Here is a 144,179-nt window from a genome sequence, read left to right on the forward strand (position 1 = left end):
TTTATGAATTGACTTGTCTCAGAATTCCACGTTGCTATTTTCTGTCAGATGCACAGGAATCTCTGATAGCCTGATATTGATTACATCCATGCATCACCGTTGTTTGTAATTCCCTATAGCCTTTGTATATAGTGTTCTACCCCTTATATGCATTTTTACCCAGAATCATAAGCTGAGTCTCTCCTAAAACTTCAGGTTTACCATTAGTTCTGTGTCCCTGTTTTTGCTTATCCTAGACATGATTACTGTTTAGCAGTCAACATTCCGGCGTAACCTATGATATACAATCATAAGATTTTGCCAATGATCCACTCATTCATTCATGCATGTGTTCATTTGTTCATTCATTTATCCATCTGACTGAGAACTTTCGACATTCCAGGCGTAATACTATGTGAGAGATTCAAGGTCAGTCTGTTTGCTTTGATGCTAACACCAATTACAAGCTTTTGATGCTATTAGCAGCCTATAAGAAATGTTCCCCAAAGTAACCTATGTTAAAATGTAATTTGAAGACATATTACTGATGAGATTCAGGTGTCTTTCTATGTGTCACCAACAAGCAATCTAAAATGAAATCAATGAAAAATAAACTGCAAACTGTGACATGTAACATGCCATGAGGATATGTTAAATGAAGGAAAGCGATGGTGTCATGATAAGGGATAACTGAAATTTCTGTGGATCTGCAAGAATTACTGAAAAAAACACTGTCGAAAAGGATCCGATTGGTGCTACTCCACGTGCTGCCCATGAGAGAGAAACTCCAGCCAATGCTAGAGTGTTAGTAAAGGGGGGCATTTTGATAGAATAGTTAGTTAGGTTTAGCAAACATTTTTGAGCGACCACTATACACCAGACAATTGTAGGAGTACAAAGGTGAATCAGCTATGGTTCCTCTCCTCATGAAGTGAGAAAACAGACACAGAAAACCCTAACCTTTGAGGGGATAGGAATGGATCTAGTATGGCTGTTAGTAACATAAAAGGTTACTAACTGAACTGTATCAAAAAGACCCAAATTTCCTATCCTCCTTTCTTAATGAAAGGAAACACTTGGTATCATTCCCAGAATTCTGCCTCAGGGTAGGGGCCAAAACAAGGAAATAGAGACCAATATATAGTGGGTGCTCCAAAAAACATATACACATTTTAAGAAAGAAAAAAAAAACTGTATGAAAATTGTAATATTCAATAGATACCGATAATAAAAGATGAATACAAGTCATGTTTATACATTTTTTTGGCACCCCTGGTATTTTGATAGGTGATAGGGGAAGTGTGCTGGATATTTTATATTTTCCTCTCCTTATTCCGTTCCGTCTTTCTCCACCCTTCTCTCTGCCACGAAAAGCACAGTGTGTACAACACATCAACCAGGCTTTCTTGCTCCTGGAGCCAATGGGGATCCCCCTAGGGAGTTCAAAATGAAAGGAGAAATGAAGTCAGAGTACTGCTCCCTGGCTCCTTTCTTGTTGGGTCCTGTTAAACTGGCTGTATATGTGTCATCTGAAGCTTATCTCTTTTCACTTTACAGTTCTTTTCTTCTGGGTCTAAACAACTGCTTCATCCCTGCCTCCTTTTGGCCTTAGGGTAGTAACAGCTCTGCTCTTTCCAGCCCTCGGCTCTGCGTGTTCCTTATGGTCCTTATGGTTCCCCTACACCCTGGTCATTATCTTTATGAATAGTCCCTTTGTTGAATCTTCATTGAATTATCCCAATTTGAAAGTACACTCTTTTTCTTCTTGAAATTCTCACTTGATTCAGGAACCAATCAAAAGGACTAAGGAGAGGCAGGATGTAGGCAGCACCCTGAACCTGCTGCAGGACAACATGGAGAGGGTCGGTCGTCCAGAAGGATAAGGAGTCCTGTGACTCAGCACTGTGCAGATTCCCAGGCTTTCTTCCTGGTTGCTGCATTTGGGAGCTGTTTGGGAGCTAAGAATCTGAGAGACCACTATTCATAGGCCCGAAAACTGGTAACACCAGTGTTTTATGTGCCTGGGTCTGTTTTTTAATTCCATATCCCACTGAGCAAGAGTTATCAGTGTTCTGGCTCTTTCAAAGGCTGTGGGATAACTTAAGCCTTTAAACCGGGGGCTGCAAATAGCATCAGCTCTCAGAACCAGATGAAAGCAGAGAGAATAAGACAAGTTCTTGGCTTGGATGAAATAACCTTAAACCATTTTATTTCCTTTTTAAAAATTGCCATGTTCAGCAAACTGCCTTCTGTATTTAAACAGATTTCCACTGTATCTTTACATTGACTAGCTGATAATAATAATAATTATTTGGAATTTTATTTCTCACTACAAAATAATAAGGTGGCAATCTGATTGAGAAATCAATTATATTCATTTAGATTTCTAAATCAACTGATTATCTCAGGCAAGGCTAAAGATGAGACCCTGGAGTAGAGGAGAACCTGGAGACTTTATTACCTACGCAGCCTAACCCACTCGGACAATAAGTCCACATATTTAGAATTGTTTGTCTAGTAGTGGTATGTTGACCCAACCACAATCTAATTGCAAGGCTTGGAATGCAGTCTACCACTGTCTGTGAAATACAATTAAAATAATTGGTCTTTATAGGGTTTCAGGATTGTTAGTATTACACTAAAACAGAAATGTCTTCCAGGTGTTAAGAAAACAGGACTCTTGTAGAGTTATCACTAAATTCCAGATGGGACCAAATGGTTTTAATGTTTAAAAATAACCTTGGTCAACCTGGTCAACCATTCAGGCAGTCCCATTGGCCGTGGGCAAATCAAAGTTATTTTCTTATCTACATATTCTAAGACCCCTTAAACTTGATAGAAATGTTGAAATGTGTTTTAATTCTCTTGGTTGAAAGAGGAAATATAAATGATCTATAAGTGACTACAACATAAATTACTGACTTTGTATCCCTTAATTTCTGTCCAATGTGTCAGATACGATTTATTTGGTGTAATCTACACCATTTGTGAATTAACACATCTATTGTGTCCAAATATCAAAGCAGAATGAGCTGGATATATAAAAATATTTGACAAGCTTAGCAAGTGGATTCAGTAAGGAAAAGTCTAACGTCTAAGGCAAACCCATGTACCCAGGAGTCCTCTGTTGGATGACCACATATTTTACAAAGAGCCAGACAGTTTTGGCCCTTGTTTTACCAAGGGTCGGGAGCACAAAAGTGAACTAAATAACAGAAATCAAAAGGCAAACATTGACACCGGAAGCTCACAAGACTTAGCAAGAAACACATTCTTAAAAGTCATTAAACCTATTTGAAAAGGAATTCAAGCTGCGGGTTCTGAGCTCTGAGATCAGAACTATAAGCTCTGTGAATTGGAACAGAGGATTTCTGATAGAAATGTCTACAGTTTTGAAGAATACTTTTCCCAGACAAGCTTCTTTGTGAAGGTTTTTTTTTTTCTTTAACAAACATGCCTATTTTTGACTCAGCTCAGAAATGAAATATTTCAAAATCCCTTTCAAGCTCAACATCTCTAAAATTACTCCTTCAGTGTTACACTTTAAGGGGTGGTAGAACACTGACACTAAGAGGAATACCAAGTAACTAAAAATTTTATAGGCATGATAAAGACACCCCAAAACTCTACCAACCCCATTAATTGCTTTAGTATTTTAGGAAAAACAAAAGAATAGCATTTGGACAAAATGGCAATATTAGAAGGCTTGGGAAAGTGTTCAAAGTTCAATTTGGGCAAAAGAAAGCATAAGACAAGATTGCTTTTTCCCCCCGTAGGTTTAAGTTTTAAAAGGGCAATTTTTTAAGAGAAATATTTTTACAAGTATCATTTTTGTAAACATGACAGGTTTCTGTAATTGACAGTGGATGTCAAAAATTATCTCCAAATAAAAATATTTTCTAGGAAAATGAAATCAAACTCAGAATTAATTTACTTAGGCAGCCACTAATGGTCTTATCTGTACATCCCATTGAAGCTTAATTATTCTAATTGTGGCTTTGTTTGCATTTTTTTAAAATTTTTTTTATCATGTACAAAAATGTCAAGTGAGGAGTTTACATCAATGAGTCAGAACCAGAGAATATTTTATCCAGCTTGATTCTGCATGGAAACATCAAGATATCTGTGAAGATACATACTGACATGTCTCTGTGAAACAGAATATGACAAACATGAACTAAAACAAATTATTTTTTCTTGATAAGTGGTTCAGGCTTGTACTGTTCCTATTTTGGAAGGGTGCTTCTCTCTCTTAATTCTCAGGGGGCATTGTTCTCATTTCTCTGCAACGTTTTGTATTCTCCAGACAGAGACCCAATGAAATCACTATTCTTTCTATGGAGGACGACATGTGTTGTTTTGCCTTCCTAGTTCCCTTCCTTTTTGTGGGTACCAACCCAGGCTAAACAACTAGGTCTACCTGGCCATTATAATATTTCAATAAGAGGTTTTCCTAACATTTGATAAGTGGATTCAGGAAGAGAGGCTTTTTCTTTGTCCTGGACTACATGCTGTGAAGACTATCTAGCTGGAATGCCAAGAAAGCTGCAGAATGAAGCCAGAGAGAAAAGCAGAATAAAGCCGGAGAGGAATGCAGAGCTAGGACCTAACCCTGCCTGAAGCCTTGGGTTTTGAAACACAATGACTCCTTTTCTGTTTTAAGCTAGTTTGTATTGGGTTTCTGTCCCTTGCAGCCAAAATAATCCTGGCAAATGCAACAAACAAGCAATAGACAAAGCTGGAAGGGAAATAATTTACAGAAAATTATGAGAATGCATCTTGTTTTTACCCACATATGGCAAAAATGGGCTCTCTCTGTGTTCTTATATATACACACATAGAGAAAAATAAGAATTCTTAGTTTGATATATCTCAAACATGGAGATTTTTAGTACATTTTACAAAATGTGTTAGTGGATGACATGCTTTAGTCTGGTAGTTAATTTATAAGGATGTTAAAAGAGCTACATTTACATATGAAAAGCATGATCACCTTAGTAAAAAATACATTGTTAATGACTCATAGTTTTCGTTATATGGAAGCAAGTCACTGTTTTAACAAATTATTTAATAACAATATGATTGGGCCATTTAGATAGGCAGTTTTAGGTAAAGATCAGAAGTTTAGGGAGGTTGATTGCAAAAGTTTCTGAGTAATCCATCTGACCTTAAAGCATTCCCTATCTCCTCACTGCCTGTACACAAGAACACATGCAAACACAATTAATTATTGTGCATTACAACTATGTATAATTACTGGGTTGAGTACAAATTTCTAGGCAATAAGCCAAGGAAAATTAAATTATATGAAGAAATCTGGACATAATTGGACATGCATAGTAAGAAATCCTTGGATCTTAGGCTATATCTACATACCAGATTGGTTTGACTCTTTTGACTAAATTGAATGTTAGTTCATTTCCATCAAAATATTGGTCTGAACTAATTTTTTGAATGGACAAACCAAGTAAGGTGAACTGGTTTTTACAAGTAAATACCACCTTAGTAACATGATAAACATAGTAAAATATATTAAATAGAATAAAGAGTTTGGTATAAAATTCTAAATATAGTCTATTTTTATGTGTTACAATTCTCTTTGACTACGTGAGTCAGAAGGAAGTCTTCTGTTTTCCAAAATGAAATAGCTTTTCAGAAACTAATGCAACAGACTTTCGAGAATTCTAGATAAACATGTTTGGGATAGGATACCAAGAGTGCCTGAAAGGTAATATTTTATTACAATTATGAAATATAAATTCATGATTTATATTTCCTTATTCTTGGAAATATAAGGAAATCCTTATTTATTTATTTTTCCCCTTCTTCTGCATCCCCCACCACTCCGGTTCAATCCATTGTTCGACCTCAGTGTTAGGAGCACGGCTCTCCAACCACCTGAGCCACCGGGCCAGCCCAAAATCCTTGTTTTTTAAAGGTGAGGACGATGGTGCTCTGCAACTGAATTTTTAAGGAAAGTATGTTGAGCTTGAACAAAATATCATAATAAAAATTATATTTTAGCAGCTGTGAGCTTGCTGATAGAACTAAACCGGTTTAAATCTCAGTTGCCCAAATTTGTAGCTTACATGATCTTGGCAAAAATATTTAAACTTTTTGCATTTCAGCATTTTCATCTGAAAAAAGATGGAGATAATAAACTTCTTATTTCAAAGAGTTGTTGAGACAGTTTAAACAAACTAATGTATAAAAAGCACTAAAAATACTCAATAAATGTTATCTACTTTTATGAAAAATAGAAAATTATATTACTCTTTAAAAATGACAGTTACTGTCATTAACTTACGTTTTGTTGGATTTCTATTGAATTGTTTGAATCAGAAGTGATAATATTTATAGAACCTGATTTTTCTAGGGAAGAAAAGAGGATCTATAATTTACTTACTATTAGGATTGTACATGTACATTTGTGATTGGCCTGTGAGTTCTGCTTAATGCTTTTTGAGATTTGCTTGATGTGATTCAAAGCTCTAATCTCTTGCCTTTTCTTACTTTTATAATCAGCTCTTTCCTACATATCAGCAAAGTCCATGGTAAAAATGTTAAATGTAAATATGGCAAGCAGCAATACTATCATACTAGCATAATAAGCAATTAATCAGGAAAAAATGCCCTCTGACAGAAAGCTATCCTTAAGTATGGTTTATGTAAACTCTTGTGTTTTATGAGATTGATTAAATGGTTCTTTTCTATTGAATCACTGAAGAAAAAACAGAGCTGTTTCATACGGAGGAGGGTCATGACATATGTTATTGGTTATTTTGGCCACGATAGCAAGGTTTTCAGTAATGAGTTTTATGTAGAATGTTCATTTGAAAGTACTTTCTTTGCTCACATTGTATTCTCCTGAGGTTTTATTAAGATAGAACATTAAATACAGTACTAATGACTCATGAGTGAAAATGCATTGAACTAAATGATGCAAAAAAATACATCAAGCATTTGATTAAAACAATGTTAAATACATATGCACAGCCAAAAGACTAAAATAAAATGCAAAAGTTGTTGCTTTTATTTTGGTTTAGAGCTTCCAGGCTTCTCCTTTCATTATTAATTATACTTGGCTGCATAGAACACTTGTACTCTGTCATTTCTTTGTAGTAGCTGCCATTGTGTGAAGACGGATATGCCTTTTTCCTCTCTCTTCTCCCAAAAGATGAATTCTCAATCTCAATCGCTTCTTCATAGCATGTGCACTTATCTTTGCCTTTTGTGCACTGGAGGAGAACATGATTCTCCATTTCTTTGTCACTCAGGAATGTGAGACGAGTGCCTTTCCCTCTATCATGTAGCGTCTCTTTACAATGTCAGCCAATCTGACACCTGCCTCCAGTAGCAAGCTGGTGACCCACAGACAAGTCATTCCCCCAACAAAGTGCTGATTTCTCTCTTTCCCTCTCCCTCTCTCTCCCTCTCTTTTTCCCTCTCCCTCTCTCATTCTCCTTCCTTCCCTCCTTCCTGTTTCCTTCTCTCCCTCTCCCTGTCTCCTGATTCACTTTTAAAAAGACTAATTAGAATCAAACTTTCAATTAAGACCATTCATTAACTTAGTCTCCAACAGATAGAGTGCATAATATTCAAGGGACTAGGTTTAGGATTTTTACTGGCTTAAAGAAGCACTCTTTCTGCATCTGGGCATTTAAGTAGTGTTCCATAATTCATAATACATATATACTGGGGGTGTAAAATATTTTTGGATATCTATCTATCTATCTATCTATCTACACACACAGAGATTTATATATATGTATATATTTTTTCTCTTTCATTTTGTGTGGTGTATCTATCATTCTCACACTCTCATTAGTTCTGCATTTTCAGAATTATCCAATGAGTACAATGTGCTACCTAAAATAATTTGAAAGTCTTAAAAAATACTAAAATAAAGTGAGTATTTTAAATGGGATTCCTAGTGTAGATTGACATGGAAAATTAAGGACTCATCAATAGACACTTTTAAAACCAGACACAGTTGACACAGTTCTATTAGGATAAAAGATGGAGACTAGAAAAATGTCTTTGTTTTAGACATCTCATTATTCCCCATTTCCTTTAGCATGCAATTTAAACTAAGTAGTCTGGCCCCTGGCTCTTTGCCCATCTCAACTCATATAATTCTCCTACAAGTATCCTATATTCTAGCCATACTGGTTTGTTTGGGATTCTCTGAACTTTCTAGGTTATCTTCCTTCCATACTTTTGTACATGCAGCTCTTTTTTTAGATAACTTTTTTTTTTTTTTTTTTTTAAGTGGCCCATCAGCTTTAAGTCAAGTAGTTGTTTCAATCTAGTTGTGGAGGGTGCAGCTCACAGAGGCCCACGCAGGGATCAAACCGGCAACATTGGTGTTATGAGCACTGTGCTCTAACCAAGTGAGCTATTCGGCCACCCTAGGTAACTTTCTTTTTAATCTGTAAGTTTTCAGTGCAGTGGCTCTTTAGGAAGATATTCTTCATTCAGTTCTCAGGTTAGGTTAGCTATCTCCTATTGCACTTATCTTATACATATTTCTTTCATTAATTTTTTATTCACTCATTAATTCACTCATTCAACAAATTTATATTGTGTGCTTAATAAATGCCATTTGTTTGTCTGCTGATATGCCTCTTACCCACTAAGCTGTATGTATCCTCTTGTAGGTAAGAGAAATACAGTTGATTCTTGTGATTTTTGCTACTTATGTTCTATAAAGTTGCTGCGAACACAAAATTAGCAAATACTGAACTGTTGCTTCTAGGTGAAATGCAGGGTTAGGTCACATTTTCATCACCCCAAATATCATTTGCCTTATATATGTTCATTTGTCAATGTCCTTATAAAACAAGCCAGTTTCATTGGTGTTGAAAACTTGCTCTTCCACATAAACTTTTATTTGTATAACGTTTAGTGTGGATTTTAAAAATTGTTCCGCAGTCTCCTGATCTATGAAAACTGTCTTGTCTGAAGTTTAACATTTTTCCACACATCTCACCTCGAAACGTGCAAGCCAGCACTAGCAAAGAAGAGTTTAACATTTTCCTGACCTTGGATAATGTGACTAATTTCTTTTGGCTTTCACCTCATTATAATGCTCTTCACTATATATTTGTTATTGATCTTCATCTTATGAATCCACAAATTTAGTCAATTTTCCATCTTTTCCATAGCTTCATCATGCGCTATACATATTACTTCAGCATTTTCTAGAGTAGCCTCACGTACAGACTGGTGAATTTCCCTTTTTCTGGATGTATAATATTGTTGATCGATTAACATTGAATTCATCGCCAACAGCAGTATAATTCATGCCTGGACAATACTTATCTAACACAGGACCTTCTTGTACTTAGGAACACTAGACAGCACATCAGAACTATGCGTGTGGGCCATTTTGAACAGTGAAATTACCAACAACAGCAAAAGAACAAAAAACAAAACAAAAAATTGTGGCACTAAATAGATCACAAAAAACAAAACAAAACAAACAAAAAAAACACCCCACTTGTTTATGACAGCTGAAAAAAAAGACAGAGTATCACCTTGTTTGGCTTTCAGCTGAAGTGTGAATTTCAGGTGACAAATTTTTCACTACTACGCACATGTTGGTGAATGACTAAAAAATGCCCACAGTATTGATTTTGGGGATACAAGTAAATTTTACTGAGTAGATGAATTTGCAAATATGAAATCCATGAGTAATGAAGATCAACACTATTTTTATTCTACTAAATAATAGATATTCAATAAATGTTTGTGGACAGGATGAAGTATGTGAGCCATGTGCAAAGCTATTTCTCAAGTTTCAATGAATTAAAATAACTTATTAGAAACTATAGATTTGACAAATTTTTATGCCCAAAACTAAAAATTTAAAGAAACAATCTTGTGTATATACTATATATTACACTCTCATGATATTCTTAAGTGCTTTCTTCAAGGCATAGTGTAAGCAATATTCATTCTATATGATATTACAGGATTTTTTTATGTGTAAAACTACAGGGTATATCTATAAGTGGTGGTCATCTCTGAAGGAAAAGCACTAGCAACCCTAGAGTACAGCTCTCTTTGGCACTACAAGAAAGTCCTATTTTTAAAAAGAAACAAACCAAGTCAGTTGAAGGCCATTATATCCACAACTTATATTAACCATAAAATCTAATCATGACTAATGGAGAAACAATTTTTTGTATATGATGATTTACACTTAAGTCAGTGCAACCCACTGAGACACATAAACTTTAGGTTGATTTTCCGTTAGCAGAGACTTTAAATTGACCTACACTTATCCTCTTCCTTGTTTCTCTTTATGTCAAGGACAAAACCTTGACAAATGTATTCATTTTAAAATGTGTGTACATCTAATGATGTCGTCTATAATTGCGGCTAATAGCCAAGCTAATGTGCTAGTGTGGGGAGTCATATCCATCATCATCACCAACTCATATAATTCATTCACTTAGTTAGGCAACATATATTGCTTGAGTGCTGACAAATATTCCCTGAAAACATTCCAGGCCTGTAATAAGTGCCAGGAATAAACTGCAAATGAAATAGGTATAGTTCTATCCCCATGAAGCTGGTAGTCTACCAGACGAGACATATACTTAACAAGTAAAAAGAGACATAAGAATGTAAATATAGATTGTAAAGGTATCATAGAGGAAGTAAGTCTAGTGAAGGGAGAGAATAACGGTTGTAGTGGCTTGGGGGCAGATGTTAGATGGGTTCTTTAAGAGCTCCATTAAGCGGGGGATTTTGGAACCAAACTTTAACAAAGAGAAGGATCCTCCTATAAGAAGAACTGTGGGAAGCCTATTGCAGGTGCTGAGAACAGTGATTGGAAATGTTCTTAGGTTTCCATGAGCTGCCTTGTTTTAGGAACTGTCAAATAGCCCTAGTGAGCAAGGGGATTTGACACAAAGTGCTATTGGAGATTTGGTCATTGGCAGACCACGTAGGGCCTTGCAGGACAGGATAAGATGCATGTAGTTGATTCTAATTATATGTATTTGGAAGCCATTGAAAAGTGTTAAAAAGGAGAGGGATCATTAATTGAATTGCAATTTAAAGAGACTATTTAGGCTGCTGGATGGAGAATCGTGGCAGGGTGCAATTTAGGAGTCTGGGAGAGCAGGTAGGAGCAGTTGCAGTGGCTGAGGCTAGAGAAGATAGTGACTTTGGCTTGGTTCACGGCGGTAGGGTGGAGAAGAGTGTGGACTTCTGATATATTATGAATGTTGAATGGAATGGACTTACTGCTGGATTGCAGTGGGGGTGAGAGAAAGGGAGGGGAGAGGATTACTCTTACACTTCAGGCTTGGTTAGCTGGGCAGATGCTGCAGCTACCCACTGATAAGAGAAGACTGCATGTCCGACTCTGGAGACATACAACTTACTTTGGCAGTTGGCTTATGCAATAAAGGTGATCAAAATGGGTATTATAAGCAGACAGGTGGCGTTTGAAGTTATAGGAATGGATGGGATCATCTTTGGAGAGAAAGTAGGGCTTACGGAAAGAGAATCTAGGAGTTCAGAGGAACTTCATTCTTTAATAAAGAAGAAGGATGTCACACAGTCAGGAAAGATTTAAAAAAAAGAAATAACAGGAGACTGGTTGTGGGGGGAGGGAAAAGCGGCAAAGGGGGATTATTCAAAGTACCGAAAACCTCCTCTCGGGATGGAGCGCAGCAGCACCCCCAGGCCAGGGGCACTTCTGCTGTGGCAGAAGGTGATTGAATTACTCAGATATGAAGATCATCTAGGTTTTGTGTAAAAGGCCCCGGATATTTCAAGTGGCCATTTTGGAATTACAATGTTTTTGGATAATTTTGCCCCAGAAGTTTATTAAAATTGTCAAGAATCATCTCTGAAGTGAATTCAGAGTAGTGAACAGTTCTACAAGCGACTTAAAAAGAAACATAGTCATTTTTAGTATTTTGGTTCAAACGGATGATATACCTGGTTTAAAGTGTTTCAGCTGGTGGTATTTTTGCCTTTCCCCAACTCCTCCCCTCTTGTTAGTGTTCTTCAGCCAAAACCGTAAGATATGTTTGATTTGTGTACTGAGTCGTTTCAGCAGTTTCAAATTACTGTTTAAATATTGCTGAAGTTTCATGGCAATTTATTTTTACCTTTATTAAAAGTTTTAGGAATTTTTGACCTCAGCCCTATTCATGGCACAGTGGGGCAGCTTTTCTAAACGAAGACATTGAAAGAATACAGAGGTATTTTTCCTTTTATCTTTTATTTACGTGGAAATTTAAGATGTTGCAGTTTCCCAGCAGCCTGGTAGTATTGAGATAGCTATGTGTCTCTGTATATGCTGATGCTTAGGAACGCTCTTCAGATGTTAAATTTTCTTTTTGTCTTTGCTTTTTGGCTCATAAATTGGATATTTCATCTGGAGTGGATAAGAACAACAGTGACAAGTTCATGGAATAATAAAGAAGACCTTATAATCTTAAATCTAAGGAACTTGGCTAATTCTGGAGCTAGCCATATGAAAACTTTAAAACAGAAGTATGGGTAGCTGACTTGAAGTAACTCTATGTCAACTAGTCATAGCTTGAGTATCTTCAAAGAACTTGGATTTTATTTCAGAGGATACAAAATAAAAAAAACCAAACTGGAAAACATAAAGGTAACAGAGAAACACTCAACACCCTCCTGTGCAGTCCTGTTGGAATTTGGACTTGCCATGAGGTGTTGAAGCCTTGTTTCGTTGAGTCGGAGAGACTGGACCTAAATGGCGCAGCAGGACTTTGCTCCAGCCTGGCTTAATTTTCCCACTCCACCATCATCACCAAAGTCGTCATTGGATTTTGAAAAGCATTCTGAAAACTTTTCCCGGACAGAAAATCGTTATGATGTGAATCGGCGGCGACACAACTCTTCAGATGGCTTTGATTCTGGTATTGGACGTCCTAATGGAGGTAACTTTGGAAGGCAAGAAAAAAATGGATGGCGTACACATGGAAGAAATGGTACTGAAAACGTAAATCATCGAGAGGGATACCCTGGGGGCAGTTCCCGTTCTCGCAGCAGTATTTTCCATTCTGGAAAAAGCCCAGGACTACATGAAAACAACCTACCTGACAATGAAACAGGGAGGAAAGAAGACAAAAGAGAACGCAAACAGTTTGAGGCTGAGGATTTTCCGTCTTTAAATCCTGAATATGAGAGAGAACCAAATCAGAATAAGTCTTTAGCTGCAGGTGTATGGGGCCTGCACGCCCAGACACACACATACCCAACCAAAAAAATCTCCCAAGCTCCTCTCTTAGAATATCCTCCGAATCCTAAATCTAGAGCTCCAAGGATGCTGGTCATTAAGAAAGGTAATACAAAAGATTTACAGCTATGTGGATTCCCAGTAGTAGGAAATCTTCAATCACAGCCAGTTAAGAACGGGACTGGTCCAAGTGTTTATAAAAGTTTAGTCCCTAAACCTGCTGCTCCACCTACAAAACCTACACAATGGAAAAGCCAAACTAAAGAAAATAAAGTTGCGACTTCTTTCTCCCATGAGTCTACGTATGGTATTGGCAATTTCAATGCTTTCAAATCAACTGCCAAGAATTTTAGTCCATCTACAACTTCAGTGAAAAAGTGTAATCGCTCAAATTTCTCTTCACCTGTTGACAAACTTAATCAGCAGCCTCGTCTAACCAAACTGACACAAATGCACACTGATAAGAAGAGTGAATTTTGGAAAGCATTGAAAAGGGACAGAGTAGAAGAGGAACATGAAGATGAAAGCCATGCTGCCTCAGAGAAGGATGATGACTCATTTAATTTGCATAACAGCAATGTACTCACCAAGAAAGGGATATAAACCGAAACTTTGATGAAAATGAAATTCCGCAAGAGAAGGGCAATGCCTTGGTTATTTCCCAACAGATCATTCGGTCTTCACCCTTCCCACAAACTGATGTTCTTTCAAGTTCACTTGAGGCAGAACACAGACTGTTAAAGGAGGTGGGCTGGCAAGACGATAGTGAAAGTGATGAAACATGTGCTCCCTTAACTGAGGATGAAATGAAAGAATTCCAAGTTATTAGTGAACGGTTACAGAAGTGAACGGTCTGAGGAAAAATGGTGTTTTGAAAAATGGCCTGATCTGTGAGTTCAAGTTTGGACCCTGGAAAAACAGCACTTTCAAACCCACTATTGAGAATGATGACACAGAAACAAGTAGCGGTGACAGACCAGATGACGATGATGTGTGAAGGATTTCCTAACAGCTTTAGAAATTTTATGTGATACATCTCTCATTCAGTTTGGGGTGAATTGTAAAAGTGAAGAACTGTAATTTATAGTAAAATACCCCATTAGAAGATGATTTTTTGGGGGGACTTCAATATGAAGAAAACCAAGACTGTTGTGTTGGGCTGTGTTGAACATTATTTCTTTGTAAATAAATGTGGTAGAAATGAGGACTTTGGTTGATCCAACATTGACTTTCTTCATCGCTGCAGCATTTCTCTGACTAGCAATGTGACGATGTAACAAATGAGATTTTCTCATTTAATAATAAAAAATTGTGTAATGTTTTGCAAAGCTTCTGTCTTAAAATGTCCAGGTCTTAAGAACAAAAGGCAGCTTACACTGTTTTGCTTGCAGAGTCATATCTTTTTCGTACAATGGAAATCCTCAAGTCCACTTTGTGCGACCCTCCAACCCCCCCCCCCCCAAGAAAGGACAATGTAGCATGTTGGCTAAAACCGGAGCAAAGTGCACTAAAATATTAATTTCCTGAACTCAACTGTTGTACTAGTCACCTTTTAAAACATAAATTGCTCTTTAGCCATTTGTAGTTCAGTAAATATTACAGGGAAGACTTGCCACACTGTCTTCCAAATTTTAAGAGGTGATTTTCAAGAGCTTTCTTTGGGTTTGTTGTCAGACCAGGATTTTCAGAGTTGATGGGAAAGAGTTGTGGGAAAACTTATTTTGATAAATTATTACACGTGCAGAAAAACTGATCACACTGACTGGATCTGTCCACAACATGGAAAATAAACTGGATTTTCAGGAAAAAAAAAAAAAAAAGAAAAGAAATAACAAGCAGCAGGCTATCAGGAAAAGGATGTTTCTGATTCAAGTAATTGCTTGGGTGCCAGAAATTGGGCTCTAGCCTCATCTCTACCATGAACTATTGAGATGCAATGTGTTCTAGCAGAAAAATCCTCTATTTTAGAGTCATGTAAATCTAGACTCAGATCCCAAGGCTGGAACTTACTGGCTAAGGGTAAGTTTTCCAAGTTTTTAAAATTTCTTTCAACTCCAGGTTTTGCTTGTAGGATTGTTACAAGAGGTAGATACAATGAAGATAAATCTCTTACTAAGGTGTTTAGCACATAATAGAGCCCAATTTTAAATTGTAGGTGCATACAAATCATGTTACAATGGCTTAAGAAACAAATTAAAATTTTTCTTAACTAAAAGATTTTGCTCCTAAGATGTTCTTTATCAAGCTGATGTACAGTGATATTGTGAGGATGGGGCAAAGCAAGGAATTTCATCTCAGTATCAGTTTTGTCAGTTTGGATTAGCTATTAATAATAAAAAAACTATAGCTTAGATTTATTGAGTACTTTCCATGTGTCCAACTCTGTGCTAGTAGTTTAAATATCACTCATTTAATCCAGGTAGTTGCCCTATGAGGCATGCATTCCCGTTTTACAGGAGACAAAAATGTAACCAGGAAATTAAATAATTTGGTCCAAAATCATTCGGCTAGGGGGGTGTGTGTGTGTGTGTGTGTGTGTGTGTGTGTGTGTGTGTGGTGTGTGTGTGTGATTCTGTTCCTAGGTATTACCTTTTATATCTTAGATGATCTCCAATTCTTTTTCAAAAATATTTTCCTGTATACTGTTACATTTTTTTCCATATCAACATTTAGGTTGGAAAAATATAATAAATACTTTTTTGAAAAATCAAGAACACCAAGCAATATAGCAAAGCCATATGAACTCTTATATTATGATAGAAAGTGAATGAGTAAATGAACTGAAAAGGAAGTGCAAGAATACTACTATATACGAGGTGAAAAGAAATGTCCAATTAATTGCATACTGAGAAACGTGGGAAAGGAGGTCTGAGACATTTCAAATATGACTCAGGGAAAGTTACGGTATGTGGCTTCAAGAAATAATAACACAAAAAATGGCATTACTTTATGCTCCTGGTGCAGCCTGTTCACAGGACTGAGAGGCAGCATTTCTGACTTTGGGTGAGGTGACAGCTTAGTGCAAACATTGGCTGGCACAAGGCTTGTCACAGATCATGGGTTTTCTTCCTCTCTTTAAAATTTAGGCTGCAGTAACTGACATCTCACTACCATTAGGAAGAAACATTTTTGAGAAGAAAATGGCTTGGATATAATATTAGAGAATCTGCTTTTTAAATAACTCTAGCTTCACTTAAATCTCATAACCTATAAGCACAATCTAATTACCGATGGTACCGGAAGTATTCATTTCTTACAGGTAATATCTCTGAGATCTATGTTCTGTGACCTGGGGATCTTTAGTGTGAACGCCAGGTTCATCTTTGTTGCTACCAGCGGACATTTTCAAAGACTTATCTCCCATCTGTAGGTGGCAGTAAGTTATTACAGTTTTTGTTACTCTGCGCAGTGGAAGGAAGATTAATCCAGTTTAGAAAAACAGAATATAAAGAGAATATTATTCTACCTTTGGGCGAATATAAAGAACACTAACTTTCAGTTTTCTTCAATGGAAGTTTGATTGCCTCCCCCATTTTAATTTGAAATACTTATGTATTCTCACTGGACTCTCCTCTAGCTAGATAAACTTATGTTCACATCAGGCTAAACAAACCTAGAACAAGAAAGTAAAGCGTTTTGTATAAATCACCAGCTCAAGAAACCCACTGTTTTTTAAGGTGATGTGTCTAAGCAAGATTAGCTCAGATCTTAAAACCTGCTGTTATATTTATATTAAGCGATGGCATGTTGCTTTTAAGTATATGCATCAGAACATCAAATGGATTATTCTTCCAGTTCCACAATAGAGAATATTTCTTTTTAAATCATTCACTGATTTCCAATCTCAGTGTTTAAAAGAAACAGAAAACAACCACACACACACAAAGGGAAAGGAACTGTTGAATTGCAGTTCTTTTCTGCATTGTCTTCTGCCCTGTGGTGTTCATATGCAAAGCATGCATCCTTACAGATGGAACCTACCAGTCCCTGCCATTAAGGGAAACACAGCAGGACCCAGAGAGGATTTGTTGAAGCTGAAAACTGACTTTATAATTTAGCTCTGAGTCTTGGAGCAGCATAAGTCACGCTATAAATCAGAACACCAGATCCGCAAATGTAAGACAAATAGAGTGAAACATGAATTTCCCCCTTCATACTTCTCTTGTTAGTTCAATTAAAACAATAACCAGCTCTTATATTGCTCGTGATTTAGCAGTTAGCCAAGTAAAGTGACAATTTCAGGCTACAATAGACCGTGCCATAGAAAAAAAGAAAATGAACAATAAGGTGAGGCAATTCCTGTCATATTATGCCAACAGAGACTGCCAGGTTTCTAAAATAAAAACTATCTTTCCATCGTGGTGACTACTTTGCACTTTTGCTTAGCTTAGCTTCATGGACCTTACCTACTAGAGTAACCAGCTTATATTTCTATTATCTGTTTTTTGGTTCCTCAAAAAAAATTTAACAGGCCAGAGATTAAGTTGGCTTTTTTTTTTTTTAAATGGCTGAAGATAACTACTTAACATCACCTTGCCTGTGCCAGCATATCATGTTTTCACTATGTATAGCGGAGTAGTCTTTGTACAAAATAGCTTTCTATCGATAAGCTTTATTCCTCCACGAGAGGCATGGAGGCAGGGATTCTGTTGTTTTCCAATCTTTGTTATAGCAGCTGGCAGAAGAAAAGACAGTGTTGTAGCAGCTGGCAGAAGAAAAGGGCAGAGGGTAAGTAGGCTGCCTGAGGTTTAAAATGCCTACGTGTTAAAAATGTAGGATTTTCTGCCACAGCTTTCCCAATCTAATAGCTAACATTTATGCACTGTTCAAAAAATCAAAATGCATTTTATTTTTGATGAGCATGAAAGGCGCAACCCTTTAACAACTACTCAGGTAACAAAGTGTCTTTTTTCTTTCATAAGAGTCAACTGGTAACGTAATGGATCTGCAGGGCAATGTATAACAACTTGTTATACATTGAGTAAGAATCTCTATTCATTCCAACTCTATCGCATAAATCATTTTCTTGTGGAGATGAAAGTGGTGGCTGTGTTATGGGACTGACTGACCTGACTTCAAATAAACATGAATGGCTTCGTGGTTTAGCGTTTGTACCTGCCTTGATATTTGTAAGATCTGGGAGAATATATGGAATCTTCTCTCTGTAACTAGAAGCTAGAAAGAAGGAGTAAGTTAGAGACAGAAGACAGAGGCTGTAACAGAAGATACACTGTGTGACATGTGAAAAGGATCCTGGGGATTTAGCACAACATTATTGAAAGAACATGTGACATAGGTTTCAGACAGACTTGGGCTAATATCCCAGTTAAGCCACTTACTCTGTGAACTTGAACAAGCTGTTTAACCATTCAAACATCAGTTTCCTAATTTTGTAAAATAGGGCTTGTAATGCCTACTTTAAAAATGTACAGCAACAGGGGGAACAACCTAGATGTCGCAGTAGGTAAACACTGTGTTTACCTTCTTCCAACCACATCAAAATTACAACTAATCTACAAAAAAAACCATTATTGAGAATCACCTAAAGTCAAGGTGAACTGAAGCCTTTCTACAAAAGACTTGCAGAAGAAGCCACCTCCAGATTGGTAAGAAGGTCAGAGACGTGGAATGGGCTGGTCCCACACCCAAGTGGAACCATTAAAGATTGGCAGGGTTATTTTGGCTGTGGGGGATCCTCCCCATTCCCTAGAAGGGTGAGAGTTCCCAGCCCCACCCCAGCCCAGGGTTCCAGAGCTGGGGAGAGAAGTCCACATAATTTTTGTTTGTGAAAACCAACAGAGATTGTGACTGAGTGAGACTGAGTACAGCTGCACTCACAGGTGCTTCTCTTAAAGGGACAGGGCATGGACTTACCCACCAACAGAATCAGTCACACTGAGCTCCAGTGCTGGGCAGCAGCTGGAAAGGTGGCAGGGTCAAAAGGTGGGGAATTGATTTGTCTGGCTTGGGACAGGGGCTGGGGAGGCAGCTTTCTCCTGGATGGGGGAGCTGGAGGAGGCCATTGTTTCTTTCTTGAGCCCCACGCCTTCTTGGTGCACGAACACAAGTGGCCATCATTTCTGAATCTCCACTGTTCGTTTGCCCTGCCCTGGAGATTTCAGACCTGGCCCCGCCCAACTTTCAGGCACACCCAGGCTGCTTCCATGGCTTTTTCACTGCCTGCCCTGGCTCAAGATGCAGACTTTTCTAGACTCTCAAATGTTCGGGGAACCCAGACAAGCAGCATCTGGCTTGAGCGTGTCCTACCTCTGGCTGAGCAACCCTAAGCTGGCACTAGTAGCAGCTGGCCTAGGTTTGTGGCTTGGCCTCTCAAGGCATTTGCAAGCACAGCACAGGTGGCAGCCATCTGCAGATTTCTTTCTGGCTCCCGCTGGGTGGCCCTGGGTTGGGTATGGGCTGTGGCTGAAGTAGACGTACAGCGGATCCCCTCCAAGGTGGTCCTGGGGCTGGCAATCTCAGTAGCCAGATTCAAAGTGAGCTGGAGCATCACCCAGTGGTCTCCAAGGAGGACACACTCATGGGGCAGATTGGGCAGGCACCTGAGTCCTGCTGAGGAAGATCCTGTTCTGTAGGATCAGCCCTTGCACAACAACTCTTCCATTGTAGTCAAAGCTAGTTCCTACAACTAGTGAGCCCAAGGGCCAGTCCCTCACTTTGATGTGCAATTATTAATCAAGGCTTAACTATAAGAGGAGGGCACATACAACCCACACGAGGGACACACCAGGAGTGTGTGGCTCAGGTGACCAGAAAGACTGTGTCACCAAAACCTACAGCACACGTACTACATAAGGCCACTACCTAATACATAGAAACAAACACAGGGAGGCAGCCAAAATGGGGAGACAAAGAAACATTTCCCAAATAAAAGAACAGAACAAAGCTCCAGAAAAAACTAAGTGAAATGGAGATAAGCACCCTATCAGATGCAGAGTTCCAAACCCTGGTTATAAGAATGCTCAATGATCTCAGGGAGAACTTCAACAGAGAGACAGGAAGCATAAAAATGGAGAAGGAAACCATAAAAAAGAATGAGTCAGAAATAAAGGATACAATAATGGAAATGAACATATTACAGTAGATTAGAAATGAACATCAACAGTAGATTAGATGAAGCAGAGGATCCAACCAGTAATATAGAAGATAAGGTAGCAGAAAACACCTAACCAGAACGGCAAAAAGAAAAACGAATCCAAAAAATTGAGAAGAGTTTAGGGGGCCTCCAAGACAACATCAAGCATACCAACATTCGCATTATAGGGGTACCAGAAGGAGAAGAGAGAGAGCAAGGAATTGAAAACTTATTTGAAGAAATAATGACAGAAAACTTCCCTAATCTGGTGAAGGAAATAGACATACAAGCCCAGAGAGTCCCAAAGAAGAGAAATCCAAAGAGGCCCACTTCAAGACAGATCATAATTAAAATGCCAAAGGTTAAATACAAAGAGAAAATCTTAAAAGCAGCAAGAAAAAAGCAGTTTAGTGACTTACAAGGGAGCCCCCATAAGACTGTCAGCTGATTTCTCAACAGAAACTTTGCAGGCAAGAAGAGCAGAAAATATTCCAAGTGACAAAAAGCAATGACATAACAACCAAGATTGCTCTACTCAGCAGGGCTGTCATTTAGAATTGAAGGACAGATAAGGAGCTTCCCAGACAAGAAAAAGCTGAAGGAGCTCATCACCACCAAACCAGTATCACAAGGAATCTTAGAGGGAATTCTTTAAGATGGGAGAGGCATTAAGGATGGGTGAAAGGGAAAGAGATTAAGAAGCACAAATTAGTTGTTATACAATAGTCATGGGAATGTAGGGTATAGCACAAGGAATGTAGTCCATAATATGTAATAACTAGGTATGGTGCCAGATAGGTACTAGATCTATCAGGGTGATAGATGAGAATGGAGTTGAGGGCAGGGGGAAAAAGGTGAACGCATTAAGAAATACAAACTGATAGTTAATACAGTATGGCGAATATAATCGACACTGTTGTAAAGATCACGTAAGGTGCCAGATGGGCACTGGACTTATCAGGGAGATCACGTCATAGACTGTGTAGATGCCTGACCAATGCACTGAAGTAGAATAATATTGAATGCCAACTATAACTAAATATATAGCATATATAGTCACGGGATGTGGAGTACAACATAGGGACGATAGGCGATGGTATTGTCACCGTTATATAAGAGGTCAGAGGGGTAGTAGCTCGGTGGGGGGTTATCACTTTATGAGGGGTTTAAATGTCTAACTATTATGTTGCTTTGTACACTTGAAACTATTTTAAAAAATGTATAGCAACCAATGAGATAAAGTGTCCAGCACCATTCACAAAACACAGTAGAGCACTGAGAAAGTGGTACTTCAAATCAAAGGAGCCTTTCCATTCTCCCCTTTTCAACATCCTGCACCGATATAATAAAACATCCTTGCATTTGAATGGTATTTTGCAATTTAAAGCATTTCCACGTGTGGTTTTATTTCACCCTCTTACAGCTCTGGAGAGTTGGCCCAGTCACCGCTGGTGTCTTCTTCATCTTATGAGCAAGAAACCGAGGATTTGGGAGGTGAAGTACTTGCCCCAAATCACATAGCTTTTAAGCAGCAGAGTAAGTTAAAAAAATTACTCAGCCGTATTTGATAAAGTTGACTCTGCAGCTAAGTTTTAGGTTATATAAGAATTCCTGTCACAAGTGCCATAGGAATTACTACCGCATTATGACTATTTTTTAAAATTTTGCTTTCACTAATTATAATAAAAGGAGATCTTTCTAACATGGAGATGTATGTGCCTTCTATACTTATCTTTTATAGTTATGTCTGCTATTTGGGCTATTTCAGCTTGACATTTCTCTGCTTTTCAAATAATACTCTGAAAAAGACTACGAGATCAGAAAAATATTATGGATGCAAAGATGAGAAGAAAGCTTTAGCTTAAAATAAAGGCATGGTAGCTTACACCATAATATTTTCAAGGGCAAATAAAATTCTTTACTTCTGTAGTCTTGCTTATGGCTCATTTGTCTCTATCTGAGAAACAACAAAAGAATCACATGGAGATTTGCAGATGCATCTACTAGGGGAAAAATGCAGGGGTATGAGTGGAAGCATTTTTATTTTCTTATTCTAAAAAGTGAAGTAAAAAAATAAAAGCACTAGGGAACTGAGATTGGAGCAGGAAAAGCAAGTGAAGGAAGGTGGATAACCTTTGATGTCAAGTTGATTTTTTATATCTATGTGGTCCAATTTCAGTTTGAATATTAGCTATGAGATCTTCAGTCCCCTGTTCTACAAGACTAGAACGGTGAAGGCAGAATATTTCAGAGGTTTCTCAAAACTATAATAAAAATCTCTCCTGCCAGATGACCCTTGATAAACTTCAATCTTCCTTTCAGTAAAAAAAAAACTCCCCAAGATGAGCTCAGAAAGGATGATGTTCACCACCATTAAGTCTCCAGTCAGCCATGTTAGGCAGTTGAGAAATTTCATTGAATTTTCTCCTGACTTGGCAGTTTTAGCTGTTTTAGTCAGTAATGCAAATCGAACAGGAGAAGAACTTGGTAGGAGTATGTGATAAACGGGTCTATGTCACGTTAAATATGATTTTGGTTGTAGATAAGTAATATGTAATATTTACCTAATGGTGCAATATATCAAAATTGAGCTTTTGTGAAGGAGTACATCATGAAGTTCATATATTCCACTTCTATTTATGTTGTGCTTATGATTATGGCTTCATAGCAATATATTTCTCAGCAGAACATCAATACGTACAGTTCTTGATACCAGCACTTATACATTGTATTGTGGTATCCTCCTTATATTTTATTATTTTACTCTATCCTTGTGTATGTTAAAAATCTATTTCTGGCCATATGCAGGGTAGCTGAGAAAAATCTTTTAATATCACGGTCAGATGAAGTAAAACTCCAGAGAATGCTAGGATGAGGCAAATCACACTGACAGACAAATCACCCTCAAACTGGAACAGGCAGAGGAGATTACGTGGTTGTTTTTGGATGTCATTCTACTGTGTTAGCCTTGACTTTCTATTGTCTGGTCTATTTTACAACTTTGTAGGGACAGAGGTTAACTTGTAGACTTTTGTCAAATAGAGATGAGAATAATTTCTTTCCATCCCTAAATGTTACAGTTTATCACCCTGTTGGACATTACCAGTTTTATATCTAATCCAATCTTATCTTAATATTGATTCTCAAATAGTCTTTAAATTAGTTTTGATGTCTTACTGATTCCTTCATTAATTACCGAGTTAAATAAAACCTTGACATGCATTCATATTATATTTGCACGAGAGTCATAAGTTCACTGGTATAAATTATACTTTATCAGACGAGCTTGTCCACTTTGCTTTCCCTCAATTATTTTTATATACAGAAGATAGATTAAAATAAAGGCCAAAAGAGGAAACAGTCACAATGAAGAGAGAGAAAGGCCATGTCAACTGTCTTGCCTCAGGATTGAGGAGAGAGGCATCACTCTCCAACAGCCAATGTGCTCCATCATCCCACAGATCTTCTGTCCTGCAGACCATGCCCGGCCAGCCTCATGCGTGTGAGGCCATCATAGCGGCCCAGGGAATCATGCTCAAAGGGCCTGCACTAGAAATTTAATGCGCTGATGCTGCTATCTTGAAATCATTCATATATTAACTTTGATTTTGGCTTTTGTAAATAAAGTGATGGGGAGATAATGGAGCATGTGCCAGGGCCTTAGAGTCCTGAAATTCTGCCACTTATGCATGTCTCCAGGAGTTCTCAATCACCTGTTTTTCCATCTTCCCTTTCCTTCCTTCCCCCCCGGTCCCCCATCCGCCGTCCCCAGTTACAACTGCAATCTCTACCCATGGCAGACGCCTCGGTATGGGCACAGGGAAAGTCAGGTTGGGAACATAACACAGCCCTTGTGCTAAACACAGGGCAGGGGCCCAGGTGCCTGTGCAGATTTGCACCCACTCTGTGAGTATCTTCATGTCTGAGGAAGTGTGGCATTAAATAGCAAATAAAGAACCCGATCACCTTAAGAGAGAGAGAGGCTACCGAATTTTATCATAATGATATGTGCTCAGAGAACAAAATAAATTCTTATAATACCCCAGGAGATTATTTAAGGATCCCATAATAAGTACAGAGAATATACAGAATCATAAATATTATTAAATATGCACTCTCTATCAGTTAATGTAGAAACCCATTAGAATATTCTTTTTGCCCAGAACTTACACACTAGAAATGAAATAAAAACAACCCTCATGCTCACATTTAAACCCAAACTCATAAAACCCAGGTTAGAAATACCTTAAATTTGTTTTTCTAAGGTTTTCATTGATGTTTCCATCCCATGCATTTTATGAAGTTGTGTTTTGACAAGGAAACATTCATCTTCAGGTCAGTTCAATAAGCATATAGAGACAGCACCTACTATATACTAGTCATTTTGCAAGGCATAAGAGTAATACAATAAATAAGTCATAAACCCTATTCTCAAGAAGTTTCAACCCTCTACTCAAGAAAATAGTTCTCAGTATATTTAAATCAGGATGCATTTAGATTTCCATTAATAATTAAATTAGGTGATATACTTCTAGACTACAAACAACAGCATTGGAAGGGCCTTTAGATTCTTAGATATTTAGAATTGGAAAAGTCTCATGCAGTTGAATGAGAAAAGAAACTCGGGAAGCATATGGTATGTGCCCACATCACAGAGAGGAGCAGATACAAGACTAAAGCCTGACTGTTTACCATTGTCCTGGTTCATGGAGAAATCCCCAGTGGTTCTGAATCCCATCTCAAGTGTCCATTCATGTCTGCATCCCTGTGGAAGGTGTACAGTGGTTCACCCTCTGATCAAGGGAAATTTCAAGCACCCAGGACTCCCAAATGTGACAATGGATGGTCTACATTCAAAGTCATCTAGGCACTGAGTCCCCTTTAATCTGTCCTGGTCAAAAGTTTTTCTTCTTTCCACTTCAATTAATCCCTGTTCTATTGCCTCTTCTTTTTCACCATCTGTTCCCGGCTGCATCCTCTCTCCTTCTTGGGAGCAGAAAATGTCAGTCTGCAATCATCGGTATAAATATTATAAATATTTTTGGCTCATACTTAGGACTAGAACAGTTTTGACGATTTAATTTCTGTTTCTCTGTAGATAAGTAGATTGGGGAAAGAAATTAAAAAAAAAAAAGAGCCCCAGAGCATTTTTGAGAGAGCAAAGGGGAATGAAATTTGTCAGGTGATTATTAAGGTATAACCTCACTGCATAATTCTAATGTCCAGATAATTTCTTACCTCGACACTAAACTCCGATATTTAGACATGATTTTCTGTCAGCTATATTGAATTTAAACTGTATTTTTCATAAATCCAATTAATGTAAGACTGAAAAGAGAAAACTGGATATCTGAAAGCCTATGCAAATTAAGTCATGTGTGGAGAAAGGATTGTTGGAACTAATGCATACTAAATTCAATGTATATTCCCAATTATTATTGTACAATCTTCTATTTTGGAAGTCTTTTAGAAGTAGAAAAATCCCACTCATTGGATCTTGTTTGTATCATGTGGTGCAGCATTTTTTTCATTGTTTCTGAGAGAGTGTTCTGTGTGATGTTAATAAGTACTCCAGGACATTTTTATTTATTTATTGTGTGGTGAAACAAGTTTCACATTTTTTTATTAAGTAGAGCTGAATGGATCGTTTTCTATAGGACTTCTTTAACGTGTTGAAATACATTCTGAGAAATTCCACGAGGGGAATAGGGCATGTGATATTTTATGACTTTGTCTTAGAAAATTTGCCCCTTCCCACCTTTTTTCCTGAAGAATACTTATTAGTATATCTCAAAAAACTGTTTTGGAAATTCCAGTCTAATTTAATCCCCTCTTTACACAAAAGACACAAACAAAGTCCAGAAATGGTTAATGGCATACTCGAGAGTAAGAGTCTGTTAGACGGGTGCACAGTGATGAGCTATAATTTTTATATACAGCCTAGTCCTTAAGGGTAAGTCCCAAGTCAGAGACCTGCTGAACATAGTTACCAAATCATCAAGTTAGGAAAACTAACTTTGTGTGTGTGTGTGTGTGATGGAGCAGTTGATTTATATTGCAAAGCTCAGGATAGAGAGCACCGACTTCACGTCTAGAAGATTGATTTATCCTGTCTCTATTATCAGTGTTGACTTGAACAAATCTCTTAACTCACTCATTTTCCCATTTGTGAAACAGAAATCTATGTACGTTCCAGAGATCTTTGAAGTATTAACATCATTTAAAGATAACATCACATCAGAACCATGCCACTGTATCATTTTCCCAAATGCAAAGGCAGCACTTGGTAATTGTTAGGTCAACTGGCAATCAGCAGTGTTACTGTCTGGACAGTACTTGCTTGAAGCCACAATTGCATTTTAATGTCAAGCAACAATAACCAACTTAGTTTTCCAGTGTTTTTCCACTAGTCTTTATACTCTCAAGTCTTTAGCGAGTTTTGACTTTTGGCTCCAAATCATTTCAGGTTTAGGTAGGCAGGTAGAAACAATTGTTAGCTCATTTTCCTAGAACAAAAGGTTAAGCAATTTTCCTAAGGTACATAATATGCCAGCAAATGGACCAGGAACAAAATGTAAGGCTGGGGAACTTTGTCTACTGCTGAACCAAAAGGACTGGTTTGTTTCCTTCCTCAATTCATTATTTAAACTCCTTGTTTTAAGCATTCTGCAAACCCAAGCCAAAGGATTCTGGATATCTCACAGTTTATTCCAGCTTTAACTTTGCTGTTTTCATTTTGTTTCTCAAGCTTTTCACACAATTATAACAGTGGCATGTCTAATTATATGTTATATGTAAAAATCATGGTGATTAACACAATTTACCAAATCATTTTTTTTTTTTTTGGTTGTATGAGTGAAATCTGCAAGTGGTAAACCATGTAGATTAAAAAAACCACACAAAAGATACAAAAACGGAGGGTAAGCGGGGAGGGGGGTGGTAGATGAGGGTAAAGGGGATCAAATATATGGTGATGGAAGGAGAACTGACTCTGGGTAGTGAACACACAGTGGGATTTATAGATGATGTAATACAGAATTGTACACCTGAAATCTATGTAACTTTACTAACAATTGTCACCCCAATAAACTTTAATAAAAACAAAAGATATATGCTTCCAGTACAAAACAAATAGGTTTTAACACATAATTCCCTACTAAAAATACCCATTAATGAATAGTTTTTGGAAGGGAAGCAAAACAGTCAAGAAAAACAGACAGCAGCTTGTATTTTTCTTGCTTGTTCTTTGAAGTAGGAAAAAAGAAAACTTAGTATTCTATAAGAAAAGGAGAGGAAAGATAGTTTTCAGACGGGATTTAAGCCAGAGAGGTCTCTTATGCCCAGGAAGATCAATCAGGGCAAATGAGTTCTCCATGCATTATTACCTAAGGGAAGAGAAAATTGAAGATGAGATTTTTTCCCCCTACTTGTTTGACCTTGCTGCATAAATATGATGTAAAAAATATGTGTGGAATTTGATAGTGTTCTTTTCCATTAGTCAGACCTTGAAACATTTAACTCTTTGAGACTTCAAATTTGGAAGTAAATGACACGATTTCTTCCATGTTTACTCTTATTTGTTCTCATTTAAACATAACTGTATTTGCAATCATGACTTTGATGAAACTCTGATTTGCAGAGAACCTAAATGCTTTCTGCCCTGTAAAAACAAATGCCCAACCCTTGTTGCTGCACTCAAGGATGGCAGTAATAAAAGTGGTTAGAAAATCAATTTAAACTGCATTTGTACTTTACCAAGAAGCCTGTGACACACTGGTAAGAGTTATGCTTTCCAAATATGTGATCTACTTTTATAAGCAACTGAAAACCCTGCAGCTTCAGTCACACTCTCCAAGCAAGAATGAATAACTCCACATCAATCCATTTTCACAATACCTGGCACTTGTAGAATGGGGGAAAGAAATGAGATCAAAAAGATAAACAGCAGTTTGTGAATTCCAGGCTGTTTTGACCTAAGACTGTACTTCATATTTATAAATGAAAACACACATTTTATTCAGTATTCCTTAATGTTTTACAAATCTGAGATTATCATAAACAAAAGAGTATGGAGAAAAATATTTCCTGTCTTATTCATCACTGTAAATCTCATGTTCATCACATTGCTTAACACAAAAGGGGTGCTGTGCAAATGCTTGTGGTATGAGAGAAGGGATAAATGGATGGTTTCAAAGACAGACAAATCCTGTTTTTAATCAAACAGACTCAGATTAAAATAATTTCTAAACATGGAGATTCAGGAGAAAACAGAAAAAGTTACCAAAATATTTTGTTGTGATGCATTCATTATATTTTGTCTAAGTAATAAGGAGCTAAAACATGCCTGTGTTTTTTCCCCAATAATAGTATTGGTATATTTGCTTTTCATATCATGGAAGACTTAAATGGGTCTATTTTTTGAGGTACTCTTTTGCTTATGATTACTTCCAGCTTGTTAAACATTCAGAAAGCAGAGCGGTAGCAATGAAGCAGCTAGACTCCCATCCCTTGGTAATGCAGAAGGTGGGTGGTGGTCAGAAAAAGTTCAAAACTTAGAAATAAAACAAAGGGATTACTGCATGTTCTTTTAATATCATACTAGAGTGTTTTCCAACAGGCCTGCTCAAGGATTATGTAATTCTCTAGAAGAATGCACCTTTATTTAGCTCACTAGTTACTATTGAGTAGGCCCAGTCTCTGTTAAGTTACACGGTAACTTGCAGATTTTTGTCTGATGGAGATGAAAATGAGTATGTATGGGTAGAAAAGAAAACCATAAAAATTAAATTTTATTCCTTTGTAGGATGCTAACCAGTTTTGTCTCTAACCTAGCGATCTCATTTCAGCATTTATTCAGTGCTCTCTATATTCAGTCTTTTGAATTTTCTTAGGACTAGCTTTATCATCATGCTGGTTCCTTCATTAATAAGACAAATAAATCTTTGGCATGTGTTCATTATATACTTGTATGAAAGTCAAGTTTATAATTTGTTAAAAATTAACCTATGACACTTGGCTTGTGTTATCTTGCCAGGACCCTAAGAAGGGAGTCTAGATTTTCTGGGATCCAAAGCTTATATAATTTTTGATCCCTTTATAATCAAAATGATTCAAAAGTACATCTACAAAATTATGAATCAAAGTGAATATTTAGTTAGAATGAAAAAAGAAATCCCAATGAATTACAAGGAAACTATGAGATTTGGTGTCTTTCTCTGAAATCTCTTTAGGCTCTTCACATAGAAACGCTTCCTGATTGCAACCTGGTTTCCCCTCCAAACAAGAATTTTTAACAACCCACTGTAATTTCTAGCAAGTTCCAGGTCTTAGAACAACATATGCAAACTGGGACCTCTTAAGCTTCATTAGCTTCAGAGTAAACCAGCTCTGCTACTGGGTGAGGGAACATTAGCAGGTAAGGAGTTGTGAAGTAAATGGCTGGGAGAAGGAAACCAGAGAACATTTCCCCCCTTATGGACTGGCCCCTTGGGTGGGGCTTGGTGAAGACTCACACTTCCACGTGTCAAGAGATCCAGCCCTGAGTTTGCATTGCAGGGGGAGCATACGGCACCATAATGATACTGGTTAATAAGAAAAACTTTGCATGTTTTTAATCAAATCCCTCCTGCCCAAAGAGCCCCAAAGCTGGAGAAACTAAAAACAGAAGAGAGACAGAGGGGCATCAGGATACATCACATTAGTTTCCACGTAGGTTCTTCAACGTTACTTCTATCCAACCAGGCAGGGGACTGGTGACCTTGAAACTGGGTATAAGAGAAGTTTTAAATTGCAGCAGGTTTGAACCAGATACTTTTAATATGTGAACACAATAGAAGGCTCTGGAACCTGCATGATATTCCATTAAGGGAAAGTAAAGACAGATCCTACAGAGCATGTTTGACATCAGTGACAGAAGGAAAAAAAAAAAGAAACTTTTTTATATTTGCACCCCATAAAGCTTAAACTGCTTTTAATGAATGGAATACATAGATAAAGGCCTTAAATGCTCAATTAATTAACACGATGAGAGAAATGGACAAAACCACACACGTATGTAAGTTTTTACTTGAAACCTGGTTGGCTATTTTCCCTTTCCCCCTTGTTTCTAACAATCGGGGCTGCCTGCAATTAAGATGTTTAGATGTTCGGTGGCAAACTTTTACAGCTGAGAATAATCTAACCAAATACAAATTAGGCCTCTAGTACAAGAGACACTCAAATCCTAAACACAATTTCAAGGATGTTGACTGCAGACAGAAAGTGCAGCAACTACGAAGAAAGGTTAAATATTTAAAGATGTTATCAGTCTAAATGTGATGGTGAGAGATTGATCTGAAATAGGCTCTTTCCCCCCTGGGTATTTAGAAGACTAGGGTAGACTGCTGAGCTAGATTAGGGGTAATCTGGTTTAGATACAGAGAAATAACTAAAAGATCTCAGCAGGTGATGCCTAACTACATGTCACTGCGAAATGACAATGAAGACAAGTGAACATTTTGTAAGCGGTTGCCACTCATTAGAGAACTGGTGGAAAAAGCTAAGACACAATACCCTAATTCTTTATACTCTGTAATAATTGTTACTATTGAAATTTCAAATTCAATTTTATGGCTCCTCCCTCTATTTGAAGTGTTAAATGATTAGAAAACTAAATACCTTAGAAATCATGGAAAACGACTTCTTTTTATCAATGACAAAAAAGATGTTCATAAAATTAGATAACAGGGAAAAATGGATTGAAAGAAAAGGATGAAGGAAACCAACATTTAATTCTATTCACACCAGATACTGAAAATAATGAAAGTTCCCTAATGTTAAGAAATAGATCCTTTTTTTTTTTTTTTTGAGATTACGTGTGATAGTTAATTTTATGTCTACTTGACTAGGCCACAGGATGGTTAAACATTATTTCTGGGTATATTTGTGAGTATTTGCATTGGTAGGCTGAGTGAAAAAGATGGGCCTTCCCAATGTGGGTGGGCATCATCCAATCCCCTAAGGGTCTGAATAGAACAAAAAGTGGAGCGAGGCTGAATTCGTTCGCAGCCTGAGTGTTGCGCTGTGATATCAGTCTTCTCTTGCTGTTAATGCTCCTGGTTCTCAGGCCTTCAGATTCACACTGGAATCTACACCACTGGCTTTTGTGGGTCTCCAGCTTTCAGATTGCATACTGTGGGACTTCTTAGTCAGCATAATTGTGTGAGCCGATACCTTATAATACCTATACCTATACATTTCTCTATCTATCTATCTATCTATCTATCATCTATCAGTATTTAGCTAGCTATATTGCCTGATATGGAAAAATCAAATGGAGTTGGGTTTTCTTGGTCAATTGATCAAATAAAACTATTTGATTCATCTGTTACCTCAGTGCTGTCGTCTACAAACTATGGTTCTTGGGCCAAATCCTTCCAGTCACCTATTTTTGTAAATAAAGTTTTATTGGAACGCAGCCATGTCCATTCATTTACGTATCTTCAATGGCTGCTTTGGTGTAACAATAGGAGCGTTGATTAGTTGAGATACAAAATCTAAAATATTCCCTATCTGGCCCTTTAGAAAAAGAGTTGCTGACCTCTGCCCTAGCACATGCAGAGTAACACTGGTTAGTGATGATAAAAGCTCTGAGGACAATTAGAGGCACAGAAAGCACATTCACATGTGGGATTACTGACTTTCAATGCATGATAAAATACATTCATACACACTTAGCTCCTGAAAAAATTAAGACTAAGTCTAAAATTCATGTCTCAATAATTATCTACTATAATGTCAGTGACATAAGTTTCTAGAGCAGTAGTTGTATAGGGTATATTCCCAAACCTGATGTCCCCTTTTAATTATTGTTTAACCTATTTTAACACATCTGGCACAGAAAGGAGAAAGTGATTTAAATATTATCTGTTTAATTTGCTAACCTTGCTATGCCCTTTTGGAAACAGCTTGTTCAAAGTCCATAGAGATTTGCATACTCAGAATAACCCTTCTGTATCAGTTTTCTAAACTGAATTTCACGACATGCAATTTGGATTTCTCTGAAATAAGCAACCACGGGGGTTTGAAAATTCTAGCACAGATTTATAACAAAATGAAAAAAGGTTGGATACTGTCCAGAAACATGTGATGGCACTCAAAGCAGAATGACATTTGCTCAGCAAAACTGCTGAAGTAATACTTCTCCTTAATACTTTTCCTTTTTGTAATAATTTGTCTTTTTGCAAGCAGATTCTTTCTCACATTCATAGACAATGTAGGGACACCACTTAATAACAGTGAACCATATCAACTGAGCTACTAAAATTAGTAACGATTTTGTTTATAAATAGCTATGCAACTGTATTTTATTCTGTGAACCCTAAAGTGGAGCTCTGGTACTGACCCTCTGTTCACTGACCATTTTTCTCTTGTTTAGGGCATGATTCTCTAAGGGTTAGCTCTTAAATCACTACTATTCTTCACATGTTGGGAATGTGGCGTGCATTTCCAGGAAATATGGATTAGAATGTTCAGGGGTGTGTGTGTGTGTGTGTGTGTGTGTGTGTGTGTGTAGACTGAAAAGTTTCTGCCTCTCTTAAGGTTGTTATATGCCTCATGTGGAGGCATTCCCCAACTTTTAGATGAGAATCTGTGGACTGGAACAATTAACCGGTTGTGAGAAATTATTATTTGCATTTTCACATAGAAGCATCATGCACACATGCTATAGTACTAAAACATTACTGCTTCTATATCTTGAGACAGGAAATCGGGAATAAAAGCGCTTTCTTCTTGTCTTTGTAACAATGACTTTTTTATTTTGAACATAGATGGTCTATTACTTTGAAAATAAAGTAATCAAACCTGAAAAGAATTCCATTAGGTCACTTTGTCCATTTCCTTTGCATCCAGAAAAATATTAATATATCTTACTTAAATTGCTCTGCTATTTTGAAAGCTGTCGCATCCAATCTCCCCTTTGGGGAAAATAGAAGAAATGAGGAGGGGAATATAGAAGTTTGCCTGCCTTGGCTTAGGAGTGAGATCAAGTCAGATGGCATAGACAGACTCAAAGGTTGAGAAGGATTGAAAGAGAGTTTGGAAGATTCGGAAAGATCTGTTTTATGATGTTGCAGCATAGAGAGGAAAGGAACTTTCAGCTTTGGTCAACAGTATAGATGGCAAGTGAGTTACCAAATGCATTAAGTCAGTAGAGATCCATCTGTGAAAGTCAGGATGGGGCTCAGGAGCACAGTTTCCACAGGTTCCTTGTGGCAAACTTTACACCACTTAGCGTAGTCCAAGTGTAGGTATGTGTATACTAGGGGTAGGGTGCTGGTCATAGTGATGGTTTTTTGTGACCTATTTCTCTGGTCTTTGTTCTTCTCGAACTTCTTTGGTCTGAAGTACTCATGGCCTCACTGGGAGTTCTCCTTCAGTCCTCATCTCATTCTCCTTTTGGGTTACTGCACAGACTGCTGGAGTATTCTACGTATGGTCGGGCATCGGTGTTTACACAGAACAGGGAAGTGATAGACAGCATTGTTATTTGGATGCTCTTTCCGGTGGCCCCATAGATATCTGTGCTAAACTTTACAGATATCTGTATTAAACTTTTGACCTCCTAGGGTCTGTGCTTATGATCCCTCTGGAACATCGACTTTTATTGTTGTTGTATTGGAACTGGACAATTCCAATGTATTATGGTTTTGGCATGCACAGGATATGCTGGAATGGAAGTCATAGCTGCCAGGGACCAGCATGCTCTGGGTGCAGTAACGCAAGGGGTAGTTTATGGGAGTTCAAGAACTGGCAATAAAGATAGAAATCATGGGGTCCATATGATGTGAAGAAGTGTTTTATTTGTTGGGTATACAGCTGGCAAGTGGCTACTCTCAGCTCCTTGCTGGTTGCTGGCTGGAGGACACCCTCAGTGCCTTGTCACAAACAAAAAACCCTTTATCTGTTATACTTTCCGTATGTCAAATAATTCTGTGTTGCCGTTGTTCTTTTACAAATGTGTAAATCAAGTCACTTACTGAGATACAGTTAATCAGAAGAAATATTTTAGATACCCTAAGAGCTGAACATTTATTCCAACCATGCTTTTTCTTCAAATTTATTATGGCCAGTTTGTGATTGTCTGGTAAATATATCACCTTGACTTTATCATACCTGTCCATTCCTCTCTTCCTTGTCTTTGCCATTTGGTATCTCTCTCTCTCTCTCCCTCTCTCTCTTTATTATTTTCTATTCTAGTCATTGCTTTCAGAGTCCATCTCTGCTTACCATTTCCCATCCTACTTTTTTTGACAGAAATTTTCTCTTTCCCACACTATACATATAGTTGTTTACTTTTATGGAGTCGTTAACGATTTGATAGTTTTCCCCTTAGAATCAGTAAAGTAAATTAATTAAGACATTTCCTATGAGATTTGGTCAATTTTTTCTTGACTTGAATAATTATAATCTGTATATGTTTCAGCTTCCACTCTGTCATTATTTGTAGCCCTGCAATAAAGATTTCTCAGCGGACTGAAGAAATATGGGAATATGTTCTACACTGTCCAAATGAAACTCCCTCAGGCTCGAGTCACTCAAGACATTTTAGTGGAATGGAAAGTAATTTTAATTAAGATCTTAAGCTTATAAGCATGATGAATCTTTACTTGAAGGAGGAAAAGCATACATAGAATTGCAAATAAAAAGAAGAACTAGATATAGGTTTCTCTTCATCTCTAATCTTGGGATGTGAGTAGATATTTTTGAAGATGAAGCAAAACAAACATAATAAAAATGAATACATCAAAACCATTATCAATGAATAATAATCTCTCATTCATATTTCTAAAAATGCAGAACACCTTGGGAAACTCACACTTGGATCCATATAATATTGCCCAAATCAGGTACATTTCCCTTGTAATTTTTAGAGGTCAGGAATCTCTTGCCACTGGAGCCACAATATACAAATTTCTTTGAGCAAACAAGTACCTACCACTGATGAGGTCTGGCAATTAAGTTCAAGAACTTATTGCAACAATGTTGCTAAACTTTTTTGATATCAGAGGGATTATTCATTATGAATTTGTACCAATTGGACAAACAGTTGACCAATCTTACTATTTGGAAGTGCTGAAAATGTTGCATGAACAAGTTAGATCAAAACAACCTGAACTTTTTGCCAACAATTCATGGCTCTTGCATCATGACAATGCACAAGCTCACACAGCAGTGTTAGTGAGGGATTTTTTTTAGCCAGTAAATAAACAACTGTATTGGGACACCCTCCCTGCTCACCTGATCTGGACCCCAATGACTTCTGTCTTTAACCGAAGATAAAGGAAATATTGAAAGGAAGACATTTTGATGACATTCAGGACATCAGGGGTAATACGATGACAACTCTGATGGCCATTCCAGGAAAAGAGTTCCAAAATTGCTTTGAAGGGTGGACTAGGCGCTGGCATCGGTGCATAGCTTCCCAAGGGGAGTACTTTGAAGGTGACCATAGTGATACTCAGAAATGAGGTATGTAGCACTTTTTCTAGGATGAGTTCGTGAACTTAATTGTCTGAACTCATATGTGCATCACCTAAATGATTCACACAAAAACATGTTCCAGACCTTTCATTCTAATCACCCAGATGACAGTGCTGCTGGTTGTATTGTTTTAAGGCTTTGTAGTCATGTACTGTAGGTTGGAGAGCAGGAGGCTCATACTCACCTGATGCAGGTGCCATTGTTGCGGCATAGACGATGAGCACACCGAGGCACAGGGCAGTTCTCAATGTTCTTTCCAAGTCGTGCTTCGCTGACGATGAAGAACTCTTTGTTGTTTACTTGAAGCTCTCGAATACAGCCCTTGAACCCATAAATGTGGCCCGCATTCTTATGGACCTTAACATTTTCAGGAATATGGCCAAGGAACATTGTTTCAAAATGTACCTATCGGAAAAATAACAATAAAAAATTTTCTTATAAGGTGTTGTCAGATTATAGAAGAAAGGCCTAGGATGTTTTGTTCTGTAATTGCATGTTTTAATGTGTTCTATGTTAACCAGGTTGCAAATGCTTGCTAATTTTGGTCTACTCCACGAGGTGGTAAGGTAAGTTACTTTAGACAGGGGCCTGTATTTTATATTTCTTTTGTATCTCTCACAATAGCTCATAAAATTTAGTACAAAAAATGGGCATTCGACAAAGTAATCATTGATTGCTTTGAAATGTATTTGGGAACTCAAGTGTTTGCATTTCAGTGTGAACATTACCAAATAATAACTGATAAAGAAAATTAAGTCTTGTTAATTGATTATTGTGAGAGATTGAATTGTGCTCCACCACCAATTCACATGTTGAAGCCCTAACCTCCAGTACATCAGAATGTGACCTTATTTGGAAATAGAGCTTATACTCACTGACCAGACGATGATAAAATCACTTACGTGATGTAAATTGCTACTTAATCTTTCCTTTCCCACCCCTCAGCAATATATATATAAGTGGAACTCTTATCATTTAGATGCAAATAAAATTCAAGTCTCCCCAATAGGAATCTATGAGCTACAGTTGAAGTCTGGATGAACTGGTAATGAGACCGTGACCTTCAGGGCTGTGTGGCATATGACAGGTAGACGCAGCAGCGTTTGTACACTTTATGTCTCTGATGTCCTTATTCCCAAAACATACTCATGCAGTCCAAGCCGATGTCAAAAAGTATTTAAATTGGTATTACAGATACATTAAAATGGAAAACTGTCATTGCAAGAATTCAAAAACCAGGGCCAAATAATTAAGTTATGGCTCTGAGGGGGAAGGAGAGATGAGAGATGCTAGTAATATCACTTAATATTTATACCAATATTTTCTGGCTTAATGCACATATGCTTTTAGAGAACAGAAGAATGTGTAATTCTAGGAATATCAAAGCATCTCCATGACCCATTATAGATCAAACTAATTATTTGAGGTCATATTCTTTTTTTTTGGTGACTCAGGCTCTGCTCCTAAGGGTATTCCTTAATTTTTTTTTTCTCTGAGTATTTCATATTAAGACTCAGACATATAATCTCCCAGAGGATTACTACCTTTGGGTATAATGGGGTGGAAGTTTCAGGGTTTATTAATAGAACCTTCACGTAGCATAGGAGGATGTGTATTTGTTTTATATCCTTTTTCATATGCTAAGTCCATTTATGTCAATTACTCTAACAAACTATTAGTACAGCTCTTTTATCACCTAAGATAAGTGACTCCTGCTAATGCAATCTGGGATCTATCATGAACCTGCAGACTCAGCGAATCCAAGGCTATGACCTTCCTCTCACTGAAGATCTCTGACATCTTTGTGTATTGATCACACACCTGGAACAGCAAACCTCTCACAGCTTTGACAAGTGTGCTGTTTTAGCACAAAACTGATAGAGGATGGAAGAATATCCTCCTCTTCTGTCAGCAGTAGGCAAATCTGAGGGAAAGTCTATAGAGCTATCTATGATTTATTAGACCATTTAAAAAACACCCAAACAATGGAAATAAATGGCTCTTGCATTTCTTCCGATCTGCAGCCCAAACTTAGTTGGAGCCCTGAAATGTCTAAAAAAGCAGCTGTCGTTGACTGCACATAGATAACCATTAAAATGGTTGACTTCCTATGTCCCCAGACTCTCAATTATCCAAGAGCTGCCTTTTGTGTGTGTATAATCATTCCTAAGAAGACAGGCTCTTTAAAATAAGTCTTTTCTAATAACCTCTTGTGAATCAGACTATAGAGAATAGAGTCTGACATCCAGATATGATCTTACAAGATAAAACCACAGAGAACAGACATGGACAATCATCAAGGAGGACTCATCAAGATAATGAAAAATATGAATGGTGACTGAGGGAATAGTGTGCCACATCGGACAAGAATGAATGAACACTCCCTTTCCTCTCAGAGCTGCCCTTTAAGGGAAGAATATAGTGCTGTTTTATAGTAAGCAGGCATAAAATAACAAGATACGAGACAAGGAGTAAACTTTTCAAAACTGGGGAGTGAAGGGAAGATGGATAAGGTGCTGCTTTATCTCTTCTTTTTCTGGTTTTGCTTTAATTTAAATTTAGATATTGGCATACTACATATATAAAATGATATCTTAACTCAGTGTTTACCTTTGTTTTAGATCCTCAAGTCTCTCTGAATTTCAATAACTTTTGTATTGATGAAATATAGGAACGTAACTACAAATACTTTTTTTGGTTAAGATTAACTTGCAGAGTGCACTTGTCTTTATCCAATAATATAATGACTTAAAATTGAAATGACCTGACTTTTGTTATTAAAAATTTTTGTTTTTAATAATACCTGAATTGTATACAAATTCAAAGCCAGAGGCATGGAGTCTTGGAATAAAGATGGGTAAGAGATCTTAGGTAAAGTGTTTGGGAAGAAAGATTTATTTAAATCACTTTTCACATGTGATTTGTCTTAAATTCTTTAAAACTGTTTAGAGACATTAAATGGAAGGAAATCAAAAGGCAAAAGTATTTATCTAAACCCTCTACTACTTTGCTGTTAGTCTCTCTTCTCTTTCCTCTCTCTCTCTCTCTCTCTCTCTCTCTCTCTCTCTCTCTCTCTCTCTCTCGTCCCCCAACAACATGATAATTTGTGACCATACAGAGTCTTCTATATTAATTTATATGCCTTTTTAAAGCAGGGCCTCCACCCCTGCTCATTTTGGGATTCTTTTAGTCTATAGCAGCAGCACCTTGCAAATAGGAGGTTTGATACAAGTTTGTTACAAATGACCCGCTTCATGAAAATCAATCCTGCATTTTTTTCAGTCTTCTGTTTGTCTTTCAGGCTTCTTCTTCTACTTTATGCTGCCTTAGAACCTTGCCAGTTTGCCAGATTCAGCATATGGCAGATCCTCACAGGATACCATCCAAGAAGGAATATTCATGTGGCTTTAATTCTAATATATATCCAAAGATGAAGGCTTGGACCAGCATGCATAGTCCTCCCCACCCCTGCCCTGCCCCCAGCTCAGTGGGGAAGAGTAGGTGAAAACCCCCAAGTCCTGACTTCTCCCTGGTGATGGAAAGGTTTGGAATGTACATGGAAAACTATGGCTTTTCAGGGGGCTGCCTGAAGAGTGGGTTTCTGTCTCTCCTGTCTTGGGGGCACTGATAAGACCTGGCATAATTAGATGCCTGGGTATCGCTGAAAACACAAGTAGATGATGTCCTGCTGCTCCAGAGGACCTGTTTTGCAGCAGACAGACTGATTCAGCTCGGTGGCCTCTTCCTGGGGATGGGGTTGGGGGTGGATGTGGGTGGAGAAGAGTGGAACATGCTTCTAACATTCTGGCTTCTCCGGGGGCTATCTGAGAGACTGGTTTCTGTTTTGCCTCACTTGCAGCTCTGATGAGACACAAAATAGTCTAGAAACTTGGGGGCTGCTGAGAACAAAGGAAAACGGGGTAGCTTGCGCAGGTCCAGAGAACCTGCTGTACTGAGGATGGAAAACAGAGGGAGTGAGTGAAAGATTACAGGCACTGCCCCCAAAAAGGCACTGGAAATTTTGTATAATAAGGAATTTACACACACAAGGCCAGAGAAGCCACATCCATAGAAAAGGTTTGAGAGGGTACCAGAATCTATAGCTGGGCTAATGGGTGTAGGTCCTTTCCTATAGAAAAGCATTCCATAAAAAGTGGGAGCGATGGCTGTGTTCTCAAATGTGTGGATCCCATCACAAAGGTACAGGCACAGGAAGAAACAGGAAAACAGCCCAATCAAAGGAAAAAAAAAATCTCCAGATACTAACCCTAAAGAAATGGAGGTATATGAATTACCTGACAACAAATTCAAATTAACTGGAATATATCTCATAAAACCCCCAGGGCTTATATCTTTATTCCACAATTTCCACCATTCTCTCGTCGTAATAAAAGAGGAAAATGTAGTAGCAAAATGTGTAATTCATAACAAACAACTAGAGGCTATTATGTACGATAACTCCAGGACTGGGGTCTAGTAGGTGAGGTCTCACCACAGATAGCCTCCCCAAGGGGGACTAAAATGACCTGTGGGGTTAACCCACTTTAGAAGGCACCCGTGATTCACTCTGACTTTGGAGCACTTGAACTGGGATGAATAAAAGGGGCAGAGAGTTGTAAAAAAAAAAAAAAAACGAAACACTTTAGAAAGCCTAGGTATAATACATTGTCTTCTTACCACCCTAAAACTATTCAAATTCTTTTCAATTTAAATAATAAATTCTATTCCTGTGTGTTGGTCTTCATGGGTGCATGTATGTTACTTGGGGCATTCTGATCAGTATTTCATTCAGTCAACCTAAAGGGTGAGGAGACGGACTTGTCTTGTCACTAAGGCTACAGATATAAGACATTTATCATTTTCGACAACAAAAATACATTTATTGAGCACTTGTTAAATTCTATTTATTAAAGATGTGATCCACTAGTGACTATGTTAGTAGTACATTGTATGTTATTTATAAGAAAATATGAAACTTTTAATATAAAAATGGAAATATATAAGGCATTTTTAATATAAAAATGGAAACATATAAGAATTAATAAATATAAAATCACCCTGAGTAAACTGAGTTTTTTTTTTTTACAAGACTATTAGTGCTTCATATATTTTCCACTATTTGAAAAGTCCATGTTTTGAATCTAAATATTTAGCCATCTTGGGCTCTAGATGACTTGTTAAAACATAAAAACCAATTTTATTCCTGCTTAACTCATTGTACAGTTTTGAATCTGCTGCAGCAGCAAATGAAGAGCCGTAGAGCGTATTATAAAGGAACTAAACAAGGGTTGGGAATCAGAAAACCTGGGATCAAATCTCTTTCCTTATCATTGTGAAATTTTGGACATCTGATACTCAGATTCTTCATGTTTATATAAGGGATACTCATTATTACTTTGGAGGGTTCTTGTGAGGATCAGGAGAGATAATATATATATGGCCATAATTTGGAAACTATATTGTGCTTAAGCAAATGTTAGATGTTCTTCTGTGCTTCTTTTAGATGCCTGCATATACTCAACAAGAAACTGCATATACTCAACAAGAAAAAATGGAAATAAAATGAAATTTCCAATTCATTAGGGCACTACACACTGCAAGCTTTAATGTGTACCAAAATTAGCACTTTGGAGCTATAATTATACAGATTAACTCTCCATGATGATCAAATGAACCAGGAATTCTTTATCTTAAATGTATTGCTATAAAGTCATACCAAGAAGCGTGTAAATCAACCACTTCATTAAAATTAAAAGAATTTAGCAAATTGCCGGGTCTCTGGAGGGACAGACACCATCTCTTCTTTCAAGTTGGTTTCATACAATGTTTCTAAGAAAAATTTTCTGGCCAATGTAAATCTGAAAAACTGAGAATGGACTGTTTAACAGCATAGTCCAAGCACTACTATGGTCTCTAAAAATGTAAGTTTTTAGCACTGTTTTGTATTTTGCTAATCTTTCCCCATTCCTGAGCAGTTTTTAAAATCAAGCATAATATGCTATATGTACAGTTTGAGAAGAAAACCAATTTCATGGTAAATTTAATAAAACTTTTATAGTGACAGGCAACATTAAATATATTTAATTATACCTAAAGTATCAGAGAGAAATATTCTGGTGTTTTTCTGGAGAGCTTTTATAAGGAATTTGTTCAATAAAAAATATTATTAGTGCTTAGTGACTTAAAAATACATACTTATTTGAAATATTGAGGGTGCGTTTAGTAATGTTTGAAACTGGATATATGCATACCATGGGATATCTCTGCGTCTTTCTTCTTTATTGGAGGTTTTCCATCTGCAGTCATTTCAATCATACAAGCAACTCCAGGGCTGCCAACAGGCATTGTGTAGCTAGAAATAAAAAAGGACAGGCCATTAATGTGTGTTATTGGCAAGAACAGGGTAACTTCGCACATGGATGGTAAGTACTTCTTCAGTGAGAGGTACTTTCTGGATCACAATAATCCTGAAATATGGCCTCAACCAAGGGTGAACACTTTAGGATAGATAAAAGAGATATTTCTTTTCTAACACTGCATTTTATTCTCCTTCTTTCCTCTTGTCTGTAAACCAGTACTTGAAACCCTTTCAGAAAGTTAAATCCCCACAAAACAAAAAGAACTTGAAGTGTATAACTAGGTGTTGATACATTTTAAGTGCTAACTGTGGTTGACATATGGTCTCACTCATGTAGGAGATTGTCAGACAAGTAACATCAATGTTAAATGATGCTAAACTCCCTAGGTAGAAATTTCCCCTCCCTGGCCTACAGGGTACACAGAAATGGAATAAGAAAGAAAAGGCTGCATACCCCTGAGCAGTGAGATTACACTGTGATACAGTTATCTCAACTCAGAAAGCATGCTGCTGATGTACTAGTTGGTACTGTGTTTCAGAGATAAAGGAACGTATAAGGTTAAGGGAATTTATAGAATGAATCAGAAATGGTCAACACACAATTGAAAATTTATCAGAGTTATAGAGTGATGCAATCAGATGAAAAAGGTACACATATTAAACTACTTGATAGATTTTTAAATAGTATTTTACCAGACAATTTAAATGATATTACCCTGTCTCTTGACATATGTAATAATAGTAACTTGCACTGTTACAAAGTCTACCTTATAGAGATATGAGGAAATACATTTACTAACACTAACGGTGGCTATCTCTGTATACTGAAAGTGTGAATGATTTCAACGCTCACTTTTGCTTACATTTGGACAACATTTTCTAAATTTTGGACAATGAATACACTTTTTATTTTTAATTTTAACCAACTGCTCTAATTGCCTGGGACTGAGAGGTTTTCCAGGACATGGGTCTTTTTGTACTAAAACCAGGCATGTTCCAGGCAAACAGAATCAGTTGGTGATTCTAGTTTTCGACTAAAAAATCAGTTTTATTATACAATCATTGGTTAAATCATTTACCAATACTTTTTCTTAAAATTAACTTCAGAGACTAAGTTAGATGGGAAAACAAACTGGATGCCCTTCTTCCCCTCTCTCCTCCAAAAGAGACAACTGTCCCGCTGGTTCCTATGTCCCCTTTACCTAGAAATACAAACTGATATGGTCCTTGCAATACATCAAGCCACCACTTTTTTGGCCTCCACTCTAGTTTACCAAGGTCACTTCTAATTCTGATATCAATGTTGAAAATTCTTATATTCTAGGAATAACTTCTAGAGTGTCTCATTGTGTGAACTGTTTATGGTAAGGCTATATGAAGCACTTTTGCCATTACAGTTGATGCGGGCGGGTGAGCCTGCATAATGGTTTATACTGGAGATGCCAGGCATAGCTCTGACGTAAGCTCATGTCCTTATTCAGAAATAAGAGCTCTTTCTGTTTGTTTCGTTCAGAGTCTGTTAAAGTCTAACCCTGAACTGCAAATCTACAAAAGGAAGCCACTCTATTTGTTCTGTGTTACTTCTTGCCTTTATTCCCCTGACTCTTCCACCAAGTGGTTTCTTTCTATCGTTTGCTTAGTCTATATTCTATTTTAGCAGTTGATACTCTAATTCCACCAGAAATGTTTCCACATGTACATTCATACCATGTTCATTTTTTACAATGTCTCATATTTGCTTATAGACCCAATAATGTCATAAGAAACAGCAACAAAAAATGCTCTATAAACAAATTAGATTTTATACCACATAAATCATTTGAGGAAAAATCTAAGTGCATATCCCTTATGTCTCTCAAGTATTGCTGAGGCCAGCTGAGCCTAATGATTTAAAGACTCGAGGATCATATTTGGAGATAATCCATTGACTGGCTGAGTGATCTTAGGCAAACCACTTAACCTTTCTTCCCCGAAGTGCGATTATCCACAGAAGGGAGATAATCATTCTTAGCTCATAAACGGTTAGTGAGAATCACATTATTTAATGTACATAAATCATTCAGTGCTAATATTAAAATCCAAAGTTAAAGCAATTATTTGCTGACTAGACAGGGGTCTCTAAAGAGATTTCTATGAAAATAAATTACACAGTCAAGCTGAAGTGTTCATCTACTTCTACTAACATTGCTTGGAATAGAATTCAAATTCAAATACTCAGGTTGTATTTTAAAATTTAAAATTTGATGAAACAGACATATTTCTCAGTGTCCTTAACATTCTTGTCCTTTAGATGTATAGTCTTTAAGTATGCTAAGCAATTTGGCAGAAACATTCACATTTGGCAAATAATTTATTTTAAATTTTCAGAAGATCCTGCTCAAACTAGAAGTTTAGGGTATCCAAAACCAAGGGAAGGTAAAAATGTAAAACAACGGAGAGTGGATTAATGAATTAAATCAAGTACTTTTGTATAATTGAATGTTATCCAGCTTTTAAGCAGGAGTTGTTGAATAATAATAATTAATGGAATTAATTATTCCACCTGCCACTCATTTTTTCATATCTTTATTCAAAGATGTATTTGTATAAAATGCAATAAGAGATAAAGACATAGAGATAAATGATATATAATTTTTACAAAAATAGGTATAGACATTATATCAGAACTGCTTTCACTAATTAACAGTGGCTATCTTTACATGAGGATGATTGTTAATTTGTCTCTTTTGTTTATTTGCATTTTCTAAATTTTGACACTGAACATACAACATTTTTCAATTTCACCTCTTAAAACAAAAATTTAGTTTTTATAAAAAAAAATCAAGGATTAAATAACTCACTAATATTCTCCTGTTTTCCAGGATTCCATGCTTTCCTTCCAGGCACACCTGTCTATCCATCTTCTTGCTAAGTACATCTTTAATAGTTCTTGTAATGAGAATTTGTGGATAGTAAACTCACGGTTATGTCACATTTCATATCACCCCTGAATAATAGTTCAATTATGTATAAAATTGTACATGTTTTTTTCTTTTAGAACTTTAAATATAGTCCACGATTATTTTCTGCAGTCTGTTGCTGATTGAAGTCATTATCAGTTCCATTTAAAGGCTGTTCTTTTGTTCTTCTAGTTTTTCTTTCTGATAGCTTTAAGATCATATTTTCAATCTGTGATAATGAATCTAGGAGTGGATTAACCATTATTTACTCTTCTTAATTAATTCTGAGTGCACTTTTGATCTCAAGAATTATATTATGTATTCCTTCAAGGAAAAAATCTCACCTGAATCACCTCTAATATTGCTTTTCAACATTCTCCAAAATTTCTTTTTATAGAATTTTCTAGAACTTATATTAGACATATTTAGTAATCCTGTTAAACTGGTCCCTAAAGTTCTTAATCTTGTTTTCATTTAAAAAAATATTCTCTTCGTTTCTCTGGCCTGTGTTCTTCTTAGGTACCATGTTTTCCCTCAACAGTCTCGAGGACCATTTACTTTACCTACTGAGTTTTAAATTTCAATGACTATATTCTTTTATTCCCAATATTTTGAATCTTTTCCATATTTTTTGGTGTTAAATATGCTTTTATAATTTCTCCTTTAAAATAAAAGTTATTCCTTCATTTATGCTTTCTAGCATCCCCAAAATACTTATCTTAGTATTTTGTCAGGATTTCCACAAAAATGATTTTATATAGAGTGATAAATTTGCTTGGTTCCTTTCTCAATATTGCCATGAGTCTCATATTGTGCTGTGCAGGCTCATTTCCAGTGGGAAGTATTTTTGTTTTTCTCTCTTCCCCACTCACATTGTCCTTCTCCTGGGAGCTTCTGTTGTACTCAGTTCTGCCTGCTCAGTGAGCACCTAACCTGCTCCTCTGATTGCACTTTGATCAGCACTTAAATCAGAATATTGGGTAATGGATGTTTGATAGTTCTGTCCTATGGTGATATTAAAGGTATCCATTGGTCCTTTCACAGAGCTGAAAAGGATTGCTTGGTGCTGTTTTGTTCTTGATACTTTGGCTGTATCCTGTTTTCTTTCTGGGCTGACAGGTTGCCAAAAGTCAGAATCCCAGATGGCAGAATCCCAGGTCTCTCTCTCTCTCTCTCTCTCTCTCTCTCTCTCTCTCTCTCTCTATATATATATATATATATATATATATATATATATATATCTAGTACCTATCTAGTATCTATCTATCTATCTATCTATCTATCTATCTATCTATCTATCTATCTATCTACCTATCTATTTCCTCCCAATAAATAATCTTTAGTTAGTAGTAGTTAGTAGTTTTAGTTAGTAGTTTTAGTTCCCTTTGCTTTATAGGAGCTGACCTTTCCGACCTATATCATGGCAGGCCTGCAGTTATAGCTCTTTTGTTGTTTTGTATTTTGTCTCTTTCTTGTCTTGTTTTATATTTCCAGTTATTTATTTTTTATTTTCTCTATCATTGTTATGTGTTTGACACTAAGGAGAAGCATCAAAGTGTGACGATACAGAGTCATCTTGATGAGAAGTCCCACATTTTTTTCTTTCATAATAAGAAAAGACAGCAATAAAGATCAAACTAAGTCCTTGCCTTTGAAGGGCCATGTAAATAGAGACTCATCTTTAATTTGTGAGAGGCAGAATGAAGAAAAATTAAACAAGCCATTTGGAGGTGACTTTATGATTTTGCAGGCTTTTAAATTTGGAAGGACTAATTTTTTCTTTTTGGCTTTTTCCACCTCAGGTCTGTTTTGTGCTAAAGGCATTTCAATGCATCTGCTTCACAATATTTTTCAGTACTTTTATTTCAAAAGTACATAAATAAAGTGGTTTGTTTTCCCTCCAAAGAGTAATAGGAAGCATGACATTTTGTTTTTAATTTTCTAAGGTATGTGTGTTTGATTTGTCACATCTGTGAGTTATATGAGTCACTGGCATTAAACCATAATGAAATTAAATGCTTTAAAGGACTATTGCAGAGCTGCGCTGAAGGCTCACAAAACCTAGGTCATGTATAATTGCAGTAGCTGCAGAGTTTTGGAGCCATGCTTTAACAGTAACAAAACTGAACAGCACCGACTGTTTCTAGGGAATATTACAAAATTCATGACATACTGAATGCTTTCACAGGTGCAAAATACAAATGTTCTTTTCCCTTGTCCATAGGTTTGGCTAAGCAATGATGCTAGCTTATCTATTTTACATTTTTGACATGAATTAACTTTGCTAGTAAAAATTTCTTTGTTTACCTGAATTCAACTTCAAAAATGAATTTTAAAAAAAGTCCTCTATATTGACACCTTGCAATATAGATAGCAGTTACATGAATCTCCAAATTAATCACCATTCTGGCCAACAATAACCAGTCTTAATGTTTATCACACGTGAGTATTGCTCAGAAAGGGACTAGATAGAGCACGCATTAATCTCCAGCTTGGAACTTTCATTAAAAGAACCTTCTCAGGCTAGACTTTAGGATCAAGAAAGGTTAACTTCAATTGTTAGCTGCTGTGATCTTCACATACAGCGCCAAGTTTCAGTTGAGTTGTGACAGCTCTGCACAAGAATACCTGAGATGGGAGACTCCTGTCAGCAGATGGCAGTAAAAGTACATGATAGACATGGAGGCACTGAAAGGTACCACGTCCCCGCAAAGATAGCGGCTAATTGATAGTGTGATTGTTTTAGCTCCCTGTTTGCAACAGGAAAACATGGGAAAATATATTTAAAAGATTATACATCAGGCAGTATGGATGAAGCTGTCCAGGGACATACAGCTTTCTTCAGCAGTTCATGTACCTAATGCGATTGCCACGGCTATGTGAGCAAATTGAAGAAGATGCTGTTTAAGAGTATGATGTAATGGTTTTGTACAGCCCTAGCCACACAGCCATGTTTCTTGAGGTTGTCAGAGCAACTCAGCACAATATATATGTTAAAACGGTGTAAAGAAAAAGAGAAAAAACAGGCACAGAAACCAGAGTGTTAATAAAAGCAATATAAACATACCGAAAGCATCCTGAAGCATCCCCTTTTTGTTTCGAGCATCAGGGAATTAGTCAGGCTGGCCATACAAAACAGCTTGTACAAGGAACGCTGTGTGACTTCTAATAGGTGATTATCATGAGGACTTTCTGTTTCTGGATGATTGTCATGAGATGGTCAATTGTTTTAGACTGATTATTGTATTTAGATTTTCCTATGACTGACAGATAGCCCAAATATATCGAATAATACATCACAGAGTAAACCAAGCACTGATATTAAAGAAAGGACCTGCGATGATGCATGAGCCCTGCTGGAGCAGAAGCTTCATTTATACCCATTTATAACCAGAGCAGTCGTCAAGGGAACGTCCACCCAGTTGTCATGAGATATCAGAGATATTCCAAGAACTGTGATTTTACCTCTGACTACACTATCCAATTCGTGTGCAATGGGATCTGTGGTATATTCTACAGATTTCACAGTCTCCTGGTAGCTCCTCCGAAACTGTACATGGTTAGAATTCTCTTGTTTTCATTACCCAACAACATCCACATAACAATCGTTACAATTACCCAAACAGATATCCGCACCCAGAAATGTTGCTGTTTTTTGACCTGATACCTGGCTGTCACCTATCTGGGCATGATGACCAGAAGCTCCAGTGGCGTGCTAGAGGAGGCTAGCACCGGCTCACAGAGCTAATGTTGTGCATCCCTTCCCAAGTCCACATCCAGAATTCATGCTGGTAGCTTGAGATGGGTCATGGTGGCAGGATTTACGCCTGGAAAATTGGCAAATGGTACAAATCAAGTCATATCCCATCCTTTTCCCTGAAAGCTGGTTGTCAAACACTTCCCAGCACACCACTGAGTTTCTTCAATACTTCTTCGTAGGGCTTAAGCATTCACTTAGAATAAAGGCATTAAGAAAGTTGCAAAGCTCAGCTTCACTACTGGTATTTGTTTGGAATTCCAGTAGAAAAGTCAGCTTGATTCATAATCTACTAGTTCCCAGCTCTGCATTGAATCAATTTACTCTGATGATGAATGTGGGTTCCAAGAATATTACCCCTAAAATGTACACATATCCAGTTTACAAATACCAGAGTATTTGATTTTACCCTTAATTTCGAACACTTATTGGCTCAGTTTGTTTGTTTGTTTTTAAGCAACTTTGGGATATATTTGTATCCAATCCACTGAGTAATCAATCAATCAATACTCAGGAGTTAAAAAATATTGACTTCTGATCCTTTACTTTCCAATACCTAAACTCTCATACAAACATATTTTGAGAGACTAAAATTTCCCAAGTTGACATTTCATATGGAAAGACTCAATTTAATAAGAAAGAAATTATTTTGCCACATTTGAACAAAAAGTAATTCTGATATGGGCATGTGGAGATTGACTTCCATTAGACGATGAGAGAAGCTAAAGACAAGTTTTTCTCAGGAAAAGGCCATATATGTCCCTGTCACTTTTTTTAGATGTGTTACGTGAGTGTTGGCTAATTCTTTCTTTTAAATTGCTTTATATTAAAAATAAGTGTGTAGTTTTCCTGTCTTCTAAATACTACACTTCCAACACGGTATGTATTATTTGTAGCATGTAATTTTCCTGGTAGTGCATTTTAACTGAGATATATCTATATATCTACCCACCTATATATCTATATCTGTATCTATTTCTATATCTAGCAGAAAATATTTTAATGTTAAAATATTTATACTGTTACATTTAATCCAATGAAGTCATTAATAATTCTAGTTTTTATTATAACATATGAAGAAAGAGTAGGTTAATAGATGCAAAGGATTTAAATTTCAGAAGCACTCTCTGAGCCAAAGTTGTAAATATTCTCATCACTCTAAGCATAAAAAGACTGTAATGTGATCCAGTGAGCTGTGCCTCAGATCAATACCTCTTTGGTTTCATATTTTCTTGCCAGCTAGCATAAAACCTAGGTGTCCCTTGCCTCAGCTTATTTAATTTTTCCTGAGCAAATATATATATATCATTCTTATATATAACTTTTTCTTTGTGTTTTCTGGGGTTTCGTATTCCATGTCCCTCTTAATTGTCCTTCTTACACCTTTGCCAAACATGGCTTCTCCTTCTTTGAAATTTCTGATGGGGAGAAAAGTCAAGTCAAATTCTTACCTCAACAAATTTTCAATTTGGAGAGGACCAGACATGTAAAATTTTAGAAATTCAACCAATATAAACACAGTTAGAATTGGTGAATATCTGTAATGTAGGCTTAATGGTTGAAAGAAGAATTACTAGCCCTTCCTTAATTTTGAGTATATTTCTTACTAATAACTTCCATGAGAACACTTCCAATTTAAAGACTGAGGGGAATTTAATTGAATAATGATCATGATGATGAAAAAAAAAATGCTTTGTTTTAACCCTTACAATAGAGACAACACACTTCTGGCATTGTTTCTGATAAGAAAAACAAGTACACTAAACATTTTGGAATTTTTTTCAGATGTTGATATATGAAATACACCAAGTGGGACCAAAATCCACATCATCTCACCTGGAGAGAAAAAAATCTCTGATAGTTAAAGATGGTTTGAAAGTTTTGTATTACTTGATATAAATAGAAAATTAAATTATTACAAGGCTCATAGGCTCAAGGTGACAAAGAAATTTAATCAGTTCTAATATATGTATAACCTCTATTAAAACAAAAAGTCTTACTCCAAAAATGGTTAAAAATGATTTTCAATATGAGGTTAAAATAGCGAGGAATGGAAGAAAAAAAGAAAATTTATGCGGAACAATAAAGCATAAAATATATTAGTGTTTAGGCAAATGTTCTTTAATACAACGTAAAGTGGATCTACCCCTTCAACAGATGAATGAATGCCTGTTATGGAAGAATATACATGATATTCTCGGTGGGAAGGTGGAGGTGGGTAACGCAGTTGTCTTCCAAAGGTTCTCACATAGATAAGGAGGAAAGATACTGTCATTCTCTAAGAGGTCAAATTTCACTGAAACCTGAGGAATCACGGCCAAAGCACCAGCATCAGTGGTGTAGGTGTAGATCAGTGTTAATGAGAGCTGACAGGTTTGTGCTACATCTTCAAGGCTCATTCAAACTGAGTTAGCGAGCAGGGCTGGAAACACTTCATTCAGGGAACACAGGGTAGGAGCACTTGATTGCCAGGCCCACGATACACAAATGAAAGTAGGGCATTCAAAGAGTCCCTAGCTTTGTTGTTTATAGGAAACAAATAAACAAACAAGTGAAAAAGAAAATGCCTTTTCTCAGACCTTTTGCTTTTCTGATCTTTAGGGAGCCACAGTTTAGTGTCTGGTGCCTTTATACTGATCTAGCCTATCATCTATCTACTGCTAGTAACACTTAACCAGTCAGGAGAGACTGGAATACATCACTGCAAAGTGATAGAGAGCTTCATGAGTATGTTATTATTAACGGCTTCTGACAATGAAGTATATTGGAATTATTTGCCTTATTTAATAAACATTTATGTGGCATTTATTATGGACCAAACATTATTTCAAGTATTAAAAATATGAAAAAGCATCCACTAAATGAATTAAATAGAAACATTTTTCCTGTTAAAGATGAGAAAATTGAGGACCCAAGAAGTTAAATAATTTATACAAGGTCACATAGTTCATAACTAACAGAGCAGGGTTTTGATGTGAAGGTAGAGGCAGACATTGGAGTGAAATCAAGAAACACCAAAGAATGCCGGCACTGACCCAAAGCTAGAAGAGGAAAGGAATGGGTTTTCCCTAAAGCCTCTGGAGAGAGGATGGTTCTACTGATATCTTGATTTCATCCTTTTGGCCTCCAGAACTGTGAGAGAATAAATTTCTGTTGTTTTAAGCCATCAATTTTGTGGCAATTTGTTACAGCAGCTACAATAAACAAATTCATATCAGAAGGTTTTCTTTGTTTTAGTGAAACAATGTCAAAAATAAGAACCAGGGGTTTGAATACTAGTAGTGTTCAATAGTTAAGATGGAATTCAGACTCATGAACAAGATTACAACGTGTATATATTGAATTGTAACTGGACACCCTATTATGATATACAGATAACTTAAATGATTTGGGTTTAACAAATATCTCAGCTGTGGAGTAGCTATGAAAAAGAGCAGAAAGCAATAGTGTATCTCCTTTTAACATGTTCACAGTATAGTCTAATTTGACAGGAAACGCTGATACAATCAACATAAATCTACTGCAAACATCTAAATCTAGTATCTACATTTATTGCAATTCAAACAGAATAATAAATACATTTTAACAGACCTCTGTAATGTACAAAGAGGATGATGTTCACTCTTTCACCAAACACTAAGGGCTTCTTGGGGTGAAGATAGTCACAGCAGTGACTGTAAAAAAATAGTGAAAAATTATTCAGCAATTTTCCTTCCTTCACTATTAGGTATTTTGAAGTCGAAAAACATCCCTTTTGAATTTGTATTTTATTACCTTTCGGGGGAGGAACTGTATTTATTATCTAGTATGATAAAAGAAACTTGATATTCAAAGATTTTTGTCAATTGCAGATGTTTTGTTGGCAGACAATCAAAGTAACAAACATTTCCATGGTGGGTTACTTTAACCTTGAATCAGCTGAAAAGCTAGTGTCCTAATCTTGGGGAGGATAATACAAATGTTGAAATAAATCATGTATGTGAAAGAAAGGGCTCCATGGTGGTGTTATAGACAGATGATAAAGCCCATTTTTATCTTCAAAGATTTCCCAGGAATCTAAGCATTACGTGATGACAGAAACACAGCTACATCACATTGTGGAAATTAAAGGGAAGAACAAAGAAGCGTCCATAAATGAGGACATCTTACCACCTTGCTAAAGGTTCCTTAAGCATCCTCTCTACGCAGAAGCATTTTCTGAATTGAGAAAGGATTCTCATTTTGTATATACATCAACCAGAATCTAGAATCCCTTGAAGTAATAATTTTCAAAGAAAAACAGCACTAGATGTATACAAGAATATTAAAATACACAAATGATTAAATGTTTAATTCCAAATGAATACTTAAGTAGAGTGTTATAAGGATCAAGTTGTTATTTTTTTCTAGCACTTAGGTAAAAAGCAACTCCCCTTTTATCTTTTCATGGTCTTTTGCAAAGCATCATAATACAGTGGAGTTCCGAGCATTTTTTATCAGCGGAACAGAAGAATTTGATAAACTTTACAAAGAAGAATTTCGTAGTCAATTAATAGTCAGATTTCTGTAAATGCCAATATGGAACAGAGTAAACCCTATACAGAATCAATGAAACTTAACAATTAGAAGGACTTGAGATGCACAGTCCATTCTCCTACTCAAAGGAAGATGCTTCTTAAAGGCTTTGTAAAGAATTACCCTCAACTTCTTTTTGAATATTCCATTGAAAGAGAGCTTACTATGTCAGAAGACCATTTCTTCATTGTTTCACAGCTCTGCCACTAATTGTACAAAAGACATTTTATTTTCTACCCCCTTTTTTTGGGTAGTAACCCTTTATTAAAGATTTTCTTAAGCCAGGTACTGGGTTCAGCACCATAAGTGGATTATCTCAAGGCAGTGGTTCTCAACTGGTTTTTTTTTTGCTTCCCACCCCCTCTCCCCTGGGAACATTTGACAATGTCTGCAGACATCTTTGTCACAACAAAAGGAGGAGGCTGCTACGAACATGCAGCGTGCCTAGGTCAGCAATGCTGCTCAGCATCCTCTGTAATGCACAGGACAGCCCCTGAAAGCAAAGGCGGATGCAGCCCCCAGATAATCAACATGCCTCGCTTGAGAACCCTGATCGAAAGTATTAGGTTGGTGCAAAAGTAATTGCGGTTTAAAACGTTAAAAATAATTGCAAAAACCGCAATTACTTTTGCACCGCCTAATAAAAGCGGAGTGGATGCTCACCAGCTAAACAAATGGTAGTCTTGTTATAAAAACGAAGGACAAAGGAACATATTTTTCTACAATGGGAGAATTAAAAAGATTTTTTATAACATTTTGTTATTCATAGGCAATGCATGCACATGACCTAAGAGTCCAGGGGTACACACGTGTATATGGCCCAAAGTCTCCCTCCTACCCCATCCCTGGTCCACCCAAGTCCCCTCCCTGAAGGAAGCAGTGTTACCGATTTCTTGTTTACTTATCCAGAGGTTCTTTGTGTATCTATAAGTGATTACACACACACACACACACACACACACACACACACACACACACACACTATATACATTATTTGTATTGAACTTTCGTTACTTTACCTGTCTTAGACATTGTTTTCTGTCATGATGCAAAGAGTTTCCTCATTTCTTTTTAAATTGGCAGAGTATTTCATTTTATGGATATTTTGTACTTTATTCAATCACTCCTCTCACCATGGATACTTAGTTTCTTTCTTTCTTTCTTTCTTTCTTTCTTTCTTTCTTTCTTTCTTTCTTTCTTTCTTTCTTTCTTTCTTTCTTTCTTTCTTTCTTTCTTTCTTTCTTTCTCTCTTTTTTTTCTGTTACAAACACTCATGCAATGAATTACTTTATTTATCTGTAGGATTAAAATCTACAAGTAGAATCACCAAATAAGAAAGGTTGTGCGTTTGTAATTTTATAGAATGTTTTACCTTCCATTGGAGTTGTACCATTCCCACTGGCAAAAAATGTATGAAAGGAGTTTGGATGATTTTGTAATTTTTCAAATTTGTTCCCACTATTTATATCGTCTCATCAAAAATGTGCTGGGAATAAATAAGAGGTGGGCTCACCATATAATATTTTGTGCCTATCATGTTCTCAGGTATCCAACATCTGCCTGCAAAATACTTTTTTTTTAACCTGATTTTAATTGTGGTAAAATATATATAACATAAAATTTACCATTTCAACTATTTCTAAGTGTAAAATCCAGTGCCATTGAGTATATTTACAATGTTGTGCAACTGTTACTACTATTTCCAAAAATTTTTATCACTCCAAATAGAAACTCTGTACCTGTTAAGCAATAATTTCTCATTCTGCCCTATCACCAGCCCCTGGTAACCACCAATCTAATTTCTGTTTCTATGCATTTGCCTGTTCTATATATTTCATGTAGGTGGAATCATATAATACTTGTCCTTTTACGTCTAAATTGTTTCACTTTAGCATGAAGTTTTCAAGATTCTTCCATGTTGCCGCATGTGATTTCATTCCTTCTTAAGGCTGACAACCATTCCATTGTACGTACAGACCACATTTTTTTAATCCATTCATCTGTTGATGGACATGTATGTTGTTCCCAACTTTTGTCTATTGTGAACGAAACTGCTATGAATACTGGGTTAGCAGTATCTGTTTGAGTCCCAGTTATCAGTTCTTTTCTGTATGTATTTAGGAGCAGAATTCCTGGGTCATATAGTTACTCTATGTTTAGCTTTTTAAGGAAGCATGCAATTGTTTTCCACAGTGACTGAACCAGTTTACATTCCCACCAGCAGTGTACTAAGGTTCCAATTTTTCCACATCCTTACCAACTCTTGTTATTTTTCATTTTTTAAACAAAATTATATTTACTATAGTAGGTCTAGAATGATATCTCATTGTGCTTTTGATTTGCATTCTCCTAGTGACTAATGCTTTTGAACATCTCTTCATGTGCTTATTGACAATCCATATATCTTCTTTGGAGAAATGTATATTCAAGTCCTTTGCCTATTTAAAATTTATTTTTTTTAATTGTTGTTCTTCCTCCTCATACACTGAATCAAAACCATCTACCTTTTCAAGAGGATTAATATAAAAGAAAAAAGTATCAAGGATTTCATTTTCTAAAAGAGCTTGGTAAATTGTTCAGTGAAATAATTTTATCTTTGAATTTGAGAAAGTATTAGTAAATACATTTGTAAACAAGCAATGGTATCTCTAATAATGAAGTTAATTAATGTCCAAAATTGGTCAGAATTTTTTTTGCAGCTATTTTTAAACAAATTATTCAAACCTAGGCATAAAAGCTACATTAATTGTCAAAATGTCTATTGAAAACATTTAGTAGGTTAATTTAATTACATTCAGATTAGATATAATTAATAAGACAATAAAATAAATCGAGCCATTGAAAAATTAGATGTTATAAGTTTTTTAGAAGCCCCCAAATTAGTTATATTGATATTTTATGTATGTAACTTCAACCGTTAAAAGTAAGTTGGACAAAAAATAAGATTAGAATATGTACATATTGAATTGTGAGTTGACTTATACTCTTTAAGATGTACAGAGGATCTAAATGATTTGGAATTAATAAATATCCAGCTGTTGAATGACTGAGAAAAAATTAGAAATCAGTAGTGTCCTTCCTCTTGAATATTTTCACAGTGGAGTCTAATTTGTTAGGGGCATTGATTTAATCAATACAAATTCAACGAAGTAAATAGAAGTAAAAATGATCCTAGATTCCTAAGAGATCGGCATTGGTCATGCCTGCATTTTGTAATGGTCTGTAAGAGGGGTGTGCTCAAATTAAATAGTAGGCCAAATCCTGGGCCCATTAACTGTTAAATAAAAATAACAACAAACGTGAGTAGAGAAGGAGGACAATACAAAATAATTATATTACCAACACTCCTACAGCTATACTCATTGCTAATGATTGACTAAGTCTTGCTCAATGCCAACGATCAAATGCATTTATATACTACATATGTCAACTCACAACAACCTCCAGAAGTAGGCAATGTTATCTTACAGTGCCCATTTTACAGATAAGGTAACAGAGGCACAGGACGGTAAGTGACTCACCCAAGACCAGAGGGAGCAGAACCAGGATGTGGCCCCTGGTCACATCAAGGACCCTGGTCCTGAATCTGCATGCTTAACTAGGCCAGTGGTCCCCAAACTTGTTTCCTGGCATCACCATGGGATCTTAAAGCAAAGTCCTATGCTCAAGTCACATCCCAGATCAATTAACTCCCAGTCTCTGAGGGTGAAACACACACACACACACCTACAGAGGGTGCCAAAAAAATGTACACACATTTTAAGAAAAAAAAAGAACTATGAAAATTGTAATACTCAATATATACCGATAACACAAGATGAATACAAGTCATGTGCATATCTATATTTTTGGCACCCCTGGTATTTTTTGAAGCTTGCCAGGTGATTCCAATGTGCAGACCAGAGTACTAGGCTGCCTTAAATCGTGGAGGTCAAAGAAGCCAGATTTCTCAAGCCAGGAAACATACCACAGAGCATTCAGAACCCGGGGCAATCTTATACCACCAACAGCAATAACTAACACGTGGAATTCTCTTACCACTGAAGAAAAATAAGAGTTTAAGCTACAGCAAGATGAAATTGGGTATTTCTATTACGAATATCGTGCTCACCAAAACAACATGAAGTAATAAGCATTTTAATGAATAAGGCACCTACTCTTTCTTCAGAATTAAAGAGGTATTATGTTCAGAAAGAGGGATAGACAATTCAAAACTTCTTAGCATTCTCTGGATTTCAGTGTGTAATTACAGTCAAAATTTGTGATACTTTCTAAAATTAAGTAGGTAAAAATCCTGCTTCTAATATTTTAGAATATAGGAAATGTTAATATTTTGTTCCCCCCCACCCCCCCAAACAGATCGTACACGTGAAACTAGAGAACATGTTGCATGGATTCCTACTGTGCAAACCAAAGAGTAAATCTGAAAAGGAAACATCAACTGTAACCTCACACATATGTAAAATAATCCCTTTTCCTTGCCTCTTGCTCCTTATTAGGAAGCTTTGTGGTGAACCTTAATTATCCTGTGAAATACACAGTGCAGAAGTGTAAGAAGGTGAGACTCATGAAAGAATTAGATATGATGTCAGAATGTGTGAAACTGGGCATCATTTAACTTTCTGGAGCCTCAGTTTACTCAGCTTCTTATACTTCTGCACTGTGTATTTCAAAGGATAATTAAGGTTCACCACAAAGCTTCCTAATAAGGAGCAAGAGGCAAGGAAAAGGGATTATTCTGTGTGCTGTGGAGTGCCAGGTAGCAAATATTTCAAGCTTTGCAGGCTGCCTCCAGTCTCGATTATATATTTGTCTCCTTCCTCCTCCTGCTCCAGGCTCTCTTCTACAAATGTGAAAATGATTCTTTGGCTCATGGGCTATATGAAAAGAGGCTGTGGCCAGATTGATTCACGGTTTGTAGTTTGCCAACCCCTGAGCCAGATATTGCACTTCAAAAAATATACAATCGAATGCACTGGTTCTCAACTAGGGGTGATTTGGTCCTTCCTCAGGATGTCTGTCAATGTCTGAAGACAGTTTTGGTTGTTGCCCGGGATGGGGTGCTGTGTGGAGTTACCGACATCTGGCCTGTAGAGGCAAGAGATGGTGCTAAATGTCCTGTGATGTACAGGACAGGCTTCTATAGCAAACACTTACGTGTTCCAAACTGTCAGTAGTGCCTAGTTTGAGAAACTCTTCATGAATTGCTATTTCCTTGCCATTATAGAGCCAGTAAAGAGATGAAGTACATTTAGTTTTACTTCGTCTAGGAGTGTGGTTAATTTACGTTGACTCAATCAGTGTGATAGGTCTTCAAAACAGAGCCGGAGCAATTTAAACAACCTCCGAGTTCCTGCAAGATAGAGTGCCATGGAGTTAAATTCAGGAAGATGAATTTGATGAAGAAGCATCTCTAGCCATGAGGGTAAGTGCAGCGACAGCCTTAGCAATCTGTGATTTATAGGGAAGAGACGGGAAGTAGGTAGGGTGGTGATAGATACGGAATTGTGACATATTGCACATGGTCAGACCACTGAGTGAGAAAACCAGAGGCTGGCATTGCAGGTACCCTGATGATGGGTTGGTGCCTGGAAAATGTTTATTTTCACGGCCCATGAAGTAATAATATATCTTCTATGAAATCAGGGTAAAGATTCACGTAAAAGAGACACAACTGGATCATGGAAAATGTGCAGGGGAAATCTGTCACATTACTCAAAGGAATACCAGTAAGAGAATAACCCTAAAACCGATGCTTTTTTTCTTATTGTGTACTAATTGCATTTTCATGGCATCCTAAATGCTTGTTTCTTTTTAAAAAAATTTTCATTGTGTTGCTTTTAAGGAAAATGTTAACTTTCACCTCTTTAAATTCTATTATATTTAACATTACATAAGAAAGTGATTATTAGGAAATCTGATTATAAATTCTCAGAAATTCCCTCTGGTATATCCTATTAAAATTGGATCCTAGGCTCACCTCTGAAGTTTTGGTATGGAAAGCTCTACCTCTGATCTTGTTGAAAACATTAGTTTGTTTTAGCACTAAAGAGCAGTGTTACATGTCTGAAAAGATTCTGAACCAGAATTCTGATTTATAATTCTTCTTTCTGTAATAACCAAACAAGTAATCTTTCAAGAGATTTAACATAGAGAATTCTGTTGTATAACAGTAAGGTAAAGTGACAACTTAGATCTCTCTGGAGGGGTATGTTTGTTGCTTTTCTACTATTCCAGACTAGGAAGAAGCACATGCAAAAACAGTAAAGATTATATGTCTGTTAAGTGTGACGGAGTTGGGGTAGAGGATGAGGAGTAGCGAGAGATAATGCTGACCACGTGAGTGGAAGCTGCATCTCAGATCCAAGAGGGCTTTAAAAAATCGTACAAATGAATTTGGGTGTAGCCTATTGATAGCTTGATTTGGGAGAGTAAAATAATCAGATTTGTGTTGTAGTGACATTATCCCAGACATTTACTGACATTATTTGCAAGTTTTATGGAAGATAGATTGGAGGAGCTTAGAGTTTAGGCAGAGAGACCATCTAGGACAAAACAGAAATAATGCAGGGGAGCAAGAAGGACGTACACAAAGGCTGTCACAGGGGGCTGAAGAGATAGGGATATTGAGATATTCAAAGAATAACAAAACTTGAGCCTATTAAAATAACAGGCTATATAAAATAACAAAACTATAGCCTATTGGCTATAAAGGAGGCAGTACAGAATGAGACTAAGCAAGACTCTTAGATTACTGATTTAGGATGCTTTTAAACACTTTACCTACCTCATCTCCTTTAGTCTATAATAATTATTATCTACCGTCTGCAGATGAAGACCTTGGGTTAAGTTACTTGCTGAATATCACCCAGAGGATAGTGGCAAAGCTAGGATATGGACCTAGGGTTATCTAACTTCAAAGAACATGCTTTTGACTGTTCTCAATCACTAGGATGCATAATAGGGAAGGAAGAGAATATTTGTGATGTGAGATAAGATAAAGCATTATGTTTTGGAAATATGGAGCCTGAGATAGCGATGGAATACATAGCTAGATCATATAATAGGCAACTAAATGATTGGTTTTTAAATTTGATTTTAAACTACCCTCCCATATTATATTTTAGCTTATTGGGTTTTATACTGACGATGATAGCACATACTTACATATTATGCCCAAATCTAAAAAGATCAGTGATAATGCAAGCATGTTACAGAACATATTGGGAAGCAGACTGTGGAAAAGGTCCTATTAACTTTTTTATTAGTCATTTTTAACCATACTACATATTAACACTTCAGTACACTTCACAAAATAGCAATTTTGGCTTTTACTCAACCACATTTACTAGAAAAGTGGGAACTGAATTAAATACAATCTAGAAAACAAATAGTGCAAAAAATTTCATGAATATTAATAGAAAACCAGACAAATGTAATGTGTTTGAGCTTGTATCACAAAATGTACAATTCATTCTTTTGTGGAATTGCTATTTCCAAACAAGATAGATTGCTTTAGTCACTTTAAAAAATGTAAAACGTAAAACATTCATGGAAAAAAGATAGGCTCAGATTACGAGAAATATGATAGATTTTTTAATGAAGAAATGAGGTTCTGAATAAAGTACTCTCTTTGGCAGTATCTTAACAAGATCATAGTCAATGAATATGAATCATTAGTAAACTATGAAACAACAAACACACACATCCAGATGAGAATGTAGGTTGCTATGGATTTGCTAGGAATTCCTGTCTGTCATTATTTCTGACTTTTTACCATGTCCTAAAATCATTAATAGGGTACCCATAGTCACTGTGAATTGTATCCCTGCTTGGAAACACATCAGGCTTTAATTTATTGAATGATATTTCATTAGTTCAGATGAGTTGAAATGTGGCATTTCATTTTCTAAAACTGTATGGGAACATTAATCATATAGATACTTAAATTATAACTTAGGCACTGAGGAAAGTTTCAATTTATCTGAATGAAACTGAATAAACATCCAAAAGGAACTAAAATTCATTTTAGGTCAAATTGACTTTTTCTGATTAGTGATCATTTAAAATCTCTGCATGCAAGATTAATCAGAGGCAATTTCTTTCCCCCCCATTTTTATTAAATGATGTGAGACTATTCCTTATTCACAGAACTATTTTAACAAAGTAGAACATTTTTAGTGGTTTGATTTATTTACTTTACTCTACCTAATTTCCAAATACCTGATGGATGAATGAAGAAATCAATAAATCAGTTGGGTACGCTAATCTACACAAAATTAAAAGTGTTAATAGATCATTCATTCATTCATTCATTCATTCATTCATTCATCTGTATTGAATTTTTACTTTAAGCATTATTTACTTTATTTACGTATTATTGTGATAGTAAAGAAGAAATCTGAACTCTTAGGAATCTAACCTGAGTCAAGTACTTAGAAGAGAGTCAAGTTTCTGCTGTTATCATTTCTGGACCATGGAAGTTTTGGAAAACAGCAAACTGTTCCTTGTTAGGTGAATAGTAATCACAATATCTACTAAGATATTTCTGGCCAGAGTCACAATTGGTTGTGAAACAAATTAGAATACAGCCATGCACCCCATAATGACATTTTGGTCAACAATGGACTGAATACGATAATGGCCCCATAAGATTAAAATGGAGCTGAAAAATTCCTATCACCCAGTGACCTCGTAGCTCTCACAATGTTGTAGGAACAACGCATTACTCAGATGTTTGTGGTGATGCTGGTGTAAATAAACCTACTGCGCTGCCAGTTGTATAAAAGTATAACACATACAATTTGGAGAGTACTTAGTACTTGGTAATGATAATGAACGGTTATGTTCCTGGTTTATATATTTATTATACTATACTTTTAATTGTTATTTTAGAGTGTATTCTTCCTATTTATAAAACAATGTTTGCTGTAAAACAGCTTGCCGGTTACACCAGCAGCAGCTCCAGGCCTCTCATGTTCACTGTCTCTCGACTGCATTACTTTCTCTTGTACTTGATTTAATCTCATGTTGTTTTGCACAGTAACATGCTGTACAGGCCTGTAGCCCAGGTGCAATACGCTGTACCACATAGCCTAGGTGTGCGGTAGGCTGTATCATCTAGGTAAGTGCACTCTATGATGTTTGCACAATGAGGATTCTAATGACACATTTTCCAGAACATCTCTCTGTCTTTAAGCTATGCATGATGGTACATTTAAAAAGAGTAAAATCTCTTAAGATCCGCTGGAGAAAGGCTGGTTGGATTTAATGAATTATTGGCTCTCCTAATTTGAAACACAGGTATTGGGATTTATTTTTTAGGATCCTCTTGGGATTAATTATTTAGGATCCTCTTGCACATAGAGAAGTCTATAGCCTGCCTGCCTTACATCTGGAGAAGTATATGTCAGCTTTTCTTTGTCTTCCTTTGTTTTAAGTTTTGAATGCTGATTATTCATTTCTTGTACACTAGGATTATTTTCTTATATTAGTGAAGGTGGAACTTCCTTTCCTCCTTTCTTTATAGGCAGATACAGGTTGAATTTGGAATAGCAATCAAAAGTGTTCAATTTGATCTATTAATTTACTGATATACCTGTGGAACTCTAAGAATATAGGTAAGGTATAACAGTTGTTGAAAAATGTTTCTAAAAAGCAATGAATATTGTGCATATAGTTAATCCTATTTGTACACTTAAATAGGGTTAAGGTGATAACTTTTATGTTATGTGTTTCTTTAACCACAAAAAAAGCAATGAATTACGTGTTTATATCAGTGCAAATAAGTCATTCAATAGTTTTTGATGGGCTTGATACTTCATTTATTTATAATCTTACCCTCTGTATTAGAATAAGCTGCCAACTGCTTTATTTTAGCTTTTGGGACCAAACCCAAAACTCATGTATAATTTTACCTGAAAATGTAGCTTCAACCCAATTGTGTAATAAATACCCAGAGCATGACGGAATCTCTCTCCCTCCCTGCTATCTCCTGTATGCCCTCTTTTGAGGACAATATCAATAGCCCAAGTTGGGGTAACTGTATCTGTAATCTGGCACTGGCTTTCAGCAACCAGTGCCATCTTACGGATACACTAATTGAAATAATAATTTCTTTATTATTTCAACAGAAAGACACATAAAATTGTAGATATTCATCTAGTCACTGGGAAGTGAAGATATATTAGGTTGAACCATATGAAATTGTACTTGAACATTTTTAACATACAAAAATACAATTTCATATGTTTCAATTTAATAGTCATAACAAGTGTTTTTCTTTATTGACTGTCTACTCTGTTCTTATAACTAAACCAGGAACTTTGAATATATGATACTTTATACCTATTTTTGCAAAATAGAAATTATGTTCCCCATTTTATAGATGAAGAAATTGAAGTTCAGAAGGTTAATTAAGTGCCTTGCCTATCACCACAAAATTAGGACCATTTCTGGCTCCAAATTGCATCTTTTCATGACTAATGAAAAGGAAAGGGATTTTTCTTGCTCTTCCTGCTAAGGGACAATAAAAGCTGTGATATTTGGAAAACATGACAAATGAGATATAGATTACTTGGCACAGTGTCTTGGCTACTTCTGAACACATTCAGTCATGAACTCCAACGCAAAATTGTGGAGACCCGAATCGGTCACTTATAGGAAGACACCTTTTCAGTTTGGAGTTCAGAGTTTCTTCTGCTTTGGGGGTTCAATTCTTCTTTGGGGGTGTAGGGTTACCAGTTCTTCATATGGAGAGAACAAATAGGATTTAAAGATATTGGGGGAATTGTCCTAACCGTTTTGCATATGAAATCTTTCTTTACCATGACGTAAGAGAAAACTTAGAAATAGTTAGAGGTAAAAGTATTTCAAAGCAAGGAAATGCAGGTTAAAAATATTAGAAATGGTAGAATGAGAATAAATTTGGGAAAAACTGACTTCAGTAAACATCTTAGAAGAAGAAATTAAAGGGGAATTGCTTTCTAAGTTAAAGTTTTTGTTTATGAGTAATGCTGCTCTTAAACAGATTCCCTGAAAAAAATTTTGAGTCTGAGATTCTGGAATTTGTCCAAATATACGGGGAACTAACTGGTATAAAAGTATGTTTTGAGGTCTTAAAGTTTATTTAAATGGTGATATAAGGTTGCCATTGTTTTAACAGTAAAGAATATTTCCCTGAAATTTGTTTTTGAAATGGATGGCTATATCCTGCAGGGCAAAAGTTTAGGTTACAAGATAAAAAGTTAAGGAGCTATAAATGTTTTCATTTTGAGATTATCCACAATTTGAAAAATTCTGATGTGCAGAATTAATGCTAAAATAGAGTCTATTTCTGAATTCCTGATTTCCATCCTTCATACTTAAATTTGTTCTTAGCCAGGTAACTTCATGACACTGGAAATAAAAGAGATGGGAAGATGAAATCCTTGAATGGCAATATGCCCAGCACTGTGGTTTTCCACAAGTCTCCAGGGAAAATATTTTCCTTTCTTTTTTTTTTCTTGTTATTTAAAATTTTTGTCCTGGTACTATAATTTCTAAATGGACAAGAAGGGTTATAAAATAATCACTTTTATTCAAAGATGTTTTTATAAAGTTTATAGTTAGATTGTAAATGTTTTCTATCTGAAAATTTTTGGATGACAAACATTATTATTGAAAATAAAACAAAACAAAGATAATGTAGACATATGGTGTGATAGAACTTGCAAAGTTAATGTTTCTTAATTAGCAATTTTTTATTAGGTATTCTAAATTAGAATTGGAAAACATATTTTTGGTAAACTAATGATTTTGGGTAAAGATATTCTTTTTAAATCACTGCTTTATCTTTGCAATTACCATAGTATATGCAATTGGAAATTCAAACCTGCTATATTTAAATCCAGTGAAAAAATTGTTTATTTGCACTAAAAACCTTATTTGTTTCTATTCTCTGTGCTTGTTTTAATGTGATGATGTATGAAGATGCTTCAGAATTACTTGTAATGGTATGGTGTGGGAGGTCGTGGGACAAAAACTACTTAAATGTAATGTGGATATGAAATAGTAATTGGAATGCACTTCATTTAATGGTGAGCATGTGTTTGGTAACTCATTGCTTCTGAAAACAGTCAATCTTGTAACAATTAATGGACTTTAAAAAGCTGTCTTAAGTAGCAATTAGGTAAAATCTTAAAATTTATAGTATTTGGCACACATGTCTGTTTTCTAATGTTAATTCAATTTAGTTTCTAACATTTTAAATTTGTTTTGCAAATTCTAATGTAGTGCATAACTAAGATAAAAGATATTAGCTGGCATCACAGGGCAGGGATTTGCAAACCAAGGACTGAGGAGCCAAATCTGCCATGCATAAAATGTTCCTGGAACACAGCCACGTCCATTTATTTAGATATTGTCTATGGCGGCTCTAGAGCTACAACAGCAGAGTTGAGTGGCTGCAACATAGTCTGTAATGACCCAGAAAGTCTGAAACATTTACTATCTGGTCCTTTAGAGGAAATATTTGTCAACTCCTCCTGCCCTAGAGCTTGTGAAAAGCTGGAATTGAGCTTTATGATGGTCTATGACAAAAATATGGTGAAGGGCACTAGGATATGGGATAAACAAACAAATAAAATCTGCATTTAAATAGAAGTATTCATATCAAAATCTGGAATCAGATTTTGGTCCATGGAAATGAAAAGAGAAAACACTTAGAATAGACCCAAGAACAACTCTTTACCTACATTTTTAAGTTCAACCGTGGTCATCTATTAAGAGTATGGGTTCTATATTTGTAATTCTGAATGACCAATGCCTTTAAGCTTACTGGTTCCGTGGGGTTGGGGTGGTGCCTAGCATACTTTTGCCTCTTTAGATAGTGCGTGATAAGCTCTGATGACGCTGAAAGAGAGGGTCATATGGACCTGCACAGTTTGAAGGCAATTCCAGTGTGGATCTGTGTGTGTATGTACATATACATACACATACACATATACATACACATATACTTATTTATATACACATATACATATACATATACATATACATACACATATACATATTCATGTACATACATACACACACATATATATATATTCGTGTACATATACATATTCATATACAACACACACACACATATATATACATGTTCATATACATATACATACACATATACATATACATTACATATACATACGTACACGTTTGTGTATGAAAAAAATTCTCTTAAAAGGAGAATACTAGCAAAAATATCTGCAGTTTCCAGGACAATAAGAATCATGGTGCATACAAATTCAAAAGTTGGTTCAGAATGAGGAAACTATATTCTCCTGTATTGAAGATGAAGAAGTCTAAAGAGCAGGTTTCAGTGTTGCTCATCAAACAGTGAGCCAAAAGATAAGTGCTTTGTATGTAGGAAATGGTAAGTGCTTTATATGTAGGAAATGGTAAGTGCTTTGTATGTAGAAAATGGTAAGTGCTTTGCCCTTTAAAAAGGGAATAGAGGAAATGTTGCCCTTTTAATATGTCCTGTAGCCTGCCCTGGATTTGAAGATGAACAGAGATGGCACTAAAAATGATAAAGCAATAAATCATAAAGCTCCAAAGTTCCTTTTGTGTCACAGGTCCTACATGTTCAGAAGGCAATAACAATCTTCAATACATATCAATTTCTCTCTGTGGGATGGAAATTGAAGAAACTGTAAGAGAAAATACTGAATAGGAATAAAATTGTTTTTGCCTCTCTTTATTTTCCTTACTTTGAAATTTCTGCTGTCTACACGTTAATTGGAGATGTTAATAGTTCTAGCTGCAAGTTGATATCTAAAGCAGAAAGAAAAAAATGGGTCTGTATCTCAGCTGGAATCTAAGTAAACATAAACATAAGGCAGCAGGTCACTTTCTTGGTTATTGATGGACTGGACTTGGAGTCATTTGTAGGTTTTATTTGGGAACTTGGTCAGAATTAGGGAATAATAGTAGTTCTACGACTGTGAAAGTGCCATTTGGACCTTTACATGAATATTCCTGCAATGACTTGCTTTTCCTTTAGCCACAAGATTTAAGTATTTGGTGTACCCCCTTCAGGAAAGTTAGCTGGTGACTGAAAAATGAGGAATTAGGATGTCCTGCTCTCTTCCCAAAGCATTTAACTTTATGGCTAATTTTTGTGGTAGAGTCAGGACAGTCTCTATTAGATGCTCATACAAACATGTGATGAGGCATCTTTTTCTGCAGTGTTCAGAAAACTGATGACCACAAACCCTTTATGAACAGCCCAGGCAGTGCCCAGGAAGGAAGCTCCTTGTCCATTTCATCCACACTGAGTACCCTGCTGGGCAGTTCCTTCTTTACCTCTCCAGGTGTGTTCCTTGTGACAGAATAGAAACCACTGTCTGTGTTTCACTTGAGTTGAACTTAGCGGCTTCCTCCATGACTCCCTGGGCTTCTTCATCAAATTTGTCTTTTATACGCCTTTTTGGTCACTGGACATCTCCTAGTTTATTTTTCTTGAACTTGGCTTTCAAAACTTTTCTCAATTGACTTGCCTCCACTTAGTCAACAGCTGTGCTATATAATCAGTATTCATCATTTTCAAGTACCTTCATTTGAATTTCCTCATGTTGTATACTTTTCTTGTAAAATAGCTTTCATAATAACAGAGTGCCAGATCTAAAGTCAGATTGCCTGCGCTTGAATCCAAGTTAGCTGAGTGACCTTGGACAAGATATTTAACACCTCAATTTGTTCTTCTATAAAATGGGGATGCTAGGAGCACTTTTCTCATATGATTGTTATGATGATTAAGTGAAGCAATACAGGTAAAACATCTGGGGTAGGGCTGGAGAACTACTTAAGGACTTCTTTAACTTGTTATTTTTCTCAGTTTTATTGAGGTACAATGGGCACAATTATATTTCAAGTGAAGTGGACAACATGATGATTTGATAAATGTATGCACTGTGACAGGATTTCCACCATTGAGTTTATTAACACATATGTCACTTCAAATATTTAACTTTTTTATCCCCGCCCCCCTTTTTTTGGTGAGAACACTGAAGTTCTACTCTCAGTAAATTTCAATTATACAATAAAGTATTATCAACTATAGTCACCATGTTACACATTAGATTCTCAGACTTTATTCACCTTATATCTGAAAGTCTGTACCTTTTTACCAATCTCTCCCTAATCCCCCCACCTCACAGGCTCTGGCAATCACCATTCTACTCTCTGTTTCTGAGTTCAATTTTTTTTCTTTCAACAATTCTACATATAAGTGATACCAAGAAGTATTTGTCTTTCTCTGTCTGGCTTATTTCACTTAGAATAATGCCCTCAAGGTTTACCCATGTGGTATCAAATGGCAGGATTTCCTTTTTTTTAAAGGCTGAATAATATTCCACTGTGTATATATACTCATACCACATTTTCTTGAGTCATTCGTCTATTGACGAACACCTACACTGTTTCCATACTTTGGCTATCGTGAATAATGCTGCAATGAGCATGGAAATGCAGATATCTCTTCAAGATAGTGATTCCATTTCCTTTGGATAAATACCCAGAAGTGGGATTGCTGAATCATATAGTAGTTATATTTTTAATTTCTTGAGGAACCTCCATCCTGTTTTTTTATAGTGGCTGCACAGGTGTTCCCTTTTCTCCACATTTTTGTCAACACAGACTAGTATTGAACCCCTGTATTCACTTTTTTTTTAAGTTCAGTTATTGTATTCTTCATTTCTGTGATTTCTTTTAGGTACTTTTTATATATTTCATTTCTTTGTTGAAATTCTTACTTTGTTCGTGCATTGCTTTCCTGACCTTGGTGATCATATTCAAGGCCTTTATTTTGAACTCTTTATTGAGTAAATCACTTATCTTTGTTTCATTAAGGATGGTTTCTGGTGATTCATCTAGGTCTTTTGTCTGGAACATATTCCTTTATTTCTTCATTTTCCCTGATTCTCTGTGTTGGTTTCTGTACATTAGATAAAACAGCCACCTTTCCCAGTGTTGACAGAGTGGTCTTATTTAGGAAATTAACTTTATTAATTAGCCTGGCTCGAGCTCCTGGATGTCTCTGAAAACTTTGAGATGTGCAGGTAACTTCTTTGTCGTTAGTGGCCCCTGCTAGCTGACGATGAGCCAAGACCCATCAATGTCCAAAAGGGAAGGATCACAGTCAGCATCTAAATTAGGCTGATTAGAAGCTGGACCCTCTGGCAACAATTTGGAATGTGTACGGTTAAGCCCCTTCCAGAAAGAAACTAAGTGATAGGCATTTGCCTTCTCCCTGTGCTGAACCTGGCTGTATAGACAATATGGGGGTGCTCCTTACCTATTTAAAATCTGCTTCTGTGTTTGTTATAGTTCTGTGGAACTCATGAACGCAAACCTTCCTTGCTATCAGAGCAAGGCAATTTGGGGGGCCAATCTCTAATTGGCAGTTGCAAAATCTGGGGCACCAGGTGTGTGTACAGTTACTTCCAGAAAGATGCTGGCAATGTGGCTTTACTGGGGTGTGCTGGAGGGAGAAGGCATCAGAAGTGCCTGATGCTCTGCTGGGCTCTACGGAGGATCAAGACTAAGCATGCAAATTACAAGCCTGACCCTCTGGTAGCTTATAAAGACTGTAGCTTATAAAGTATGACATCCAACCCCTCTCAGGGAAGACGGGGAAATGGGCATTTTGACTTGCTCCCTTTGTGCTGAGCCCTAGGAAGTAGCTGCAGCAAGTTATCGTGTGTCCATTAAGAATTGCTTCTCTAAAAAATCTCAAATAAAATATCTAACTTTACACCTAAACAAACTAGAAAAATAAATAAAGCTAAAGTTAGTAGAAGTAAGGAAATACTCAAGATTAGAGCAGTAATAAATGAAACACAGGCTGAAAAAAAGAAAAAAAACAATAGAAAAGATCAATGAAACTAAGAGCTGGTTCTTTGAAAAGATAAACAAAACTGACAAACCCTTAGCCAGACTCATCAAGAAAGAAAAAGAGAGGGCCCATATAAATAAAATCAGAAATAAAAGAGGAAAACATACAACTGATACCACAAAAATACACAGGATCATGGTAGTTTGAACAGTTATATACCAACAAATTGGACAACCTAGAAGAAATGAATAAATTCCTAGAACATACACATTTCCTAGACTGAATCATGAAGAAACAGAAAATCTGAATAGACCAATTACTAGTAAGGAGATTAAATCTGTAATCAAAAAACTCCCAACAAACAAAGGTCCAGGATCAGACAGCTTCATGGGTAAATTCTACCAAGCCTTCAAAGGAAATTTAATACCTACCCTTCTCAAACTGTTCCAAAAATTTGAAGAGTAGGGAATATTTCCAAACTCATTTTTAAGGCTAGCATTAACTTATATGACAACCAAAGACATCACACACAAGCACAAAAATTATAGCCCAATATCCTTGATGAACTTTGATATAAAAATCCTCAAGATATTTGCAAACTAAGTTCAAGAATACGTTAAAGAAATCATACACCATGATCAAGTGGGATTTATTCCAGGATTGCAAGGGCAGTTCAACACCTGCAAATCAATCAATGTGATACACACATTAACAAAAATGAAAGATAAAAATTGTATGATCATCTCAGCAGATGCAGAAAACCATTTGATAAAATTCAACAACCATTTATGATGAAAACCTTTCAACAAAGTATGTACAAAGGGAACATATCTCAACATAATAAAGGCCATATATGACAAACACACAGCTAACATCATACTGAATGATGAAAAGCTGAAAGCTTTTCCTCTAAGATCAGGACCAAGGCAAGTATGCCAACATTTATTCAACATAGTATTGGAAGTCCTACTCACAGCAATTAGGCATGAAAAAGAAATAAAAGCCATCCAAGTTGGAAAGGAAGAAGTAAAACTATCACTATTTGAAGATGACATGATACTAAATATAGAAAGCCCCTTAGACTCCACCAAATGTTAGTTCATTTGTTAGAACTAACAAATGAATTCAGTAAAGTTGCAGGATACAAAATCAATATGCAGAAATCTGTTACATTTCTATATGCTAACAATGAATTTCTCAAAAGAGAAATTGAGAAAACAATCTAATTAAAAATTACAGCTAAAAGAATTAAACACCTAGAAATACATTTTATAAAGGAGGTAAAATATCCGTACTCTGAAAACTACAATACATTGATGAAAGAAATTGAAGACACAAATGAATGGAAAGATATTCCATGCTCACAGATTGGAAGAATTAATATTGTGAAAATGTCCATACTACCCAAAGCAATCTACAGATTCAATGCAATGTCTATCAAAATTCAGACTGCATTTTTCACTGAATTAGAACAAATAATCCTTAAATTTTTATGGAGCCCCAAAAGACCCCAAATAGCCAAAGCAATCTTGAGAAAGAAGAACAAACTGCAGGCATCATGCTCCCTGATTCCAAACCATATTAAAGAGCTATAGTAGTAAACACAGTATGGTATTAGCACAAAAGCAGACATAGATCAATAGAACAGAATAGAGAAGCCCAAAATAAACACATGTATATCTGGTCAATTAACTTAGAACAAAGGAAGCAAGTATATATAATGGGAAAAGGACAATCTCTTTAATAAATGGTTCTGGGAAAACTTGACAGCTACATGCAAAAGAATGAAACTGAACCACTGTCCTATACCACTCACAAAAATTCAGTCAAAATTAATCAGGGACTTGAAATTAAGAACTGAAACCATAAACCTCCTAGAAGAAAACATAGTAAACTCCTTGACATCTGTCTTGGCAATAATTTTTTTTTTTTTTTTGATTTGACACTAGGGCAAAGGAAACAAAAGCAAAATAAACAAATTGCACTATTTCAAACAAAAATCTACTGTACAGAAAGAGTAAGGTAAGGGCAACAAATGCAAAAATAAACAAATGGAACAACATCAAATTTAAAAGCTTCCGCACAATGAAGGAAAACTATCAACGAAATAAAGAGGTACCCCACTCAATGAGAGAAGATATTTACAAACCACATATCAGATTAAGGGTTAATATCCAAAACACATAAAGAACTCATAGAACTCAATATTGACAAAAACAAAACAAACAATCTAATTAAAAAATGGGCAGAAGATCTGAATAGACATATTTCCAAAGAAGACATACAGACGGCCAAGAGGCACATGAAAATATGCTCAACATCACTAATCACTATCTCTGTGCCATCTCACCTGCACTATGTTGTATCTGATGCAAATCAAAACCACAATGACGTATCAGCTCACACTTGTTACGATGGCTATTAGAAAAACAAAACAAAACAACAAAACAAAACAAAACAAAACAAAGCTGGACTCATACACACACAAAACAGACTGATAGTTGCCAGGGGAGAGGGGGTTAGAGTAACTGAAATGAGTGAAGGGATCAAGAAGTTTAAACTAGTTATAAATAAACATGAAGAAGTATACAGCACAAGGAATATAGAGAATAATATTGTGTCAACTTTGTATGGTAACAGATGGTAACTAGACTTACTGTAGTGATCATTTCATATATGAATGTTGAATCACTATATTGTACAGCTGAAACTAATATAATATTGTATGTCAATTATACCTTAATTAAATAAAAAAGACTGCTTCTTTGTTTCCTATGGCCCTGTGAGTCTCGTGGATGCAAGCCCCACTGGATTCAGAGCTAGGGCTTTTGGGGGGTCCATCCCTTGGGTGGAAGTCTTAAAAGCTGAAGTTTTAGATGTGTGGTGTAAACCCTTCCCTTCTCAGTGAGAAGCTGGGAGTTAGAGTTCCCTCCCAATTTTATGTGGTGGGGTTTACGGGGAGGGTATGCCTCAACTTTTCCTACCTCTTTTGACGTGGGTATTTTTTCATTCACCTGATGTTTCGGAGTCACTCGGTTAGTCTGGATTTCTCTCAGGGGGAGTTGCTCTATGTTGTATTCAGCATGTGCTTGGGAGGAGGTGAGTTCAGGAGGCTCCTGTGTAGCCATTTTTGTCCCCTGAGTGACATGAAGTTTTTTTTTTTTTATTGTTTGTTTGTTTTGTTTTTAAGTTGGCCTAAGAAAGGCATATGGCTTAGGTACTTAATAAAAATCTTTAAAAATAATGATAAAATAGTAGTATTCTACCTAAGAATTTAGCAACTTAAAAATACTGAAAACATCTAGTGCTGGTGAGGTTGTGAGGAAATGGACAGTGCCCTCAAGAGTGTAACTGGCTCATCCTTAGTGTACAATATAAACGCATCACTATAAGGCTTAGTACTTCATGTATAGGTATAGAACATTTAGGCACGACCATAGCTCTAGAATGCATATTCACTGAGTACCTTCCTGAGGAGCACAGAGACATCTAGTTTGCTTGCAAGCCACATACAGGTCAGGAAGAGCCAGGACTGCTGTTTTCTGTTTAACTTGTCAGCCATCTCCCACCATTACCTCTGTGCCATCTCACCTGCACCACGTTGGATCTGATGCTGAGCTCAAAGTTGGGGGTTCTGCTGGGTGATTAGAGGTTCTGCCATAAACATGCCCATTAGCCTGTAGTTCCTCTCTATCTTTAAATATCCTATACTACCCTTCCCTTTCTCAAATTATGGATATGTCTCTGAGGGTGTGGGGAAGCAGAAGACCCTGCAATCAGTTCACGGATCTACTCCAAGCCTGTTATTTATGTCCTCCCTACACCTGTGGGCTTTCTCTTCCTGTTACATCTTGAATTCTCTCTACTTTTTAGGGATACAGTAAAAATCGAAGATCTACTCTGATAGGCCTGACTCTTGATATGTTAATGGGGTCTGCAAAGTTTCGGATGTTGCTTTCTCTCTCTTCCAAGACCATTTTGCTACAGAGTCAAGAAAGTCATTCGGAGGCCAAAGCTGTTTAACAGCCTCTTTGCTCTGGGTGGCACCTGCTCTCTTTTTCACTGGGCAAGAATTCTCAGCACTGGAGATAGATGACTGAAAGGGATATAAAGGGGACACAGAAATACATTGCTTTAATATCGCACCAGGAGTATTCCCTGTATGATATAAAGGGGGGGGGAATACAAAGCAAACTTATTGTTCATTATTATTATTTTACACTCCAGCCATACAGAAAGAACTTTTCATGAAGACCTTGCCTTGTAGCCTCTGGACCCGGGGAGTGGTTGCATCAGTTGTATCAATGAGGCACAGGTTCAGCTAGTCTTGTTTATGAAACTTTTTTTCCTGAAAATGTCATATTTCTACATTAAAAAAAATGATTCCATGTACTTTCAATGTCTTTATTTTTTTAGCCAAAAAATAACTTTCTTTTTACCACAGTTGTTTGGAAAGTACATCTTTCCTATTTTCCTTCCATGCTGTCATTGTAGCTCCTGTACTGAATGGGAAGTATGTGTCATAATATTTATTAATTAATAGAGAATTTCAGTCATTGATTAAATGATTTTGACTGGTCTGCTTTTGTTTACATTTGGATACGCTCAAGTTCTTCCCTCACGGTCCTCCTGCCCATCAGTATTACCTCAAGAGGATTCAAAGAAAAGGCTTTCTGGGTGGAAATGCCATGAAAGCTACTATAAAAATGGCAGAGAGCTGAGGAACTCTTCAGGTGGAATGTAAATTCGTTTATAAGGTAAAACACTCATGTAAGATGAGTGGTTGTATCCCGTCATGGTTCAACTCAGCTTGAATTTTAGCTGAATAATTTTGTGCAGCTCCATTTGTTACTTAATGTAGCTATGAAAACATGTAGGCCCTTTGGTCTTCGACATTCACTATACTTCTCTTAGAGTGCTTAACATTCTTTCTGTTCCTTTTAGAAAAACGTTTATTTTTCTTTTTTTTTTTTTTTTTTTTTACTGTTGATATAGAATATTTTGAGCGACATTTTACTTTAAAAAACATGGTGGAACTCCATGGTGAGAACGTATGATTTACTGTGCCAAGCTGTTTTGTTGATTTAGCTTTCCGATGAGCAAGAAAATAAGACATAAATGTGAACAATTTGAACCAGATAGGAGATATGATAAGGCAAGTGACAAATGTAACTCCTGAAAAATGTAGAATAAGGTGGATGAGATTAAATTTAGACTTTTTAAGTCCCATAGGGATTAGCTGTATGCAGGAAATTGTGGTAATCTTTGGCAGAAAAATGTTTCATTTTAATCAATCCAGTGGAAGAGGAGTTCTCTTACTCAGCTAACCTCCCTCTGTGAGTACATAGGGCATTCACAGGGACAACTATTGTATCCATCCCAGCAGCTACTGGCAGTACAGTGAAGTCATCTTTACGATTATGTGAGCTTCCTTTGTCTACAGGTACTTGAAACTATTTTTAAAATGGACTAAAAAAACACTAAGAGCCAGGTTATAGTAACCCAGTATCCATTTGATAATGATAATTCTACCTAATCTTTACTCTTTAACAATGTAAGACATTTTTCAGGAATATTTTAAAACGGTGAATGTAAATATTTTAGGATTAGTGACAGATTTTTTACTTTTGTCTTTCCCTCAGAGTACCTAATTTCTTATGTTTGAGCAAAACAAGTTATTAACAATAGTTGAATATTCCATGTATTTAATATTATACATATATGAGTAATATATGTTAGAGATTTTAACTATAGCTGAGAATGTGAGCTCTCTGATGTTGGAGATTAGACCTTGAATCTTCCATACCTGCCTAGCAATAAACAGTGACAATTTGAAGGGCTAGATTTCAGAGTTGAATATAAAAGGTTCTAAGGGAAAGAATGTGGTTTGATATCCCAGAACTTTTAAGAATGGTTATGACCAGTCTATCTGTCTATCTATCTATCTATCTATCATCTATTAGTCATCTATATCCATCCATCCACTTGGATTCACTAGAGGGAGAAAATGGATACTCCATGAACATCTTGCAGTAAGGTGAGAGGACACATGCTAGTTGGTTCTTTCTCTCCTTTACATCTAAATTTAATTAGATGCACCTGCTTCAGACTTGACCCCAGCACTGAAGGCATTTCAACTAATGGCTTCTTTCCAAATCATTATTTCATATTTGAAATTCACCAAACATTAAGAATAAATTTGTGTTGAAAGAGGACTCAAATATTATTCTTGTTTTTTGCAAACAGAAAAACAGCAGAATTTATTTCCTTTCCTTTTACCTAAGGAAATAAAATCCCCTTTTAGGAGAGTAGTATAATAAAAAAAATCTGCTTAAGTTCCTTTAAAAACAAGGAACAACTGAATTGTAAGCCCTGCCTTTTCTCCTTATAAACTTAATCTATAAAAGAAAGTCAGCATGTCACACATTGACATTTGCATTTGATTTGGTATGTTTTTTTTTTACCATCACAGTTATTCTTGCCTGAAAAATTGTTTTCATGTTTACAATCTTCAGACCCTCACCCTCACCTAGAAATGAGGCACAGTCTGTCAGGAGGTCATGATTTCAGTGGCACTTTACATTTTCTATTCTCTTTGAAGGTTATAGGGCAGAGGTCAGGCTTAGCTTGCCAGTCAGGGCAAATTTCCTTATTTCTCACAGTAAGCCATGCTAGGTGTTAATGATAACATGAGGTGCCTGCTTCAGACTTGACCCCAGCACTGAAGGCATTTCAACTAATGGCTTCTTTCCAAATCATTATTTCATATTTGAAATTCACCAAGCACTAAAATTAAGCACCTCTTGGTTTCCGGTCAACACAGCAGTGTAGGTAAATGCTGTGCTTGCCTCCTCTTATGACCACATCAAAATTACAACTAAACTACAGAACAACCATCATTGAGAATCGTCAGAAAGTCTACCTGTACAGAAGTCATATAACTAAAGATATATAGAAGAAGCCACATCAAGCCTGGTAGTAGGGATGGAGATACAGAACAGGCTGGTCCCACACTCACGTATGGCGGTTAAAAATCAGGAGAAATATCTTGGCTCCAGAGGTTCTCCCCTGGGGAATGAGGAATGCCTCTCTCACCTGAGTCAGGGTTCCAGTGCTGTGAAGAGAAATCCGCATAACTTCTAGCTGTGAAAATAAGCAGAGATTGTGGCTGAGAGGAGGGTGGCTGGACTCTCAGGAGAGTCTCTTAAAGGGAACGCACATGGACTTACTCCCCAGTGGATTTACTCACTCTGAGCTCCAGTGCTGGGGCAGCAGCTTGAAAGATCCTAGGGATATACAGGGAAGAACTGCAGTGTTTGGCCTCAGGGTGAGGACTGGAAGGGCAGCTCTGTCCCAGATAGAAGTGCTGGCAGAAGCCATTGTTTCTTTGTTGAGTCCTTTCCCTACCCAGTAAGCAGACTCAGGCACGAACCGTAATTGAGTCTCCATAAACCTGGCTAATACCATTCACCCAGGCCTGGTCATTCCCTGAGACCCTGCCCCTCCCACTGGCAGGCCCACCCAAGCTACTTCCATTGGATTTTCCATATAAACAGCCTGTCTTGGCTCATGCTGCAGACTTTCCTAAAATCTCTTAAAGATTCGCAAACCCCAAACAAGCAGCATCTGGCCTCATACCTCTTGCTAAGCACCCCCAAGCCCAGCATTAATAGGAACCAGTCTTGGTTTATAGCTTATCTTCTTCCAGACACCTTCAAAACCAGCACAAGTGACAACCATATGCAGATCATTTTGTAGCTCATACCAAGTGGCCCTGGGCAAGGCACAGGCAGCAGCTGACTTTGGCCTGCAACAAAGTCCCTCTGAAGAGGTCTGGAACTAACACACATGATGGGAAGCTTCAGACCACACCAGAATACCACCCAACCGCATTCACAAATGATATCCCCAGAGGGCAGACTGGGCAGGCACCAGAGCCCTGTAAAGAAATCCTGCTCCATAAGGTCAGCCCCTGCACAGCAGCTTCTTCATTGTAGTTACAGCCAGTCCTCACAACCAGTCAGCCTGAAGGTCAATCCCTCCCATTGACATGCAAACAGTAACCAAGGCTCAACTACAGCAGGAGTGCACACACAACTCAAACAAGAGACACACTGGCATCACCAGCCTCAGGTGACAAGGGGGACTGTGTCATTGGGCCCCACAGGACATCTACTACTACATAAGGCCACTTTATTAAGACTTGGAGACATAGCAACTCTACTTAATTCATAGAAACAATAAGGAGGCAGCCAAAATGGGGAGACAAAGAAATATAGCCCAAATAAAAGAATAGAACAAAGCTCCAGAAATAGAACTAAACAAAATGGAAACAATCAATCTACCAGGTGTAGAGTTTGAAACACTGGTTATAAGGATGCTAAATGATCTCTGGGAGAATTTCAACAAAGAGACAGAAAAAATAAAAATGGAGCTAGAAAACATAAAACAGAACCAGTCAGAAATAACAACTACAATAACTGAAAGGAAGAATACATTAGAGGGAATCAACAGTAGATTAGATGAAGCAAAGGATTCAATCAGTGATTTGGAAAATAATGTAGCACAAAATACAGAATCAGGACAGCAAAAAGATAAAAGAATCCACAAAAAAAAATGTGGAAAGTTTAAGGGACCCCTGGTACATCAAGTGTACCAACATTCAAATCACTGTGGTACCAGAAGGAAAGAGAGCAAAGAATTGAAGACCTGTATGAAGAAATAATGATGGAACACTTCCCAAACTTGGCAAAGGAAATAGACATACAAGTCTAGGAAGCTCAGAGAGTCCCAAACAAGATGAACCCAAAGAGGTCCACACCAAGCCATGTCATAATTAAAATGCCAAACATTTTAAACAGAAATAAACAAACAGAAAATCTCAAAAGCAGCAAGAGAAAAGCAGTTAGTTACCTATCAGACTGCTAGCTGATTTCTCAACAGAAACTTTGCAGGCCAGAAGGATTTGGCAGGAAATATTTAAAAAGGTGAAAAGCAAGGACCTACAACCAAGATTACTCTATCCTGAAATGCTACCATTTAGAATGGAAGGACAGATAAAGAGCTTACTAGATGAGAAAAGCTAAAGGAATTCATCACTGCCAAACCAGTATTACAAGGGATCTTAAAGGGACTTTTTTAAACATTAAAAAAAAAAAAAAATCAAAGATATGAATAATAGGATGGCAATAACTACATATCAACAATTCCTTTAAATGTAAATGGATTAAATGCACTAATAAAAAAATAGGGTGGCTGAATGGATAAGAAAACAAGACCCTACATAGGCTGTCTACAAGAGACTCACTTCAGATTGAAAGACATGCACAGATTGAAATTAGAGGGATGGAAAAAGATATTTCATGAAAATGGAAACAAAAAAAAATATGGTGAATAACAATACTTGCACCAGACAAAACGAAGTCTATAGACTTTAAAATAAAGGCTATAACATGAGACAAAGAAGGACCCCAGTAATCCCATTTCTGAGTATTTATCCAAAGAAACCCAAGACACTATTTCAAAGGGACATATACTTCCTTATGTTCATTGCACTATTATTTACAACAGCCAAGATATGGAGGCAACCTGGGTGTTCATCAATGGATGAAGTAAGTCAGACAAAGACAAATGCCGTATGATTTCACTTACATGTGGAATCTAAAGAACAAAATAAATGAACAAACAAAACAGAAAGAAACTCATAGATACAGAAAACATTTTGATGGTTGCCAGATGGGAGGGCGATTGGGGAAATGGGTGAAAAAAGGGAATGAATTAAGTACAAATTGGTAGTTACAAAATAGTTACAGGGATATAAAGTACAGCATAAGGAATATAGTCGATAATATTGTAATAACAATGTATAATGTCAGATGGGTACTAGATTTATTAGGGTGATCACTTCAAATTTACATAAATGTCTAATTATTATGTTGAACCCCTGAAACTAATATGATATTGTATGTCAACTGTAATTGAAAAACAAAATATTATTTAAAAAAATTAAGCACCTGTCTCCTCTAGTACAGATGTTTTTCAATTCCCATCACTAATTTTAAAGTATGTCATTACATTAAAAAAGAAAAAAGACAAGATATTGTGGTAATGGTATTCTAAAATATTTGGGGGGAAGAGGTAATAATTCAACTATTTCACTAGGGGATCAGAGATTGTTAGCAAGTATGGTCTTCAGGCATGTAGAGAGAAACACATAGGAACACCAACATAAAAAACCAAACACAAAACTGATCATATCAACAGTCAGTAAGGAAAAGGGTAAATAAGAAACAATCTTTACAAAACTGAGAACTGGAAAAATGTGGCTCAGATTTTTAAGTGGATGCTTTTCAAAAGATACACTTGATGAGCATTCAGAACTCAATTAGAAAAATGCCTGATAGAAGACGAAGTATTTCTTGTCAATTTTAAGTTAAATTTTAAAATATGAGCTGAGAAGTTTAATCAAATAAATCTCAATAAGTCATTATAAGAATTATACTACTTAATAATTGTGAAATCTTTAGCACAGATTTGGTCATATAGTAAGCATTATATAAGTTCCCTATTATTATTTTTATCTCAGTTGGTCCTTCCACAACCCTACGAAGTAGATACTACTATCCCCTTTTATGTGTGTCTCTGAAGGTTACATCACTTGCTTGGAGAAACTACATCTTCCCACTGAATAGTCTTTGTGGGACTGTCAATTAGGTGACCACCTTTCTCTGGCCAAGGGATGGATGCAACACAAGCTTACCCCCTTAGATGTACTCTCTCTTCATTTAGAATTTTAAATAATAATGAAAACTGCTTTGAATTTATCCACATTGTACCCTGAAGACAGTGACCTGGACCCCTTGGATATACTCTGGTTTCTGTGCTTTTCGAGCCTGGTTTTTGAGTTTTCATTAGAATTCTTGAGCTACTTCATATCTGTCCAATACCTCCTGTTGTTTCCATTGTGACTTTGGACCTGCATTGCTCTATTCTTGGGCAAGGGGGATGACATACAATGGAGGGAACTCTCAGTGCCCTGCTGCAGTGGGGTCTGCTTTGGCCTCTGCTGAGCTGGCCCAGGAAAAGCTAAGGTGGTAGAATCCTTTGTCTTGGAAAAGGGAGGATTTGAATTTCCCTAGCAAAACCATGACACTTGACTTCTCAAGTACAATAAATTCATGATAATCAAGGTGGCCCTGAACTTTTTTCATCCAATTATTTTGCATCATCAAAGTAATCAGGGTCTGTAGCATTCATTTGAGTCCCCATGTTCATCATACAACTTTCTTTGTATATTTTTATAAGATTGACCATTCTGCCTGTAAATTTGGTCTCCATATCCTCTTATTGAGTCCAAATATTATTGACTGCTTAAGAGAAGGGCCCGCCTATGATGGCCTGCCACATTCTAGCTTCTGTATGTCTATCTAAGGTGATTTCTGACTACTCCCCACCAGGTCCAGCTGTCTTGCTTTCCTGAACACCTGCCTTTCTCTTCCATCCTTCATGTGTTTGCTCATGCTGTTTACCCCACTTGAAATGCTCTCCCTTTTCCACTTCATCTTTTAAAATTCTACATCTTCAAGTATCGAGTGGCCCTCTTTCCTTATATGTCAATCCATGTTGATTTCTCTCTGAATTCCCATTGCTTTTATAATCAGTACCTCACAGTCTAGTAATTATTTCATGTGTAAGTGTTTAAACTCCTAAGTGAATGGTAAGATTCAGGTAAACAGTGATCAACACTTCCCTCAATGTGTAATTATTAAAAGTTTTAAACAACAAGAAAAGTTAAATGAATTTCAAATGTGAACAGTCATATACCTAACTACATCCAACAATTAACATTTTGCGATGTTTGCTTTATCACGTATATATCCCTCTATCCATTCATCATTTCACCTTATTTTTTTTGCGATACGTTGCAAAACAAGTTGCAGAAATCAGTCCCATTTCACCCCAATATTTTAGCGTGTCTATCCCTAACTAGAGTCAATATTTTAATGGTATTTGTGTGATTAAATTTATTTCTGTATTCCATAGCACCCAGCAGAGTAGTAACCATATTGTAGAACATCAATTTATTCATATTGGGTTGAATTCAGATACCACTTTGAAATCCGTTACAAACTAAAGGTGTGGAAGCCCAAATACATGATTTCTGGAGTCTCTGAGGCATATAGAGGTGGGTGTGTTTTATGGATTTGCAAAAGAGACATACCTATATCTAGCTTGTACTAGCCCAACTTGTGATCTGTCAAATACGTTCTAGGGGATTGTTCAGGCTAAGTTTCAGGGGGCTATTGGCTGAGAGACCAGACAGGCCACCTTTTGACTGACTGATGTACTAACATGGGTCCTATTATACTATGTGCTTAAGTAACAAGAGAGGGACCATCTGGTTTATCCAAAGATACAACGAAATTAAGTGATAAAGCAGCAAAAAAGGCAAAAATTGGGGTTCTCGTGTAGCAGCCTGTGACAGTGCCACCAGTTACCAAATCACCTACCCCATCTCTGAAAACTCTCATTCCTTTAGCATGCTGCTCTCAGCTAGGGGTTAGGAGAAAATTATATCTGAAGGAAGGAATTGGCCACAAGCTGTGAATGATTGAGAACCTCACTTCATGTGTTAAACCTCCTGAGGATGTTTACATATTGCAAGAGTAGTACGCTGGCAGTGTGACTAGGCAACTTAAATAATTTCAGACAGTTTATGTGAAAAAAGACCCAGGGATTTAGTTGACTAAAAACACAATCTGAATGGTCTGAAGACTGAGGAAAAAGGAACTCAGTTTTCCTGAGTGCATTATAATCTCACTTTTGTTATGCATTTTTACATTACCCAGGGAACACTGACTTTCATTATCTGTGACAGACTATATAGTAGCTGATAGATTGAAGAATGTAGAGAATAATTAGGATGATGATATTCTCCCAAATCATGTCATTTGAAGAACAGGTTAGGAGCTGGAAAGATGTAGTTTACAACAGAAAAGACTTAGGAAGGTAAGTCAACTTGCTTCAGTCATTTGAAAATTATTGAACACCTACTACACTAAAGTCGGTGCTGGGGAAAATTAGTGATTAAACACAAAAATAGTCCTGCCCACATAGAACTTAGATTCCATAGTTAAGGACTATTACGTAGAAAAGGGAATAAATTTATAGATTTATGCTTTTCTTTGTTTTCTTTTTTTCCTTAAACGAGCCGGTCGAGGACCAATGCACACAAAATTGCACGAAAAAAGTATTTACTTCATGTAAATAAGTCTCTGACATCTACAGAGTCTGCAAACCTGGCATGAGATGTTTCCTGGTATAGAAGTTCCCATTATTGTTACTAATCAGTTAACACTTTCAAGGTTCAGGATGGTTGTAGATAAGAATCCATATGCGCTGGGGATAGAAGTGGTGACTTGCCTATGTATTCTATGATCCTTTGTTAGCCAAGATCACAAATGTTCACGTATGATGACCAGAGAAACAAGCATGAATGATAGTTCTCATAAAAAGAAGTGCCTCAGGTCAGGTTTGGAAAAACAAGTCATTCGATTTGGACTTCTTGATCCTTTCACAAAGGAAAGGGTGAATAGTTTTGTGGACCCGGCACACTGAATAAACAACTGATAACTCTTTTCTCTATATGTAATAGGAAGTAAAACATAGGCCACACAAAGGGCAAAGACAGAAGGAACCGCATGTATAACAGGAGAAATAGAGATGGGTGCAGGACAAAAACGTACCAAATGTGAACTCTAGTTCTAACTTTCCTGTTTTTCCTTGAGTCATGTGTCTCTAAACAAGTCTATTTTCCTCTTTGCCTAAAGTTTCCTCAGCAAAAACAATGAGGGGTTGGACTACATTATCTTTAATGTAACTTTCAGGTCTTACAATAAAATATTTTAGAAAGCATTAAATACATGTTTTGTAAGGATGCTTCATTAAGAATTTTGGACCATTAAGGTAACACTTTTAGAAATAAAAATTTCCATCTTCTCAGTGGATCAATTAGAATCATCACATATAATAAAAGTACCACTCTTCTGATTCCTAAATGTAGTAATAAATCCAGCAATGAAAACTGTTTGAATAAGCACTTAGATACATTTTTGAACAACTCACATATAATATTTGAAAGCAACTATTCTCTCAAATGATAAATATTATTGTAGTTAATACACTTTTATCCTACTCTGTGAATTAAATGTCTTAAATCTATTTTGACAATATTAGTGATACCAGAGGCAATGCATATCTCAAAGAACACAATATTGTTGCTTGAGAAAAATCTGAAAACGATTAGTCTGTCAATTGTTTAATTAGAAATACGCATTTTAGTATAACATCCCTCCTCTTATTAGACAGGAAGAGATTGTGTTCAACTTTCCTGCTTTTCTGGGTTTTTTAAAAAAGTGTCCGTGATAGAATATAATTGACCTACGTAATTTTCAAGGATGAAAATATCTTTTCTAAGAGCTTTCTGTACAGTACCTAACAATTATAGCCTAATAATTTTTAAGTTACAGAATACCATGGTTTTTCCATTATAGCAAATACATTAAAAATTTGATTTTCATTAAGTATAGCAGCATATGACAATTCATAAACATCTTGAAAACATCTTTAAGTTTACCACACCTACATATTTTGTGGGCTAAGAAAATTTTTTTTATCTATCTCTTTTGTTAATTCCAGAACTAACAGATGGTATACTAATTCTATTTTTCTTTCAAAATGGCATCACAATTAAAACATAATTTTCATCAAATATATGGTGATGGACAGAGAACTGACTCTGGGTGGTAAACACACAATGTGATATATAGATGATGTATTACAGAATTGTACAACTGAATCTATGTAACTTTACTACATAGTCACCCCAACAATTGTCACCCCAATAAACTTTAATTAAAAAACAAACAAGCAAACAAGGTTTGCTCAGTGGTTAGAGCTCGGAATTCATAACACCAAGGTCGCCAGTTAGATTTCCACATGGGCCAGTGAGCTGCACCCTCCACAACTAGATTGAAAAACAATAACTTGACATGGAGCTAATGGGTCCCGGAAAAACATACTGTTCCCCAATATTCCCCAATACAAAAACAACAATAACAGAAAACAAAACAAAAACCCTCCATAATTTTCACTAAATTTCATTTTGTAAAATTCCCTATGAGACAAAATGGTAATAGTGTAAGGCAAAGTTAAAAATAGAAAAAAAAAGTTTTAGATTTTGTATACTTTTTACTTTTATAATAGTTGAGTTCTCAAAACTGTTATGTTTACTAATGTCATAAAGCATATTTTAGAAACAAAAAGTTAGAGAATTTTGAATATATATTTAGGGCTTCATGAAATGTGCAAAGTATGAAACATTTTATCTACATTTACTGTCTATAATGCAGTATTAATACATGGTATACGAGGTAGCAATGAGAGTTGGACTCTGGATTCGGATTTCCTGACTTTGAAAAATTCTGTGTGATCTGTCAGTGCCCTCAGGTTCTGTGTGCCTCAGTGTACTCTGTAAAAGATATAATAGTTTCTCACTGCATGAATACCAGGAATAATACATTAAATCCAGGTAAAGAGCTTAAAATTGTGCTTTTAAGTAGTAAGAGCTTAATTAGTAATAGCTATTTTATTGTTAGTATCATCATTTAAACTTTTTTTCAGAGAAAAAATTGGAAGCAATGACTTCATTCACTCTCGAAGGCCCTCTACCAATGATACTTCTCTCTCTCTCTCTCTCTCTCTCTCTCTCTCTCTCTCTCTCTCTCTTTTTGCAATACAACTTCTGGAGTTCCCATTAGGCTAAAGTCAACTTTCTAATTTCTTAGATGAACATTTTATCATCAGGGTATTTGCATATGCCAAGCCTACTGCCTACATATTCTCTAAGAGACTACTACATTTCCATGGCCATCTACTTACTGATCTTTAGCAAGGTTTCCATGATCAAAACCAATTGTTTTTCTTCTACTGTCACATACTCACCCATACATTCTTGTTTATACTGGGTTAATTCAGTTTCACACGTAGTCTTGCGGCCACATACCTTTATTAAACACTTATTGTATTTCTAGCATTTTTACAGTAGTTTAAATGTGACAGGAAGCGATCTTTGCACCAGTATTGTTGGGTTTGGAGATAACTGTCCAGTCACAAAACCATTGGACGAGAGCATGCTGGGGGTAAGCAAAGAGGAGGAATGCCAGATGGGAATCAGTCTAGACTAGTTTCCAGAGGAGGTGGGGCTTGCAGAAAGGATAGTGTCCAATTTTGGGGAAAAGAACAGACAGAGTTTTTCAGGTGAGGAACTGTAGCACAAGCTAAGATGAACGTAGGAAATAGCAGGATTGTATTTGGGATGGTAAGGATTGTGGCTTTATGGGCATGCCACAGTCCATGTTGGTAATAGAGGAAGAAGATAAAGATGTATAGGTAAGAAGCTGATAAAGGACCTAGATTGTAAGCCCCACGATTTGTTTTTGAAATGATGCATGATGAGGAAGGGACTCTTATAGGTGCTCTGATTTGAGATTATCTCACTTCAGGAGTATTTTAGGAAAGAAAATCGGAATAGTAATAAGCTGTGTAGCATGAGAGCTAAACTTAAGGGATCTAGAGTTAAAGGATCTAGGTGAGAACCCTGCTTCAGTTACTAGTTTCATGACCTTAGATAAATTACTTCATCTCTTTAAGCCCCAGTCTCCTCATCTTTTAAAGGGGTATTATAAAAGTAATTACCAATTAAAGATATTGTGAAGACTAAATGAGATTGTGTGTAAAAGTATTTATCATAGTGTCTGTCACATATGTGCAAAAGAAATACTATTGTCATATAGCTTTTTAATAGGCATGAAAAAGATGGCTAAATTGAGATTATTATTGTGCAGGTGAAGTTTCTAGCACATCCTTGTAAATAAAATCTTATTTGTTGAATCCACCCTAAACTTTCCAGATCTGTCCACCTAACAAGGGTTGGGATTCAGATATTACTGGCAATTAGAATTAATCTGACTATTACAAAATTAAAAAGTAGAAGGGACCAAGGACAGAGCTCAATATCAAATTCTATAAAACAGAAATTAACTGTGTCTCCTCATGGCATTAATAAGTTAACTGAAGAAAATATTAAAAGTCTTTGTTTTGTATTTATTGAGTTCAAACAATTTAGTTCAGTATCAGTATCTATCTATGAAACCAGCTTTCAATTTAAAAAAAATCTAGTAAATCTTCTAAAGAGTCTTAAATTATTTTTAAATGTGCCTGTGTTAGGTGGAACAGAGTTCACAGATGTTAAATTGTAAAGCAATTTATCTCAATAAATATCTTCTTTTTATTCAGTATATTGATGAAGTCATGGGCAATTTGTTGAGGATAAATTTGGCATAGTTCCTTTTAGCTTCATTTAGAAAGTTAGGTGGCTGGTCATTTTTTAAAATAAATAAGATTGTCTATATTTGAGTCCACTCTGTGAGAATTGTTCTAAAGAAGTTAATTAAGATAAGTATGTTGTCAAAGAATGAAGCCTAAGAATAAGACTTAAAAATGTTTCACAGTAAAATATCTTTCCTGGTAATCATTTAAAGGCAGTTATCAAATATTCTCTAACCGTGATGATGGATCCTAGTTAGGGAGAGGTATGAAGCTTACACACGTGGGTTGGAAAATACGTGGAATATAAATCTATGTCATTAAATCACCACTCCACTTAATAAACAAATAATCTCTTGACATTTCTTTGTAAATCTTATTTTCCAACATGTTAAATTCCTTTATGTAAGTGCCCTATGTGGCAAAGTGTTCTCTGACTATCAGTTATTGCTTTTCTGCCTAAATTTCTATATATTCAGTTTGCCCCTAAGTCTTCATTTGTTTTCTGTTTGTTTCTTATACAATCTTGTCTTAAAGATGATAGAGTACATGCATTTCAGAATTACACAGAGAGAAGGCTTTTAGGGGTTGAAGTTCATTTTGCCATACACTCTGCCAACACACAAGAATAATTCAAACTTCAATAGCCTTTTCTGACTGTTGTAGAAATTTACCACTAATAATGAACAATGAAGAGAATGTGAAGCCTTCCTCAGGATACGTGGCTAATTCTCAAAATAATTTCTTAGCTTTTATTTTAATTTATTGTGATTCTCTGCATTAGAAATTACAATGTTTGATGATGATTTCCTGAAGAGCTAAACATCATTTCATCTTGAACTTTATGTTCTCTTCAGAACCAATCTCCATACAATTTCCTGTATGAGCCATGGTGTTATTCTGTATCATGCAGACTTTGCTGATTCTCTTCCATCTGCTGTCCCCTGATAAATTCCTAATCTTTCTGCAAAAACCAGTTCATTTTCTACTCCGTGTTATAACTGTATCTGCCAACTGCTATCTCCCTTTCTTCTCAGTAGAGTCTTTGTGGCTGTTCTCAGGTCTTGAGTGTTGAGCTGTTTCTGGTCTGTCTCGGCATCTGAGCACACCAGAAGACGAGAAGTTGTGGACCTGAGTCTTCACTTTCATAACTTTGCTAATAGCCATTCCATTTGGACAAGTTGAATGAATTGCAAGTAAGAGAAACACATATATGATTACGTAGTCGAACAATGACTTGAAAAAAAATGTAATATCAACCTAGCTAGTTGAATCCACTGACATATTACGTATTCAGTGAACATACTGTGTAGACTCAGGTTCACATTTAGATTATGATGGCTTTGCTTAGAAAGTTCCATTCTATTTCTGTATCACTAATCACTAAACTGATAGTTAACTTTCTTTTTTCTTAATATATATGCAAATTTTAGGCACAACTAAACATGCTAGCAGAAGACTCTACCCAATAATTCTAAACAACACTAAAATCACCAACTTCTAGACCCACAGACATTCTTTAAAATTTTTCTTAAGTTTATTTAGTTAAAAAAATTTTAGTTTTACAGTAGATATTCACAACTAAATACAAATAAACTGTACTGTAACTTGCTTTCTAGTATGTTATGTATGGACATGATGTGTATGATTAGTGTGTTATGTATGGATTAAGGATCAAGAGCAATGTTTAGATTTATGTATTTATATGCATGTGAACGTAATAACAAAATATTACATTATATTTCCCATATTGAGCTCTGGTTTTCCTACATTTCCTCTAAGAAACACCAGATGGAGGAGTTGATGGAGAAGATACAGAAATTAATATTGAAGTGATAAAGTTTGACCTTTTTAAGATGAAAAGCTTGCCAATCTTTCCATATTGACATGGCAACATTTTATGAATAAATCTAATATCTTATATATTTAGCACAGTTCAAAAGTCACCATCTGTTTCAAGAAGTGAAGGTTCTCACTAATACATAGTTTCTGGCTCTAAGACTAAAAGCATGCAATCTATAGTTTATATAACATTAACTACCAGGAATATGTGACAAACTTTTATGTACTTTAGAAAATTAGAAACATAAAGGACATTTTGAGTTATTCTCAAAATGAAAGTTGATAGTGTGCTATGGATATTCTTTCTTCTTACATGAACTTGGGTAGTCTTCTCATTCTCTATATGGAGTTAATTATAAGTCAATACCATTTAGGCAGCAAGTTGTAATATAAAGAATCTATAGGGGAAACCAGCAAAACACTAGAATCTGATTTTGAGCAGAGTTGTCTGAAAGGCCATTAGCAAATTAAACATGGGTAGTATAAGAAATTGCAGTTTGTTTCTTTCGAATTTTTATAAATTACTAGGAAATCTCTTTATATGACATTGCCAAAATAAATCCTACTCAGAATCCTTTTCATCTCCCTTTCTTTTGAGGTTAATGCTGGTTTTGCATTATAATAAATTTTTAATCTACTTTCTTAATCAAACAACTGTGGGAAATAAGAAGCAAATAAGCTCAAATAGGAGGTAAATAATGAGAAGATTTATAAAACTCAACAGCAGTTTTATTAGTTTATTTTGTTTTCTGGGCCAAACATCTAAGAAGGTAATGTGACAAAAAGGCTTGCAATGGTTTTACCTGATGTTTGTTTGAGTTTTCTCAAGTGCTAGTGTTCTTGTTGCCCAACTACAAGAAACATTTTTAGCTTCTGTTTAACTGGTCTTAAACCAAGCATGCATTTCTTTACATTGACCTGCTACTAAAAAGTGCCCGATAGAGATGTATAGTCCTGGCAGTCATGCAATTCTTTGCCAATACCCGCTTGGCTTTGGCTACCCTAAGAGCTTGTTAACCAAAATTAATCATTAGACATTAGAGTGTGCCTTAGATATATGTAGATACAGCTTTGAGGACATGTTGTCAGGGGTTGGGAAAGGTAGAATAGGCTACGCAGCTTTAAAACATGCAGATAAAACAGTAAATTACCTAGAAGAAAGGACACAGGACTTCTTTAGAGAACAAAATTATAGAAAAAAGAGACAGGTTTTGTATAGGACAGACACAAAAAGTGCAAGAAAAATTTAAACTTCAGAAACTTTAAAAAGTGTATATATATATATATATATATATATATACATATATATATATATATATATATATATAGTATGACAATTTTTCTGAACTTCCCCAAAGGAGAATAATCCTTGTGAAAACCAAGACTCTCTCTATGTGATCCCTTTCAGACTTTGTTGAAATGAAAGACAAATTGTGCATGAGTATGAATTACAATGTATCTGTAGAACTGTGATCTCTGCTCCAATTCATTTAAGAATAACTTCTATCTTGATACTGAATTGACCTCAATCACTACAAGTGGCTTATTCAAGTTTGCTCTATTTCTGCTATCCATCCTACAGATATAATGCAGATTTAATGAGGAAATAGTGCCATGTTTATACTCAGTGGCTAGTCACAAAATAAAAATTAAAGCCATCTTTTACATGTTTACCTTAGAGCTTATTCCATTAACTTTCGAAAATAAGTTCTTATAAATCATGCTATGGTATAATACGGTCAAGAATCCTCAAATATGAAAGAAATTCCCTCAACATTCATACAATTAAAAAAGAACCCAATTCGTATGCTGTTAAGGGAGAAATTTGTTATGAATTTGCATAGGAAGAGTCCTGTCAGTGAAAATTAGGATAGCTAGAATGAACTGTACAAAAAAACTTTTTCATTTTAAATTATGGCCAGTTGAGGATGGAGAAGTAAGAGTGGACACAGAAGACAGAGAGAGATGGTGATACAACAACTGGACACAGGGCTAAAGCAAAAGGCAATCATCCATCGAAGGCCGTACACTAAGACAGAGTCAGAAGCCTCAATGTGTGTCTTTCTCCATTTTCCCACCGCTCTTGCAGGAACCTTTTCTCATGTATACTGTATCTTGTGGCTCCAAACTTCTGAGGGACTTTATATTCTCAATTATTCCTTACTTTTCAATGTATTAACACCTTCCACTCAACCAATAATTTCATTGACAACTAAACATGAACAAATCTCTTTAATCTTACTTTTTTTCCCCTCTCTTGACTCCTCCCCTCCTTCTAATTACCATCTTACCTCTTTTTACACCTTCTCAATAAAACTTTTTGACAGAGTTGTCTATACTTGTTATTTCAATTTTCTCCAGTCTGGCTTCTTATTCTATCCCCGTACAATGAAGTCTTTGGCTTATTGGATCATGTGGATAGTCCAATGGACTATCAGAGCATTTGATAAAGCTTTCCATTGTCTTCCCTGACACCCCACTCCTTTTGTTTTCCTCTTACTGTTCTGGTCATTCCTTCTCAGACTCTTTTATAGCTTCAATTTCCTTTACTCAGTCATTAAATGTTAAATCCTCAAGACTCAGTCCCAGGTAATTTTTCTACTCATTCTATACTTTCACCCATACCCATGGTTTCAATTACTATCTGCGCACTGATGATCCATAAATTTATATTTCCTATCTAGACCTCTCCTGTGAACTCTACATATATTCAACTTGCAAACTCTACTTGGTATTTCAAAAGCACCTTAATCTCATCATGCTCAAGCCTGAATCCACTATCTTCTCCATCAAACCTCCTTGCATTGTTTACTATCTCAATGGATAATAAAATCTTCTATCCAGTTGGAAAACAGAAAAGGGGGTCAAATATATGGTGATGTATTATAGAAATGTACACTTGAAACCTTTATAATTTTACTAACCATTGTCACCCCAATAAATTTAATTTTAAAGAAAGACCAAAAAAAAAAAAAAGCAAAAGCAAATATGTAGCAGAAAGTTTTCTACACATTGCAGTATTTGGTTTGAAGATACATTAATGGGGGTTTAAAATGTAAAAAAAAAAGAAAATAAGTATTCATTTTTGACACCTCTCTCTTTCCACTACTCGTACTAATCAGTCACAATTTTACTCCTAATTATGTTTTTAATCTGTCAGTTTCTCTATTATACCAGTCTAGATCAAGGCATCAGTAACACCTGACTTGGACATATGGTGAGGTGTGATAGAAAAATATGGTGAATGTTTAAACTAAAAATAAAATCACAATAAAAGATGCATTGCCATTAATCCACCTCAAAATACTTCCCCTCACTTCAAACACACTTATCCCATCATCCTTGCCACTTACTGAAGCAGTTCTGGAAGTTCTCTTTTGTGAGTGTCCTTAGTTGCATTGTTGTGGCTCCTCAATATCCTGAATCGATTCAAAACATTTACCTCTCATGGTCATTCTGACTTTGGGACAAGCCAGAAGTTGCACGATGCCAGATACGGTGAATAAGGTAGATGAGGACACACCATAATGTTTTTATTTGACAGAAATTGCCATACCAGAGCGATATGTGACATGGAGCCTTTTGTTGTGATCAACAAATACTGTGAATGCTGGTGGCAAGTGCCATCCAATGGAAAGGCAAAGATCTTCAATACAGGAAGCAGTGTGTCAAACATTAGTAACAGTGTGTGACAAGTTTCAACTTGTTTGGTGCATTTGTGTGTGAGCTACGGTTTAGAGAAGGTATGCTTTAAAGTGTGCCATAAATCATCTTCCATCATGACAATGCCCCGTGTCACACATCCCTTCTGGTTACTGCAATTTCTGTCAAATAAAAACATTATGGTGTGTCCTCATCCACCGTATTCACTGGATCTTGCACCCTGCGACTTCTGGCTCTTCCCCAAAGTCAAAATGATTCAGGACATGGAGGCAGCCATGACAGACCAACTAAAGACACTTATGAAAGAGGACTTCCAGAACAGCTTCAGAAAGTTGCAAGAACGATGGGATAAGTGTGTTCAAAGCGAGGGGGAGTATTTTGAGGGGGATTAATGGCAATGTCTCTTTTACTGTAATAATTTTTTTAAAATGGAAACATTCCCCGTATTGTTTGATCACACCTCATTCAATAGCCATCTAATTGGTCCACTTTCACTCACTCCTTAACATAGGTATAAGGCCCTATAAGATTTTCCATCTGCTGACCTCTCATTCTTCATCTTCTAATACTCAGCCACCCCCCCTCTGCTTCTCTGTTTCATACATATCGGTCTATTGGAGCCCTTAATATGCATGCCTCTTTACTCCAAAGGGTCTTTTCACATGCTCTTCTCTCTGCCTGGAACACATACTCATAGACCACTGCTTTAACTGTTTTTGTTTGTTTGTTTCTTTGTTTGTATTTATCAAGTTCATCTCTACTCATTTTTCAGAGCACTTCCTTGGGCTCTCTAGCATAGACCAAGGTTACTTTGTAACTTGTTCTTCTTACATCATGCTTCTTTTATTTCTTACTCTCTCAAATTTTAATTATTTCCTCATTAGTGTGAATATTTGTCAATCTCCCTCACTAAACTTTATACACATAAGAATTAGGATTTTGTCTGTTTTGGCTTACCATTGAATTCTAGGAGCTTAGTATAGTACTACAGTATATACAGTATATAGCTGTATAGTACTACAAATATAATAAGAACCATTTGTTGTGTGAATAAATGATATTAAGCTCAGAATTAAACAAATCAGAAGAAACAGAAGAGGAAGTGAGAAATAAAAATTAAGACATATTGAGAGTGCTTAGCAAATGGGCACTCAAAAATTCAAAAACTAACTTTAATTAATTTAAATTTACCATATAAATTTAAATAATTTATATTTATTGTATGAACTTAAATGATTTATAAAACTATACAATAGATAATATAGTCCTAGGTCAACCTTTCATCACCTTGAAGTCTCATAGGATATTGCCTCTAAGACATAGCAGATGGTCATTTTTGTTTCAGTACAGATAACTCTTTTTTACTTTCCAAACTTTAGATAAAATTAACTGAAAGACTTAGAAAGTCCTTGGTTTTCAGTTTTACTAGAATCAGCAATATTTTTTACAGAATGCTTTCAACTTCAGGCTACCTAAGAATCTGAGTGGTGTATGTGAGGATTGCACAATTAGGTCATCATTAATTAAAGGCAAAAAATAAAATCATTTCTTTAAGAAAGTTTGGCCAAAAATAGAAATGATGTCATAAGGAATCAAATGTGCCTTCTTTTTTGCATAAAATTATTACAGTAATTAAAACGAAGACGTTTCAATAGAAATCACTTTTAAATTGCTTTCTAAGTTATTCAACTTCTCATCTGGCTTTGGGTGGGCGGGTCAACTACTAACCTTTGTAAGAGAGACAATTGAAATTGGAGTTAAGTCCATTGTTCTGAAATTTGTTTCATGTGTACAGAATTCAGTGTTCCAAAGGGGTATGCATAATTTATGAATAATTTCAATACCTTACGGTAATTTCATTGCCTTCATGTCATAACCAACAGAATTTCCCAGCCCAGACACCTTCATTTTTCATTCACTCAGACAGTTACTGAGCAACTTTTCATCTGATGCCCTGGCTAAGTGCATTAAAAATGAGTAAGATACTCTCTCTGTCTGTAAGGAATTTCCATTTTCAGATTGGTGTCAATTTCCTTGATTTTATTTTCAGATTGATGCAGACCCTGGAAAAGCTTATTTGATTTATATAACCTTAATAGGTTAGGCAAGATTCTTGCTGATCCAACTAACTTATCCAATTGTCACATATCACATACATTCAGACACATAATGTTATTTTTAAACTGACATAGAGAAACTTTAGAGACCACTATCACTAGAATGCTATACTGATGAAGAATTTTAGATTCTTGGCTATTATGTGAAAATTTCGTTCAGTAATGTCCTTGGGATCTGACCATTACATTTAGGCATTTCTCTCTTCTGATATTTCCTAATTCTGAAGCATGAACTAATTTCAAAACAGCCTTCCAAAAATGTATATGTTCCACAGAGACATTTCCATTTAATATTCATTTTTTTTCTACTGGATTTCCTCTGCTGTCCCCAATTCCTAACAGCTATACTCTTTTCACTCAGTAGATGACTTTTTCTGTGTTACTTATTTTGCTTAGCAGTCAAGAATGACGTGACTTCACTTGTATGTGGGATATGAAACTGAAAGCAACAAAGGAATAAAACAAACAAATAAAGAAACAAAAACTCATAGAGACAGATGACTGTTTGGTGGTTACCAGAGGGTAAAAGGGGTGGGGGTGTGGTAGAAGAGGGAAAAGGGGGTCAAATATATGGTGATAGAAGGAGATTTGACTTTGGGTGGTGAACACAAATCACAATATCACAAACACAAATCACAATCACAATACATAGGTGATATATATTACATAAATGTACATTTGAAACCTATATAATTTTACTAACCAATTTCATCCCAATAAACTTAATAAAAAAATAGATGCTTTGTTGAACAGTTGAATGACATCTTAACTTCAGCTGAACAATCTATTTAGTTGCTCTATGATATTTTCAAGAAATGGATACAATCAAATTATACATTACTTTAATTTGTAGTTTACTCCACTACATTGCAGGACATTTTGTCCTGTCTAAAACATCCATATTTGGTCCAGGCCAAATGGTCCTTGGTTCAAATAGCCCATAATGTTTATTATACTTTTGATTTACAGGACTAATACATAAAAGAGAATCATGTTTTGTTGGTCCAATAATTGTGTTTTGTCTGTACTGCCAACAATAACACTTCTTGCCTTGATAAAATATCTGTTCATGGAACATGGAGTTAGGTAGATGGTTGGGGTTGGAGTCTTGTAGAAAAGTGGGGTTTAAAAATATGACCTTTAAAAATATGCACCTTTTGGACAGGACCAACTTTCAAGGACTTTTGGCATGGACCAAATGTCTCTGTGGACATTTTAGACAGCACCAAATTCCACTAATCCTCCACCAAACTGAAAAAGGTGATTGGCAAAACAATTTTCAGATTGACCCTTTTGTCTTTCTGTATTTGGGTGACTATTATAAAAATAGATAACATTTAAAAAATAAGGCTCAGCGCTATAGTTTAAAGAACTACTGTGGAATACTCACCGTATGGTGATAGGGATGAATGCATTTGTGTTAATGCTATAATTAGCAGAAAGAGTCAAGCTGTTTTGCGAACTTCCACATCCATATTGAGCTGTGGGCCTTCCTTCCACAAGAAATAAATGGAGAAACTGTTGCCCCAAATTCTTCTCACTACCTTTAAGAATAAAATTACATTAAATTAGTGATTAATATAGATTTCTTTTATTCAATAACAATCATTCATTCAACAGACTCAAATTTTGCCCTCGAGGAGGGAAGATTTGGTGAGATGGTAGGAGTGCTGTTAGATAACTATTCGCTGTAACAAGTGAATATATTACAAATATACATTATTTTCCACACGCTGAAAATAGCATGGTTTTAACAGCATTAACTTGACATGAGATTAACTACTGACTCTGTGTCCTAATAGATAGATGAACTTAACTATTTTGAGCCTCAGTTTCCTTATATATTATAATGGGATAATGAGAACAACAAATTATTAGAACTACTATAATAATTAAATAATAAATAAAAAGTGCCTGGCACCTATTGAGTATTGAATAACTTGATTTATCATTTTTAATTAACTATATTTTAATTTTAATATGTATTTTATAAAAATCAAATTACACAGAAATATATAAAGAAAAAAGGAACATCCCCCCTTTTCCAGCCCATTCTTCATCCCAGTAGGATGCATTCTTTTCTATCACTTATCTATCCACATACAAATATTTATATAGCCCTGATTTTATTTTTAAAATTAATAAAACGTAATAAATAGCTTTATTCGTCTTTCTCTTTTGACTTAATGATATATTTTAGACATCTGTCCATGTAGGTACATACAAGGTCAGGCAATTAAGATTGTGAACTCATCGTAGAAAAAGGGCTACATACCTCATTGCTGAATATCACTATGGACACCTTCGAAGTACTCCCCTTGGGAAGCTATGCACTGATGCCAGTGCCAAGTCCACCCTTCAAAGCAATTTTGGAACTCTTTCTGGAATGGCCATCAGAGCTGTTGTCGTATTACCCTTGATGTCCTGAATGCCATCAAAATGTGTGCCTTTCAATATTTCCATTATCTTCAGGTAAAGAAAGAAGTCATTGGGGTCCAGGTCAGGTTAGTAGGGAGGATATTCCAATACAGTTATTTGTTTACTGGCTAAAAACTCCCTCACAGACAGTGCCTTGTGAGCTGGTGCATTGTCATGATGCAAGAGCCATGAATTGTTGGTGAAAAGTTCAGGCCGTCTAACTTTTTCATGCAGCCTTTTCAGCACTTCCAAATGGTAATCTTGGTTAGCTGTTTGTCTAGTTGATACAAATTCATAATGAATAATCCTTTTGATATCAAAAAAGGTTAGTCACATTGTTGCAACAAGTTCACGAAAGTAATTGTCACACCAGGTAGTTTCTATTTTTTTTAAAGCATAAAAATATGCTTTCTGTATAACTCATACAGAAAATCACACAAATTTTAAGCATGTAGCTCAGTGGATTATCACAAAGTAAACCCACTTATGCAAACATCATCAATTTAAGAGAAAGACCATCATCTACATTGTCAGAAGTCCTATTTGTTTCTTTCCTCCACCCAAAGTAACCACAATCCTGATGTTTTAAGAGCTAGGATGACTTTTGCTTGATTTTAATCTTCATATTAAAATCAAGGGGATCCAACTGTATATATTGTTTGTGTCTATTCGCTTTTACTCAATATTATGTTTGAAAGATAGCAACCATGCTACAGTCTATTCATTTTTCATTGCTTTATAAATATTTGATTAAATGAATATTCATAATTTAGTTATTCTTTCTTCTATACAAGGACAAGCCCGTCTCAGTTTTTGGTTATTATGATGAGTACTACTATGACAATCTTGTATGTGTCTCATGTGTTGAAGGGCATGTATTTCTGTTGTGTATATAACTAGGAGCTGAATTGTCCTGTCTGAGAGAATGGATATGATTAATTTAGCAGCTATTGCCAGTTTTCCAAAATGACGTTTTGATTTAGTAACTTCTTACCAGCAGTATATAAGAGTTACAGTTGATCCATATTTCACCATCACTTGGGAGAGTCACCTTGTAGATTTTAACTCTTCATTTATTATTGTATCTTTAATGTCCTTCATATCAGTGAAGTTGAACATGTTTGCATGTTTAGTGGTTATTTTGATATCCCCTTTTGTGAAGTGTTAGTGTTTCTTGCTATTTCTATTTGGTTGTTTGCTTTTCCCTTATTGATTATAGAGTTATATCAATGTCTATATCTAATATCTATATCTATATCTATATCTATCTATCTATCTATCTATCTATATATACAAGCTCTTTGTAAGCCATGTATATTGAAAATATCTTCTCCAATTCTGTAAATTTTCTTGCCAGTCTCATAAATGTGAGTTTTGATGAACATACGCGTATGTTCTTAATTTTAATGTTGGTCAATTTATGAATTGTTTCCTTTATGGTTATAATTAGTGCTTTTTATATCATTTTAAAGATTTTTTGACTTGTGTCAAAGTCACTAATAAAATTATTCTCTTATATGATCTTCTGTAAGTTTTATATAAGATCTATGAAGGTCGGACAATCAAGTTCATGAACTTGTTGCAACGATGTTGTTAACCTTTTTTGAAACCAGAGGGATTATTCATTACGAATTTGTCCCAACTGGACAGTTAATCAAGTTTACTATTTGGAAGTACTGAAAAGGCTGCGTGAAAAAGTTAGTTGACCTGAATTTTTTGCCAACAATTCATAGCTCTTGTATCACAACAATGTACCAGCTCATATGGCACTGTCTGTGAGGGAGTTATTAGCCAGTAAACAAATAACTGTATTGGAACACCCTCTCTACTCACCTGATCTGGCCACCAATGACTTCTTTCTTTACCTGAAGATAATGGAAATATTGAAAGGAACACATTTTGATGACATTCAGGACATCAAGGGTAATACGAAGATAGCTCTGATGGCCATTCCAGAAAAAAGAGTTCTAAAATTGCTTTGAAGGGTGGACTAGGCGCTGGCATCAGTGCATATCTTCCCAAGGGGAGTACGTCGCAGGTGACTATAGTGATATTCATCAATGAGTTATGCAGCACTTTTTCTAGGATTGTTTACAAACTTGTGAGACCTCTCACACACGCGCACGAGCATGTATTGTGTGTGTGTGTATACATATATATGACACTTTTCACCTATGCCATGTATATATATATATATATATATATATATACATACATATATATATATATATATATAGATCTATATTTATCTATAGCTGTCTATATAGAAAGGATATATATATATATATATATATATATATATATATGGCAAAGGTGAAAAGAAGTGTCTTTTTTCCCCCATAATATTCCAATTTGTACTATTCTGGACAAGACTTGAAAGCTCTAGAAAATCTCATTATTAAGCCATTGAACAAAGTTCATCCTATTGTTTCACTAAAAAGATGCTTGAAGATCCTTAGTGAAGACGTGAAGTTAGCCTTTTTTTGAGATAATTCTTTATGCTTTTAGGTTGTGTAGTAATTTTTTTCAATAAATCATTATGTGCTAGATTTTTCTGAATACTTATCCAGAAAATATTTTGAAACGCTATAAAATTTATAGTTCTCAAATTTTGTTTATCCTAGTGAAGTCATTGATTATATATCCTGATTTAGATTTATTAAAAATAGAAAATATTTCTTAGAACAATGAACTGTAATCATTACTTGCAAGACAATGGACTCTAGTTTCTAGATATCATAGCCTTTTTGAGAGATAATCCTAATACTTTTGAGTCTAAGATTCATATATAGATTATATGTTTGTACACATAGTATATAGATATTATATATATATATATATATACTTAGTCTCATAAGAAATAATAATGAAATAATGCAGAGAGAGGGAAAGAATGATATCCCCGTCAACTTATGAAAGACTGAATTTGCTCAAATATTGTATTGGGTTGTAGATCCGAAATTTTCTAAGTAGTTTTCTTAGTTGATATATTGAAGATACAGTATTTATGGTTTATATGGTTACCTGGTTTACCATTTCCATTAAAAATGGGTGTTTTTCTAAATTTGAACTATTATAATGAATGCTCCCAAACATCAATGACAGTTTGATTTGAGATCATGTATAAATAAACATTCAGAAAAGATTCACTGGTCATCAATTTAAATTAAAATAAAATTTATCATTCCTTATAGAACTGATAGTGATTAACACAGACATTATGTTTACTAAATCTGGTATATAGATAGTCAAATTTGTAAATTTTCATAAAGTGACATAGATTTCTACCACCTTTCATGAAAAAAAAATCTTGGTGATAAAAATTACATTTGCATTATTTTAAATCAAGCTAAAATATAGTAAGGTTAATTGATGTACCCTAACTTGTACAGTTAGTTCACACAGACTGGAGTTCAAGTCTACCCTTGGTCACCTACTGGCATTTTGATCAGGACTGTCCACAGTAACGGTTGGATGATATCTCCATCCGTGGTGCCCGCTTTGTGGTATGCGATAAAGGCTGTTCTCTGCACCTGAATTTAGTTCTCTAATGAACACACATGCTTTTGCTGCAGTTTTAGAACTCCTCTTTCCTGGCTCTCCTTGAAGGTATATATGCATTTGTATATAGCAGTGGCAACCCAGTAACAACCTTAGCAGCAGTTGCTCATGGTTTAAAGACATCTTAGAGTAACAGTGACGACATGGGCAATAACATGTATTTAGGATGTGAACAGGGCACGCTAGTTGGTTACTGGAAGGATGGCAAGCAGAGACACCCTATAGAAATTGCACCAATTGCCTATTCCACTATTGTCTCATTCCTGATTTCTGACAGTCTAATTATTGTTTTCCTGGGTGCATATGTCTATCAAATGGATGTAACATTAATGAAACCCATCAGACAAAAACATAGTATCCTGGGCCTCTAATTCCCAAGTGTCCTAACCCGGCATTATTTGAATAAGATATTTAGCACTTATTTCATGTTTCTGTTTGCCAAATGTTTTTAAGCACATTAAATGTGTTAACACAATCCTTATAACAACTCTTTGATATCTTTGGTATTATTAATATTATTCCATTTTATAGAACACGAGGCACAGAGTTGTTAAGTAACTGCCCAAATGACAGAGCTAGGCAGTCCAGCTCCAGTGTAGTCTTCTTCATCGTTGGATTATACTGTACTTGAGATGTCATATCAATAATTTCAGTCCTTGACTGATCTCGTTTGTTTTTTCCTCTACCTCTGGCGACCAGAAGCAAGCTTGTTCCCCATTCCCTGATGTAATTATATCAGAAGCAGAGTTGTAGCTCTTATTGGCTTATTTCTTCATAAATTTCAATCATAGAAATACAGGCTAACCGTTCTTAATTGTTTTATTTTAAGAGAAGTTTAATGAATCACATCATTCTAGGTCAAGGGTTGGCACACTATGGCCCATGAGCCAAATTCTGCCCTTGTCCGGTGTTGTGAGTAAAGTTTTTTGTTTTTTTTTTAACACAGTCACATTTATTTATTTATTTTTGTCTGTGGCTGCTTTCATTTTATACTGGCAACATTGAACATTTGTGACAGAGACTGTACGGCCTGCAAAATTATTTATTCTCTGGCCATCACAGAAAAAAATTTGCCAACCTCTGTTCTGCTCCTGATTAAGTAGACCCAGGGGAAAAATTTTCTTTAATTCAAGCTACATTTTGACTAAACCCTCGAATTCTGTACCGTTTTGCTTTTACTTATCAGAGGAAGAAAGTATAACAATGATTAACAGAATAATTTCCTAAAATAAGGTTTCAATACCTACTAATTTTTCATCACAACCATCAAAGTTGAGTAACTCACAAACAGGACTTACAGACTATCCTAATCAAGTGCTACCTCTGTGCAAGGTACTCGTTAGAGTACTGAGGAGGATGTTGGAATAGGGTGTAAAACACAGTTCCAGATTATGAGGTGGTCCCTCTTTAGTGAAGACATGGATGCATAAGCACAGATTCCTGGGGTAAGGAATCCCTCTACTCAGGACTGGTTCTTAATTTATACTCTATTACAAGACCTATCAGTCAGCTTTCTCATAGAATCATGTACATAGTATCTCTCCACTAAATGGTGAGAAGCAGGATACAGATCGTCTCTTACTCATCTTTGTACCCCTCACAGTGCCTCACAGTGCCTAGCAGGGTGTGGTATACTTTCTAGGCACTGAGTTAAAATTTATTGAATTTGACTTTGCTGCATCAAAAGGATAAGATACAATGAAAAGCAACCTCTACATTGAATGGCAATGTATGAATTCATCCACCCATGCTATCAACCCTATTCTTTCCCATATTCATCTGGACAAAGATATTCAAAGAATTTTATGGTGTACATTGCAAAAATTGATTGAAACAACTAAGCAAACTTTTATAAGAAATGAAGATGCTTTTTAATATGATGTCAGGAAATACTGCGGGATTTCGGTGGTGTTGGCATCAGTATCTAATGAACATATTGTGCATTCTGCTGAGAATCATTTTATAAAGGCAGATGTTATGATTCCTTAGATTTAATTTGTTTTCTTCATCAATATCAGAAATCTCTTCTTTTAGCCCTCCCTAAATACTCAAAACAGGAGGCCCCAATAATCCTACTTGTTTTGTCAATTCCTGCCTGGAATAAATACCAAAGACTACTCCTTCTTTTACTTTCTTTCTTAAATACAACCATTAAATAATATAAAGTTTCCTTTGAATCCCGTTCTCCCACTGGAGTTGCTCATGTAATTTGCCTCCTGTAACTTGGTCAGATTTCTGCTTCTAATTCTCAAAGATCACGTATTTTCAAAGGGCATGCTTATATCTTTTCAAAGAAGCAGCACAGAATGGATTCAACTGCACAGTAATGTATCCCATGCCGAACCCTCCTGATTGATACCGCTTGCCACATAGAGCTCATTTTCTGAAAGTGCACCTAAAGAATTTTGTGTGGTCTCATCCCTTCTCCCGTGACCTATTAGTAGCTTCTTTGACTGGCTTCCAGAATTCTGAATTGGTTCAGTGGCAAATTCAAAAAGCTTTCTTTCATCTTGACTGCTGTTCTCAGAGCTGTCTCTTTCCCACAGAGAGTTCTTTTTTAAACTATCTTTTCTAAGGATTTTTACTATACCCCCATAAGGACTCAAGTTTTATCTTCCTTTTGTTCCTTTTCAACATCAATTAGTTGGTGAGGCAAACTGAGAAAAGATAAATCTACGGTTTTGAACTAGGAATATAATTCAAAGCTGACACTGGCTTACAATCTGCTATTTCTCTATCCTTTTCCCTTTAATATTTGGTGATACAAAATACAAATGTTCCATAAGTGTTTGTAGAATGGAATTGAGTTTTTGTTGAAATAGTCAGGAATGGAAAAAATGGTAAAACTAAAAAAAACAAACAAACCAAAAAAACCCAGAAAAAACAAAAACAACCCAGACAAAAATCAACCCCTAGACTCCAAAGTGAAACATCTGTTTTAATTTCCTCACTACATCTAATTGCTCCTATACATAATATATTGATTGCAAAGGAAATAAAATTAGTCCTTAAGTCAAGTTAAGGGACACCTTTTATAAACTACGGGTGTCTAACTGAATCAGAAAAAACTGTGTGTTCATCTGTTGTGAGGCTTCTATGACTTTGACAAATTCTAAGAGGAGTGAAAGCAGCAACGCCATGAAACATTCTGCTGAGGTATTCCCAGCAGTGTAGGGTTGAATTACCACTTTACCAATGAACAAAAAGAATGCTTTACAGACAAAAATATTTTCTTCATTCAGAGGCTATGACACTCCCAGGAGTAAACAGCTTTGATGTGTCCAGTGCTGTGACAACAATTACATAAGACAAGGACAGAAATTGATAACCAGTATAATGGCACTGTTTTCTTATTAATAATTTCTAGTTTGATTTTTTTGGTAGGTCAATAGATACGAAAGGTAAAAATAATCCTCTTACGCTAATATCAGCTTGGGTTTTTTTCATGGTTTAAATGAAAGTACTGACTTGCAGACAGTTTACATGTGCTTGGCATGCATTTCTATGGCCTTCAAAAAGAGCATAGCATGCGGCTGTGTAGACATGAGCCAGGGACAAGGGCCCAGAAGAGAATTCCCAGAGGTTGGCTGCTTCTCTGGCTGTGTTGATAAAAACACACTTTCCACACAGAAACACCTTCCAATTCTATATAACTTAAAAGATTGCAAAGCCAGAAAATCATTTTGCTTTGTGGTTTTAAATTATTGTGTTTACGTCTTTTGTTCTGTTTTTGTTGTTGTTTTCCCTGCAATGCACTATTACCTCCGAATTTCATGGTCATCTACCACTATTTAAGTATTGTATATAAAACCAAGTTTTCTTTTTAAAATCTCCCCCTCCTTCTCCTCCTCCATCTTTTTTTCTCTCTCTCCTTTAACATTAATAAATCAGACATCCTAAAGCTGTCATTTAAACGTGGGTGCTTACACTCCTGGGAAATAAATAATGGTGGCCTAGTTCTGACAAGTTAGTTTCTTTCTAAAATATAACATAAATTCTCAGTTTTAACTTAATGTTCAAAACTTCTAATTGTAGCTGATTTTCCAAAAATGCTTCTTGTAGGCATTTTATTCCTTGTCAAACAATAAAAAGGTTTTTAATTTCGTTTAGAAAATGCAGCATGATGAATCAATTTTGCAAAATACTTCAAAGTAAAGGAAGAAATCATTTGGGAAACAGAGTTGCTCTGCCGTAAGTAATGTATCTGAGTACTGAAGACAGGACACCTCCAGTACAATGAATTGTTAAAACTATTGCACATTCCTTTTAAAAGAGATAAAACTATTGTCACATTTGGAATATTGCAAGCAATACACTTTAGTGATGTTCAGCCACAGGAAAAAGTGGCCTGTAAATTCTGGTTACAGAGATCCTTGTGACATAGCATAGAGAATGCTGGATATAGAGGCATTTCCTAAAACAAATACTGTTAATAGTACTTTTTCCCAAACCAGCTGATTTTAAGATAATGCTACAAAAGTGATAGGAATTTTATCAATTGTCAAATGAATCCCAGCTTTGGAATGCCTTTTTCCAAGTTACCAAGTATTGAATACAATTCATATTTGGTGATTTATATTATACAAATATGTTCTGAAACATTTGCAGCATTTATGTTTTACTGCTATAGCCATATGCTGTCAAAATCATATGCTTGTTATATTCTCCCTTGCTGGTTCAAAGCCTGTTTGTAAGTCATGTTCCACTGAATGACTCATAAATTAAAGAAACTTCTAAAGAAAACTAGAAAGAACCAAGATTTGCTTTTGGTAATGCCTCATGCGCTAGTCTAGAAAAGTTTCCCCACGATATTTAAATGAATAATTCATTGATTCAATAGGTTAACATTTGAGAAAGAAACATAATATGCAGGAGGTCAAATATTTAATACTCACTGTAGAGAATAGTTCCATTCACAGTGTTTGTTTTTATAGTCAAGTAGATGGTAACAATTCTGTCATGTTTCTTCAGGAAAACCTTCAACTCATTCAGGGTTGTAAGAAAAGGCAATTCTAAATAGGAATTCCCGTTGAAAGATGGAAAAAATAAACCTGCATATAAAAAAAAGTCATATTAATATGTTCAGATATATTATATTGCTAATCAAGTAGATAATAACATAACTTTAATAGCATTCATTGAAAAATATAAAAACTGGTATTTACAAATATTATTTAGGCCTGACTTTAAAAAATGTAGACATATAAGTATAATAAATTTGTGAAGTCACTGTTTCAAATAGTTAACCACCAATCCAGATGAAAAGACTCAAAGTAAGAATTATAAAATTTGTGTTTATGGATGAGCTTTAATTGTGAATAAACACTTAAAATTGTATGAAAATATTCCTGAATATGTGAAATAAAAGCTTTTGTTAGATTCTTAAAATAGTCTGTGGTACCAATTGTCTGCATATCAAATTATACACTTAAAATTGATGAATTTTATTTGATGTAATGACACCTCAATAAAAATGACACATAAAGTTTAGATAATTGTCACATTCTTTTTATTAATATTCATTAATATTTAGTGCTTTACAATAATAGACAAGATATAAGTAGTATTAGTATAAAATATGAAGTTACTAATAATTTTTAGAGCTATCCTTTTAGAATTCGTAGTCTTTTAGATGATTAATCTCATAAAATCTTGAGGTATATACAATTTAAAAAGGTATTTATTTTATTATTGTATGTCTATATTTAGATCTATAGGCTGGGTACACTGAACCAGTGTAAATTATAAGATGTTGGAATTGCAACTTAATTTTTGCCTCTCACAATGAGGGAAGTTTTCTTATCATTAATACTTCCTTTGTAAGTTATACAATGATTCAAAAACTAATATCCATTCTAAGAAATTTATCAACACTAAATTTTCCTTCATAGATATGACTTCCCCTAACCCTCTCTCCATCAATCAGCCAAGGCCTGTAGAGTGCCTGCTGCCATGAGGGGTAAGAAGAAGCTGGTTTCTACTCTTTTTCCCTTCTTACCACCTCCATCAGGCTAGCTGCTATTTCTGACCCTTCCAGCTTTGAATGGGAGAAGGAAAGGAGAGAGAAGCACACAGTAAAGAAGACCTGTTAGAGCTGGTGATTAATACTGTTGTTAGCAGGCGTCATACTCTCCAGGAATAGCAGATGTTTAAAACGGACTGTTTCTTTCATGGTAGAAATGTCAGATAAAATACAAGATTCTCAATATATGAAATTTCAATTTCAGATAAACAACAGATGATTTTCTAGTATAAGTATGTCCCAAACATTGCATGGGATATACTAAAAAATTATTTGCTGTTTTTTGAAATTCAAATTTAACGAAGTGTTCTCTATTTTTAGTTGTTAAATCTGGCAACCCTATGATTCATGAGGCTTTGTGCATTCTTTAGACACCCTTTACCAACTGCAATTCCTAGGACTTGTGCTATAGCCTGCTTTTGGCTTGTTACTTTTAACTTGGTCCCACTCTGATTTTTTATGTTATATACAGACTCCTGTGTTGACAGCCACTTTCCTGTGTCAAAGAAAAAGTTGCACTGGACAGAGTTAAACAGGAAAAAAAGACTTTATACAAGACTAATACAATAGCGGAGAGAGGCCAGAATTCAGTCTTTGCTCAACTCTTCTGAAACAACAGTGATAGAGTTTTAAGTGTAAGAGCTGAGCTGAGGAGACCATAGACTACCTGTTTTGCTAATTGGCCTTACCCCCAAACATAAGCCTTCTCATGTCTTCATAAAAGTAGGTAGTTTACAACTTGAAGCAAGGCACCCATTGAAGTTAGGCTCCTTCCCTCCCACACAGACCGAGAGATAGGGCCACTATCTATCTTGATGATTACATTTGAAGAGATAGGTCCAGGTTGTTGGAGAGGGACATTCCTGTGCTATAAAACAGGCAAGAAGCTTTTAAAAAATTTACATTTCGGGGAGCAGAGGGAGGGAAGAAAGAACGTACAATAGAAAATTTTCTAAAATAAATGCTCAGAAAAAAAGTGAGGTCAGGGGCTTAGAGTGAGGAAGAAGAATGTCTAAAGTCCAGTCAAGCTGAAGGAATGTTAAAATTGTCTTGATCACCTAACTAGAAAAACCACTTGGGCAGAACATAAAATGACTTAGGTCAAATCTCTTTTTGGATGGATCCATACCCACTTCATAGTAAACATGCCTACATTCCCTGCCTTACTGTCTGTGGGGGTATATTTAATTTTCAAATGGGGTTATAGTTGATTTTCAGTTTCCTCTCTGTCTCTGTCTCTCTGTCTCTCTGTCTTTCTGTCTCTCTCGCTCTCTACCTCTACCTCTATTTATCTCTTTCATATCATCTCTCCATAACACACATATTCACAGAGTCTGCTCTGCTTTCTCAGGGGTGAATATATGACTGTTGGTCCATGGTGTTCCCTTCCGAGTGATCTAGTTTTAGCTACCCCCAAACATTGTCAGATGTGATGGGTGCAAGAAGGTAAATAAAGGGTGAGGTCGACAAAATAGTTTTCTACAAAACCATTGCCCTCAAAATTATGTCTTTAAAATTCTTTCTTCTCTTCAAATGCTGCCCCTTTTTATATCCAGAGTATTTTCTAGTTAAGTCCTGCTTTTAGATATGACACCTCATTTTGTTTATAGCATTATACCCTGAGTTTGAAAGAAGGTTTATTTTTAACATTATGTTATGCCCATAACTTTATATTGTCAGATACAAATAATACAATTTATCTATTAGCAAACTGCTTGATTAAAGTCTTATGTATCTCATATTTTTACAATTTCTAATTCTTCTACACACAATCTTTAACTCCTTGAAATTATCTAACTTGCTCTTTATTTTACTTTTTCTTTTTTTTTCTTTCAAAGGTTTTTAGGCATGGTTAGCAAAACCTTCATCAGTGTTTATATACCTGGAAATACCTGTAATTCTTAATACTTATTTTTATTAAAACTTTCTCCTTCCTTGTCTCTCATGACACTGTATTACAATTTGACTCTCTTCTTACCTGTCTGATAGGTGCTTTTCAGACTGTTAGCTCAACCATTCCATAATGCAATTTCCAAAGCTCTATCCTGGCTCATATAGCTCATCTATATTTTTTCTAAATCTGCTCCTCCTCCATTTTCTTACTCATAGCACTATTCTCCCAGGCTTAGAAACCGAGCATCATTATCCACCCATCTCTTCTCAAACTAGTTGCTGGTTTCTGTCACCTCTTTCTTAGATCAAATCTTGTAACTTTCCTTCCGCTACTGCTGCCCTTATTTAAGTTCGCACGACATTTCAACTCAACTGTTGGCAACAGCTTCTTTCTAGTTGGCCTCCCTTCCTACAGCGTCTGTTAGCTGTCACTGCTGTCACGTCAACTTTACTCAGTTGTAATCATCTAAGATCTTTGGTCAAAATACTTCAGAATAATCCATCTGCTTTTGAAGTAAACTAGGACCTCTACAGTCGTATTTTTCAGGGCTCCCCCACACACCCACCGATCGGTAAAGTTGAACTACATGTTCTTCTGTGGCTCTACTTCTGTTCACACTGTTCTATTTGTCTGGAATGCCCTTCCGCATAATCCTAGGTATATAAACCTTCCCTTAATTCCAGTTTCACCTTGAATATCCCCCCAAATTTGAACTCCCTATACTATTGCATCTAAAACTCTGTGCATACATGTTTTCTACCTTACGTTACAGTTGTTGTTATAAATGTTAGGTAGAAATGATAAAATAGTAAATCTGTTAGTTTGGATGAGGGAGGTAAATTAACTTTGATTAGTAGAAATAGAATATTCTAAGTAAATGAATTCTCAAAAGACATGGGGAAAATATGAGTTAAGGAGATGAGTTTGCTTTCTTGGGACCAGAAACGCCCATGACACAGTTGGAGTTTGACCAGATGGAGTAGAATGTTTAATAGGTACAGAACTGCACATGCACCACTTTTTAATGTATTATAAGGAGAAAAACAATATGCCCATCAAGTTAAAAGGCAATGTAGGTAGCTTTACACTGGAGTAAGTTTGGGTGAGAAATTTGCATGTGGCTATGGCAGAGGAAAATGGTTAAGATTACAAAGAGATGGACTTGGGTTTTAAATTAATAGAATTTTAGCTTATAATTTGGCAACTATTTAAGTTTTGCATATCTGTTGACTCTACCATAATACATTTTAGACACTGTTTCTTTCTATTGCTTTTAACTATCCTATTTGGAGTCACTGAGTGACTCCAATATTTATTGAATGATTACTTCATGGTAGGAATACAATGGTGAGCAAAACAGATAAAGATCTCACCTTCAGGAAGCTTAGATTCTAGCTTCATGGGACAAAACCGCAAGCTAGAAATTGATAGGATTTATTCTACTGATGTAGTAGATTTTTTCCTGGTTTCTGGGAAGATATGCCACCCTATTTACTTAACCATTTTTCCTGACGTTTGCTGTCACCAAGAAGCATTGAGCCTAATGTAAGATGTAAGACTAGGTAAAAGGGAGAGTCTAACAAAAACCTATTTCATCTACCCTCCCATACTATTCATTCTCTGGTGGAATTACCTGTGTTTGATTCATCTTTGCATTCTCCTATGGCATGACCAGTTGTGCACATTGTGGGCAAATATATTCTTAAACAAATACAACTATAGCTAACATAATCATTTGTGGTAGATAAAAAAGAGAGAAAAAATATTCTCATAATTAAAATTAGGTGAGGAAAGATTATAGAGATGGGATTCTAGCATTTTTCTTGTGGTTAAGCATTACTGATAAATCCACAGGAAAAGTTCTGTAACAGGAGACTCTTTATATAAGGGTTCATATGTGAATAAAATTATTTGGATCCATACTCCAGTTTTACTTATTCTGAGAAGCAGTGAACTCACTAAGAGCAGTAAAAGTGTAATTCAATTTGCTTTAAAAAAATGACTTCCACGTTACTTTGCAGGAGCATATCTATTGTATAATTCAGGCACACCTGCCTACATCCTAGCTCACACACTTCTTGAACCTTTTTTTCAGAGTTGACAGGTTTTATAAAAATCATGACAGGAAACAACAATTATGAACAATAAACATTTGTTATTGAATTGCTTTCTAACCATATTAATTTTCATTATCATCGTGTTTAGTGAATATGTTGGAAAACAGAACTGCCCTGAATGTGGAAAACAAGACTAATTGGGGATAGGCGGAGTGTTTTCCCGCTGCTTCCAAAAGCCTCTTCAGGCAATGCTATTTGAACACACTCCAAATTTATTTCTCTTCCAATTATAAATGGAAAAAAAAAACCCACAGGGTTTTTATATGAAAATATGTACTAAACATCTTACAAACTATGTCATATAGTAGTTAATTAGCAGCTTCTGTTTACAACTTAGACATCTGTAATGTTTAAATGTCTTAAAAGATTACATAGGCTGATATAGCTAATTATATTAACTTTTATATGGTTAACAAAATTTTAAATCAGTTCTGCGTCTTGGGAAAATCTAATAAATTAATCCAGAGGGAGGATTTTTTAAATCCCTAAATTCTATTATATGAAAACAAACTCTCAACTTGTCAATGGAAGGTGTGAAATCACAATACTCAGTTTGAAGCTCCTTATGTTAAAAATATGGATGTATTTAGTTTTTTTCACCAATATTTGTATAGTATGAATTTGAACCACTGTCAATTAATAACTCATTGAAAATTCATCCAGGGGAGCACCATGGAGTATTTTATGATAGAAAACACAGAAGAGACTAGTGTCTTTACCTTGAATACAATAAAACTGAACATGAATGTTATTCATTCTGAATAGAAATGGAACTCCTTTATCTATAGTATGAATTACAATGCTCTCAGCCTTGTATAAAGGTCATCTATGATCTAACCCCCAAAACTAACATACTAGCCTACAATTAAAGCTACAAATGTGATGGATCACAAATTATCCATCTACAACTTTACTGTAATTCTCAGTATCAGAAGAAACGATATTGTTTGCTATTCCTCTTTTATAATGGAAATAGATTTGACATACTCAATAGAAATTAAAAATTAATACTATTTAAATGTTGTTATTGAATCTTTTTTTACTTCCTCCGGAAACAACATCATGCAAATTCTATGACTAAGTTCACAAAAAGGAGCTAAGACTGCTGCAATCATTAATAAATATTTTAGCTTTAGTCTAAAAATATTACATTGCTCCTTTTATGATTCTAATTTTATTAAACCTTGTGATAAAAAGGAGTATCACTAATTAATAAGTTCACATATCTCTCTTGTGAAGAAGGATCACTCAAAAAGAATGACTCTAACCAATAATATAGTATTCAAAGACACAAAAGTTATAATAATCTATATTATTCCAAAATTATAAAATTAAGGTCCAAGACCCATGAAATAAATATACATATTAACTCTGAGAAACTTTAATGTCTTGTAGATTCATATTATATATATAAAGATATACAATACATATACTATTTATATATGTAATATAATGTATAGTACTATAGTATAACATATGTAAATTATACTAATCAGTCTTATCACATTGTGTTTTTTTGCTTATTTTAGAATTAACAGAAATATTGTAGATTTGGATGGCTGAAGTCTCATGGACTAAATTATTAATTTACTCCAATAATTTCCCCACGTTAGACATTCACATATATATTAATCCATAAATGTTGATCAACTTGTTAAATGTTTGATAAAAATTATCTATGACTCTGGTGTTGCTGTTATTTTTGCAGCATCTACTTTTCTTCCCCATGGAAAAGCACTTGCAAAAATGAGGGCAGAACTAACATTTCTCCATTTGACCACACACACGTCATTTCTCCATATAAAGTATGAAGAGTTTATTTGCATCTGACTAAAGCAACGCACAAGGAAACAATATATGTTAAAAACAAAATAAAACAGAAACTTGTTTCTCATTTTTCATTGTCACCACCAACCTAGCACTGCTGTTTTTCATCCCTTGGTTTCTCTGTCAAAGAAAGTTTGATTATCATGATCAGCTTTTGACCCTTTCAAAAATTGGAAGCTTTAAAGCTATGACCCTCCCTCTTTCCTCTTACAAAATAAAACTATAAAACATTGCTTAGCACACCAAAAATATCTTCCATTCAGTAAAAATAAAACTAGGACAAGAAAGGTAAAGAACCCTCAATATCTCACATTGAACTTGACGTGTTGTCATAATAGCTACCAAACTCTCTCTAGTCTATTCCTATACCGTCTTCTCTTAGTTCAGAAAATTTCCCTGAGTGATCTCATTTGTTCCCATAACTTTACCTAGTTTCTAGCTTCTGAAAACTCTTGATTTTTATCTTTAGCACAGATAGCTTCTGAACTTATATGTCAAGCTGCCTACTAGACAGACCCACTTGGAAAGAACAGAGGTAAACTAAACTCAAAATATCCAAACAAGTTTGTTGCATTTTCTCTTTTGAAATTTGATCCTCCTTCTCTATGTCAAGTTGATAACATCTCCCTTGTTATTAACAAAAATATATACTATTACAACTCTTATTCCACTGTAGGGTGATATTTCTCTGTATAACTCACTGTATGACAACTGTGAGCTCCTTAAAGGCAGGCATCAGGGCTTAATTTTTTGGTGTGTTGCCAGAAAATAGCACAATTTTGGCAGATATTCAATAAATATTTGATGAATGAGTGAACGTGCCTCTAATATTTTGTTTTACATTTTAATTTTCATCCACCAAGTTGTTCAAATAGCAATCTTTGCATAAACATCAAACATTCATTTTTTGTTCCCTGTCCTCTAGCCCTCCACATCATTCATTTTACCGGTTATTTAATTCTGTGGGTTCTCCTTCCCTTGTTACATTGTCTTCGTCTTCTGCCTATACTCTTCTAAATTATTTCTAACTTGTTCTTATGACTTCAGTTTTTCCACTGTTCAATTCTTGTCAAACTTATCATATTTAAACACAAATTTGATGATCTCAGTTTCTTGCTTTAAGAGTCTTTAATGGTGTGCCATTGCCAGCAAGATAGTAACCTTTTAGTTTGGCAAAAAAAGATTATTCTTAATTTACCTTCCAAGACTACATAATTCTCCAAATACCCTATATACTATCCACATTATATTACTCTGAATTTTGAACATTCATTGTTTAGTGTGCTTCCTCTATCAATGCTTCTGTTTACTGGTCTTTGCTTCTTCTTAAATTATTTTGGTAATTTTTATTCTTCAAAAAAAAATCAGCTGTTTCAGAGAAGTCTTCAGATACATTGCCATTGATTTATATTTACATATAGTATCATAAAACTTTTGGAGTATATTTTATCTATGTTTATGTCCTTATTTTATGTCTAATATATCTTTCTTCCCTTCCACCCTTCAGATTAACCTTGCCTTCTTTTGGATGGCAGAGCAGGTCAACCAAAGCCTGGGCTTCTGTGATATTTCAATTAGATTGGTTCTACTCTGTTCTATTTTCTATATAAGGTTTATGAGTAACAGTTTGCTAAATATGTTAGAAAATCATTAATCTAAGGCAAGAAACACAGAAATTCACAAGTAAAGCTATAATTAAGCTGCCAGGTCTCATAACCCAGCCCTCCACATTGATGGTCCCCAAGTCTGCTCCTATTGTGCTTGGGGTGATCAAGCACTAAGGATACAACTCAAGCGATTTAAATATGACCACATGATGGGCATCACAATGTGAATTCATTAATTAAAAATATAACTGTATATAGATTGGCATACTGATATTTTTATGATTATCAGATTTGTTTCTATAGCCATGTTACATTGGAAGAAAATTATAATCAGTAAGTCATGGATGATAATATAAATCAGAACCCAGAGTTTTAGCAAAATAACAAAAAATAGAAATTTTGACAAAAGATAATTACAAAACAATAAAACACATAAAAAAAGCCCCACCTTATTAGTCCTCAGGAAAACAAAAATTACAACCACTACTAGATACATAGTTTTACAGCTTTCAGATAGACAGAAATTAAAAAGTCTTCACTTGCAAGTGTTGGTGAATACGTGGAGTAATTGATACTGTTCCATATTGTGGGGACAAGTAAAAATTTGATAACAACCACATTGGAAAATTACTTGGAAGTATCTGGCAATAATTATTAAGATATGTATAAACTAACAATCAATTGCTCTCGTAAATCTTTTAAGAGTCAAGTGCATATGTACTCAGGAAGGGATATATAAGAATAAGCAGAAAGATACAGTTTATACAATAAAATAATTACAAAGTCTAAATTTCCATCAATAGAATGTATTAGAGAGTATAACTTGTGATGGAACATATACATGAATATTATACAACAGTGAAGTAAGTAACTCCTACAAATATCAACATGGGTGAACTTCTAGAGCATAATACTGAGCAAAACAAGCAAACTGGAAAACAATAAATAGAGTTGGTATTATTTATATAAAGTTTTAAGACAAATAAAATAATACTATATATTATTATTTAGTGGTATATACTAAGAGTACAGATAAATGCACGGGATGATAAAGACAAATTCAGTATAGTGATTATTCCTAAAACGGCAAGCAGGTTACACAAGGGCTTCAAATCTACTTGTGATGTTTTTCCTCTTACACTAGGTAGTGGGTCCATAAATGGTTGCTATGCTATTCTTTATGTCCTTTTGGAAAACAGATTATAATAAAATCACTGGCAATCATGGGGATTAGCATACAGAAAATTATATTAGAATACAGAGAAATAACACTTGTAAGGCCACAATGATGCAATATTTCCAATGGCCCAGTCCTTCCTAATTTGCCTCCTATCCTTGTAACTCCACCAAAGCAGCTCTGACTAAAATTATCACTGAGTTCAATGTCTCCATTAAGAACCAGAAGTACAGGCATGGTGGCGGGTGCATCGCCATCACCATGGCGGGCGGGCGGGCTGGCTGGCACAGGGCAGGCCCACAGGGGCACAGGGTCTGGGCTGCGTGACCCAGAGAACTAGGGCTTCCTCGCAGGCAGGGCCGGGTCAGTGCGAAGCTATGGCCCGTCCAGTTTTGCCTTTGACTCAGAACTTGAGATCAAAACTCGCTGAGCAGAACAGACGCTGCTCCCGCTGGTTTCTCCGACCACCACACTTATTAATCCTAAAGATAATACCAGAAAGTCTGATAAAACTCTGCAAGCAATTCAGCGTGTAGAACAAGCCATCAACTTGGCAGTTGGAAGGCTTGTTAAAGTAGGGAAAGCTGTAGCCAGTGAAAACTGGGACTTGAAAGAAGAAATAAATATTACCTGTATTGAAGCTAAAAAAGCAGGAGAAACAATTGCAGCACTTACAGATGTAAGCAGCTTGAAGCACCCAGAATCTGCTGGCCGTATCACAATTTTTACAGATAAACCAGGAAGTTATAAAGGCTGCAAAATTACTTCTTTCTTCAGTGACAAAAGTGTTGTTGCTGGCAGACTGAGTAGTCATTAAGCAGATAATAACATCGAGAAATAAGGTTCTTGCAACTATGGATAGACTAGGGAAAGTAAATTGCTTTTAAGAGTTTGTCCAAATATTCAGTCAATTTGGAAATGAAATGGTGGAGTTTGCACATCTAACCAGAGATAGACAAAATGTTTTGAAAGATGAAAAGAAAAAGGCAAAAATGGTAGCAGCTAGGGCAGATCTTCAAAAGTATACAGTGATATTTCTCACAGCCTCAAAGATGTGTCTCAGGCACCCCAACTGTGAATCGGCCCATAAAAACAAAGAAGGCGTACTTGACAGGATGAAAGTGGCATTGGATAAGGTCATTGAAATTGTGACTCGACTACAAACTCAATGGAGAGATGGCATTTCAACTATTACTATTTTTACTGGAATTAAATAATTCAAGATGAATATTGAAACTCTGGAAGAATCTTTATTTTCAGTCAAAAGAGAATCTTACAGTGACATTGGAAGCCATCTTGGAGCGTACAGAGGACTTTTCTGATTCTGCCTATATCGGTCATGAGCACAGGGAACGCATCTTGGAACTGTTGACTCATGTGAGGATGGAACTGCAGCAGTTCACTTTCTGTGTGTATTCAAGCTCAAAGCAAGACAACAATAAGCATCATTAAAGAACTGGAACTCAGTATATTGAAACTGTCACAGCCTCAATGGACTTAAGAAAGAACTTCATAGTACAGCAACTCAGCTGGCAGCAGATCTCTTAAAATACCATGCTGATCCTGTGGTTCTAAAAGTATTAAAACTTATTGGAATAGAAGGAAATTTAGAAGGTTTGGCTGAATATGCCTGTAAACTCTGGGAACAGAAAAGAGCTTGCTGAGACCTGTCAATTGTTGCGACCTGTATCTGGGATAGAACCTCTTGAAATAACCTGTACACATACAGAGAAGACATTTCAGGTGACTGACCAACAGATCATTTCTGCTACTGAAACACCGACATTACCTCCATGTAGTAAAATTGATAAAGAAAACTTAGATGCATTCTGTGAAGGTGGGAAATCCCAAATCAGTGACATGTCAACACTGCTAAGAGAGATCAATGACGTGTTTGAAGGAAGACAAGGAGAGAAGTATGACTATCTTTTACTTCCAAAGACAATGGATAATAATGCACACCTGAAATCATTAAAGCCAGACAAACCTGACTCTGAGGAGAAAGCCAAGATAGCAAAGCTTGGACTTAAGCTCGGTTTGCTCACCTCTGATGCCAAGTGAAAGATCAAGTGGGAGAATCAGGAGAATGAGATTGTGTAATATGGACAGAACATGTGCTGTATGGCCTTTTCTCTATGTTTATTAACTAGGGGAGATGGGCCAGTGAAAACTGCCCAGGATTTCACTCATTAACTGGAGGTTTTTGCAGAAAAGAGCTTGAAGCTTGGTTCAAATGTACATGCTTTCCTAAAATAGCTGAAAGATGATGACAAGCTTAAGTAAACAAACTAATTCCTCTATGCCATAAGCTCCAGACAATAACTAAGACACCTTTGCAGAATCAAGTGTATCTAAAGGTTGGTAAATGTATTACAAAGACAAGATCCATGATGGCTATTTTGGTCTACCTTCTCTCACTTTGCTTTAAATTGCTGAGGATGTTTCAGATGGAAAACAACAGATGGGTCTCAGTTACAAATGAAGACTCCATGGATGGTAAAACTAGAGGTTCTTTTGAGGTCAGCTCTCTGAACACTATGTGGTAAAGCTGACAATTTTAGAAAGCAAATAATCCTTTACATTTTTAGAAATTCAATAATTTTATAAAAACCATAGTGAAATCTTTATTTTCTGATCATGAACTGATTGTGAAGCTTTTTGACAACTAATAAATGCCATAGTACTTGTTAAAAAAAAAAAAAAAAGTACAGTCATGGGATTCATATGACATGCCCATTATTTTTTCCTTAAGTTTGGCTGGTACAGGAAGTCTTTGAGAATGAATCTTTGAGAATGACAATGTATAATAATAGTAAGCTTCATTAAACATGCTTGCAATGTTTGGTGCTGTCTCAGATGTGATCACTTTAGTAAACTAAATAAACACAGTCTCCTGGCTGGGATACCTACTATGTAAATATCAATTCAGCAAAGCCTCTATCTCTGTTCTAATTAGCAGAGAACTCTAGAATTAGTTTGCCTTTGTCTGGAAAGGATAACAATATACCATCACAGCATTGCCTTAAGGGTACATCAATTCTTCAACATTGTATCACAATTTAATCCAATATGAAATTGTTGGCTTTACTCACCCATAAAATACTTTATTTATTCAGTGATTTACTATGTTGGTGATATTTTGTTGACAATACCTACTAATGGTACCTGGAAAATAGAAAGTATCTAGAAGCCTTGGTACAATATAGAAGCACTTAAGGATGTGGAATAAATTTCCATGAAAATAAAGGGGCCTAAGACTTATGAAATTCTTGTGGGTCCTTTCATCTAGATCATATAAAATATCTCTATCCAAAGCAAAAAGCAAGTTATAGCTGGCTGGCTGGCAGTTAACTTGTAACCACAAAGGAGCAAGCTGAGGACCAATCTGACTCAGTAAAAATGACATCATGGAGAATTTGAAACAATTTGCATCTTTTTTATGTATTATTTTATTTCAACCCAAGTGATATATAAAAATTATTGTTTTATATAGATAATTTTTTCCTTTTTGATTTTCTGACTTTAAGTCTGGAATCATTCTCCTTATTCTGAAAGTACTTCCTTTTCAAGTTGCTTTAGTGAGCATCTCTTGTTGGAAACCCTCTCAGTTTGTTTGTTTGTTTGTTTGTTTGTTTATATTCTAAAGATCTTATTTTTCTGAAGGACAGTATTCTTCAATGAAAGTTTAGCTGTGCAAACCTTTGTAGACTGACATTTAATTTCCCTCCACAATGTAAATATATATTTTTTCTCTTGGTTGAATTTTATTGCTGATGTTTTAAAAATAATTAGAAATGTGCTAGAATAATTAGGTATGTTACACTTTCTCTTTCTAGCCACCATATCTTTAATTTCTCTTGAATATTTGCTTTTTCTCTCTGTGTTAAAATATTCAGATCTTATTTCCTGTATTTATTTTTTTCTCACCTGTATCTAATCTGTTATTTAATTCATCTTTTGCATTTTCAATTATTACATATTTCATTTAATTGCCTGGAATTTTGCGGTAATCTCTTTTCCTTTTGCTTATTTTTAAATCCCATCTTGTATTTTCTTCAGCATTTTAAATAAGGTAATTTTATTTCTGAATTTAATGAATCTAACATCTAAAATCCTTGGGCTTATAATGCTGCAGTTAATTTTTTCTGCAGCATTTTGCTCGAGGTGGTCTGTTGTAGCTGGTATTCTGTTTTTGTTTGTTTTGTTTTTAATTATTTAGTTATTTTTTATTGATATTTATTAGTGAGAATCTATAGAGACCCAATTTATGGAATTTAGATTTGCAAAAGTGAATGTTCTTTTGTTTCTTCCAAATATCCTGAGGATTTCAAATTGAGGTGGTTTTATATTAACGTCGAGTTCGAAATTTCATCATCCAAATTTGCAGTGTAAATTAGAACCATGAACTTTCATGAGGGTAGGACTGTTGAAGAATATTTGGGGAAGGGCTTTACTTTTGCACTTGTAACCAAGGCAGCTGACCACCAACAGTTTTCCTGTTGCTTTTCTTTGCTGGTCAATTTTCCACCCGCCCTTCCCTTTTCCACTGAGTCTGAAGTTCATTTGAGGTCTAAACTATATGAAGAGTTTTCAGTTTCAACTCTTGACTTTGTCCAAACACAAAGATCTTTCTTTGTGTATCATGCTACCCTTAAAACCTTTATCCTAGGACCTAAAACAAATGCGGTTTCACTGTTTGTCTGTCACATCACTTTTTTTTTTTTCTTGTAGATTCTTCTGGTTTTTGGCTGCTAGTAGTTTCTTTTATTTTCTAAACTCTGGGGATAATTAAATGATCTCACCTATGAAGTTAAAAGGATTTTCATTTTATTTTGTCCAATATCTTAAATCACATTAGTAAGAATGCTTTTCTGATTATCTTGTGTGTCTACTGCTAGAAGAAGTTTAGTGCCATCATTTTTGCTATGAAGTAAATTATATGGAACCTCAGAGACCGTACTATCTCTCTCAATTAGATTTGTTTAGAGAACAACAGTAAAATTTCCTTAGGAGCACAGAGGAATCAAAACCCTTTAATTTATAGAATACAGTTTTGTTCCCTAGTATTTCTCCTGCATACATGCATATATTCATGAATGCATGCACGCACATAAAAGCAAAACAAAAACAAAACAGAACAAAAGAGAAATCACAAATATGGCAAGAAAAAATGATTTTGTTCACATTATATTTTTTATGTCTCTAAGAATATAAGAAACTTAGATTGATAATTTAAACCACTTGTAGATAATTTTATAGTTGAATGTGTATTGTGATATTCTTCTTTATATTTTATAAATAATGACTGTTTAAATTGAACATTAAATTCCCAAGGATTTAAAAACTATGGATAGAGTACTTAGAGATTTGCTAGAATAACATTTTAATACTCTTAAGAAAAAGCTTAGAAGCAAACTGCAAATTATTCAAAAGTAAGCAGCTACCATTTCAAGGGTAAAATTTTACTAGACCTTTCACACTATTAAAATGTTGAATTTGATAATAACACTGCTAATTAACAGAAATAGCTTTAATTATAATTTAAAAAACCTTCTTTCGTAGGGCAAAACCAGGGTGATTTACCTGATAATCAGAAAGAATTGATTATATCAAGTACTTTTAAAATTTGTTCACTAAAAAAAAAATCCATTGCTTATGATAAACTGTAGTTTCATGAAGAATACACTTTTTCAAATATATTTATTACATCAAGTACTAATATAAGCATGTATTTAACATATTTTACTTTTAGAATAGCTAGACTATAAGCAATGAAATATCTATAGTTTTGCATAATGATTTGTAAAATGTTATAAAATTCTTGCATATTTGAATCACATTACTATGGCTATCATAACGATTATTTTGGGGACTAAAAATGACATTGCAAAATTGAAATAATATTAATTTAATATTGAAATATAATTTGATATTGATTAAAATTGATTCACACAATTGGAAATGTCCTTTTTTAGTCGTCAACATACCTATCAGAAATAAAAATACCTCTTTTTGTCCTAGATTTCAAATATCCATAGTGATTTTGTTTTTTCAATCTACACTTTACTAGCTTAGTAGAGGTCAGGATGTTCACACATGATTCTAAAAAATCTGTGTTTAACAGACAACATTTGAAATATGGTATAAAAGAAAGGGAATAGGCAGTAAAAGAAAAAAAGTGACCTAGATGCCATGACAATAGGATCAGGTTAAAGCCTGGGTGGCAACAGAACAGGGTGGCTTGGATCAATCTCCTAGAAGCAGAAGACAATGAAAGATGGTGGTCATGGGAGAAAAATACTTCCTACACTATGAAAAAATTGTAAACTAGATAAATAATTTATAAGCAAACAACAGCATAAAGCTATAACCTCATGTGACTATTATTGTTTAAAAGTATGCAGTTAAATGATTTTTACAATATTTAACTGAGATAAGAAAACCTATTATACCTATTCATTTAAAAAATATTTCAAATCAACTTTGCTAAAGGCACAAGGAGGTCCAAGATACATCAGATGTAGAAACTTAATTCAATGAGCTTCCACTCTAACTGGGAAAAAAGATCAATTAATTAACTGATTATTTCATTCAGCAAATATAAGCTTATTACATCATGAGGAAGAGGCAAAGGCACGAGTAAGGGGAACAGCGGAACAGCATAGTAAATACACAGGGAAAGTCTAAAGTTCAGTTGGCAAGGAGCACAGACTGTGTGAAGAAAATTAGCAGAAAATAGAGAAGTAGGAGGAGGATCATAGAGGACTGACATGTCAGAATAAAGAAACTGAACTTTATTCTGCAATCAGAGATATTTAACTTTTATGAGCTGAGAAGGAACAAAATTAGAATATAGTTTAGTGGTTACCAGAGGGTAAGGGGGTGGGGGTGGGAGATGAGGGTAAGGGGGATCAAATATATGGTGATGGAAGGAGAACTGACTCTGGGTGGTGAACTCACAATGGGATTTACAGATGATGTATTACAGAATTGTACACCTGAAATCTATGTAATTTTACTAACAATTGTCACCCCAATAAATTTAAAAAAAAAAGAATTGTCCTTCTAATGGATTTCTACCCTCCCAGCAATGTACAGACAGCTTGAATTAGAAAGGAGGAAGAAGTTGTGAATTCAGATTAAAAAGCTATAACAATAGTTCAGGTGGTGAAAGTGAGGGTCAAATCAAGGATGCTGGCAACAGCAAAGAGAGGAGGGAACAGATGGGAAAGATTTTCTGAACTAGAAGCGACAGGTCTTGGCAATGAGTAGATTGTGGGTCAAGGTGAAGTGCGATCTCAAGAGAAAAGCGTAATGTTTCAAGTCTGAGTGACCTAGATCATGGAGGGGACAGACACTAAAACAGGAAACCCAGGAGGAAAAGGAATTTAGCATTGGGAGGCTGATGAAGTCAGTGTTTACGTTTATTATTGTGGTGCAAATGGGATATCCTGTAGAAGTAACCAGCAGATGATTCAAAATATAGGTGTGCATGCATGCATATTTACATACAAGTGTGTGCAACAATACAGGGAAAAAAACAAATAAGACACCATTCTCATTTTCGGCTATACTGCTTTAGTAATTAGCTAGAACCTTTCCTCAGGTTGCACACGCATTGTATATGGGGGGATGAATTGAATTGAATTTAGTGTCAACCGGTTGACTTTACTGGACCTCTCAGGCATTTCAAACTGTTACTAGTCCACATTTCTCTAGTCTCCTTCAGTCTTAACACTGGTACAACAATTTGTTTTGGTAGCCACAACCAGCAACAGTTTAATCTTTAAGCCAGTTCTGTGTATAAACTGTATACCTTGCCTATTGTATGTATGTCCCAGGCTTAGATAGGAAAATATGATCAACATCTGCATTTGGCTCACCAACATTGATAATCTGATGTATCGGAGAGCTGCGGCAGACAGTGAGCAGAGGGGGAGGGGAGTGGAAGGGAAGAGCAGAGGGAGGGGGAGAAGGAGAGGGGAAGGGAGGAGAGAAGGAGATGGGGAATGGAGGGCCGTGGAAAAGAGTGGGTAAGAGGGAAGAGGAGAGAAAGCACATGAAGAACCAGAATTATCTTAATACTGGCTCGCTTCTATAGAACACTACTATGTGTCAGGCAACGCTCTCAAAAGTACTATTATTATCTCTCTCTTTTTAAAAGAGATGACAGCTGAGACCTTTAAGCCTCTTTAAAAGGAAAGCAATTTTCTGAATGTTGCAGTTAGAAATATCGGCCTTTGAGGACTGACTCTGCCACTTATTAATTCTAAAACTGAGGCTCTTAAACATACAGCCTGACTCGCAAAAGGTTACGGAAGACTGATTACCACACGGAGGTTCTATCCCTGACGGGCGTGTTTCCCATTTTCCACCTGATTGCTCCTCCCCTTCTGTAGCCTTGAAGAACCTGTTCCTTGAAGCCCATCATCCCGAGGACGTTCCTTTCGTACTATAACGATAATAATATAAAGCATGGTCTGAGCTCGCGCTTGGTGTGAGCACTGTGCTAAGGACTACTTTTACACGGGTAACTTATTTTAATCCTTCATCCAACCCTATAATTATCTCTTTCTATTAAGTGGAGAATCAGGGGCTTGGGAAGTTTAAGTAACTTGTGCAAGGTCACACAACTAGGAACTATCAACCTAGACCTTATCACTTCAGAGGCCCTTAATTTCTACAATATACATAATATATATGACTGCAATTGAGTTCAGCAAAACTTTTACAGTGGCTCTTTCATGTATGGGGGTAATAAACTGTGTTTTTGTATTTTCCAGTTTTGAATATGAAATAGCTACGTGTCAACACTGCTCATTCGCCTAGCATTATTACACCTTTCCTCCTCAACTTTAAGCACCTGGTACATTAGTAAAACGGTATAATGGGCATAAAGTATTCTTTTCTCCTAACCCTGCTACCACCTGGCAGTTTGTATTACTCTAAGTCTCTCACTTTTTCAACTTTCTTTTAGTCTTTATTATTCGATCTTTTGTCCCTTGCATCTGTCCCTTCTATTATTCCTTTCATTTCTTCAATAACTTGCAAGTGCGTTTTCAAGAATTAGATATCTGCACAATATGAAAATAATTTTTAGTCTACTATAACTATTTTGAGATCACTAATACAATACCAATGTTAATATTAGGAAGTTATCCCAAGCATTCAAAATAATCACAAATTATGAAAAAGTTAAGAAATAAATTACTACACACAGTAAGGAATTATGACTAACCATATGAACACACTATTTCACTGGTTGAAATGCCTCAAAGGCAATAAGAACTTGGACAAATGAAGGTCAAAATCCAGAGATAAACCTAAAAAAATTCAGTAGTTTAGTTCAATAAGCTCAAAAGTGGGGGAGAAAAAAAAAACATTAGAAAGTCCATGAATTGCCACTACTTATGTGCCTGGTCTTTTTATCCATGGTCCATATGAGAGCACAGTTTCATTCAACTGAACTACTTTGATTCTCGCTAAGAACTCTGAGTACAAAAGCACTTGAATATATGGGAAATTGTTGGGTTCAAGTGTGGGGCAAGCAATTGGTATGAAAATAAGGGAAGTTTAGAAGTTCATATTATAAACCAATTTTCCCTCTCCCATTAAAACCTAGTGGGATAGAAAACTGCTTCCAAAGAAACCTCTTTGAAATCACAGCTAGAGATTGCAAACATCCTGGTTAGCTGGTAGGCTCACTTTGTCTTCTTTCTATAGCTGAATATAGACTTCTGTTGGATTAAGGATAAAAATATAAAATATGTCGTAAAGTGCTACACAGTATGAACTTGGTGATTAATGGCATTTTGTGTGCATGGAATCTAAAAAATCTTTTTTAAAAAAGTAAGCATGGAATAAATATAAAGGCTTTCTCACTCCCTCTTCTTTCTATACTTCACCTCACATCAATAATACAGATACCAGCAATAAAGAAGTAGAATGAAGAGAATATATATATACACACACACACACACACACACATATATACACACACACATACACATATATATGCATATGTGTATATATATATATATATATATATATATGTACCTATGTGTATATATGTGTGTGTATATATATGTAATATATATATATACTCTTAGCTTACTCCACACTGATCTTTGATGATTGTCAGATTTCTTCTATCGGGCACTGGATTAATAGGTGTACCATGTATAAAAGCCATTGGCAGGTGACTGTGTGTGTGTGTGTGTGTGTGTGTGTGTGTGTGTATAGATCAGGAATTCAGTTTTGAACATTTGACCTTGATACCTAAAGAAATATGCAAGTGGAGATGTGTATATGATATATTTTGCCTACGTAAGCATGAAGTTCAGAGGTATGGTCTATTCTTAACATATAAATTTTGCAATTAAAGGGATAATACAAATTGAAACTCAGTAATGGGAGTAAAAGGGGGAATTGAGTAGATTAAGAAGAACATAAAGTTTAGGATCAAGACCTAAGGAATTGTGAGGATGGAAAGTAAACAGCAAAGGAGACTGAAAAAAGGACAGCTAAAGAAGCAGGCATCATAAGGGAGTGTGGCATTAGAGAAGCCAAAAAGATAGACTTTAGTAACAGAGAGCCCTCAATTGTGTACAAAGCTGCTAGATCAGCCTGTGTTACGGCAGGACTAGCAAGTAAAAATTAGAAGTACTAGATTAGAACCAATAAATAAACGCTTTGGGATTCTGGGAAGGATTTTATGAAATGGGAAAGGTGGTACTTGAAATGCTATTGAGAAGGTCTAGTAGAACAGAAGAAATTTAAGCTACAGGAGAGTGAATATTTCGTAGTTTCTGTAAAGGAGAGAGGGAATACCATCTGTATTGCTTAGGGTTCTTAGTCGCAAAACGCAAAATTCACTGTCATTGGTTTAAGCAGAATAAACTAATTGCCCTTGATTATTAGAGTCTCCGTCATGTTTATGTCCTAGTTACAAGGCAGACGGAAATTTGAGTCATATGTTATGTTACAGAGGCCAGTCTCATAACAAGGGATTTTATTAAATATCGAAAGGGTATTAAAACGATGATGGACACCCTCTATAGGAGAAATATCTACTACAAGAGCCAACACATGAGTGGAAGAAGTGACCTGGTTAGTAGTTTAGAAATTCATCTATGGTAATGAGAAAAGAAAGAACACATGTGTGATGATCGAGAAGTCAGTTTTGAGAGACGTTGTCTGAGGGCAATGGTTTTTCTCAAAAAAGTAGGACATAACTTCATCTTCTGAGACTGAGGGGACTAGTGAAGATCTGAAGTTTGAGAATGTAGGGAAGGTTTAAAATAGTCTTTGTGGAGACTGAGAAAGAAGGCTGAAAAACAGAAATGATATTAATAAATTGAGTAGATGCTTCCGTGTAGGTTGACAGCCTTGTATTTATAGTGGTACCAATTTTTCCAACTAGATGACTTACTTTTAAAGAATAACCAGAGGCCTGGATGACCATGTGGAGAAGACAGATACCCTGGCTTATTCTAAACTCTGAATTCTGTTTGGAAGTCCTTTAAAATGGTAGAGAAGAATGAGAGTTTAAAAATATTAGAAAAAAATATCTATGATAGATCTAAAAATGCCAAGGAGGTTCTCACAGTCATACAGTACCAGCGGCTAATGCTATTGTATGAAACCTGGAGTGTACTTGAGCCATTAGTATCTGCACATAAAGACAGATAATCATCTCTATCATATGTTTTGTATGATGTGAGCTGGCCTATTTTCCCAGCCTGTCAATGTTTTTTGGGCTTTTATTCTGTCATCCCTCATATTCACTTTCCTTCCAGGCTTTGCTTCACTTGGAAATTTCATAAAAAGACTGCATTTCCATTCTAGTAACTGATGAGAAAGTTGAACAGGACAGGGCTTTTACGTGGTCCTGTAACATACTATCACGAGAGTAACCCAAGTGCTTAGATTTGTGGATTTCGTAATCCTTTCCTCAGTGATAGAATCATAGAATTTTACAGCTATTCTACCCGCCCCCCCACCAAATCTTTGCACAGCTGAGCAAGCTGATGATCAAGGGTTCAGTGATTTTTCCACAGTCATCAACTAGATGGTAAAAATTCAGGATCAGAATTGAGTTTTCTGACAGTGAACCCTGGGAGTAGTGGCTCTTCACACACTATTCTCCTTTTCCTTGTGTGAATCAAGTTTTTTTCAAATTGAAAGGTTTTCTACACAGCAAGTAAATTTTTATTTTCTATTAATGAATATAGGATAAGACTATGTCTCCATTTTTTTCTTTAAATACAACTGTTACTGTGAATGAGGTCCCAGGGAGTGTTACATTCACATAATCTGTCTGTTGCCCAAGATTATAGTCAGGAGATAAATACTGCATTGGAATCATGACAATGAAAATGCAAATTAAACTGATTTTTGAGTTCAGTAATTATACAGTAAATTTTGATTCTGTGTGTTCCTTAAGGCTATGTTGATTGGAAACTGCAAACTGTCTTTGTAGCTATTGGCTAATAAACAAAAAAAAAAACTCACAGTTGACTTCAAAAATTGTAATGTAATATACAAAATACATCTGAAAATATATTCCAGTCTTTAAGTCTAATTATAAATATTATTATAGTAAAATATAAACATTTATGAGTAAATCTCTTTTTTTCCAATTGGAAAGAAATTAGAATTCAGATTTAAGAATGTTTTCATACTCATTTAATCACTAGTACTATAGCATATAGGCTTTGAAAGCCATTTTGGGGTTTGAATTTCATATGTCTCATAATAGTTGTGATAGAGAGGGTTACATAGTCTTTTTAATTTACTCATATGTAAAATAGGCAATGTACTACCTGTGTTATTAGGCTGTGAGAAGTAAATAACTATATGCTATTTGCAAAGTGTAAAGAGCAATCCCTATTTCGTGGTATTCGTTCAGTAAATGGGGGATACATTTTTGAGTTCTTAGAATAAGAAAGAATGGAGGACACACACATTCCATATGTTCTCTTTCCCTGGATGGGATTTGTTTCAATTATAAATTTCACCATGGTAAGCATCTATAGATGCATCAGATAGAATTTTGGTACTGTAACTTGTATTGTAAAATGTTATCTTAATGAAATCAAACAAAAAGGTAGAGGAGAAAAAGATAACACAGATCAAAATTCTTTAGAAATGCTACACAATTGTCATTAAAACATCATTCCCTGATGAGTTTCTAAGCCATTGCATGCATTTTGATATTTATTTTCAAATCTAGAAATAGAAACAGGATTTAGGAAGATATATAACAATGTTACTAAGGTAACAATCATTGGATATTACTATGTAGATTGTACTATAACAGATATTTTATAATTATTATTATATTTGGTCATCTGTATCTGTGAGCATATTAGTTTTCTATTGTTGCATAACAAACTACCACAGACCTAATGATGTAAAGCAAGATACATTTATTCATTCAGTTTCCATTATCTGGGTCCTCTGCTTAGGGTTTCACTGGGATTAAATCAAAGTGTTGGCAGGGGCTGTCATTTCATCTGAAGCTCAGAGTCCTCTTTCAAGGTCACCAGTTATTAACAAATTCATTTCCTCACATACCAGGGGCAGGAATTTTGGGAATGGTCTTAGAATTCTGCCTACCACAGTGATGTACATATTATTTTGATTTTATAGATTAGGGAATTAGGACTTAGAAAGGTTTAATGATTTGCCTAAATTCACACTGCCAACTTGTGGCAGGACTAACAGCCGTCTAATTTAAAAGACAGGGCTCACTTAGAAAGGTTTAGTGATTTGCCTAATTCATGCTGCTACCATGTGGGAGGGCTAACAGCCATCTAACTTAAAAGACAGGGCTATAGCCATTATGATTCACATCCTCTCTGGGCCTAATGGTACAGTAATCGAATTTTCCTTAATATAGCTAATCTACTTACTTCGTTTCATTCTCAAGTCTGTACAGAAGACTTTCAAATTTATATCTCTAATCCTGATGCCTTGCTTGAGGTATAGGCCCCTATCTTCTAGCATCCTCTGCAATTTTATTATTTTATGACCCAGTTCAAATTCAACTCATCCAAAACCAATTTCAAGAAATTACCCCTCCTATAGTTCCAAATTCTATTACGTGCATCAGTATTTTTCTTGCTCATATTGGAATCTTTGTACGTCCCTCTACATTGCGGCACTGTGGACTGATCAGAGGCTGATATCCCAGTACCTACCATGGAGCTCGTCCAGGGAAAGGGCTCAGTCAATGCTTCTTTTTGTTTGGCATCCAGGGCTAATTGTTTCACTTCTTGATGTGAAATATGTCTGATATCCATCTGTTTTGCTTCACTCACTTTGGCATTATCTTTAGTAATGATAATGAGAGATTCGCCTTTTTTTGATAAGCATCTTTTTGTACTCATTTAGTAAATATATTAGCTGTTCTCCAAATGCTATAAACGTACATAACTTTTACCCTGCCTGAGATAGCATTTCAAATGCATTTAAGAGGGAAGTAGAATCCAGTGGTAGAAAATTAGTAAGTAAAAATGAATTATAGAAATGTTGCCAACATTCTAAGATTGGAAAATATATTTTAAGTGAGAAATTACTGCTGAATATACAGAATCCACTTTCATAGCAAGAGCATCTTTCCTCAGAAGATCCTACATTTTAAAAACTTGCTTATGGATATAAGTTACTAAAGTAACATCTTAGATATGCTATATAGCTGTAGACTTCCGAGTACCTACAAGGATCCTCTGAGTGCTATGCTAGCTGATGAGAATAAATACACCTAATATGGATAAGCATTTTATGGATTATGGAAGAGTACTGAGGGATGTAGAGCCAGAGTGCCGAAGTTGTCATCTCACTGTCTCCAGTTTGTAGTTGTGTGACCTTGAATAAGATACTTAACTTCTCTGTGTCTCGGTTTTCTTTTTTTCTAAAAAGGAATAATGATAGCATGTATCTCACAGTTATGTTAGAAGAATGAAAGGAATTAATATTTAAAGAATTTAGGAACTTCTCTGGTATTTTGTAATCCCTATATAAACAAAAAATAATATTAGTATAATATTTTGGGTATGTTAAAGATTCTTTCTAGACTATACAAATATAGTTCTAGTTTAGGGATCTTTAAGAATATCCATTTAAAAGCATTCTATTTATGCTACAAAAAACAATGTAGAAATTTTTATTAATAATTAATTATCCAGAAGCGATAATAAACATGCTTACAAAGCATTTTTTAGAAATAGAAGAAATGAGGAGGTCTCATATTATTATCAATATTATATTAAAATTACTATGTTATCTCTTATTTTATATTATTAATTTTCCCACAATAGGTTCCACTTTTATTAGGAAACAAATTTCTTGAAATCCTTTCTCTTTTAGTAGAAAAAGTTTTGAAGAATTTTATCATGATAGTTCAATTTCTCTCAAAAAGTGTAGCTAAATACATCAGCAGAAACAAAATGTATTTGTACATAGTAAGAGAGGCAGTGGCACAGGAAGTGAGATGCAGAGTTGATCTGAACTTTTTAGCAACCTTGAGTTAGGAGAGAGACAGCTTTATCGCTCCTAACTGCTAGCTCTGTGCTTGATATGAGTTGGATATTTTTCAGATTAAATCAAAAGGCAAAAATTGGGTCATAAATCCTACAGAGTTCTGTTCTGGGAAATATACTGGGGAACAAAGTGAGATAGCAGCCATGAGTGTAGCCTCTAGGGTCTGGCAAAAACAAACAACAAGATATAAATACAAAATTAAAATTGATACGATTAAATTACAGAGTGATTTCAGTCTCAAGATCCCCATTGAAAGATTGTGCCTTTGGTTTAAAAGTTACCCACAGTGGAATTTCTTTGCAGAGTTCCCATTTCCAGGATCCACTGAAAATTCTTTCCTTGGGCTCAGCAAGGCCATAAGGGATTTGTCAAAGTTTTCTAATTTTACAACTATTACATAAAATGATAAGACAGCTGGGTCACTGGAAGGCAAAAGCATCCAAACCAGGATTTTGCTGGCTGAAAGAAAATCAAAGTGATGTATGAAACAGCAAGCCCTATGGAAAAATGTAAAGAAACGTCAGGGGAAAGTGTGCAACTATAGAAGATGTTTAAAGCAAAGAATCTCATAGTGTTATTTTCTTTTGGAAGCTGTAGCCAGGAGCAAAGATGCACTTTGTTTTGGCAGGTTAGAAATACCTCACTAGTTTTTACTTTACTCAAAATACGAAACCTACGGATGATATAGGTTCTTCTTACTCTCAACCCTGCATCCTAGCCTTTCCCTGACACTTGAATCCTCCTACTCTTTTCTACTTTATTTTCTCTCGAGGGGCAAGTTCTGAAAGCTGGCTAGAAACTAATGAAAAGTAAAATTTCCCTGACAAGTGTTAAATATATTGCTCCAAGTATCCAATACTATATATATATATATATATATATATATATATATATATATATATATATATATATATCTGTGGGGTATATATATATATATATCTCTGTGGGGTGTGAACCAAATATTTGTTGACTGATCACTTCCATAGGCCTGAATTTTAACACAACATTTAATATTGGATTATAGCAGTTCACTGAAAAACAAATGTTCAAGCCACATATAATTTAAAAAAATATTCTAGGCTTCCTGTGGGTGATGATTTATGAATTATTTAAACTGCTTATGGGTAGCTATTTTCTTATATAAGGTGTTTCTAGACGTTGTATCAATCACTATCAATGACAGCAAGTCTCTTGATTACTGGTATGTAGAGATAACTCATTTTATCATGTAAATAAAAACTTTTAAAATATTCAAATATAATCAGAAAGGCAAGTTAGCCTGACATTATCACAAAGGGGGATGGGAAAAGTGAGGTCATAAGAAGTGAGAGAAAGAGATGTGGAGAGTGAGACGGAGTTCAGTAAGTCTGAGTTTATCTCAGACCTTAGTGTTCCATGTCCTAGTGGATGGAAACAACTTTGTACCATGAAGAATGAAGTAGTCTTTCATAAAAATTCTTTTCTTAAAGAAAGTGATATTGTCTCATACTGAACAAAGACAAAAATTCTGATTTAAATTCAAATATATTTTGGAATTTTTTTTTGTGTGTGTGTGGCCACTCTGCATAAGCAAGATGGATTCTGACCCCAGATTTGGTTCCTATGTAGAGACTGATGATAGCACACATGCCAAGGGGTGATGAAATGTTTGTCACTCACCTAACAAGGCTTTGTGGGGATAAGAAGTTGGTACCAAATGTCTTCAGAGAGCAGGGAAAGGAGACTGGCTTGTCTAGGCTGGTTAGTGGGTGGGGCTGGGCTGAAGGTTCCCGTCTGTGGGGCTGGGCTTGCGTGGTTGGAATTTCCCACTGTTTCTAAAGAAAGAAGCACCCAAGCTTTCTTATCAGAATGCCCAGATATGGGACAGAAAGAGAAGAGAGTGGGGTGAGGTTTAAAAGCTGTCAGCAAACATCAGAAAATGGAGTCAGACCCATTAGTACAAAGCAAAGTAAAAATTGCCAATTGGTGTGTGCATATTTGCTTCATTTTCTTCTACGTCAGTTTACTTCTTAAGTGTGTTTAATATTGGGCATTGCCCATTACTTTAGCATATTTTCTCATGACAGTTGACTATGGTTATTTCACTGTGCTGCCACCAAACCATCATGTTTTACATTTCTCATGTCTTCGATGTCTTATTTTCTCTGCTGGCTGAATTATCTCCTTCCTGTCCCACTCTACCAACTCCATCACTCTGCCCTTCCCTAATCATCTTTCAAAAAGCAGTTTAAGTATCGTCTTCTGTACAGTCCTCCTGTAGTCATTTATGTCCTTGTCAATTTCTATATCCCAGAAACAAATGATAGTAACAATTGTTCAATAACTTGTTTAACAATAACATGTTTATTAACTTATACAAATATGTGTTGAGTGTCTGCTATACGCCAGATGCTGTTCTAAGTTCTGAATCAGAAAAAAAATCTGTATCATAGATGACTGTGATATGTACAGACAATCTGCCATAGCAGAGGGACAACTTTATGGAAGTTTTCTTAAATAAGATATACCGGAGTGTAATTTTGAATGACAAATATTCATTCAAAATATTGAACTTATCATTCTTTATAAACATAAAAATTAAAACTTTGCACTTTTATATAGTTTACCATTAAAGGACCTGAATAATATATTATTTGTCTGGTTTGTATTTAGATTTTCTTTTTTAAAGCTTAAATAGCTTCAACATCAGTTACATGGAAGGAAAGAAAAAATCCACTGACTTACCTGAAAAGTATTGTATGCGTATGATTCTTAGACTAAGTGACTTTTCAAATAGTAGTAACTGTAACACAATAACTACAATTACTTGCAATTATCTAAAATATTATGACAGTAAGCTGTGAATTTTACTTTTCACTGAATACATTTTTAACCAAAAGGCTCAGCTTTGCTTGGGCCAGATTTTCTCTCTTTTGTTCTTTTTTAACATTACACAAATTAGATAATTTCTATTCTCTACAGATTTGTTTCATCTTGTGTTCAAAAATAATTTCTCTATATGTCTATTTATGCAGAGAAAATAAAACTTGTAAAAATTTTCACTTACTTTTCTTTATAGTTCACATAAAGTAATTGTTTCTATTGAAAACGTAACCTTCACACTTTTGAAAATCATATAAGCTATATTTATGGCTCAATACATAGAAAAATACTTTAAAAAATCAATAGAATGAAAAACAAATGTATCTGGGCCCCACACCCAAGTGGAATACACTGAGAGAAGAGCAGTGCTGAAATTGTTTCAAAAACCTTAACCATCACTGAGAACACAGAGATCACTGTAATTTATAATGTGGAAAAGTAATTAGAAAGTTTAAATCCAGCAAAGAATTGTGTCTCAAAAAGTGATCTTGACATTTTGACATAATTTGAACAAAGGATATGAAATGTAACAAGTCATAGATTAAACAGGTGTGTGTAATTATGACCATTGGTATCTAAATATTACTTGACAATATCATACAAAACCTTGACTCTCCTGGATATGATATCTATCCATCTAGGTGAAAGGCTATTGAATTTAGGACATCTGAAGAGCGTCACTGAAAACAACGTCCTCTGATGTAATAGAACTTTCTGCTGTGTACAGAGCTTACTACATTGCTACATGTTCTCACCTGAGCAGTACCATCTTTATTTTTAGCTCCTTTGGATGTTTCAATTGCATTTCTAAAAATAATATTTTCTTTGCACATGCAATTTTGTGCATCATTGCTCCTAATTGCATCTTTAAAATGCATGCTGTGAATATTTAGCCCTAAAGCATACCATGAACTTTTTTAAATGGAGCATGCTTTGATTGCTGTGACTTCTTAATTTTCTCCATGAAATGAATATCCCTCATGTATATACTACGAAATGAACAATGCTGGAGGAAGACTCTATCCCCCAGATGGCCTGTTCGATTCTAATTCTCATAACATGCATATGCAACAAAAATGAGGTCATGCTTATCTCCAATCCCCAGGCAATCCCAAGGCAGTGGAAACATAAGGGCTATCAACATTCCAGGATACTGTGAGTGTGTAAGTGTGAGAGGGGGATTTTCTCCATTCTTCAATAAAGCTTATTTCATAAATTTGTTATAAAGGACGCATTCCTGCAATTGGTAATCTATATAACTCTTTTAGCAATGTTCTACTAATTTGTTTTTCTTGATTCTTAAAGCCGGATAGGATGGTATTTATTTACCATTCAAAAAGTATTGAGCATCTTCCAAGCAACAGGCACCATGCTAAATACTTATAGTTGAGTGTATGTGGAGGGTCTCACAAAAAATAGTAAACAAGTAAATAAATCAAATGATTATACATTGTGATATGTGCTATGAAAAAAAACCTCACTAGGCTGAGATGGCAGGATAACAGCAGTCAGTAAAGCTCGCGCTGAGGGATAGTATTTAAATGAGGCAGCGAAGGATTAATTATAGTGGTTAGGCAAACTATAGCCCACTGATCAAATATTTCCCACTGCCTGGTTTTGTAAATAAAGTTTTGTTGGAACATAGCCACACTCATCTTTTCTGTATTGTATATGGCTGCTTTTGCACCACACCAGCCGAGTTGAGTAGTTGCAACAGAGACAGTATGGCTTACCAAATTTGAAAATCATTGACTCTGGGTGATGAGCACACAGTGTGATATACAGATGATGTATTATAGAATTGTACACTTGAAACCTATGTAATTTTACTAACCATTGTCACTCCAATATATTTAATTAAAAAAAAAGAAAAAAGAAAAAATTACACTGGAAAACCATTACTATCTGGCCCTTTACAAAAAAAGTTTTCTGAGCTCTGGTAGAAGGTGCCATCATTCAAAGAATGGAGAAGAAGCTTTTCACAGAGAGGGAATCATAGGGACAAAGACACAGAAGTGGAAAAACAAAACAAAACAAACCTATGGCATATTAAAGGAATTGAAAGAAAGGTAAATAGCGAAGGGTGAAGTGTGAGGGGGTGGTGGGCGCCAGGTTATCCAGAGCCTTGGAGGCTGTGGAGAGCAGTGTGGATTTCTAATTCTCACTATTACCAAAAGCCACTGGAGGGTTCTGAGAGGGGCGTGACATGATTTGATTTATTGTTCATAGATTTTACAGCTAATTCTTATGGGGTACTTAAAATGTGCACATTGTAAGTCGTTCACATGCATTGAATCATGTTATTATTGCATCCTATGAAGTAGGTATTATTATTTTCCCCTTTTACAAAGAAAAGATGTGTAACTTGCTCAACATGATATGCTTGCAAATGGTGGAGGCATGATATGAATGCAAACATTCTTGATCCAGGGTGTATGCTTTTAACCACTGACTGTACAGCCTCATTTGCTGTGATGTCTGGAGTGGAGCATGTGATGTGTGTGTGTGTGTGTGTGTGTGTGTGTGTGTGTAAAAAAGAAGTGGAGAATTATATTAGGAGATTGTGGAAATAGTAAAGGTGTAAATAAATGTAGTGGCCTGGGCTATTGAACTGAACACTGAATGAAAAGTGTTGAATGACTTAGAAGGATGTCTTAGAGGGAGAAGAGTTTCGAGAAAGAAATAACCATCCAATTCAGTGCTCAGGAAGAGTGGATTAAAAAGTGAATCCTAGATTTGTCATCCTGGAGACTATTGTAATGGATAGACAGTTTAAATAGCGACATGCTACTTACTTTTCAGAATCCATAAATGCCACAGATAAATAAGGACAATTGTATTTAAATGTATAATTCTGTGTTTCCAGAATGATAACATGAATATGATTAAACTATGGTAGAAGACTGTTATTCCTTCTGAGTCTTCATTTTTTTCCAGTCTACCAAAAATGTCAGTTATAATAATATACTCTATTTCTATACTAACACTTTTCAGATTAATTTTACATTACATAACATATTCATTTTTATATTTCATTAATTATAGTTGTCTTTTTCTGAGTAAAATATCTTCCATAAATACATTAGGATATAAAATTATCATTTCTGTTCTTGGAACTAGGAGATCTCCTTTCATATATAAGTGAAAGAAACCATTTTGATAGCATTAAAAGTAAGGTATAATAGGTTATATATATGTTTTTTTCTTAAACATAGATGACCTGTTCTAGGATACACTGAGTTAGAATAAACAAATAAGAATTTAATAGCATGAATTATTAGCTATTCTGGTGAAATAATAGCAGTTGCAATTCTCTTATTTATGAAATAACTATCTCCAACAATATTAATACAGTCACATATTAATAAGGTTAAAAAACGAGACAGTGAGGGGTGGCCGGATGGCTCCATTGGTTGGAGAGTGAGCTCTGAACAACAGGGTTTCTTGTTCGATTCCCACATGGGCCAGTGAGCTATGCTCTCCACGACTAGATTGAAGGACTTGGAGCTAAAGGGCCCTGGAGAAACACACTATTCCCCAATATTCCCCTATTAAAAAAAAGAAAAAAAAAGAAAAAAAAAGGGTATAGTGAATGATCTTTACACTGGAGAGCATAAATGAAAAAAAAAGATCAAGGGTCTCTTTTCTTTCAAGAGTTTATGTGTGCCTTTTCATCTTTGAAAAGAGATAGCATATCTTAATACAATTATTCAACATTACAGATTTGAGTTTAATTACAGGATGAAAGGAAGTTTCTCTCCTGTAAGAAAACAATTATACTTGAATTATGAGCATTAAAAATATCTGTAACTCAATCTTGGTCTCCTTTTCCTTTCTTCATGTCTAGATATCTAGGACTCAAAGTTATATAAATATCTTTAAATGTTGAGCATGTTCAATACTATTTGTCTATATATTTGAGATTTTACACTTTGCAATAAAATAAACCATAGAAATATGTACAATACAAATTAATGTATTTGTTGTTTTAAGATTAACAGTCTTTAGGTATTATCATAGACAATCTTGAATAATGACCAGAATTTTGATTTAGAAATAGTACGGTGATCAAAATAGAGTGATGACTTTCAGGGTTGAGTAAGAAGGGATGGAAACTGGAGGCAAACAAACGCTGTACCCTGTAACGCTAGGGGGCTATTTTAAAACAGAATAATTAAACAAGAACAGTGGAAAGGGAAAGAAAGTTTCTGGGTAATATTTAAACAAAATTACTAGGCCTTGGGATTGATTTAGTGTAGGTGGAGTTGACCTAAAGAAGGAGTATAGGATGGAAACTCCCAGATTTTTACAAGCAATTGAGAGGACAGTGACTCCGTTAAGTGAGACTGGGGATATAAGAGAAAAAGCCAGTTTGATGGTCCAGACTAATGATGGAACTGGGATTCAGGAGTGATATTTGGGTGAGGGAAAGGGAAGGAATAATTAAAAAGAAAAGAAAAAATGAGGTACCTTTCTTGAGTACCTACCACATACTGGGCACTGTTGCTAGTACTTTCAGATGCCCTTGTTCATCACACATGAACTCTTACTTATACATTTGAGGACTGGAAGCTCAGCAAAGCTTTTGCCCAATTTACTCTGGCTATTAAGTACCAGAGCTGACATTCAAACACATGTCTGATTCATTATGCTCCCATTTTGTTGCATAAAATTTTGGGGAATGTTGGTATATAGTCATTATTTAGAGGCATGGGAATATATGAGGCCCTATAGAGACAAAGGGCAGATGATTTATAATTATAATAATAATAATATAATAATAATAATGAAGTATAATAATAAATACCATTCAATATAATTCAGCTTTAGCTTCAGGTACACCTGAAACTAATACACACACACACACACACACACACACACACACACAGACACAAGAAAGAAAAAAAATACCAGCATTGAGAATCAACTGGGAAAGACTGAGGAAATGGCTGGAGGGTGAGAAGATATAAAAACCTGTAGTATCAATGAAGCCAAGAAAGGAGAACATTTAAAAGAACATATGATGTTTAATATTTGTAGCTCTGTTGAATATTTTTTATTGGTCTCTTCAGATGTATTCTCCACCATCTCCACTCTGCTCTCAGCCCAGGCAGGCTGACCTGTATGGCTTCCCTCAATGGGTTACTATGCCTTGCGGTACTCTGTTGGGTTCAACCAATGGGAAACCCTGGCAAGAGATCAGTGGGAAGGAGCAGAGTGAGTTTGGGTTGTGCACCTTCCAGCTTTATTCCTGCACACCATGTTCCCCTGCTGGGTTCCTAGATGAAAGATCACAGATCCGCTCAAGGCAGCCCTCTTCACAGGTGCTCTCGTTCCATGTTTTGTTAGCTGCTAGCTAGCTCCCTTCTCCCTTAGGGCCGAGGAGTAATAAAACTCCTCTATTACCAGCCTGGTCTTTATGGTTTCCCTATGCCCTGACTATACAGTCCTAAATATTCCTTATGAAACCATCTCAAATTGCCCTAATTTGAGCAGGCTATCTATTTCCTACTGGGATCCTAACTGAGACAGAATAAAAAACACTGCTGTAACAACACTGTTATTAACCTGTTTAAAAATGCGTGTTCTCTCATATCCGACTTTTATAGCATATTATTATATTTTTTAAGACGCATTTTATCAATTTTTAAGGAATTTCTATTTTCATTTTGACTTTTTTCTTGGTAAGAGACAAAAATCCAAATGTAAATGTATCTATATTTTTTAATTAGTTTATGCTAAGTAAGATACTAAGTAAGATTCCTGGTAGCATAATAATTCTTCACCTTTGAGATACCTAGAGATTTCTAGTGAAGTTATTTGGATATATATAGATATTTATCTATATATATCTTTAAAAACATTTTAGTCAATGATGTTGGTTGGAATGGTTATGTTGAATAGTAACAAACCAGAAGCTTCTGTCCTGGTAAGAATGGAGTGATATTTGAATACAGGATACAGTCATTATTTTAAAAGAAAGAAACTGCTTCTCAGAAACTCTTTGGTAAATGGAAAGTTAGTTGATCATTTTAACATTAGAGATGATTGACCAGAAACAAAGATCATGCGTCAGAACAAAATTGTTAATACTTGAAACAGTCTCTTTTTCTTATTTTTGGCAACCAACTAAATGACTACTTGGAAGATCATAAGAAGCAATGAAAGCAAGCCCTTTTAATAGAACATCTTTTTTTCTAAGCTAAAATCCATTAACTTTGGAACATATTGTATTTAAATTCATAAGTTATAATTATGCAAAAACTGTACCTCTAGTTCATTCCTAGTTGATTTTAATCACGTAGAGTGATTTATAACCTAATGTTAATTTTTTTTTCTAAATGAGCATTTTTTGCCTTCAAAGTGAGAATAAGGTTAAACATTTTGATCTTAAAACCAGTATTGAATGTGTGGCATTATTTTATATCTGAAAGTTTAGTTTGTGTGTTTTTGTGTATTTATGCTTTCTATCACAGTCTCTCCCCCTCCACACTGTCATCCCCAGAGTAGTTTTTGCCTTCTTGATCCCATGTCAAAAGCAGACATATACTGTCAATGAAGCTACCAATCTAACTTTGAATTGGACATATTCAGATTGAAGCTTAAAGTGTAGTTTTCTACCAGCTAAGATGGGTCTTAGGGGAAGAAGGAACAAAGTGGACTGGGTAATAAGTAGTGAGGGACTGGGAGTCCTCCTCAAGGTGGGGAGATAAAAGAATTTCCATCTAGAAGGAAGCTGAATGAAAGGAGTGGAGGGATCCTGCACTGTTTTCTACAAACAGCTCCCCACCAACCATTTATGGTTTTGGATACTTGAAGCTCCAATCTAGACTAATAAAGAGATTATTATAATGCAGTATGATAAATCATCTGAGATGCTCTGGAAACACATAGGAGGAGTCTTTAACACAAACAGGTTGTATCAGGAAAGCCTTCCAGCAGGACTGAGCTTTGAGCTGAGTTCTAAAGGAAGGGCCTGACAGCTAGCGATGTGCTACAGGAACAGTCCAAGAAACGTTTTCTTTTGTCCCCCCCGGCATCACATACAGAAACACAGGATGGAAAAACCGCGAACAGTTCAGTGAATAATAAGCAAAATAGAATGTCATAATGTATAGTAGACAAACGTAGTCAAGGAAAAGGAAAATTGCTAAGAGATGGAACTAGCCAGGTATGCTGGACCAGGTCATGACACAGCTTGGACTTGTTTATAAAAGAAACGATTAAGGGTTAAACAAAGAAGGAGTTATGGTGAGCCTTATGATTTAGAATAATAATTCCCACAGTAGTGCAAAGCATACATTGGTTGGTTAGAAAATTATAGAGTACGACAGAAAGTAAGAAAAACTGTGATGTTGCCTGACTCGAAATGGGAAATGATGAGGGCTGAAATTAGTGCAATGTTGATGTGGTAGTGACGGGAGGAACAGATGAGATAAATCTGAGAAACATTCATGAGAGTGGAATGTGGAAGGAAAAACACGGACATGAGAGGGAAGAAATCTAGGCTGCCTACCATGCTGCTGAGGAGGATTGGTATACACGATAGTAATAAAAAAGATGGTACAGATTCTGGAAAAGATATTCAACTTAAATTTGAGATGTCTTTGAGACATTCAGATGGAGATATTCACTAAAGATTGGGATTTGGTGTCCACCTCACAGTACAGAGAACCAAGCCTCTCTTTCCCCAAACTTTGTCCCCAATTTCACCGTTTATCAGCCAGATACATCAGCACTCTTTTAACTGTGGACATGTGAACACAAGTCAAAGACCACAGTTGCTCCGTGCTACAAAATAATTTTGACCCTAGCTATAATTCATTAAACAAAATGAGATTTTGATATATATTCAATCAATTATTTTTAGTTATCTGCCATCCTATAGAGAACATGAAAATTCAAACTGGTGGATATTTCCATTGACCTTTTTTTTTGTTCCCCCCCAGCTTTATTGGGCTACAATTGACATATAATATTGTATAAATTTAAGGTATAAATTGTATTGATGTGATACACTTACATATTGCAAAATGGTTACTACCATAGCATTAGCTAACACTTCCGTCACATCACAAAATTACCATTTCTTTTTTGTGGTGAAAATGTTTAAGATTTACTTTCTTAGCAACTTTCAAGTATATAACACAGTATTATTAACTATAATAACCATTCTGTACATTAGATCTCCAGAACTGATTTATCTCATAACTGTATCATGTGATCTAACAATCCCACTTCTGGGTATATAGCCAATGCAAACAGCATATTGAAGAGATATCTGCACTCCCATGTTCATTGCAGCATTATTCACAGTAGCCAAGATATGAAAACAACCTAAGTGTCCTTCAATTGATGAACGGATAATGAAGGTCTGGTGTATATTATTCAGCCATGAGGATGGGTATCCTGCCGTTCACCACAATGTGGATGGACCATGAGGGAATTTTGTTAAGTGAAAAAAATCAGAGGAAGTCAAATACTATATAATACACTTATACGGAGTATGGAATAAAAAAGCTGAACTCACAGAAACAGAGACTAGAATGGTGGTTACCAGGTACTGGGGGTTGGAGGAAATGGGGAGAATTAGGCCAAAGAGGACAAACTTTCGGTCTTTTTCTTTTGCAAGGCATTCGGTCTAGTTTTGAAGCAGATTAACTTTCTTAAACATATTTTACTTGGGATACTGTAAGATCGCACTATCTAATTAAACATCAAGACCAAAAAAAAAAAAAAAGGGTTTTCAGTAGCATGTTAGACTCAGTTAAGAATTTCAGGGGCCTTTTTAGCTTGGGAAATGTCACAGGCACATGTGACAATTTAATAAGCTAAATGAATTACTAATGCTCGAATTTGCTATGGTCTCAGTTTTGACTGAATCTGTCAGCCTGGTACATATGTTAACTTCACTGAAAGGTGTCATATGACTAAAATTATGTCATGGCAAGCAAGAAAATGGATATTATGATACAAATTATGTTATTTCTTATAATTTTTTTGTTCATGCTTCATACTACCGTACTGCATTACTCTTTGGGATCAAGAACTAGTTTAGATTCACAAAGCCATGACCTGTAAGTATTTAACATGTGTCTATTAAGTAGGTTAGAGAATGAAAGGAAAAACTGTCCTGAAAGGAAAAATAGAATCACTATCCTTTCTGCATTACCATTGATGTTACTTTCTTCATTGTACTTCAATTTGCTATGAAGCAGGTGAAGTCCATAGGGTGCCTGGATGCAGGTACCACCATCCCTGCCATGTCAAAATAGGACTCTGGGACCTCTTGTTGCAGCTCCTCAGCCACAGCGCTTGTTCCTTAGATCCTTATAACCCATAGGATATACCTGTCACCTTTGAATCTGGAAGTGGACACTTGTTTCTGCCACTTGCTGAACCCTACCCTCTCCCCAAACCCCACTCTCCTTCCATCTCTTCTTTACCCTTTCTCCCTAGTTGCCAGTTTCTGCCTTCTTAACATCCTGGATTCTCAAACTAAAGTCTGGGGAGGGCTGGAAGGAAGTACTTGTACTTGACTAGCAATTTATATTTGAGGCTGTGAAATAACAGTGGCCCCTAAAGTCCTGTGATGTGAGCAGGCCACATTCAGAAACCACTGTCTTTCGAGCTTTCTACAATATTGAGAACAGGACACCAGATAGTTTTTCAATAAGTGGTCCTCTTGTATGTATATGGTTGTATATTTCAAGCTAGCTAGATATTTCACTCAGAGAAAATCTCACTGCTAAAAAGTTTGTTTTACTTTTTATTCTAGTAACTGGATGCATCAGTTTTGAATAATTGTACATGGAAAACTGCCTTTAAAAAG

General features: G+C 35.6%; 1 protein-coding gene and 1 pseudogene across 1 annotated transcript; both read left to right on the forward strand.

Annotated features, from left to right (window-relative positions):
• Window positions 1–11,594: 11,594 nt before the first annotated feature.
• LOC117020862 (vasculin-like) lies at window positions 11,595–14,210 on the forward strand. The gene is given in 4 exon segments (XM_033103635.1): window positions 11,595–13,205; window positions 13,266–13,790; window positions 13,793–14,058; window positions 14,061–14,210. Coding segments are annotated over 4 exon segments (1,419 nt in total). The 5' UTR covers window positions 11,595–12,727.
• Window positions 14,211–42,243: 28,033 nt separating this feature from the next.
• Window positions 42,244–118,485, forward strand: LOC117020634 (alpha-catulin-like; annotated as a pseudogene).
• Window positions 118,486–144,179: the final 25,694 nt, after the last annotated feature.

This window comes from Rhinolophus ferrumequinum, chromosome 3, assembly GCF_004115265.2.
Source record: "Rhinolophus ferrumequinum isolate MPI-CBG mRhiFer1 chromosome 3, mRhiFer1_v1.p, whole genome shotgun sequence".
Taxonomy (NCBI): Eukaryota; Metazoa; Chordata; class Mammalia; order Chiroptera; family Rhinolophidae; genus Rhinolophus; species Rhinolophus ferrumequinum.